The sequence below is a fragment of the Phasianus colchicus genome, chromosome 12, assembly GCF_987193195.1.
Source record: "Phasianus colchicus chromosome 12, bPhaCol1.hap1.1, whole genome shotgun sequence".
NCBI classification, from domain to species: domain Eukaryota; kingdom Metazoa; phylum Chordata; class Aves; order Galliformes; family Phasianidae; genus Phasianus; species Phasianus colchicus.
Window position 1 is genome coordinate 4,239,128 of NC_143447.1, and position 111,696 is coordinate 4,350,823.

At 37.7% G+C, this 111,696-nt stretch overlaps 2 protein-coding genes across 2 annotated transcripts; one reads left to right on the top strand and one right to left on the bottom strand.

The window, feature by feature from the left end:
* The first annotated feature begins 9,997 nt into the window (after positions 1–9,997).
* On the top strand, positions 9,998–104,968 carry HERC1 (HECT and RLD domain containing E3 ubiquitin protein ligase family member 1). Its single transcript, XM_031616385.2, has 78 exons — positions 9,998–10,158; positions 27,113–28,068; positions 29,481–29,576; positions 29,870–30,064; positions 31,203–31,514; positions 32,172–32,268; positions 33,669–33,812; positions 34,030–34,157; positions 35,000–35,144; positions 35,239–35,410; positions 36,504–36,638; positions 37,872–38,037; positions 39,645–39,770; positions 40,842–41,063; positions 42,086–42,238; positions 42,420–42,552; positions 43,049–43,240; positions 45,262–45,483; positions 46,292–46,465; positions 48,151–48,265; positions 48,361–48,481; positions 50,872–51,043; positions 51,947–52,253; positions 53,373–53,493; positions 53,785–53,836; positions 59,260–59,531; positions 60,141–60,356; positions 60,452–60,572; positions 61,436–61,673; positions 62,638–62,831; positions 64,049–64,204; positions 64,521–64,627; positions 64,862–64,972; positions 65,053–65,229; positions 66,058–66,297; positions 66,480–66,563; positions 67,103–67,623; positions 69,751–70,526; positions 71,625–71,823; positions 72,758–72,918; positions 73,770–73,886; positions 74,102–74,333; positions 75,396–75,520; positions 75,788–76,008; positions 77,098–77,366; positions 77,830–77,882; positions 79,074–79,274; positions 79,874–80,048; positions 80,754–81,024; positions 81,655–81,868; positions 82,658–82,914; positions 83,760–83,887; positions 84,721–84,848; positions 86,103–86,294; positions 87,158–87,288; positions 88,106–88,305; positions 88,763–88,877; positions 89,417–89,563; positions 90,104–90,205; positions 91,307–91,480; positions 91,791–92,084; positions 92,640–92,705; positions 92,804–92,929; positions 93,472–93,610; positions 94,072–94,253; positions 95,040–95,195; positions 95,707–95,829; positions 96,434–96,536; positions 97,191–97,360; positions 98,688–98,826; positions 99,172–99,341; positions 99,715–99,884; positions 100,067–100,232; positions 101,187–101,263; positions 101,526–101,778; positions 101,975–102,127; positions 103,105–103,410; positions 104,316–104,968. The coding sequence occupies exons 2-78, from the start codon at positions 27,139–27,141 to the stop codon at positions 104,499–104,501; spliced, it is 14,634 nt and encodes a 4,877-aa protein (XP_031472245.2). The 5' UTR covers positions 9,998–10,158; positions 27,113–27,138; the 3' UTR covers positions 104,502–104,968.
* A 241-nt stretch (positions 104,969–105,209) lies between these two features.
* On the bottom strand, positions 105,210–111,274 carry FBXL22 (F-box and leucine rich repeat protein 22). Its single transcript, XM_031616392.2, has 2 exons — positions 110,627–111,274; positions 105,210–108,037 (listed from the first exon to the last, which is right to left on the bottom strand). Exons 1-2 carry the CDS (start codon positions 110,959–110,961, stop codon positions 107,692–107,694), a joined length of 681 nt encoding a protein of 226 aa, XP_031472252.1. The 5' UTR covers positions 110,962–111,274; the 3' UTR covers positions 105,210–107,691.
* Between the last annotated feature and the right edge of the window lie 422 nt (positions 111,275–111,696).

Here is a 111,696-nt window from a genome sequence, read left to right on the forward strand (position 1 = left end):
ATGTCTTACCAATTTCCTTGAGGGTGAGGGCTTCAAAATACTGAACCATTCCTACAGGGTGAACAAACAGCTGAAGGGAAACTTTAAAATACTATTTTGAACTGTTGGAACATCGTAGGAGCTGCTGCTTGAAGACTGGCATTTATTTCCTAGGGAAATGTCACTTTACAAAAAAGTACACTGAAAGTCCCTTCAACCTGTTTTCCTAGAAGAGTTCTGTTTTTCACTGAGTTCCTTGTGTTTTAATTGTATTTCAAGTAATTTTACAGCACCTGTTTTTTCCTCTTTTTCCTTGTGGAATCTGTACATTCCTTAGTTTTTATTGTATTTTATAGCAACATTTTAAACCAAATACTGTACAAAATTAAGATCCTCTCCTACCTGTGTTCAGTTTACATTGGATCAGACATTCCAGCACAGCTGTACTCTTCAGATGGAAGCTGTTGACCTATATTGACCATCTGTATGCTGTTGCAGCTGTTGGTGAGATCTGGTGGAAGGGGACTGGCTCTGAAAATGAAACTGCCACTGTGATTTTAAGACACTGAATCCCATCAGTGCTGTCTCTGGGATTTCTCTCTGAAATGAAGCAGGGAAACCTGAGAGTGCATGAAGCCTCCAGAAATAAGCAGCTTGTTTCTGTGAATCAACAGAAAAAGTGACACAAGAAATAGTTCCTGCTGGGCTTTACATACTGTTCAGAAATGTGACTCTGAAACCTGCCTGGAAGCAAGTGAAGTGGGTAAGGTCGGAGGCAAGCGAGCCAGTATGCACCTTGTCCATAAAATGGCATGTAGGCATGTATGACCAGGCATTCACATGGGCTGTGTGGGAAGGCTGGGCCCACTGGCCTGCCTGTCTCAGAGCCTGCTGTGCATCTCAGGCAATGCAGTGCCTGTGGGTGGGCACTGTGCTGCGCCTTGCCCTGTTCAGTGATGGGATGGCACCTTCAGGAGCTGCGTCCCAGCCAGCAGCATCCAGCAGCTATTTAAGACCTTTGAGGAGCTAAGCAACTCCTACTGTTTGGCGAGGGAAAGGAAATAGGCAGCTTGAGGGAATTAAAAATAACACCAAGAAAAACCTGTTTGGTAATCAGCTGAATGCTGGTGGCAGGGAGGTGAGGAGGAGGATGACATGGAACACAGCCAGCCACGTGCCCCTCAGTGCATTTGGGCATGGGGATTAGTTATACCAAATCCTTTCTGGTGAAGAAGCTAGAGAAACTGGGAGAAAATGTCTCAGCCATCACATAGACTGCCTACAGAAATTTGGCACTGCATTTGTTGCCTTTTCTCCTCTTCCTTATTGCTACTTTCTGCTCTCTTATGGACTGGCAGGCCATGTGTCCTTTCTGGTCATATGTTTCAGAAAGTGCTGTTCATCACTGCACATACTGCAGTTCAGGAGCCCTAGCTAAGTGGACAGAATACATCTTTCAGTGCACGTATTCTTCTTTTTCAAGGCATATCCCCTGAAAATTGGCTTTTTCTGTCCCAAACCTATCAATATATGCTATTCAAGTGTGCATTTGTTGTTCAGCTGTAACACACAGAAGATCAGAAATCCTTTATTAAAATAAATGAATGGGATCTCTTCATCTCATTTTTGAGGAGCAATAGACAGGTTCCCGGCTCAGTTCCAACGCTTTCACATCTAGATGATTGTTCAGTTAATTCTTTAATTCACATGATCAAGACAAATTAGAAACGACTGCAAGTAGGTATGTAACTGATTTCAGAAGACCAGAGGGAGAGGTGTGGTGTTTTTTGTTGTTGTTTTTTTTCCTTCCATGCTTAAATAAACTGAGTGAACTACTCAGATGAACTCAGGTTGGATATTTGGAAAAATTTCTTTTCTGAAAGAGTGGTCAGGAACTGGAATGGGCTGCCTGGGGCAGTGCTGGAGTCACTGTCCCTGGGGGTGTTCAAGAAACTTAGATGTGGCAGTAAGAGACATGGTTTAGTGTGGAAATATTGGCGGTAGGTAGATGATTGGGGTTGGACTGGAAGATCTTGGAGGTCTTTTCCAACCTTGGTGATTCTGTGCTTTTATGCTGTCCTCAGGTTGTACATGCTAAGGTTTGTGTTGATGTCAGATTGTTGCTTCTCTGATTCTGGTGCTTGAGTTTTTGGTGTTTTTAATTTCTGAGGGCAGGGGTTACAGGAGTGTTGTAAGTAAATGCGGTTATCAAGAGAGCAGAGTGCCTGTAGCCAATAGTTCCAGAACAGATGATGGAAAGAAGTGCCTCTTTATTAATGTAAATTGTATCAATCCTAGTCATTTAACAACATACTTAGGTTATGATAGGCAAGGTTACCCGCATACCCACATTGGTCTCTTACTGAGCTGTTAATTGGCTGAGCTATTTATTAGTATTTTACAGTAGAACTGTTTTGGCTCATCTGTTTTCTGGATGACAGCCATGGCAAGGAAGAAAATGTCTGCACGTTGCTCAGTGATTGAAGGTAAAGCCCAAGGCTTCACAGCTCGTACAAATTCAGGCACGTGGACGTGGGAAGCACCTCTGAGCTCTTGGGTCAAATCTGATATTGAGTTATGGAGACAGGAGTTAATGCAGGCTCAGGAGTAGCCTTGGGAAAGTTTTCATCTGTCTAGGTCTCACTTTTTCATTCCCTGAACTGAAGATATTGGCAGTGTTCCATGTGAACGATTTCTCCTTACTGTTCCTTTTGAAGGTGACCTTTAAGTTTCCATACCAGTTTCTGTGAACAGGAACTTCATTTGCCCGGCAGCAGTGTGATCTGGCAGTGGTAGCAGCCCAGGAAGTGCCGTGGAACAGAAACAAAAACTATGCTTGAACTTCTTCACCAATCTCCTTCTGGACTGACCAGTATAAGCAAGAATTTTCTTGTAAAAGTACAGGGTTGGGTAACGTGCTGCAACATGGCCTATGCTAAATATGCTGGGATGAGATGAATCTCTTCGCACCTTGTATTTTCCCCATCTATGGGAAAGATGTTTCTTTCCTGCTGGAAAACATTTTGACATCTTGAAGTGAAGGTGGGGAAGGTATTGTTTGTGGTGCTTCCTGGAAAAAAAAAGAAAGCAAGAACAATGGAATGGAAGGAAATACGAGAACAAAGGGATGAGAAAAGCTGCTTTTAGCCTTACACAGCGGCCATTGATTCCTGAAAGCAGAAGGATAATAATTCCTCATTGTGCAGCTTCCAGACAACAGTTAGAACAGACTATTTACTTTCTTTTAGAGACTAGAAGAATACAAATGAATCGAGAAGACTGACAGAAGCCAAAGAAGGGTCAGGAAGTAACTTATTCTTTTTTATTCTAATTCCCTTGAGACTAGGGAAGTAGCTTAGGCAAAGAGGAAAACAAATGGAGCACAAGTGAGGAAGTGACTTGGCTGTCAGAGTTCTGAAAATTGATGTACTCAGATATAAATGAATTGCTTTTGTAGCCTGAGTTCAAAAGGGATTTCTGGGATGAAAGATATAAATAGAGTAATATTTTGGGGAAATATTTTTTTTGAGGAATGACCTCCTAGTGAAAAATGAGATGCCATAATTTTTAATGCTGCTAACCAGTGTACTGAAGTACGCTGTACAGATGTGTTACAATAACTGCTGGGCCTTCGTGTTCCATGTGGTGTGGGTACCTGGGTCTTGGCAAAACGGTGGTGTCTGAACACTGCTACTTGTAGGGGTGGCTTTACTGCTTTCATGATGAGTTTTCAGCAATGAATAACAGCAATCACAAGTATAGGGAAATGCTTATTTTCCTGGGCTTAATGATAATATTTATTAAAAATGTTCTGATAAAACGTTCTTATAAAACTAAATGACCTCTTGCTGAAAGAAATAATCGCAGTACTTTTCATGAAAGAATTATGATAAAACATACAAATGTGCATTTGTTGTTGTTTTTTTCGATGTCGAGTCCAGTTTCATGTGATGCAATTCTCTGTAAATATTAGCTTTATGAAATGCTGTGGCTATTCCTTTTTGGAACAGCAGTGAGTTTACTGTGCATTAAGTTAATGTGTACAGGCACACGTCTCTTGCGTACTACAGCTGGCAATCCTCCCCCTCGTCCCCCCAGCGTCCTGCCAAGGCTAACGAGCCTGTTTGCTTCTGGTGCTCCAGGGCCATGGTAGCTGGATAACCTCTCTGGGCTTTGAATGCAAAGGGACAGCTAGGCTCAGTCTGTTCACATCCACGTGACACCAGACTTTGGTGACTTAGAGCTCAGTTTTGCATCTTATTTCCACCTGGAGATTTCTTTGCCTTGCTCACTGTGTAGGGGAGACTATGGGGGGGGGGGGGAGAAAAAAGCAGTTTTAAGAAGTACTGTTATCTTTCGTAACTGTATTGCTAAAGGGATATGAAGTTGAGACACAGCTACAGTGTTGTGCAATGGGGGCTCATAACAGTGGAGAACCAAATCTTGCTCCTAAGGCCTCAGATGTTGTGAACTGATAAGAGTGCAGCTGGGGAGAGGCAATCCTATGAGTGGTACTTTGACTCCTTCTGCTGTCTTTATGCATAGAATTACGAGCACAAAGTGGTTAAGGTACATCTTGGCTGTGCACTGAATGCTGTCGTGTTGAGCTTATTATTAAAACTTCAAATTAGTAATTTAAATACATACACTCAAAGTGCTATGTATCCATGCATACGTTAGCTTGGAATTAGTGCTGTGTATGAATTTTAATATTGTTCAGTTGTTCAGATATAGTTTTGTTTTTCCTTTTACATCCTCATTCATCATCTTCCAATGCAAACTCCTGTGTGTTTTTCCCATTTGTTCTCTGACTTTATCATTTTGGCCCAACGCACAGAACAGTGTCCTCACAGAAACTGATTTTTAACAGTGTGAAAAAGTTACCAACCAGATAAAGAAAGGAAGAGATGGTGATGGACAGATCGTAAATGTGAGTTACTTCAGAGTGGCTCCTACTCTGAATTTCAGTGCGTTGGGATCCCTAGGAGAACAAGAGAAGTGAGACAGCCAGCTGAGTTCTCGAGCTCTGAGAAGTGCTGACAACGTGGCAGTGATGGGTTTGTACTGCAGCAAGGGCCAGCTGGCCGTGTGGATGTGGCTGTAGACTACTTTGTGATAAATAGCAGTTAGTATGGCTCTGCTTGGTAGGAACAGGAAGTGCCATGAGAAAGAACTGACACTCCAAAATATGAGTCAGAAAATGAAATTACTGAGTGACACAGATGCATATATATCAGTGCCTCCACTCCTGGCATGCCTGCACAGGCAAGATGTTCTCATAACAGCTTCCTTCATATACCTTGGATGCACAGTAAAAGAGCAAGTGTTGTGATGAGTAACGTACAGAAGACATGGGTGTCTGGTATTTTTAGTTTAGCAGTCAGATTCTGAACGCTTCAGAGAGTGATGTCGGCTGGCTTTAGGCATGTTTCTTAATGGTTCAACTGCTTCTTGCACACCTGAGCAGTGGCTGACACCTTCCTTCCTTTGTCTTCCATCAGTAAACTTGACCCTCTAAAATATGTTTCTCTTTCTCTTGCCTTGTGTGAATTGTGAATTCATTGGACAAGACATGTCTTGTCTGTGAATGAGCCCTTACAGAGAATGATTGTGTCATGACCTTTCTTTATTGAGAGGAGTATATAATAAGACTCTTTTCATGTATTTCTGAACAATAAGAGCAGCATTTATTCCAACAAATCTGGGTCCTGGTTTGGTTATGTAATTGCATAAGCAAATCACTGTGATTTCAGTAATGCTTTCAGCTGACAAAATTCTACCCACACAGACCTAATTGCAAGATGGGGTCACAAGCAGCAGTTTGATATCTTCTATCTAATTGAGGAGCACATGTTCAGCCTCTTGCACAGTTCAGGTGCTCTCCTTTTTTTCCCCCTCTAAACCAGTTGTTTCAGTGCTACCAATGAACAATCCAGTATCTGTTCTTCTAATTGTTGGCCCATTTCTATATAAAATGATTTCTGAGTCACATCCAAAAACATATAGACTCCTTTCATTGCCATGACAACAGGAAGACATGCCAATGTTAGCAGTGTCTGCTAGAAAAAAGTCAGTAAAAGCAAAACAGTTAACTGAGAGATTTCAGATATAAATCTATTTTTATGTAACGATCCATAGTTAACCTTGTACTGTGAAGAAGTGGTTAAGAGCAAGCCCTGTATAAATAGTTCACTGTAATGAGTCCTAGACATTGCATTACAAAAAAAAAAATTACAAAAATAATGACAGTGGTCATAGCCCTGGTATCATGTCTGCATTGGAAGAGAATATAAGGAGTTAAATGTGGCTGCTAAACAAAGGACAATTAGTTTTAGAAAAAATAATAGATGTTATAGCGTACATAGTTCTCTCATTATCATACTGTTCTCATTATTGTCTGGGATGAAATTACATTTGATGGGGTAACAAAGTGATGCATTTAAGATTTATTTTAAAATAAATAATGTAATAATAGGAAATCATAGGTAGAATAAACAGGTCTTGTGGACCTGAGCACTAGAAAACGACCAAGCAAAGCTGGGAAGGGAGAAAGCCAGGGGACTTAGACTTGAGAGGCCTCCAGTTATCTGAAGAGAGCTTCCATTTTATCAACTGTGGTAGAGCAGCTTGTAGGGTAGTACGTACAGTTTCCTGTCCCTAGAAAGCTGCACGCTCGTGAGGGTTTTCTCCCAGTCTCCCTCTATTCTTTGAAGCTAAGATCAAGTTGTCTTGGAAGTGGAAATTGAGCATGAATATCCTGTATTCAAGAGAATTAAATGTTGAATTGTAGAAATCTATAGGTTTCAAAGACTTAATCTGCTTAATCTTGCTGTGAGGGAGAGGACAAATGCTGTTTCCCAGTGAGGAGCTGTGATTCCATTCTTCTTGGTCTCTATCTGGAGTTTTTTCCATAAAGGAATCTTACCAGCTTTTTCCTTATTTTTTCCCTTCGCATCTGAAGCCGCAGATGACTGCAGGGCTAATCTTCCTTCTGATGTGCTCTAAAGAGTTTCAGGAACCTTTTCGATTTCCAAAGGATAGAAATGCTATATAATCTCAATTGAGGTAGCAGATACCTAGTGGCAACCGTAGGCAAAGCCAGGGAGAACATAGAGCTCGTTACCCTTATTTTATATCCTTATTTTTAGACCTATGGATCCTGTTGGCTTCAGCTGGGTTCTCAGGAATTCTGAAAATGCCTGCCTGCTTATTACAGGATGAGGAGGCCTAATCAATCTCCTTGTATCATTTGCCATCCTGGGATTTCTGTGGGTCAGAGAAGTCCTGAGTGCCAGCTGGCTGGAAGTGCAGGCAGTATCTCAGGCTGTGTTTCAGTGGGTGGGTGCTAAAAGAGCCCTTCTGAATTCCCAGAGAAACTGTATAAGTCACTTCTAGATGCTGTCTGAGACTTCTAGAATATTATAATTATTTCACAGTGTCACTGTGCTTACTGCTATTGCTTTTAAATCGGGTATTAAAACTTTTTGGCAGGTGGGGAGTGGGCAGTGAGGAAGTTGTATGCAGCCTTCCTTAAAGGTGAGGCAATGCTTACAATCCTAAAGAACATAACTTAAATCCAAGATGGTACTTGATCAGTCTGCCCATCTGTTTCTCTCTCTAGCCATAGAGCTATAACATATTTGTGATTTTGTACATTCACCAGCTTGAGTTGCACAGGAAAATAAAGCTTAGAAGTCTGTGAAGGTTCATAGACTTTTCAGCACATAGTCTGTATCACAGAACACTTTAAATGATGGCAGGATTTACCTGAGTAGGGGAAATGCGGTGAAATTTTAAGACATGCTCAACTTGTTGAATGAGTGAGTCATGTGGAAAAAGAGGAAGCATTTTTACCAAAATAGATAAATTTTCATAGATAATGCTTCTAGCAGAGGAACATCATGAATTGTTGTCAGGTGGTACTCTGAGTATGGACCAGTTTAGGAGGTCCCAGATGTGAAAACTCTTCACAGGCACATCATGTCTATTGTAGGCATTTCTAAGCTCTATACTGATGTACTTGAACAGTGTTCTGCTCACTCAGCTCTTGGGAAACACCTGGACGGGTATGGGGAAAAAATGCCATTAAAAAGCCAAGATGTCCTTGTCAGCACAAAGTGGAATATCAAATACCATCACTGAAGAATTTGAAATAAGAAAATGTTGACTGGAAATAAATCACATCTTTTAAACCAGTGAAACATGCTAGTTTCTTTTGGTTTGAATGATGGCATTGCTTTTCTTTCAAGATTATTTTAATAGTTGCTATCTAGCTTCATATGAGAGAAGGAGAAATTGCAGTGGTCCTTGCACTGGGAAGGGAATGAAACCTTTATCAATGCTAAACTGGAAATCCTTCATTTTTATTGCTCCTCTTACTCCTCCCCTCTTTATTTGGCAGCATGCTTTCTAAACAATAATGATCACAAAGTACAAGGCAAATGGTTTTTCAAGGCATTTTAGAGAATTAGGTGCTTTGAATAGTGTTAGAGTCATCCTACACACTTAAAAATACGTTCTGCAATGATAGGAAGGTGGTCAATTTAGAACACGCTGCTGTTACTTTGCTCCCTTGGTTCTTTTGTGTCCTCAGCACTTCAGGTCCCAACCTGGAGATTGGCTGCATTGTGTCTCCACTGTAATTTTGCAGATTCCAACCAGGGTGAGTCTGTAGAAAAAGAGATGCATTTGCATATAGCCAAATTTCAAGACAAAAGTCCTAGGCTCTCAATATTGTGAGATGGTTGAAGAGCTCTGTTAGAACTTAACAAATGAACAAAAAACCACCACCACTAACAAAAAAAAACTCGTGACATATGCATGATTTGAAAATATTTTTAAGCATTTTCAAACCTTAAGAAGCAACTTGAGTTCTGTACAGCACTTAGCTGATGATCGAGCCTGCAAGCCATAAAAACCTGCAGTTAATGATAAGGTTTGTGTCCATGCTGTGGTTCATGTAAGCATGTGGGCGTGGGGCACGTTAGCATGTTGAAGAGTGCTGCTTAGTGTCTGCTTTCCTTCCACTTCAGTTGTGCAGAATGGCAGATCTGTGTAGAGGTAGCTAAAGGACATTGCTGAGTAGAATGTATTTTGATGTATCTGAACTTCTTATTTCTCACAAAGCATCCATATTTCAAATGTTTCAAGAGTGCTTTCAAATGTTTTGGGTTTACTCTGCTTCTGGTGATGTTTGCTCGTGAAGTGGTCTTATCAACAAGAAAATGCTGATTCATAGCAGAGACTGGCTATGGTTTTAGACAGATTAGCCAGTACACTCACAGCTATAAAACTCAAGAAACTGCAGACTTCCTGAACAAAAATAGATTTTTCTCTACCATTTCTCAGTGGAGCAACACCGCACAGATAAGTTGCTAACAGAGGTGTTTTTTGTCTGAGTTTCCTTAGCTTGGTTCAGACTCTATTTCCAAAGCAAGACATTTGCACTTTCTGCTGCAAATAATTATGAATCCTTAAGAAGCTTTTAAAGGGGAACAAAATAGGGGAACACTGGTCCACGAGCGTAGTGTCAGCACGTGCCTAGGGAAGAAAACTCAACAGCAAGCACGTAGCAGTGTTTCCTCTAATAATCTCCGGTGTTCTGTGAGATGGGGCATTTCTGAGTGCACCTCTTGGTTTCTGCTAGTCTCTGGTGGGCTTCTTCCTTGCTTTTCTTTTGGTCTTCTGTGCCGCAGCGTTTGAAAGCTTAGTTATGTGTGTGAAGAAAGGATTGCTCGCTTGTTTGGACACCTCACGACCCCAGTTCCACTTGCTGACCTCTGCCTCTCCTACTGGAAGGGACAGCGCGCGCCTGTTCCCCATCTCCTCTATTGCTTCTCTCACGAGCTTTTCACTCCGCAGTAACACCCGCTCAGCACCGTGGCCGCCGCCCGCCCCGCCCTCAGCGTTTCCCGCTCGGGGTCGCGCCGTCAGCAGGTGCCGATCGGGCGGCGGGGAGCGGCCCTGCGCGCGGGGGCGGGGAGCGGCCGGCGTCTCGCGAGAGCCGCGCGCGGGCCCCGCGAGATCTCGGCGCCGCCTTCCCCCTCCCTGCCCGCGTCATGTTTTCTCTTTGACAAGCCGCTGCCGCAGAAAGGACGCGGCTCCCCGCGGGGGCTCGTCGCACGCCCCCGCCCCGCGGAACACCCGGACCGAGCCCCGCCGCCTCCCCGCCTCTGCCCGGTGAGCGTTCGGCCGCGGGGCGCCGGGGGCGGGCGGCCCGGAGGGAGCGCGGCGCGGGGGGAGGGGAGGGGGCTTCTCTCCTCAGCGCCGCTCCGCACCGGAACGCGCCGCCTCGCGGGGTGCGGCCGGGGGGCAGCGCCGCCTCACCGGGCCTCGGAGCCGCCGCGGGGAGCTCGGGGCCATGGGGGAGCTCGGGGGGCGGAGGAGGCCGCGGCTCCGAGGGCTGGGCGGGGATGGGCGGCAGGTGGGGCCGGGCGGGTGGCACCGCACCGCGATGGGGAGCGTCCGTGCTTCGCGGGAGGGGGCGGGAGGGCTCTCGCCCCCCTTCGGCCCGCTCCGAACGCGCGGAAGCCGCCTTCTGCTTCTCCGAGCTCCGTCCGGCCCCGCCAGCGCGGTTGCGGCGCGGGCTGCGCTGCTCCCCGCGGCGGGACGGGCATCCGCGGCTGCGGAGCGGCCTTGGAGAGCCGCGCGTGGCCGCAGCCGTGCTGCATCTCCCGAGCGCTCCGCCGGTCCGTGCTCGCCCCGTGCCGTACGTGCTGGCTCCTATTGGCAGCGCTGAAAAATCGCTCGTGTGCGAGGGCTGACGGATTTTGTAGCCTGGCGCGGCGTGCTGGCAGTTTTGTTTTTAAATCTGGATGCTTTGGTTCGCTTGCAGTCGTTCAGGTGTTTTCTGTGCAGGCGGCTCTCCGTGTTTGTCAGGAGCGGAACCCCTTTGTTCACCTCTCTCCTTCACAGGATGTGTGCATACGTTGCCTTGGTGAATGCATCTTTTATGTTGTTTCAGACCTGTTTGTGCCACATCTCTGCTGCTTGTTGCTTTATGGACTTCTCCCTTTGCAGTAGCTGGGACTATTTGATGTACATACACACACGGGGTGGTGATGCTGGTCAAACTGGTAGCAATTTGAACAATAGTTCTATACTGTTACTTTATAACAGAACCCAAAGCTCTAAGTTTGTACGGCCTGAATTAGCGCTGCTCTTTGGAGGTACCATAGAAACCACATCTTCTTCATTGCTTAGGAATGTGGGACTGCAGAGGATGTGGATCTCAGGACTGAGTCTCACATAATTATGGGAAAAATACAGTAGGCATTTAATCTGGAAAGGTAGGCTGTGAACCTGGTCAGCCTGTTACTGCTTCCCAGTATCCGAAGAGGAATCTGTTGATTTAGTATTGAAGATTAAAAGTTGTCCAATGTTAAAATGCTGTGGGACGGATGAAGGGCATGGCCAGCCTCCTGTGCTGTTACACACAGCAGTTGTCTTTCCTTTAGAACGAAGCATCAGGGCTCCAACTATAAACAAACCTGTGCGTGGTTGAGACTTCCCTCTCTGCTCATACATTCTTGTTTAAATGTATCACGTATATCTTGTTCATTGCCTTAGTATTAAGGGTTACCATGTTTCTTTGTGCAGTTACTGAGAGGCCTGTCTAGTTGTTAATTAAGAATTATAGGAATATAAAGTCTTCTGGCTTGCTTTTGGTGGACAATTGGTTTCTTTAAATTTCATTTAGTCCTTGACTTGAACAGTAGCTCACTGGTGAAAGCTTTTCTCTTATTCCACAACTGAAATAAATGGATATAAGTTAATTAAGAAAAGCTTTTAAATGGCCTAAAAAGTCATTTGGACATTATTTCAGATAGGTAATTGGTTTAAAAAAAAACCAACACAGCAGTGTAGTCATGGCTTGCATGGTTTAAAGTATCAGTGATAGCTGGAGTGGTGTTACAGATGGAATGAACTCTGAAATTAGTCATGATACATGGGGTGCTAAAATTAAAGGAATATACATTTGAATACTTTTTTTAGGGTTCACTTTCAGTATTCTTTTTTTTTCTTGCAGTTTCTCATGTAACTTTTATAAGATTGTGGGGTAGAAGAATGCTTTAATCCCTGTTTACTTAAAAGGGATGGAGGTGTAAGGACTGTATGGATTTTCAGAAGAACTTGGTAGAGCAGACATTTGAGTTGTGACCATAGGTGGGTATGAAGCCGTTACCTGCCAGTAAAACAGACCTCATTCAGATACTGTGGTGATGCTCAGTCTTCTGTTTATTTGACTTGATATCTTCACAGATACATTTTGGTTACATACAGGGTGTATTTGTATCTTGCTGGTTTAACTTCCTGTTGCCAGAGTAATCTTACAAACACAAGCAACGCAGTGCTCACCATTTGTTTTCTGGTAATTATTTCTCAGAAGTGCTCAAACCCTGGTGTTGCTGGCAGGTTTTGTTCTCTTCTGTCTTCACAGTGGTGACATTCATAATAAAATATTCAAATGCAGGAGGTGTCTTCTCCTTCGAAACATCTAAACCTCATAAAATGAAGCTGCAAAGGCTGCTGAAGAAGCTGCAGATGCTTATTTTGCGGCGCAGTAACTTCACAGTAACCCATTAATTTCCAAGGATAAAAAAAAAAAGAGCCTGGAACCCTGGCTGTGGAATTTGCCAGTCAACAGCAAGTGTAATTGTGGCCTGGGAACTGGCCAGGTATATTCTCTGGCCTTGATTGCCTGTTGTGATTGACCTGATGACATCAAGCTGATTGGGACTGCATTCGGGTGGCTAAAGCAATTGTGTTCTCTGCTGGGAGCTGGAATTAATTTGCTGCATAGAGAACAGCCTACAGTTAGAGTCTTCATTACTGGTGATAACTTAAAAAAATTTTTTTTAATTTTCTTTTGCTTTCAGGAAGGTTTAACATGGAGATGTTATCCTCAAACATTTCCCTACAAATGCACAAATTTATATAACACAGCTTTATTTTTGAGTACTAGTTGTACTCCGAGTCAAGAAATGGATATACTAATGCAAAGTGAATAACTTACTCGTTTGCATTTAAGTTCCAGTCTCACTTTTGAGTACGTTTTCTTGCTCTTTGTTTAATATTGAAGTAAAAATGGGCTCCATTGTACTTAGGTTGCTCTGAAAGTTGTGCCTCTTATTTATTTCCATGGGAACTACAACGGATCCAAAGAGCTCAATAACACTACTAGATTTCAATTTAAAGTATTGTAGACAGTGTAGAACTGAAATAAATGTGTTTATGCTGTGTTGGTTTTTAAGTGTGATTAGATTGAGACTACTGATCGAAGGGCTGGAGCACCTCTCCTATGAAGAAGGCCAGCTCACTCAGCCTTAGTTTAGCTTGGAGAAGAGAAAGCTCTGGGGACCTCATTGTGGCCTTCCAGTCCTTGAAGAAAGCTTATATGCGGAAGGAAGACTGACTTTTTACATGGTGTGGTAGTGGTAGGACGAGGGGGAATGGCTTTAAACTAAAAGAGGGAGAGTTCAGGTTGGATGTTAGTTTCCAGTTCGTTACTCAGAGGGTGGTGAGGCAGTGGCACAGGCTGCCCCATTCCTGGAGGCATTTGAGTCCAGGTTAGATGGGGTTCTGGCCTGCCTGGTGTGGTGGATGTCAGCCCTATCTGTGACAAGGGGTTGGAGCTCAGTGGTCTTTAAGGTCCCTTCCAACCTAAGCCCTTTTATGATCGTACTTTGGCTGGGCACTAGAACAGGCTCCCTGGGGCGGTGGTCGTGGCCTCAAGTTGCTGGAGTATAAAGAGCTTTTGGACAACGCTCTCAGACATAAGGTTTGAATTTTGGATGGGCCTGTGGGGAGCCAAGAGTTGGACTTCATTGTCTTTATGGGTTCCTTCCAACTCAGGATATTCTGTGATCAGCCGTGATCTGTTATCATTATCAGTGATGAACAAGAGCCTGCATGCCACGCTTAAAAGTCTGCTTCAGCAGAGATGACCCACTGTCACCAACCACTGCTGAAAGGCATCACCCACTGTGTCACTTGCTCACATCCACTGTTTGGTCTCTGTAAGTATTCAGTACGTGTGGATGAATGTCAATGGGTGCCATTTTTTCCACGTGGAGGAATTCGATTCCACCCCTTTGTTTCACCTGCACTTCCATGTCAGACAGCATTTTGTCAGAGTGCCCCTCTGCTGCATCTCTCATGTGGCAACAAAATGCAGGAGAATACTGGGCAGAAGGGTCAACCTGTACTGCCACACCACCAGTGTAACAAAATAGGAGCAGTCCTCATATTAAAAAATAGAATAACATGACATAGTTCACTGTTTTCCACAGATTAAAATTAATCACAAACGTGATAAGAGGATGATCAAATAATTCAGGTCATAAGTAACTTCTGGGGATCATACAGTCTACCTCTCTGCTTTAAATCAGGGACAAGTTATGAGGGGTCTGTAGAGGGTTTTCTCTATTCCTTGAATGCTTCCAAGGATGGGGCATCCTCAGTTTCTGTGGGCAGCCTGTTGCAGTGCCTCACCACCTTCTGAGAAAGGAATTTCTTCCTTGTGTCTAATCTAAACCTATCTCTTTTACTTTACTCCTTGTTTTATTGCGTACAGGCAATGGTGTTTTGCTCACATCAAAATTACTGTAATCCAGTATATGAAAGAATACTCCTAAAATGGTCTTCTTGGCCAGCATATTTAGTCTGATTTCACTGTTAATGACAGGTAGGAGGTGAATGGGAATCTACACATAACAGTCATGGGAACAAAAGGAGAAAATGGTAAGCTAGAAAATGCTGACACTGCAAAGAAATTACTACATAGGAATAGAGAAGTGAAACTAAACACACAACAAATGCCCAGAGGTAGGAAAAAAAAAAAAAAAAAAGAAGGGAGAGATGCTAGATAATAGGAGATGGACAGTAGAACAAAGCAAAAAAAAAAAAAAAAAGTGTCTTACAAATCTGGAGCAACAATACAGCAAGGATCTAAGACCTCAATGAGAAAGAGTAAGTATGAATAGTCATTGCAGCAAATTGTTCTTCCTTCATTAAAAAAAAATCTGGCAGCATTACAATAAAATACACACGGATATGAATAGAGGTGATGGATGTCTCTCTGCTGGTCACAGCATCTGCTGTCTTTCCTCCTTTCTTGCTGTCACCTTATGCTCAGAAATTGGAAACCAAATTACTGATATTGTAATTCAGGTTACTTCTGCAACAGACAATCACCTGTCCTGTCCAAACAGTAAAGCAGAGGTAGCTCCATGATGTGTAACAGCTAAGCTGTGCTGAGCTTCTAGTGGTATTTTTCCAGCTTTAGTCTTTCCTCTTAGAAGATTTTCAGTTGTTCTAAGACAAATCATTCCTTTAGCATCAGGCCTGCTACTGAAACCAATATAATCCTGTGCTTTTAGCTGGTCAGTCCAAATAACTTCTGTAAGACAGATGGAAAGAGGACAAACTGAAAGATAAGTGTATGAGAAATTAAAGCAATTTGCTTTTTTCCCCCCTCTTTATAAATAAAATCTAATCAATGTGGTCCTTGAATGCAAGTCTTACTAAATCCTTGGATGCTGTAAATGCACTAATGCAGAAGGGAGAGAAAAATCTGTTGTTAATATTCAGCAGAGAAGCTTATAGAAATCAGTTTATTTCTTCAGAGACATAGCAGTGTATTAAAACAAAAGCTGAGAAAGTATGAGAGAATCCATAGAATCATCAAAAGTGGTTAGTAAAAAAGAAGAGCTGAAAAGCAGCATCTCCATTCGTGTCTAGAATACACTGCAATGGTTTGAGGAAGAGAGGACTGGGAAAGTGCTGAAAACCACTGTTACAGCTGCCACTCTTCTAATCATGGCTCTTCCAAGCAAAAGGAAGTTTTCATGTGAGTCAGCTGCCAGACCACTCCCAAGAAACTCGAGGTGAATTATTTTTCCAGCTTTTGCCTACATCTCCTTCGTAAAGAAGAATTTTCTGGCAAAGTGTTCTTCTTACAACCTAAAGCAAAGAGCAAATAATAATTATTTTATTTCTTTTGCAGACCCTGAAAAGAGGAACACTTGTTACACTGACAGTTGTATCACAGCATAACTGGTACTTCATGAGCAGAAATTTCCTAGGTAGTTCATTTTGCTGAAGTCTGAGTCCAAGTCTGTCTCCCTTGCGTGCTCCCCCCAAAAAGCCAACAACCCCAAAACAACAACAATAATAATAATAGCATTTCAAAGTTACAAATGAAGATTTGTTTCACCATAGGAACTATGGCTGGGCTGGGTGGGACTTTAGGCAGCTGGTCTAAACAGAGGTGTCCCTGCCTGCAGCAAACTATTGGAACTAGATAATCTTTAAGGACCCTTCCAGCCCAAACCATTCAGTGATTCTGAAATACTGAACAAATCATACAAACAATAGGCATCATCGTGTTCTGTTAGTATTAGTTTTAAGTGTCGCAGTTTGCCCTGGCCATGAGCAGTGTGGAGGATCTTCTAAATTTTGTGTTGTTTGTGGGTTTTACATTGTTGGCCTATGAGAAGACTTGGGTGAACTCTGTTCTTAATGAGGGATCTGCAGGTTGTTCATGAAGTGAAACTGCCTGTTGTCTACTTAATGGTACGTAAGAAAGTGCTGGTCTTCATCCTGGAACTGTGTAATGTCATTGATTCATGCTTCTGACTGTTTCAGTGGTTTGAGAGAACCCAGGTGTGGAGGTCCACCAAGTGAAACAGAGCTCTGAAACACTCCTATGGGGATAACTTAGCATCTCTGCTCATAGTGATAGTTGTAGTTATGTCCTGATAAGCAAAGTCTTCAGAACTTTCCACAACTGTCTACAAACACTACCAGAGTGAAACTGGCTTGTGTTAATGTCGTTGCTGCCCTCTGAATTGATGGATTGAAAAACATCTAATAGCTGCATTGGTTTAGAATTTCAAAAAGCACTTTGCATTATTGATGGTTTTTTTTTTGTCTAGGTTGTTTCAGAACTGGAAAAACTGGGAGCTTCAAGGGAAGGTCAACATTTGTTAGGATTTGTAAGAGTTGTGTTGATTTAGTTAAATTCATACTGCTTTTTGAATGCAAGTGCACACATGTCTGGGAATGATTCTTGCTTGAAGTTGTACATTTAGTTAATTTCTGAAGGTAGGATTTTAATTAATTTTGTATATACGTTTCTAGATAAACGTCTTAAGAAAAGGTATGTAAGTTTTGTTTGGAGCACTGCTATCTGCTGCTAAATCAGATGGGATTAAAGCAGTAGCATACAAATAATAAGGTATGTAACTCACTCTGAAAGTGATGCCTCCTTTGTATTTCTGTGGGACCTACAACAGACACAAAGAGTTGCACTGTTTGATACAACAAACAGCTGCAGGTTCATCATTATGTCTATGTGAACAATCATATAGGAATAGAGGAAGTAGGAGGAGGGAAGTTGGTGGCAGTGGTTAGAGGTATGCATTGCTTCTGCTGACACTACAGGGGAGAAATAGCCACGTTGTTTGATGTCTCGTAGTCTTGATGGAATATTGAACTAATAATTAAGTAGACTTAGATAACGACTTAGGTTTTGTGGTAAGAATGTTACGTTTATTTCAGTTAATGAAATGGTTTATAGGGATTCTAAGTGCTTGTGCTACAAACTAATCTGTTCCAAGTTTGAAGGGATTCCACTTCTGTGGTGGAGTTGTATCCTCATCACAGTGAGGCAGGAAATAGAAGCATGATGTATATATTTTTTTTCAGTCATATTTAGAAGACTTCATATGTTCCAGACATGTAATCAGGTGTGTACACAGAACTTCTGCCTTCACAAGTGCTTAACTAAAATAACATTGGAGAAAAGGTGTTTATTAACAACACATAAATCTCATCCGTTGAATGGTCAGTCTGCCAGGGAATGAACTGAGTTACTCTCCTGATGAGCTGGTAGAATTACTTGATTATTTTGATTGTGAAATCCTTCCTGAGCTTTGTATAGAGCACACTACAGCTTGATTTTTCTGGGCCATCCACAGGAATTATTTCTCACTGTTGCAAATACAGGTTGCACTTCTCTTACCAGCACAGAAAGTGGTGGTACGCCCTGGCTGCCATCTGTTTAAGCACTAAATGTTCTAATCCTTTTCAGAAACCACCCAGGTGACACAGTGCTCAAAGGACCCATAGCACAGTTTCCTCTGGGAGCTCTCACATTGAAAATAGTGAATGAAATTACAAACTGGAGAAAGATTGTGTCAGTGAACACATGCTGCAAAGCATAATCCTTCAGATAGATACAGCTCTGCTTGCCTGTTAAAGCTCTGCTTTTTTTTTGTGCTCAGTTTAGAAATAACTTTCCCTGTCCGCTGGGGAAAGGCACTGTGTTGTTACAGCAAGGCAGTAAATAGAACTCAGGTATGTGGGTGTCATGGCCACTTCTTTGCACGTCCTTTAGTTTTGGTATTTGCTGCCTTTGATTCAGCTGCACAGGCTTCCAGCTTCTTGTCTTACAAGCTTTTGTAATTAGGCTCCTGTAAAATTAAGTTAAATGTTGTCAGCATCTTAGAGAGTTGCTGAAATTGCTAATTGCAGGAAGGGGAGTGAGCACTTCTGAAACTGAAAACTTGGGATCCTGAGGAGGCTTGAAACCTTCCAGGTACAGGTGGGCTTTCAGGACAAATCAGACAGTCAAGACTCTCAGCTGCTTCTGAGTTGTCATGAGAGTCCAAGCACTTCGTTTCTGCCAGAGTAACTGCTTTTATCTGTGCTTTACTCCTACTGCAGGCAGCCTGAGTTAACAACAGATAGTTGGTAATATTTGACTGCGTTGAATTCAGGCCATGCTAGTTGCTCCTGTGTGCCTGCTGCTGTCAGTGGGTTCAGAAGATGTCTTTTCTTTGTACTGAATGAATATACTGCATCTTATTTTATACATATAATTCTCAGACTGTGGTTGGTCAAGTGGCTCTTAGTCTTTCCAGACCGTAGAAGCTTGTGGTTTGTAGTTAAATATTTTTTTCATTACCCTTCCAGTACATCTTTTCACTTTTCCACTCTATTTGCTGTGGGGTATTATGACCCTTTCATAAACACTAAAATAATTTCCTTGCTGAGCTTATCTTGCAGCTGCTGGGGGGTAGGATGTTGAAACTGGTCTTGATTGCTTTATATGTAATGCATTATTTATGCAGAAAATGAATAATAATACATTTTGCTCAGTTGACACCGCAGAAAGAAACCTAATTAGCTGAAGTAGAATTTGGATAGAATATTGAATTTCTTTCTCCTGTTCAAAAAGTGCTCAAGTCCTTTTATAAGTGATAATATGTTTTTTTTTCTCTCCAGCAGCATTGCACTAAGTTACTGTTGAATCATTGCTTCCCAGAAGATAGGAGTCTTCTATTTCTCTGGCTAGCATGCCATGATTTGTCTGAGCAGAATAACGTGGTGTCTTGCACATCTTCAAGCAAGAAGCTTTTCTTTTTTGCATGCATTCATAATAGCAGGAGTTTGTGATGGTGACTAGATACCTAAACCTACCTTCAGTTGTATGTCTTACTGCGAGGTACTTGTGGAACTGAGGTTGACCTTACAAGCCTTAATGTTTCTGGTATTTTTGATTGGCCAAGAAAAATTTGCAGAAGCTCTTGAAATCTGGTAGGAATTTTGAAGGAAACAACAGCAAAAATATTTGGGCTCTGATTTGTGTTTGAATGCAGGCTTGCAAAAGTGCAATCAGGTGTGCTTACTGGGACATCTCACTACTAGGTAAAAGAAAGGTAATGGAGGGAAAGACTTTGAGCTGTAGAAACCATTGAAACTTGTGACTGTGTTAGCTGAAGAACCACTTTGCAGGTTTGAAAATCTCTATAGGCTGTGACAAGTGATATCTGAAGACAGTGTCCAAATGGTTTGCCGTGTGCATTTGACTGCACTTCATGTAAGGGTAGTAGTGCTTTTTATCCCTGTCTTACAGTGCCTGTTTGTTTGGTACTTGCACACAGGGAGAGGAAAGCACTGAGCTGTGCAGTGATAGTTGAGCGTGGAGCATACACAGGCATCACAGTCACTGTTTGAAGATGTAGTTCCATTTCTGAGTTGGCTGTGTGTAATTTCTGTTTTCCTTTTAGTGGTCTGGGCAGCAGTTTATACCTTCTTTGGGGTATCTGTAGGCTTCTATTGTGATGAAAATTCCTGATAGAGTACCAGTAACTACTTGCATTTGGCAGGGAGGTTGAAGCACTGTGTGGAGATCATAATTGAAGAAGAAAAGCAAAACCCCTATAATTAATTGCTCCATGCATTTGGGTCGTTCCTTTCCATTGGGAAGCTGAATGTGCTTGCCGCAGAGGGGAAAAGATGATGGACTCTGCTTACACCAGTCAGATCTTGTCTGCCACTTATTTATGTTCTTTTGTAAAACATCATTTGAAAATAAAAAACAAAGCACAACAAAAACCCACCACACTTCTTGCTTCAGCTCTCATCTCTCCTTGCAGGAAATTGGCCATTTCTTTGGAGTTGCCTACAGTGGTTCCTTACCTTCCTCTTCCTCCTTGAAAATGGAGCTACAGTATAATCACTTTGTGTTGCTTCTCCACCTTTCCTTAGTTTTACACATTAATCTTTCTCTTGGAAACACAACACTTTCTTAGTGATCTTTTTAAAATCTGAATGCTGGAAGGGAGCTTCCTGCTGACTTGTATTAGCTAGGATGAATTTGCTCATCTGTGTGGAGGCAGTTCCTTGATGACAAATTCAAGTGTATATTTTTCCAAGTTGAAATGGAAAACTGCAGAAATTCCTTTGGAGAAGTTGTGTATGTGCTCTGTCCATGGGCCCAGGGAGCCTTTCAGCTTTGCCCTTCAGCCCCATAGTGAATTAGTGTTATCCTCACCACCCCATTTCTGTATTGAAGTGAAGGGATATTTACTGGGTTGTTTTTGAAAATTCCAAAGTCCTTTGGCTGTGTTGAAGTTGAGATTGTCTATTATTAAAGAGTTTCAGATTTTCTTTGCCTTTAGTAAGTAGTTCTTTGTATTTGTGGTTGATCAAAGCTGTCCCACTTACCTCAAAGTGAGAAGACGTAAGACCTGCTTATTTTCCAGAAGCTGTAATAAAAACCTAAAAAAGATTTTTGAGAGCTGACAGTCCTTACAGCCAGGCAAATGCTTTTATGAGAGCTTTTAATTATTTGTGTTTTTTTTGTTTCCTCATTCTAGTAATTTAGGAGGTGGTGGTACTTTTGCTACAAAATTTACTCTTTATTCTCATTTTACCTTTTTTTTTTTTTTGGTATGGCACAAATACTCAAAATCAGATTTGACATCGTATTCCCTATGGTATGTTTCATTTGGTTGTTGACTGTGGCATTTTGAAAAGTTAGTCCACTTTGGAAAGAAAGAAGTGTTATACAGAGGTTCCTTATGCTTCAGATAATATACATGAAACACTTACAGAATACACTATAAATCCTGGACAAAAATACCAGCAAAACCAAACGTGTTTTTATGTCTGTAGCGAAATCCCTGTTGTGTTTGGTCTGCTAGTGAATGTGCCAACTGAGTACTGTTCATACATCGATGCGGTCGGTGGCATGGGGTTGTATATCTAAAATAAGCTGGGATTAATTGCAAAGTCAAGTTTCACTTTCCGAGTGTTTAAATTGCTGCAGTGATGGGGAGAAGAAACAAGCAGTATTTATAGTTTATCACTTTGTAGTGGATTTCCCTTCAGTTTATGCACATGTCCACATCTGGTATTTTTTTCATTTCTTATTGAGGATGGAAGGATGGTCCTTATTTCTTTAGGAAATGTGGTCTGTGCTCATAGTGATAGGAAATGTATTTATGGAAAGCAAATTTGTTGAAACTTTTGTTATTCTTAATGATTGCCTGTATCAAGCCTTTCACATTTTAACCTATGTGAACTATTAATTAATTTAGGGATGCTTAGATTGCAAAAATGAACACATTAGAGATGGCTGATTGCAGGCTGAATCCATTCCTGTGTAAGGAAAAGAGACCCTTCAGTGACTGAATATTTTCAATTCAGCTCCCTAGGTGGCTAACATGTCATTTTCTTTTCTCCCCAGAAATGTGATGCCTTTCTTTTATGTTTTAGCTCAGAAGGGAAGATCTTAAATTGATTATTTATTATTAGTGCTTATTCTGTCTTGCTGCCAAACACGTGCAGGCTCATGGCTTTGTGCTTGTTTTTTCCTAGATGTAGCACCTTCTAAAAGAGAAACTCAATTACTATGCTAGTAAATAGATGAACAAAAATATGTGGGAAAAGGAGAAATATCATTAATTGTAAACTTTCATTCTCTCAGTTCTTGGTCATGTGGAAATGTATGCCAGCCATTTAATTATAATTTCATAATATTCAAAATTCCTATTAACTTGATTTAATTGAGTTTGAAATGCTGCCTTTTATCTTCTTTTTATGCTTACTAGTTATTGAAAATGGTCAAAGCTTCATCCTAAGTGTAAAATTTGAGTGGTAATAGCATGTGGCAATTCCTATATTTGGTTTTAGTTAATGCCTTGTTTATATAGAATCAAAGAATGGCTTAAGTTTAAAGGGACCTTAGAGACCATCTTCCAGTCCTTCTGCCAGTCTAATCCATCAGGTTGCCCAAAGCCCATCCACCTTGAACACCTCCAGGGCTGGGGCATCCACAGCTTCCCTGGGAGCCTGTGCCAGTTCCTCACCACCTGAGTTTTGCTTTCTGATGACTAATCTGAATCTGCCCTCTTTTGGTTTGAAGCTATTATCCCTTGTCACACACACAGAATCACACAGAATTGTAGGGGTTGGAAGGGACCTCCAGAGATCATCGAGTCCAACCCCAATCCCCATTTCAACATCTTCCATCCTTGAATCATACCTTGTCCTATCTCTACAGCTCCTGTACAGCTCTCCTGTAGACCTGCAGGTACTGGCAAACCTCTCAGGTCCCCCAGAGCTTTCTCTTTTCCAGGCTGAACAGCTCCAGCTCTCTCAGCCTCTCATCTCAGGAGAGGTTCTCCAGCCCTCTCACATCCTCATGGCCCCTTTGTACTCTGTCCAACAATTTCATGTCCTCCTTGTGCTGGAGGCCCAGAGCTGGGCTCAGTGCTCCAGGTTGGGGGTCTTAGGAGATGTGATAGGGAAAGCTGTTCTGGACATCAGTATGTTGGTCAGTGATTTGAGAGGAGGTTTATTTTTTTTCAGCTTGCTGAAAGTCGTATTTTTTCTATTTGAAGACTCAAAATACCAAAAAAAAAAAAAAAAAAAGTAAATGCAATTGTACTGTAATGCAGCTGGGATGTTTTTGAGGATTGTTTGTTGCAATTTCAGATATTTGGTTGCACTTAAAAGAAACACCCAGGAAGTTTTGGCAACTGTGAATTAAGAGCACATTACGTGTTCCAGTGTTTGAATACCTGAATGAAGCTCTTTGATGTAGAACTAAACTGTTTTTGTTTGTAGTGCTGCTGATGAAAGAGAAGTGCTTCCTTTCTCCACTTCTTGTCTCACATCTCTGACTTCTCCTTTTGCGGCCAGGCAGCAGCTTGTTTGAAAAGCTGTCATCACCTTATTTAGGTAGTTGGTAGGACTGCATGCTGCCCTGCACTGTGGAATTGATACCTCCCACACCATTAGCTGCCCGTGTAGCCATGGGTAGTAGAGCATTTGTGTGCCTGTTCACGTGGTCTTTCAAAGACAAAAGATTTCTTTTTGCCTGCACTAAGAAATGAGATGCCTACACTTCGAATGTAAACCTTATATGTGTAGTCCCCAGGCATGAGCTGGAGAAAATAAACCCTACCAGTAAGCTGTGCTAGCCCTTGTTACTAACTACAGTGATATGTAATTATTGCACTTCCATGTTAGCTGCAAGAGAGCTTACATTCATATTCAGAGAGCATTTTCAGAATCACATCAGATCAGTTCTCTGCTGTCAGTATATCTGTCTAAATGTCACCTGCTGTTTCCAAGATGAACCAAATACTGTTTTCAAGATGGACCAGCATCTTTTGAAAGTTGCAGTAGGACAGCGGGTTACTACCAAGAGCTGAAATTCAAGCTTCAGTCTTCATTTTCAGAGAAAATTCAGTACTCAGGAAAAAGAGCAGTAGTTGCACTTTTGAGTTATGTGAACACGTTTTGGAATTTCTGAATGAAGGCTGGCTGCTAAACATGATGCAAAGCAAATGTCTGGGTTGATTCAGGGAACTCCTTACATAGCTAAGCTGCTCTGTAATGCATTGCACTACAGGCATTACAGCTGTAGTAAGCACGTCCTCTCACTAGATGGCAGAGGGTTTTTCCCCATCCACCTAAAATCTAGTTGTAAATAAGGTATCAAGCAGGGTTCAGGTTGCCAAAGAGCATAAACCTCTCCTTAATTCAGAATATTGTATTATTTTTTGTTGAAATTCTAACATGTTAGAATTTAGCTGTAGTAAGTGCTGTTGTGATGCAAGCCTTGAGTGTTTTCCGTAGGGCAGCACTTGCACACCGTGCAAACACTGGTCTCTGCAGCAGCTTGTGCTTGGGTACCAGTGGCAATTGGGTGTGGGTTTGGTTAACATCATATTTAGTTCATCTGTGATTGTTTCAAACCCATTTGTCTGTGGTCTCCCTTTGTAATATACTTAGCCATTCCCCTTACTTTCTTTTCTATGCTATATTTGTAGACCAGGTTTCTCCTTCTTTTTGTAGGTTTGTTGTTTTTCTTTTTTAATTAGCTATGCTAAAAAGCCAGAATCCTGTTCTTCACTTCAGGTTAGGTTCTATGCAAAGGTGGGCTGGAGGAATAGTCTATGTGTGTTCCATTGTCAACCTTTATTGCATTCAAGATCTCAGTGAGAGAAATAATATCCATGAATTCCAATTAATTAGCATTTTTAAAAGTTGTGTAAAAATGTTTCCCTTACCCTAACCTTGTCTAGTCATTCTAGAATTGCTCATTAATTCTGCTCAGACGTGTATCTGATCTCTATCATGACTCAGAATCCCTTTGTGAGTCACTTCATTCTTCCCGGTTTTTGGGTCTCCCAGTGGTAGGTTCTCTACTTGCATAAGAAATTTTTATTTTATAATTATATAAGCTTTCATGTCTTGCTATTACATTTCAAGCTTGCAGTCTTATTATTTCTCATTTGCTTGCTTTTCTCTCTCGTGCGCAGTGACAGAGGAGCCTTCGCGCTTCATGGTGTCGTTATTTTAACAACTCACTGATTAAAACATTGAATTGTTGGTTTCAACATAATGATGTCTGCTAAGCATGACTAGTTGCTAACTGGATTTTTTTTTTTTCCACCAAATTTTGTCTTTTCCACATTGCTTGTTCAACATCATACAGTTTCTCAATAAATTTACGCAACCCTGATGTTTGGAAGTAGCTTATTAGTGTTGTTTATCTAATGAATACTGTATGCCTTTATGAACAATGTGTTTTAAGGGCTTGCACTTTCACTTTGGATACCAGGGCTAAGATGTTTGCTATGACTGAGCACTGGGAGGCTACAAGATGATATATGCACACTGACCTGCCCTCCTGCCTGTGCAACACACCTATGGCATGCCTTCCCCAGACAAGGGCTGTGTACAGAATATAATCTGCTTTTCCAACACAGTGTGATCAAAAAGGACTTTTTGCCAAGTTTAGTTTGAAGGTTGATAAACTCGGTTGAAATTTCAAAAAAGCCTGAGGTTCTGTAATTTACTAAAGTATATTTTTTCCATTTGATCATTTATTTTAGGATTTGAATTTTAAAACAGTGAATAAAAAAAATGCCATCCCTTCTAACTAATTGTTGAGCTTGTAAGTGGATTGATACCAAAGCATTTGAGTTTCACATATGGGTTTTGTAACAAAAGTTTGAGCATTAATGTAGAACTCAGTGCCTCCTGTGTCACTCAAGGGAATAAAAAGTAAAATAGGGATCTATCTATTCAGATATATATGTTGATTTGGGCTCAGGCAGTGTGAAAGACAACAGGTTTATCCTGAGGACTGGTGCTAGCCAAAAAAGGCTTTGTAGTATGAGGCAGAGGATTGCATTTTAACGGTAGGGTTTCCAGAAATTTTGTAGCAATTTCATTGTAATGTTTAATTGAGTTTGGAGCCACATGAGTGTATTATTTGTTTTGCTTTCTTTCCCATAAAATTGCCAGTTAAAAAAAAAAAAAATCTCTTAAATTCATTGATGTCTTTGATTTGAAAGAATGACAAAAGCTGTCTAGTTGGTTTGGCAGCCAGCTTGAGCTGCCCTGGTGAAGCAGTGTGCACTTCTGAGTTTTCCTCTTATCTCCATATTGTTAGTGTTTCCTTTCTTAAAATCTATGGTAGAAGTTTTGAATACTGTTGAAGTCATACCTGATGAAATGCTTTGGTGTAACATAATACATGTTAATTTTCTTTGGAAGTAAATTTATTTGGAATAGTAATGTATCTTTGGCTCTGAAGATCCGATTCGCGGAATAAATAGGAGTTACTCAACGGCCCACCCTGATGTAACTTACAACCACCTGTCCTGGTTCTCTTTTAATGTTTTGACATTGATTTTAAGATATCTACCTTGCTTAAGAAAGGAGAGAGAATGACTTGTGGCTGCAGGAATTAAAATAAGCTTTCTAAGGTCGAGTGTTTTGTTAATAGCTTGAATTAGTAGTCTTATTTATTGTCAAATGAAGCTTTACAGTGGTGCTCTGTTCACTCCTGTACAGTTTTATGTAATCTTGTGCATTTTTTTGAAGTCTTTGCCTTTAGTTTTGCTGTCAAAAAAGAGAAGGTTAATTTTCTTCAAGCAGTATTAAAGTGTACTTTCACTGAATATAGCAGAATTAAGTTTACTTTGTGTGAACTTCTATGCATATCAGTTCAGATAATGTACATACACTCTACAGTTCTTATAGCATGTTAAGGCAATTGTATGTCCATATACTTGTTTAAAATGAAGATCAGAATTAATCTGCAAAATGCCTTTTTATACTCCCCTTATGCTACTGGGATTGGATCTGAATTCCAGATCCGTATACACTTATATGGGTAAAATGGTGCAACTTTGGTAAAATTGGGAATTAAAGTTTTGCTGCTTGCTTTGCTGAAGAATTGATAGAGTTTGGTCTACTGTGAATAGTACATTCAGTAGATACTATTGCACATCTGCTCACATTTTTTTTTCATCTTTAGGACTAATGGCAAAAGAGTAAACCAACATGGCAGCTATGGTCCCACCCGTGAAGCTGAAATGGCTTGAACATCTGAACAGCTCTTGGATCACAGAAGACAGTGAATCTATTGCAACGAGGGAGGGAGTTTCTATCTTGTATGCTAAGTTAGTTAGCAATAAAGAAGTAGTGCCATTGCCTCAGCAGGTTCTGTGCCTCAAAGGACCTCAGCTACCAGATTTTGAGCGGGAATCTCTAAGTAGCGATGAACAGGACCACTATTTGGATGCCCTTCTTAGCAGCCAGCTGGCACTGGCTAAGATGGTATGCTCAGACTCTCCGTTTGCTGGAGCGCTTCGAAAACGTCTCCTTGTATTGCAGCGAGTCTTCTATGCACTTTCTAATAAATATCATGATAAGGGTAAGGTGAAGCAACAGCAGCATTCGCCGGAAAGCAGTTCTGGATCAACTGATGTGCATTCTGTCAGTGAGCGCCCCAGGTCAAGTACGGATGCGCTCATAGAGATGGGCGTTCGGACTGGATTGAGCTTGTTGTTTGCACTGCTGAGACAAAGTTGGATGATGCCAGCATCGGGACCTGGCCTCAGTCTTTGCAATGATGTTATCCACACTGCAATAGAAGTCGTGAGCTCTTTACCACCTTTATCTTTGGCAAACGAAAGCAAGATTCCACCAATGGGGCTGGACTGTTTATCGCAAGTGACGACATTTCTTAAGGGAGTGACGATTCCGAACTCTGGGGCAGACACTTTAGGTCGTAGATTAGCTTCTGAATTGCTTCTTGGCTTGGCTGCCCAGCGAGGTTCCCTGCGATACCTTCTTGAGTGGATAGAAATGGCATTAAATGCTTCAGCTGTAGTGAACACCATGGAGAAAACCAAGTTGCTACAAAGTCCAGAAGGAATGATCAGCTTTGATTGCTTTATGAGCATATTAATGCAGATGCGACGATCTTTGGTAGGTATACCAGCTTTGAGTTTTCTACATAGCAAATGTAGATGCATTCTTAGCTTTAAATACAGTTGCTCAACACTGAATACTGTGTATGGTAGTTGTTATCTTTAATGTCTAACGAAAAAATAATAATACCCTAAGAAAATGGGCTGAGTTGTTTGTAAGTAAGGTACACTGATAGCTTTGTCTTTTGAATGATTACTTCTGATCCTCAGTGAATGTTGTTTTTAAAACTATGACATTATTGCCTAATATGCAATCAAAAGCTGTAGTATGCTTCTGCCTGATAGGTTCAGACTGTAACAAGGAAGGACTTTTTCTCCAAATTGGTGATTTCCTACTCTCCCTCAAATTTGTAGTACTTAGTAATGAATATAAATCTAAAAAACTTAAGATTTTAAAGTAGTGGGAAATTCAACTTTTAGAGTGCTGATGATGGAGAATGCATAAGTTGTTATAAAATCAGGTGCTTTGCACAGATTATTGAAATCCAATTTGAAAACAGTACAAAAAAATTCTGGGCACACAGTAATGCAAGTTAGAAGTAATATTTTTTTGTTTCAGTTTATGTTCAGATTTATAGGAAGGAGTAGAGCTATTTGTAGTTTTACTACTGCCGAATATTTTAATGAAAGACTTCTGTGAAATTCTAGATTGGACCAACTCCTTAAAGTACTTATTCTCATTAAAATTAAATATAATCTATTTTCTTCTCACATTAGCCAGTAGCAGATTATCTCCTTTGTTTGCACAAGGTCTGTTGTTAGTAACATTCTAAAGAAAGGAGTTTTTCTTCTGTGTTAGGTAAGTTTCATTATTTTGACTGAGGAAAGACATCTAGCATCTGTACAGCAACAGTGAAGGAGTGTCATGTGCAGATCACAAATTCATTGCATGCAGTGTGCCTATGCTTATGTATAGCCTGTGTGCCTTCTGTGTGATGGAAGGAAGGGAGCGAGCTGCCAGATCAAATTATTTATTCAGTACAGCATTTTCCCAGCCTAACGGATGGTAGCAGGATCTACACTGGATTAAATGTCCTGATGAACGACTTTAGCTGTTGTTTTTGTGTGGTTCTTTTTTCACTGGGTATAAAGTTATAGACCAAAATACAGAGTCTATGTAAAAAGAAGAGTAATAATGATTAGTAATTTATGATTTAACTAGACGAACACAAATGAAGTGAAGCTTTAGAACAAAATGGTGTCAAGATAAATTAACTGTAAACTCAGATATCTATTTTCACAAAAAAAGCAAAAATAAGAATGTTTAACTAGTGTTTGGCACATTTTTGTTTCCCTGAAATGCATGCAGATAACATTGGTACTCTAAGAACAAATCACTACTGTATTTTGTACAGTTGCACCATTGCTCTATGGAAGTATTTTTCTCACACTCGTGTTTAAAAACTGTAGGGATCATCTGCTGATCGAAGTCAATGGAGAGAGCCAACTAGAACATCTGATGGCTTATGTTCTCTTTACGAGGCAGCTCTATGTTTATTTGAAGAGGTAAGTCATGAAATGAATCTTGAATTTAAGGAAATTATACATTACATCTGGCTGTTGTGTGCATGTGTATTGGCACAGAATCTGCTGAGTTATTCTGGAATGGAAATGATGGGCAAGGAAAGGGTGAAAAGGAAGAATGCAGAGAGACAAAGTTATTTGAACACGTTAACAATGTAGGGTGATAACTTGTGTTTTAGGCAGTCATAGTGAGAGGGAATTTAACTTGGATCAGTCATTACTGTTCTAGGAAAATAAATGAAAATACTGCTGTGTAATAGATCTCTTTTTAACAGGTTTGTCGCATGGCATCAGACTATTCAAGAACATGTGCCAGCCCTGACAGCATTCAAACGGGTGATGCTCCCATTGTTTCTGAAACCTGTGAAGTTTACGTTTGGGGTAGCAACAGCAGTCATCAACTGGTAGAAGGAACTCAAGAGAAAATACTGCAACCCAAGCTTGCTCCAAGTTTTTCTGATGCACAGACGGTGGGTGATATCTATAGCATTATATAATGTAAGACTCAACAGCTTCATCGTTATAGTACAGAACTGGAAAACACTGCTTTATTGCCAAGTTGAAGGTTGTAATGAGGGTATGATTCTCAGAACTAATTACACATACATACTGAAGGTATTTCGCTACTTTTATTGCTGCCTGGAAAAAGGATTGTTTTGTTTTGTTTTTTTTAAATGATACACATGGATTGATATCATGTAACAAGAGTGACTGAACTATCTAACTTGCAATGAAATGCATTTGTAGAGAGGAATTTGCTTGCTGTAGGTTTTTTTTTCCTTCTCATTGTTTAGAAGATACCTTAAATACTCAATTGTCTTTTCCACTGGTGTTTTTCACATCAAGTATGTCTAGTTTAAAAGTCCAAACAGGGCTGGCTGCTAGCACAGAAGCCTTAATTAGCTCTCTGAAAATCAATATACAGTATGCTCTTTCTGCTCTCAGTCACAGATTCTGCAGTTGCAGCTTAGCACTTCTATTGATGCATGACACAGGATAGTTTGCTTTTCTGTTGCTTTGTTGACTTAGCAGTGTTGACTTAAGTAAAAGCATTTGGGGGATCTCTAGACAATTTAGATACATTTTCTGAAATTGTTTTCATGGACTTTACTTGCACAGTTTAATGCCAGTTAAATGCAGGACTGGGCATCATAAAGCAAACTTGTGCATTTAAAAAAAAACTGCTTAAACAGAACACTGATACACAGAAGGGAAATGAGTGACATCAGACAGTTACTTTTGTTTTTTTAATCTTAAGAAAATATATCTTCAAAACTGTCAAATACCATTCATGAATTTTAGAGATCTGAAAGCAGCCTGAGTTCTATAGTCTGTAAAAGAGATGCAATTAAAAAAGATGACTTAATGACCATTTACATCCCTTACATAAAGAAAAGGATTTCCCTATAAAATATTTTTCAGTTATTTTGATTTTATTGCTTGCTGAACTCCTCAAATTCTCCTTAATTTTTTACATTGCCGTACTGGAAAGGGCTATAGAAAGAAAAATGACATCCTGTTTGAAAATACATACTTTTTGATCTACAGATGGATGATTTATTTTTTCTAAATACTGTTTTCTCCTTTTATGTTTCTTTCTGTTTATAGATTGAAGCTGGACAGTATTGCACTTTTGTAATTTCTACAGATGGCTCCGTCAGAGCCTGTGGTAAAGGCAGCTATGGGAGACTAGGGCTGGGTGATTCCAATAACCAGTCCACTTTGAAAAAACTGACTTTTGAGCCTCATAGATCCATTAAAAAAGTGTCATCTTCAAAAGGATCTGATGGGCACACTCTAGCGTTTACAACAGAAGGGGAAGTCTTCAGCTGGGGTGATGGTGACTATGGAAAACTGGGACATGGAAACAGTTCAACTCAGAAATACCCCAAACTTATTCAGGGCCCGCTGCAAGGAAAGGTATGACTTTTATAGAAGCACGTCTCTTTTTGGTCTGCTTGGTTAAGATACTGTGTAATATTTGAAATATGTAAGATCTTAAGATTCTGTGTTTTAAGTTTTCTTTGGAGTTGGATCTGTTTCAGCAAAGCACTGAATTTTGTTGATTGCCTTTGGGCACGTGATTACCAACAATGCCACTGTTGAAAACTTTCTTACATTCTTAAATCTTGTGTACATGTTTGTGCTGAAGTGCAGCGACATTCCAGAAGAACAGTTTTTGTTAGCTGTAACATCATGACAATCTCATATGCACATTTTTAGTGATTTCAGTTGTGTTGTCCTAAAAGGCTTTCGTTTCTCTTTCTGTCCATGTTTTGGCCAACGTTTTTAACATCTGCTTTTGCTTCTCTCTCTGCTGCTGTTATGTTAAATTTGTTTGATAAATAAGTCATGACTATTTTATAGATAATGTCTCTATAGATAATATTGTCTCTATTGTTTTCTGCTTATAAAGTGCTAAATGATAAAGCTAGTGAAGATAAATTTAAGTGTGTACTTGCTCTACATAAGTGAAGAGAGATATGTACACATATCCCTTCCTAGAGTAGACTTGCATAAGCTTTCAAAATTCTTAGACAAATTGTATGAAAACATATTTTTTTGTACGTAACGTAGGTTGTTGTGTGTGTGTCAGCTGGATACAGACATAGTGCTGCTGTTACAGAAGATGGAGAGCTGTATACATGGGGAGAAGGAGACTTCGGGAGATTAGGTAATTCTAAAATACCATGAAGTGCTTTTGGGAGAATTCCTGCGTGTAGTAATGATACTATACATATCTTTCCCCTTTTTTCTTATTATCCCTTCTAAATACACTTGTATATGCACATGTGAACCTAAGTGTGTGTATGTAGGCAAAAATCAATGCAGATAATTTCTTAAATCTTCTGTTATTCTTTTTCCAGGAAAAGTTACCTTTCATTTATAAGACTATATCACGGTCGTTGCCCCTTAAGTGTATAGAGTAGACATGTAAAATAAACCAGAATTCTAGATGGATGTAACCTAGAGATAGTAGAATGGTTCTTTGGACAGTGTTGAATAACTGGCAGAAGTTGTGAAGTCTTCGATTATAATGTGATACCAGTAAGGAAAATTGGCATTCAGTTTAACAAAATGACTTTGTCATTTTATCTTAATACACTTAAGAAGTTAAATTTAACTGAAATGATAAAGTTAATATCTCTAATTTTTTTTTTTTTTTAGGTTTTCTTTTGTCTATTTCATTATCTTTGCTATGCAGCTTGCATGGCTAGTATAAGACCACCCTTCTCAAACAGGTTGTCTTAAACCAGATGATTTTGCTCAGAAAATTGCTTCCAAGTGGGGCTTTAGTTCTTTCTGTTCTTTTTGATTTGAATGTCATGATCTCCTGGAGGAGAGGTAAAAGCAAGTAGCTGTGTTGGGGACAAAAGATGGAGGGGATGTTGTTTTACAGTGTAGACTGTCACAGATTTTCAGGGGAAACAGAAGAAGTTCTGAGCCTTTCCCTGCTTTTAGGAAAAGGATGTTAGGTTAGAGGGGAAAAAGTCTCACAGAGTTCTAGCTTAATGTGTTTTTTACATTCTTAGTGTAGTTTGAACTATGCAGTGATGGGTTCCAGTGCACAGCTAAGAAGTAGCATTCAGTTAAGTCATAGGAACCTGTTCACATTCTATCAGTTAGGGATACCGTGCAGTATCTCCTAAAGAAGGTGATACTGTAGTGTATTAGGCTTCTGCAGAAAAGATGATCTAAAGCTATCCACTGATTTCATTTGTGCAGTGTATATACAGAAGAAAGAATCTGCCATTATTTTAGATTCCTTATGCTGTTCTGGCCACTTGTTGCCCAGTGTTAGGAAGTATAACTACCCAATCAACTAATGTTAAAGGCAGTTATGCTAGTAATTTTTATTTTTTCAAAGTAGGTAAAAAATAGTTCTGTGATGTAGTGGTAGTACAGTATTATAAAAATGTTTGTTAACCTAACTGCAAATCTCTTTCCAAAAAGTGGGCAAAAATTGTCTTCTGTGATGACTACAGTTATATGGCTTTTGCAAAACTTTGCTGGAATTACAGACCAGAATAGGAACTTTCACAAAAAGAAAGTAATTTTTTCTGCTTTCTCCAGGTCACGGTGACAGCAACAGCCGCAACATTCCGACTTTAGTAAAAGATATTAGCAATGTAGGAGAGGTTTCCTGTGGCAGTTCTCACACGATAGCTCTGTCCAAAGATGGCAGAACAGTATGGTCATTTGGAGGAGGAGATAATGGTAGGTATAAGTACACCATAATAAATACATATTTCCTAAAGTCTGCAATTATTGTATTTGAAAGAGAATACATTTTATAAAAGCTGTTGCATGTGTTGATTTTAAAAATATACTCTGACATTTTTGGAAATCTGAAAATAATTTTTTTTTGATACTTCCAGTTATCACCTTTTGTATATTGAAAATACTTTCCACTTATAATTTTTCCTTTTTTTAGGCAAACTTGGTCATGGTGATACAAATAGAGTATATAAACCTAAAGTTATAGAAGCCTTGCAAGGAATGTTTATTCGAAAAGTTTGTGCTGGGAGCCAGTCTTCACTTGCCTTAACATCAACAGGACAGGTAGGTGAAAATACGATTTCACTCAATGGCACTTGATATTTAAGAAGACAGATTAGGTTTATTTCAGCATTTATTATTTTGTCTGTTGAGAAAATATACAGCTAGTTCATGAATGCTGGTGTAAGGCTCCTGACGTGAGACTGACTAAACGTACTGAGATTGTAAGAGGCAAGAGTTATTCAGAAAGTTCTTCAGAGTCAAGCAAACGTACACATTCCATGAGTCTTCGTTAGCCACGGAAAATAATTATTTTAGATTAAGAAATGTAAGTGGCACAAAACCAAATGAGATTCAGGAAGTAAAAAGCAGTGAAATGATTTTAATTTTTGATGTGTTAACCAACTAAGGTGATGAAATAATGTAATAGTATCTTAAAATGTGTATTTTAAAATACACGTTAACTGTTTTATTTCTAATCCATAAAATCACAGGAGAGTCTGGAAATAAATGTTAGGTAGTAAATGGGGTCCTGCACTGGCATGATGTATATGCATGTAATACAATAAACCTTTCTACGCTTCTAACCTAGCTGAACTCCCACCTCACTGTGATTCAAAGTGAATGTGTTTTTGAAGTATGGATCAAGAATGCTGAAGTTTACTGTAGTAGTTTCTCCTCTTGCAACAGCCTTCCCAGCTGATCTGCTTGGTAGCCAGAAATCTGAATGTTTGGGGACAATAAATGTAGATTACATTAAATGTCTGTAAGCGATGAAAGTACTCTGCATGGTTTTTTTTTGAAAACATAATTTCAATTATTGTGAAAGTGGTTATCCAGTACATTGGTGATGATTGCCAATAATACCAATTTGACACTGATATTTTGTGGTTTGTTTGCCCTAGGTTTATGCATGGGGCTGTGGTGCATGCCTTGGCTGTGGCTCTTCTGAGGCGACTGCTCTCAGACCCAAACTTATTGAGGAACTGGCTGCTACAAGAATAGTTGATATTTCAATTGGTGACAGTCACTGTTTGGCACTTTCTCATGGTAAAATAATTAAGCGTGAAGATATGTAATCTTCCTTTTTGATCAGAAGCAGTTGTATGTCAGACTCTGTTTTCTGCTCTATTTGCAATTATAGATAATGAAGTTTATGCTTGGGGTAACAATTCAATGGGACAGTGTGGTCAGGGCAACTCTACTGGTCCCATTACCAAACCGAAGAAAGTCAGTGGTTTAGATGGAGTTTCAATTCAACAAATTTCAGCAGGAACCTCTCATAGTCTTGCCTGGACAGCTCTTCCAAGAGACAGGTAATGGTGATACTTGAGGACAGATATGTATTTACTTAAATATATAATACCCTTTGGGATACATGTAATATTTTCCTGAAGGCATTAATGCATTTAGAGTGTTCTGCTTGTAATATTTTTGGATTGAAGAGTCTCTTTTAATTTCTTTCTCTTTCCTTTTGTTCTTTTCAAACCGTTGAAGTTTACAAGAAGTAATAGCTTAGCAGTACCAATAATATGGATATTAGTACATTTAAATTAAAATTTGTTATCTGCTATTAGACAAAAATAAGACCTGTTTACTGAAAATCATCAAGTTAGGCAGTGAGAGGATTCAATATTTCTTTATTTTGTGCTTCTGACTGCATGTTCTGTGGTTTATGTAGTTTCTTTCAGCGTAACAAGGCAACAGAGTAAGACTTTGGGAAATACATAAATTTTTATAAGTCATTAGACATAAATTTAAACTTAAACTTCATAATAACTTTCTGAGTAGTTACATGTCGAGATGAACTGAAAACAGGTGCCTGAATAAATGGTTTAGTAATTAATATGCAGTACCTGAAATAATACTTTACAGCAAAGGCCTGATCAAGTGATTACAGTGAACTGATAAACCTCAGACTTACATATGGGCTAACACAGAAAGGAATAGGAACACTCTTCTAATGTTTGGAAGATAATTCAGAGTTTCAAGATGTCCTGTTTTAATGGGAACTGTTGTTGAAAAGTCAGTTGAGGAGAATAGTGAGCCTCAAATAGTACCAAATGGGACTACGAACTTGTTTGAATTCTCCCTGTATTTCATTAAAACCTCTTTATAATCTAGAGTTCGTACTAAAGCAGTTTTGTGAGAATGTATCAGCTTTTGCACCAATGTGATGGTTTTATACTCATGATGCTGTAAATGTTTACGAATGAAAAATGTTTGATTTTTGAAAATGTCTACAGAAAAAAAGAACATACGTTACCTGCAAGAATTAGGAGGTTGGTCATGTTAGTTTATTTTAAGAAAAAAACCCAGGTCAGTAAGATCAAGCACTCACTTCAATCTGCTTAAATTGGAATATTGGAATATTTATACTAATTAACTTATTTTGATGTTTGATTCCAGGCAAGTTGTGGCATGGCACAGACCCTATTGCGTAGACCTTGAAGAAAGTACCTTTTCACATCTCCGTTCTTTTCTTGAACACTATTGTGACAAGATTAACAGTGAAATTCCCCCTCTTCCTTTTCCTTCATCAAGGTATATATAACACCTGCATGTTCTAAGCTTTTGTAGCTTTTTAATCAGAAGAATTAGAATATTTTTCTACAAGCATTTTTAGTGTGTGAGATTGGGCTGTTTCTTCCTACTTGGAGCTCAAGTTACCTCGAGAGAAGTAGGAGTCATTCAGAATGTTTAAAAGACCTTTTTTAAAGGTCATATGTGACTTTTTTGTTCATGTTATTTGTAATTGTTTTCCATCTGAATGAACAAAATATGGAAGGTTGGTTCCATTTTTTTCAGGAACAAATTTGTTTGTGAAACTTCGCAATAAATTATAGCAGCACAGTTTCGGTAGTTTGCTTCAGATAGGCAGACAGTGGTTATTAGTGACCAGTTTGAGATTTTTCATCATCACCACAACATGGGTTTGATAGATACTCAGTTTTTGAAAATGGAAGCTACTTGTCACAAACGTGAGCTTAGTAGCCAGGTGGTGTCACTTTGGAAGGTTTGAAACAAATACACAAGAAGTGTGTTCTTACTTTTGGATTTCCACCAATTCCTCTCTTCTGGAAAGTGAGACAAACTAAGTGTAACAAACTAAGCCCATCTTGATTAGTACCATGTTGACTAAAACAATCTCTTGACAAATCATCGGTAGTCATTGTTACGGCTTTTCAAATTTGAAGCTTTTACACAAAAAGTGATGTTTTAGTTGCAGAACTCTAAAATACAAAAGCATGAATGCTTCCTCACAGTCACCTGCAAACAGCACTGCAAGTATCAAAGATTCATAAGAAATTTTTCTCCTTTCTACAAAATAAAAAAATTCGTAAGTTTTCAAGAAGGATGACCAGAAGTTAATGTCCTGACTTTTTGTTTTTAATCTGATGGTTTCATTTCTAAAGATAATGAGGGAAGATTACATTTATTACTTCCTAAACAGTTTCTGTTTTTTCTTTATGTAAGGAATATACTTGTCTGATCTGTAAATGTAGTTTGGAAAGATTTTGCCTTTCAATTCTAGTGATTTTTTTCTAAGTGGAATGCCCCATGGAAAATTGTTGTTTTTTGTTGGTTGTTTTTGTTTGTTTGTTGTTTTTCTTAGCAGGTAAGCAGTAGGCTTTCAGATGAACTTATGTGAAGTTCTAGTTATAATTTATTTACCGTTCTGATCTGTAGAATACAATCAGTGAAAATCTTAGTGCACAAGTCAGTGAGGATGAGTAAGGCTAACAACAGAAAATATGAATGTTGTATTTCTTACAGGGAGCATCACAGTTTCCTTAAATTGTGCCTGAAGCTGCTGTCAAATCATCTTGCACTTGCACTGGCTGGAGGTGTAGCTACCAGTATTCTTGGCCGGCAGGCAGGCCCTCTTCGAAATTTATTGTTTAGACTGATGGACTCCTCTGTCCCTGATGAAATTCAAGAAGTAAGTAATGTTTTGTTCAATTAAAAAAAAAAAAATCTACTTTTTACTTTGTATTTTTTTTCTTTAAGTATGTTATTAGAAATTTCTCACTCTGACTTTGTAAACACGACACTCTGAATACAATTCTATTCATTACAGTTAAGAAATTAATCACTATCACTGTATCTAACAAGCAGTGGAGAATGTTTTCTTAAGAATTTCTGCTCGCTGTTCTTTTTTCCTCCTAACATTTTAGTTGTTTGTAATAATAAGCCTTAAACTTTCAGCTTATGGGATAATTAACATGAGGAAGGAATATAGATAGTGGAAATTCGTTGTAATTACAGATACTTGAGCTTTACAGAATCAGGCTCTAGTTTCTCTGTGAGTTTTTGCCAGCTTTGAAGGAATGATGCTGTGTAGTTTAGTAGTGTACAAAAGTAACTAACTGTCAAATATCTTTTGCACTGTGTTTAAATGAAATCGGGCAGTGTGCTGTATTGTATGGAGTATGTGCCCAACCCAGCAAGAGTATAGATTTTAATATTTTGGTGGCCCCAGTAAATAAATAGTTTATATCCTTGGCTTGAGCTTGTGGTTAAAAAATACTGCATGAGACTGAACTGTTAGAACACAGCGCTTAACTCATAGCAAGGTGGAAAACCACTGAACAGAGCTGTGAAAATTGTTTTACGTACATGAGAATTGTGAATTTCAGGTATAGAGCCAACTGTTCAATTTTCATAGAACCACAGAATCACCAAGGTTGGAAAAGACCTCCAAGATCATCCAGACCAACTGTCCACCTACCTCCAATATTTCCCCACTAAACCATGTCCAACTAAACCATGCACAACATCTAAATGTTTCTTGAGCACCTGCAGAGATGGTAACTCCACTGGGCAGCCTGTGCCAGCACCTGACCATTCTGTTGAAGAATAAATTTTTTCTGTTGTTTACCTGAATCTCCCTGGTGCAAATTGAGGCCATTCTGTCTAGTCCTGTCACTAGTTATTCAGGAGAAGAGGCCAACCTCCAGTTTACCACTACCTCCTTTCAGAGAGTTGTAGAGAGCAATAAGATCCCTGAGTCTGCTCTTCTCCAGACTAAATAATTCCAGTTCTCTCAGTTGTTTCTTGTAAGGCTTGTGCTCCAGACCCCTCACATCTTCACTGCACCAAAACTGAATGCAGCGCTCGAGGTTTCACTGATACTGAAACTATTATCAATGAGAAAGATTTGCCTGTTCATTCTGCTTTTAAAATGAGATGAACTTGCATGGCTATGAACTTCAATTTTATGTTCAGAGAAAGTTTACTACAGATAACTGAAAAATGTTAATCTTGTAGATTGATTAAACTAAACCACCTTCCCTTACAATGGCACTCTGAGAAAATGGCAACTCAAAAAGATCTTCAAGTTTGACAATTCAAGTGTTCCTTCAGTGTACTGCATATATCCTGGAATAAAAGATGAATTTTATTAGAAACCTCATGTCAAATGAAATTAAGTATACATTCTGGATGTATTACGTGTGTCATGTACTGTGTTTATTTTTTTTTAAAGCTGCAGTCACATTGATTACTCTTTCCCTATCCAAGAAGTATTTTCTGCTGCTTGACTTTTAGGTCGTAATTGAGACTCTCTCAGTAGGAGCAACTATGCTACTTCCTCCATTGCGTGAGAGAATGGAATTGCTACACTCTCTTCTACCCCAGGGTCCTGATAGATGGGAAAGCTTGTCAAAAGGGCAGGTATGGTCAAGGGAATAATATGTTGCATTTTGAAAGCAGTGCTGTATATTTATTTGCTGAAACAATTGGGGATTTTGAACAGTAAAGCTAGCACATTATTGATAGAATGTATTGAAAAGCTCAACTTTCACTCTGTAGTCTGGCCAAATGTGATTCTAGATTGTGGAAACAGAAAATTAACTGTTTTCTAGGAAGTATAATGTTTGTCCTACATGGATTTCATTCTACTTTGCAAAGATTAGTGGGTTGTAACTTTTTCCCTTTTTCTCTTTTGATGAATGTAAAGACAAGGAATTTTCACAGACTAGGAGACTTGCCAAGTACTCTCCAAGTGGAAGGAAAGAAGCAGCATCTGTTCTTGTTCTTTATGGCAGTAGGAGCTGAAGCTTCTATAGTAGTCTCAAGTTAAGAAATAAGAGTACCTGTTATTCAGTTCTGTAGATAACATGTATTTTATTGTGGAATAGACTGATTAACACTGACACTGAAACTATGAAGAGGAATCTTCTGATTCTAATTTTCTGAAGATTTCTGATTACTACTGGTGCAAACTAAAAGCCCCAAAGAAGTAGAACAGTTTAGGTTTTTCAGGATGCTGTTAGGTTTTTTTCAGCGATAGTAGGGAACACTACAGAAATGAAAGGTTATTACTCTGTAACTACCACCACTTTTGGTCTAATCTATACTTGTCATGCTTTTTATCCCTTTCTTTCTCCCTAGAATTAGAATAATAAGATAAAAAAAGAAAAAAAAAACAAACCATAAAACATGCATAATTCTAACTAATTAAAGAATGCATTGGTCTGGTGTATATTTCACTCTGTCAATCTCAGATTTTTACTGGGTGTAGTTATCTAATTCAAAGTTCTAATCTATTCTCTAGTATTGAAGACTTGCAGGAAAAAAACGCATTTGGATTTCGTTGGTAAAATCTTCCAGATTAACAATTTTACATAAGACACAAAAATAGTGTTGTAACTGTAATGCTTTTTTGTTTTTTCATTATTTTGACTTAATGAACAAAAAGTTTATTGTTTCTGAACTCTTCTTTTTTCTTTTTCTTTTCCCCAGAGAATGCAATTGGATATTATTTTGACAAGCTTGCAAGATCACACCCATGTAGCTTCTTTACTTGGCTATAGCTCGCCATCTGATACCACAGAAACTTCCTCATTATGCATCAGCTATGGAAATCTCTCTGATCAAACATACAGTGTCCAGAGCAGCCATCCAGATACTCATTTAGCTGAAATCTTAATGAAGACTCTTCTAAGAAATTTGGGATTTTATACAGTATGTATAGGCTTGTAGTTAATTTTTATTAAGGTGGTAATGGATTTTGAATATTTTGAATGTTTGGAAATTCTTTCCCACTTCCAGAAAATGGTATTTCTTTGGTTTATCTAAAGCAGCAGTGCCATATATCTCTCTTTGGAAGTGGACTAAAATTAATTCACTACTTCTAACATTATCAGTGTAATGATCTTGTAGTGGTATTTTCTGTTTAACTTGACTTACATAAGTGTAGTTGATTTCATATCAGAGTGAAGTACTTATTGCTATTACTTCTGGCTGCAAATCTTTTTGGAAGATACACATCACGTATAGGTAGATTGCTTTATGGAACCCTTTTATATCTGTATAATACCAGCAATCAGAGAAAGAAGCTAGGAATATGAGTCTGTTTGATTAACTTGATACTGCACAATCTGCCTTGCAGTAGTTCATCAGGTACAGATCAGCCATCTTATTGTAGTATGTCAAATACTTCATTGTTCTTAGCTGTAGAATAGTGTTGGCTGATGAACAGTTAAGGGGAGCATAAGTGCAATTGATGACTCTTGCACCTTTTTATTCAACTAGCCAGTTAAATATAACGGAGAAAAGAAATCAGAGATCTTTTCTTCTTCAGCATACTATTCCTGTCTGCTGAGGGTTAGGGTTGGTAATTTTTAGTTCTGTGGACATTCAACAGTCATCTATATCCAGCTACTTTGAAATTGCTACTTGAAACTGATTCCATTTTTACTGTAGAATTTGCAAGGAGGTCAGGCAGCTGCCTACCTTCTGCTCCTTATACTGCCATCCTAAATGATGCTAGGAAGGTTTCTGATCTAAAACTTTTAGGTATCTTAAGAAATATTACTTACTTCAACACAGTGTGATTTGGGGGTCAGGGTGAGGAGCGAGTTATTTTTCCAGTTTTCCTTTGAGTTAAACTAATAATAATTCTCAATAATTGAAAGTAAAAATGCTTCTTGGAGAAAATGAGTTTTTTTTTGTGGGTTTTTTTTCTTTCCCTTTTGTCTAAATAGGATCAAGCCTTTGGAGAACTGGAGAAAAACAGTGATAAATTTTTACTGGGTGCATCATCATCAGAAAACAGCCAACCTGCTCATCTTCATGAGCTTTTATGTTCACTGCAGAAACAGTTGCTGGCTTTTTGTCACATCAACAGTGTTAGTGAAGTATGTATCCTTATTTGTATTTTAAAGGGGGAAAAATTGCCTCAATATGCATGAGCATCAGAATGTTAAGAATTGCAAAATTTTCTGAGTATTTGAAAACTAAACTGATAGGAAATAATGAACTCTTCAAATATTTGTATATTATTATTATTATTATAACTGATGGTTTTTTTCCTTCTAGAATTCCAGCAGTGTGGCACTGCTTCATAAACACCTTCAGCTTCTATTGCCTCATGCTACAGATATCTATTCCCGTTCTGCAACGCTGCTTAAGGAAAGCTCTTGGAATGGTAGTGTTGGGGAAAAACTGAGAGGTAAATGTTCATGAAAAAAATGAGTAATGGCAGGATTGGCAGCTTAGGACAGTTCTTGTTTGTTGAGAATGATAAAAAACCTTATTTTCCTCACACCTGTGCAATATAAACATCCCAAGTCTCTTCAAAGAAAGAGGTTAGTTGTCTTATCCAAGCACAGCATCAAGTTCATGTTTTTGTTAGGACATTTTGCACATAGGAAAACTAAAAAAAAAAAAAATAAATACATAAAAATTGTCTCTCTATATTATTATTTCAGTAATATTTGGTTTAGATTACTGTTTTTTAACGTTCAGTTTTTTAATTGCTGAAAAGTGCAGGAGAAAAAACAGAATGTATTTATGGTTATTAAGTAAACCCTCCAATTCAAAATGTAGTTTCGAGACATACTGAGACAGCTGAGGTATTTCTGTGCCATTCTTTGTGACTTGTTTTATTGTGCCTGTAATACAATTCAATTCCAGATTCTAATTACAGGTTGTTTTTTTCTCTGTAGATGTGATTTATGTATCTGCAGCTGGTAGTATGCTGTCTCAGATTGTCAACTCTTTATTGTTACTGCCTGTGTCAGTGGCTCGGCCTTTGTTGAGTTATCTGCTAGATTTGTTGCCACCTCTGGATCGTCTTAATAGACTCTTACCTGCTGCAGCACTTCTAGAAGATCAGGAGTTACAGTGGCCACTTCATGGTAAGAGTAATAAATAACACGCATTTAGTATGAAAGATAAAGAATAGCATATTCTAAGTTGGTGGGAAGGTGTTTCTGTTGTTTATTAACCAGCTGGAGGCCTGTAAGGCAGATGAATGCCTCCTTATTTGTCCTCAGGGCTGCATTTGGCAGAGGCAGCCCTATTTTCTTCTGGCTCTGAACTGTGAGTGGCAGCAGATGGGAAGTGGTGTGGCCTTGTCCTGCTGCCTGTTGTCCCCATGACTCATGCTGCAGCCCAAGCAGATGTCAGTCCTGCTGAGAGCTGAGCAATGCCACAGGGGTGCTGTGCTTCACCTTATCCAAATAAAACTGTGGTGCAGAATTTATAATCCTGCCCCAAACCAGGCCATATGCTTCTGGTAACCTGCATGGATGCCCACAGCTGTACCAAGTGCTTTAAAATATGGATTAGATGATCTTAGCAGTCTTTTCCAATCTTAATGATTCTGTGAAATGTGGAAATATAGCACTTAGGGATATGGCTTAGTGGGCATGGTGGGGATGGGTCAGTGGCTGGAGTTGGTGAATGTAAAGGTCTTTTCCAACCTTAATGATTTGATGGTAACTCTGTGATACCACTTTTTATAGTGGAAGACTTAATTTCTATTAAAAACTGCTTTAAGTGTAGTGTCTCATTGCTTCTCATTTTTAAATTCTGAAATGTATTAACATCCTTTGCTGTGAAATATTTTGAGCTGTGGGCAGATCTCTTTACTGTGCAGCCTGGAATGTATGCTGATGCTGATTGGGAATGCAAGAGCAATATAGGAGATATATACATATATATATATATATATATATATATTGAACTGAAAATACTAAATTTGTAATACGTGAAAGTACTGTTCCTGTAAATGGAAAAAAATTGTCATGATCTATTTCCTCTCTAGTCCAAATTTTACTTTTGCTTTCCATTGTGCAGTGTAAGTTAATATTGATTTTGGGAGACCATCTTTTTATGGTGGGATAAGGGAGAACGGTTTTAAAATAAAAGAGGGGATATTTAAAATAGGTATTGGGATTAAATTTTTTTTATTAAGCAGGTGGTAACACACTGGTATAGGCTGCCCAGAGAAGCTGTGGGTGCCCCATCCCTGGAGGTGTTTGAGGCCAGGTTGGGTGGGGCCTTGGGCAGCCTGATCTGGCGGGTGGCAACCAGCCCATGGCAGGGGCTTTGAACTGGATAAACTCTAAAGCCCCTTCCAACCCAAGCCATCCTATGATTCTATGAGTATAAAGATTCTGTAAGCTGCTAACTGCCTGAAGGCATGCTGCCAGCTCCTTCTGACACAATTTTGTTATAAATTAAGCATAGTGCCATATTGGCAGTCTCTACAAAGAAGTACTTACCTGTCCATTATTCACTGAACACTCTTCCTTCATCCACAATTTTTCTTTTACTGGGTTCTGTTTTCTTTTGAGATTATGTTAGGTTGAAATATTATCAACAGTCACTGCGTTTTACTCGCCAAGTGGCACAAGTGCATGTATAATATGTGATAGAAGTGGATTTCAGCTTGCCTGAGTGTATGGGTGGGTGCAAGACATGGAGTTAGCACCTCACTGTGCCCTTCCCTTGTCCTGGTTTCAGCTGAGACAGTGCTAGTAGCACACTGATGGTTTGGTTGTTGAGTCATGGATGCGTGCCTGGGGCCGCTTGGCAGGGGAGAGAAGAGCCACCAGCATGATGTGAGGGCAGGCTGCATTATTAGCTGTCTCAGGCTGCATGTGATCCATGTATTGAACATTCCTAATGAGCATGGGCTGCTATGACATGGATGGTTATAGCTTTTGCTGCTGATCAATTTGAAACGTGAAGTGATCAATTTGTCCTTGCTGTTTTTTTCTTTAGTTTACAAGTTGTTGATGAAAAGGGGCAAATCAACTGTTATTAGGTGGGAAATGTTGTGAGACCTGCAATTAATTTTACTAATTTTGGAATTGGCTGTAACGTGTGAGTAACAGTGACTGATTTGGTGATTCATTGCTAATACTTCTAGGTGGACCTGAATTAATTGATCCTGCTGGAGTATCCTTACCACAGCCTGCCCAGTCTTGGGTATGGCTTGTAGATCTAGAGAGAACTGTAGCTCTCCTTATTGGGCGGTGTCTTGGTGGCATGCTTCAAGGACCTCCAGTGTCCCCTGAGGAGCAAGATACAGCCTATTGGTTGAAAACTCCACTTTTCAGCGATGGAGTTGAAATGGACATTCCTCATTTAGGTAAGCTATTAAATACAGAAACCTAACTGTCACTGTCAATATTTGTGTTCTCTTTTGAAATTTCTTGATCACATTTGTACAAGTCTCTGTACATAGAGTTTCTATTTCAGCTCTTTTGTCTGTTTAGCTTAATAATACCAGAAGTTGGAAAATGGCTATTTAAGTATTTGCTACAGTTTACAAAGAGTATTGGAAATCCATAGAGAGATAATTAAAACATTAATACAGTTTCTCAGTGGAAGAAGTAACGCAAACTTCACTGAGTTAATTTAAATTTGTTTTATTCTTAGATGTTTGGCATTTAACAGAGAAATCAGGGGCTCCATTGTTTCATATACCATTCATCGTTCAAATTCTTCATTAAAAATATGATGTTAACTTGTAGTTCTGCTTAGAAAGTGGAATCTTTATTAATTGAAAACGTGATTAAAAACAAATTCTTCTCATTTACTAGAAGCATTGAAAGCATTCAGCACTGCTGTTTCTAGTCATCCCTTCCAAGCATGCATAGTTATCCCAACCAAGTGTGTTAGAGGTGGTTATACATCAGAGAGAATTAATGATGCAGGATTATGATATTAAAGCAGAGGATAATGCTTCTAAATGTTCATGAACTTTATATAAATTGTAACAAAATCACTTTATTCCTTATCTAGAGAGAATATGTAGTCAGACAAGGAGGTATGTTGGTTTATTTATTTATTCTGGAATGGAGTGGAGAGTGAAATATGTTTATATGCCTTTCAAGATAGGTGCATGTAATCCTCAAAATTTATAGTTTAATCTTTAAGTATTTCCCTTCTGTTAGACAAATGCATGAGCTCCTTATTAGAAGTGGCCCTGTCTGGAAATGAGGAACAGAAGCCTTTTGATTATAAGCTGAGACCTGAGATTACTGTCTATGTTGATTTGGCCTTGGGTTGTACAAAAGAGCCAGCAAGGAGCCTGTGGATCAGTATGCAAGACTATGCTGTTAGTAAAGGTAAGATGTGGAATGTATATGTAAATTAAATATATATTGCATGCTTCAGCTATGTTCCTAGTGAAGTCTTGTATTTCCTTTGGCAACAACTTTTAATTCTGTGACACGATTAATATATTTTCTTGTTGTGTTCCACTGTTTTCTCGTCCTGAATTTTGACACCGATTCCAGTATTTGCAAGCATGTAGTTCATTGTTCTTCTCCCCTCCAAAGTATGAGAAAAGGAGACTCTTGTTTCCTTACTGAGATATTTGTATTTCTGTTTTCATAGTAGAGTGGGGTGAAACTTGCAATTATTAAAAAAATAATAATAATAATAATGGGGAAGAGGGAGGTGGAGAAAGGCAAAGTAACTTGGAAAATATGCTAAGAATGGGATGAAAGAATAAGTCCTCTTTAGTTTTTCAAGTCCTTGAGAGGCTGGCATTACAATGTCAGTGGTTCTTTATCCTTATTGCCTGTAGCCTTGGTTCCTGCTCAATCTTGCTAGGCCTCCTTTGTATAAAACCACAGAACACTGCTGTTGTACTGAAATTCTAAGAGACCCAGAGATTATTTTCTGTACCTCTGGCCAAACTAGGCCAGGTCAAGAAGGCAGCAAATGGCATTGTTTGTTGAGAGCAGTAGAGATAATTCTGTTTTGGACTCCATGGAATTAGGAATTCCAGTTTAAAAAAAAAAAAAAAAGAATGCTGGTCATCTAGTTGAAAAATCTGAGATGAATGGGCTGACTGGTATTATTTTGGTTATGGAGTAGAGTGTTCCAAAAGTTGGTGTGGTCCTGCTTAGTAGTTTACAATATAAGAATGATTGAGAGTTGTGTGTTAACAGTGCAGCATCAAATGCAATGTCATGAAACTCAGGGGAGCAGATATGTTAAACTTCATATTTACATAGACAGATTTTTGAGATTTCTAAAGCAACTTTCAAGGATTCATAAATAATATTTAATAAGAAAAATACTGTTATGAAAGTACATGCATGGAAGTGGGGAAAATTAATTTTATTTCTGCCTGGAGGGTAGATGGAATTTTGAGGATGTTTTCTTGGGAGTTCATTTATTTTATAGTGCAATGGTATTTTCATAATGGTCTGTTTTTAAAGTGGAGGAAAATCACTTTGAAATGAAAATGTAAGTTTCTGGAATTAATCAGGGAACCTTAATTTTGAGACCTCAAAATATCTCTTGTTGATATTAACAGTGAAGCATGTGTTTAAGCTCTGTTAAATTACTGGTTCTCCTAATGGAGGTACAGCTGTTTCATTGTAAGTGAATCTGAAAATAATTTTTGAATCTGGATTCAACAACATGAAAGAGTGCAGAAGGCCTCAAATATGACAAGTTTCTAAAAAAATTCCATGTAACTCAGTGGCTGGATAAAGCAAAGAGCTCCAGTTGTATATCCTTGCTGAAAGAGATGGCAACCTAACTCAGCTCTTTGAGTTTCTGTCTGTCATGTTTGTGTGCCCTCCCTGGCTGAGTATTAGACATAAGTATCCTGAGCAGGCCAAAACATGTTTGTCTCTGAATCAACGTGAATTATTGATGTTAAACTTATTTCTTTAATGTTGAATGTGCTTATAAACTGGAAGATTTAAAAGGATGAAGATTCTTTTATGATGTCATGGAAAATGTTTTTTGTTGGAAACAGTAGCTAGTTTTGATGAGTTCTTTCTATTTTCAGATTGGGATACTGCAACTTTAACTAATGAATCACTCCTGGATACTGTGTCCAGATTTGTTCTTGCAGCTCTTCTGAAACATACAAGTCTACTTAGTCAAGCCTGTGGTGAGAGCAGGCAAGTAACTCAAAACTGTCTTTAAAAGCTCAATTCTAATTTTTAAAAGAAAATTTGTATGAATTTTTTTTTGGGGGGGGGGATCTCTTTTACAGATATCAACCTGGCAAAGCCTTGGCAGAAGTATACCGTTGTGTTTATAAAGTTCGGAGTCGCTTGCTTGCCTGCAAGAACATGGAACTTATTCAGACTAGATCATCATCAAGAGACAGATGGGTAAGACTGGAAATATTTTTGAGTTCTTAAGGTTTAATGGCACACTAAGGGAATACTGCATAATACCTTAGTAACAGATGAATTCAGTATATAGCTGAAGATATTCAAATGTTAGTTTCATTTGTTACACGTCTTTTTATTTTGCCTTGTTGAAGAAGGTTCAGGATTCAAATGCAAATGTGTAACACATAATTAGAATCCACTAATCTGCAGCAGATGTACAGTGAAGTCACTAGAAAAAAATGATTTGCAGTATTTGAAGAGAGCACAGCCTGAAACCTGGTTTTATCAGTGTGTAGCGATAGTATGCTGTACCTCAGAGTTGTACAACTTGGATGTAGATTTAGATTGATTAGCTTTGTTAACCACAATGGAGTTTGGTTGCCATTCCAGAACCAACAAATTCAACAAATTTTTGTTCTCTGTCCCTTTCTTCCCCTTCCCTCCATTTTAACTTTCCCTCCTGCCCAGGTTTTCTTCTTAGAGTGAATGTAGCCTTAATGCTACTTCTGTATATGGTAGACTAAACTAAGTCAGAACTGAAGCTGGGGTGTTTGTTAAATTACTTAGGGTTGGGGACTATTAAGCATTACAGGATAGTCCATAAACTAGGTTTAGGATTCTTTGTTAGGATTTTGAATTGCTGTTTATACAGTCTAAAAATTGGATGGTTTTGATCAAGGAAACTCTTTATGTGACATCTGGATTATGAGGCTTTTTAGCTGTTTTGAAAATAGCTGCTGTTGCTTTTCCAAATAATGTAGATCTCTTTCTTTCCTTTAATTCTGAGAAGGATTTGTGTCTTTGTCCCTTTTTTCATGGTATTTTTCATATGCAATAAATGTAGCACTTTAAAGAGCTTTAGGCATAGTCTGAGTACACAGGACTGTACATATACATTAAATTTGGTGGTTCTCTGGCTTACTAAGCATTCTGCACACATGTGATAAATCTGCTGCTTCAAGTTCATGTTGTAGCTGTTGTGTATGCTTTACAGTGAGGTGCTGTGCTTGTGAGGTTAGTTCCATTCCTCCTAGAAATCCTCAAACTTACTGTGTAAATGCAATAAATCTACATGTATGCATAGGTCGTTGGGAATATCTCAGATTTAATCCTTCTGGGAAAAATAGCCGTTCTGCATTTGCTTGATATACACGTAATTGTGAGTGTCAGAAGTAAATAACAGGCCCCAGAAAAATGTTGAAATGAGCTGCTGCTACCAAGATCATCTGTTCTTCAGGAAAGGGAAACTGCTGTGAGAGGGCAGATGAGTTATGCTGGTAAAGGTGCATGAGGCCCAGGATTTGTGGGCTGAACTGCCTTCTGCAATATTCTAAAACTTCTACTGTTGTTATATTTTTTTATACTTCAAACTTCACTGCTTTCAGATTGTCTGAATTTGTTTTCCACACTGGAAAACTGAGTATCAACTTATATCATCAATTATCTCTTAGGGCTTTTGTAGGAAAGTATTCTAAAGCAGTTCCTGCTGAGCTCCTTGTCTCTTTTATATGTAGGTTCCTCTGAGAGTAATGCCTCCTGTTTCTTACTATGAAAACTGCAACAGTTACTAAGAGCATCATAACACTATTTGATAGAGCAAATTCTCAGCTACAATATACTTTTTTCAGCTTAGTCACCACTATTAGCTACGCATTTTCACCAGCAATGAATGACAGCCTATATGCTGTCCTTATAAGAATTCATAAGAATCTGCATCAGCAGGGATGACCCACTGTTGCCAGTCTTGAAATGCTCCAGCCACCCTTCACCGTGCTGGTGTCCACTCTTTGGTGTCCATAAATATTCAGTAGTGTTCAGTTAATGAATGTCAATAGGTGCTATTTTTTTCTGCATAGAGGAGTCCAATTCAGCACCTTTGCTTCATCTGTACTTCCATGTCAGACATCATTTTGTCAGACTGCCCCTGTGCTGCCATTTGTTGCATGGGAACAAATATAATGAAATAATGGCAGGAAGGTTCAACCTTTGCTGCCTGTCGTACCAGCACTATCTGCCTCTGATGTTGTGGGCCAACATAAAAAGATAGGAGGCATTACTTTTGGAGTAGCCTTTGTACATAGGATGGTTGTCAGGTTTTAGAACTTTATTAATGTATATCATATGCTGAAGTATCAGAGTTCGACAGTTGTGTCTAAATAAACCGTATGAGAAGACATTTCTCTGAAAATAACTGGAGTAAAAGTTAAGGAAACTTAAGTTTCCCAGCTTAGGTATTTAAAGCTTTGAATGCAAACAGCTCTCTGTGTTTTGTTTCGTACAGTATCACAGATATCTTTTAGATGGAGAAAAAATTCTTAAATGCTTATGTCCTTCGGCTTTTATTTTGGTGAGATTATTTCATTGTAGATTTCTGGTTTTTTATCAAGATGCTGGATAACCAAGAATCAGCTGATGTGGATACTCAAGAGCATTCTTTTACTCGTACAATTGATGAAGAAGCAGAAATGGAGGAGCAGGCAGAACGGGACAGAGAAGAAGGACACATAGAACAAGAAGATGAAGAAGAGGAAAGAGAACATGAAGTTATGACAGCTGGTAGTAAGTACTTATTGTGTGGGTCAGTAGTGTAATGTGCTTTGGAAAGTCAGTTTGTTTTTCTCTCAAAAGTAGAGTGGGAGAAAGATTGAAAAGGTTGTGTTAGATTTTTCTGTATTAACATTGTTAGAAGTTTTTATAAGGTGATACCGGGCTTTTATTGGGTCAGAAAATTCTTTCAATACAAGGGAATGTGAATGCTAAGCAAACAGGTGGCCTTTATTCATCTGACATCTGTGTTAAGACCTGTATAAACTGCACACAACAGTAACAGACTTCATAATGTTTTCTCTAAATACCTGTTCAGCCAATCCCTGAGTTTACATTAGTATATATGGAATTTATTATATATAAAATTTGTATATAAAACTTAGAAAAGAAAATTGACTTTGAATATTTTCCATAAATATATACTTTATTTTCTTTTCCAACTAATGTTTCTCTCGTTTCTGCTAGAAGGTTTTGGCGATGTCTTCATTATACTAAATTAATACTAAATTAAAGGGTAGAACAGTTTTCACTACTGAATTGCAGATATGCTGTTCTCTGAAGTACAGTTTTGCAGGTGCATTACTTTGTATATGTGCTGAAAGACTAGCATGAAATAGTCTCTCTGATGCTCACTGCAAAGCAGTTGGGTTGCAGTAAGACAGTGAAATAGTGTCTAGTGTTCTGTCAGATTATGGTGTCCTCTCCTTTTTAAACTTAGCACTGTGTAAATACTTGACTTCATCTGTTTCTGTGGCATCCTTTATGACTTTGTATTACTGTATTATTTTACCGCTGGAAAAAATATTTGTTGTTCTTTGTAATGTGACATTTTTTAGCTTGAGCTGTAGGTGAATATTTTGTTCTGTATAACTTTGCATAGAAGTTAAGACCTTCTTTTTGTGTTGCATGTTACAGAAATATTTCAATGTTTCCTATCAGCCCGTGAAGTAGCTCGCAGTCGGGATCGAGATAGGATGAACACTGGGACAGGGACTAGGCTTGATGATCAACCTCCTCAGTCCCAGCAGGAAAGAAGAATCAGCACTGATCTGACAGAAGGCCAAGATGTGTATACTGCTGCATGCAACTCTGTAATCCACAGATCTGCCTTGTTGATCCTGGGAGTGAGCCCTGTTATTGAGGATTTCCAGAAGCGAAGGGAGGATGGGCAGTTACAGCAACCTCCCTCTACTGCTCCTGAGGGGATTGGAATAATGACAAGGTGAGATCTGATAACTACTTCTGTAGTTAGCTGTTCTATCTTTACATGTGATGAAATAATATCAGTTTTATTCTGTGTGTTCTTAGAAATTTTTTTAAAATATTTTTGTCCAGAGCAATGCTTACAATGCTGGCTTGGATTTTTTTTTTTTTTTTTTTTTGAGGTCAGTGATATTTTCTCAGTTTTCTTAGTCCACACTGATGAATCTCTAATAAGAGCCTTTTCTGCATGGACCATATTTCTTTTTCAAGGTTGAGCTTAGTTGAGCTTACCAATGAATAGCAATAGAGTCCAGGTCATCCACTGTACAGATAACTTGATATAGTTGGAAAAATTAATTATTTTTCCTAAAAATAATTTGTATTTATATTTTTATTACCATACTTGTAGTTTCATTATGTGTAAACAGTTTCTTGTATTGTAGCAAACAAGATCATTTTAGGATATGTTTAAAAGCAAAAAAGAATCGGTGTATCATGAAAAAATTGACATTTGTGCTTAATTTTAGATGTTTTTCTAGCATCTTGGCACATGCAAGACTGTGTAGTTATGTATGGGAGTGTAACAAAGGCAGATAGCTCATGAAATTGGAAAAATGTATAGTGCAATGAGTATAAACACTACGTGATTTTCGTAACCCAAGATATTCTTGATAACACAACTTTGTTCTAAATATGTTCCATATAAATTTTTATTTCAATCAGTGTGTGTGTGTTAGAATATAGTGCAGGAATTGTTAAGTTTGGATACAATCCTTGGTAGCTGATGCTGGTAGTGAGCTTCTGAGTCTGCTTAAACTTCTGATGTGCAGAAACTCTGTTGCTGTGACATTTTCCTCACTTAAATTTAAAATGAGGATAATGATGGGAAACTTAGAGGGAGATTATATTATTAGTACCCTTTTATTCTTTTTGCCTCTGGAATTCTAGTCCTTAAAGCAAGAGTGTGTGACTCTGTCATTGTCAGAGTTAATCCTCTTTAGTTGTGGTCTTCTGATGTTCCATGATAGTCTTCTCTGAATAAAACTGTGATACTTGCTGAATTAGCCTATCAACTTTTACTTTTGGCTAATAAAAGTATTTTCTTTGTGTGGTGGTTGTGTTTGTACATTTGATTCAGGAGTGAAAGTCTTACTGCAGAGAGTCGCTCAATCCATGCAAACTCAAACTATAGACTGATGAAGTCAAGAAGTGAATCAGATTTATCTCAGCCAGAATCAGATGAGGAAGGGTATTCACTGGTAAGTAAGCTAGTACTATGTGCCTTGGAGGTCATCAGTTTATCAGTTTAGGTAGATGGTATGTCTTATTCATTTGTCAGTTTTTTAGACTTGTGTTTCAATATAGGGATCTTTGCTAATAAATGTCAGTGTTAAGGGAAAATAATAGTGGTAAAACAGGAATTGAAATTATTATAGTTCTCTTAATTTTTTAAATTTTTATGAGGTAATGTTGTATTTTAAACACTCGAATATTATGCACCACTTATTTCCACTTAAAGAAATGAGCTTTTTATTAATCTTTTACTCTAGAGTGGAAGACGAAACGTTGATTTGGATTTGGCATCATCACACAGAAAAAGGGGTAAGTTTTATCAGTGCTCATTTACATAATGAATATTGATCAAAATAAATATGTTAATATGTCTTAAGTTAAAATGTAGTTGCAGTACATTAATGAGAGTTGGGAAGTTTAAAATTTTAAATGACATTGTAATTATCTTTTATTTGTTGTGCTAACATTGATTAATCACGCATTACAAGAATAGTAGACACAAGAGATATTCTCCAATTACAATTAACGTAAAGTAAAATATGCAGTCTTCTCTTGCCTCTGTTTATACAAAACAAATGTAACCATTGTTACTTTAAGCAAGTTTTCACCACCAAGTTATTATGGGTTACCTATTGCATCCTGTTCCTAAGGGGAGTATCCCATGTCCAGGTATGTTGTATTGGGTAAGCAGGAAGAAGATCATAGAATTTCGAAGATCTAACTTCTTTCATTTTCAAGATTCATAACATGTTCTGAGGTCCTTTATATCTGAATACTGGCTACCGATCACTTTTAACCCTGCGGACACAGCCAGGATCTGTAGATACCCATGTTGTTAACAGCTTTTAAAGTCTAGTTCTGAAAGCGCTGTCCTGCCCTCTTGATGTTATTGAAACCCATTTAATGTCAACCAATGTACTATTTTCAGGAAAATTTCTTCTTCCTATCTGTTGAAATAGGTAACAAGAAGCCATGAAAAATATTTGGAAGATGAAACAACTATTAGTTGAAATGCTAGAGAATTGTTCAAATTGATGGGAAACACTGATTACTTCTGCAGATTCAGTTGTATCATGTCTCAAATACTTTCAGATCAGTCACATCTTATAAGGGAGTCATGACCTTCTTTTTCCTCCAGAAGCAAATCAATTGCATACACAATTAACAGAGAATGCATCATTGCTATCAACCAACTCTGATACCCACATGTTATTAGAATAAGTGGTGGTTTTAGTCAGTTACTAATGATGGATTCATTAGATTTTTCACCTCTCAGAAAAGCAGTGTGTGAATGCAGATCTTTCTTTGTCCTACCGCTTGTACTTTCCCCCAGTTCAATTGGCAGTACTCTGTAGAGTATTCAGTCCTTGCAGAGCCTGCCAAAAATGCACCATGGGTAAAGTTTTGGTAAGGAGTTCTTGTTTTGCAGTGGGCAAGAAAGTAGTTTCCTCTGAACTGGGTTGACTTATTTTAGCATTTCTCTTTACTGAAATCAGCAAATAATCATCCAAAATTCAGATCACTTCTCCTTAGAAATTAGATCTCACTATTGGTGATAGTCTTGTTTTTATGGTATAGAAGTTGTTCCTATTCATAAATTGCAATATAGAATGCCAGTAGTAGAAAAATAGCTCTTAAGTTGTTCCTGTGGTCTTGCACTCAACCTTGAGGAGAACATCGTCTTCTAATTCAACATCTCTGCCACTACGCTCTTTAATCTAGTTGCTTTCTCCATTTATTGTATCTGCTCAGAAATAAGACAGTGGTATTCCTACTTTTTGGGTATCCTGTTCCTTGCTGTTATCGCTTGATTCTGAATTACTTCCGTTCTTGCAGAAACAAAAAAAGTTGTTTTCAAAACTCTTTCCACATGGGGTGATGAAATAATGAAGATTTTCCTCTGATATGTGTGCCCATTGGATTTTGTTTTTTTCCTTGCTTAGGTTCAGCTTTTTCAGTGCTGCAGATCCAGAGAATATGCCTCAAAATACTGTATTTTGTATTGGTATTGAATGCACTAAGTAAAGATACTTACTGCATTAAATACTTAAAACTAAAGAATGCATATTTATCAGTGCCATCACAAACATTTTTCACATCCTCCAGTCTTCATGTAAATCTTAATTCCGTGAATGCCATTGTGCCTGTTTTCAGTACTGTACTTCAGTATTTTATTAACACAATTGGGTAACTCTGGAAAAAAACCCAGCAACTTAAGTTATACTCAACTTGAAATAAAATAGTGGACTTGTATTGATTTTTGAAATTCAGGGGTCTGTTTGAGTAGGAGGTGTAAATATTTTCATGTATGTATGTAACTGTATTAAAGGGAATGGTATTTTTCCCTGGAAAGATGGTAGAAAATTTAGAAAGTCTATTACTTAGATAATGCTAATTCAGAAAAAAAAATAGATACGTACTTTTTTTTTTTTCCTTAAACTTTGCTGTGTGATGTATTGAGGTATTGGTTGAGATGAACGGGATCATTTAAGTCTAAAGTCAGTGTAATGAGGAAGAGATATTATGAATATGTTGTCTTCTGTTTCAAATGTCTGCTTTTGTCTTCTGATTCTTGTGTGGTGTGTAGTGTATTTACTCCTTTTTGGCCAGTTGAGCCCCAGAAAAAAGAAGAGCTTCAAGCAAGTACCTGATGGCATGTTTATTTTTTTCCTCTATAGCTTCCCTACATGTTTTATGTTTTATGGAGTGTGTATTGCAGCTGTGCCACATTCATGTAGAAAACTCATTTTTACAGGCTGGCTTTCAAGGACAAGTAAACTCGTTTTGTTTTCTTTTTACTGTAAGCTTAAAGATCACTTTTACATGCAATTCTATTCATGTGATTGTAGAGGCTTATACAAGTCCTAAGCTGCAACATCGTAAATTTTAGATTTCTTCTAGTTCTTAAATATTTTGAGGTATAAGCATATACTTTGACTTCTGAAATTGTAACTGAAATTATAAAGATTTAGACAGTTTCAGTTGTTTTGCATTTAGTCTTTGACTCATAATCCTTGGATATCTCTAATTTGAAACAGTTTAAAATTTTTTTACATTTAAATATTCTTACATTTAGTACTAAAACGATTTACTAATTCCTTTATTTTTTCAAATATGAGATAGTTTAATTGTCTATTAATATATGTGACAGTCTTATTTTAGAAGTTCTTTTAATATCAAAACTAATTTTTCTTCTGATGTTCAGGTAATATGTGAGATGATATCTCCCAAAGTTTGATTGAAGGCAATGGAATTGCTTTTAGTTTTGTTACAAATCCTTTGATTCTCTGCTGTGCTTCAAAGTGGCACAACACAGCACAGGACAGGTAGAGGACAGGGGAACTAATGTTGTTTTGCAGTGCTTTAACCTCCACTGCTGTGGAAGGACTGCAGAGCTTCAGGAGTCTTTTGAAATAGTTGTTGATATTTAGGCAACATTTATATATGTGGTAATAATCAGGCTTGTGCTTACTGTAGGAAATCTCAGGTTTCAATTTGCCTCTTCCTGGGCCTTGTTCACATGTCATACACTAGGAAACTCTTAGATGAAAACTGTATTTCAGTGCCCATTTATGCTGTCCTTTATATCTCGTGTTCCTCACTTGACTCTTCAGCATATAACTTAGTTTTTAATGGACAGCTTTAAAACGAGTACAGGAATGAGTATTAAAATTAGGGTAAGATGGTATTTGTCTTTACTTGTGTTTTTTAATGTAGTGACCAGGTGTAAGTTATAAAATTCAGTGAGAGAGTTTCCTTAAAATTCTCTGATATTAAACATGACAAAACAGGTAGTTCTTTGGAAGTCAGGTAATATTACTGTGTTGCATAAACCAGCAGAAATTAGGAAATTAAATGTCACTTTGAAAAGTAATGTTTAAAATAAATGTTTTATTATATATGTATTATTGTTTGTGCACATATTTTTGCAAAATACTCTATTAGGTCAAATTTTCCTAAGTACTGTGATGGTTCTTTCTGAGGCCATTGCAGTTTGCTTAGTAGCAGGTATATGGAATACTGTATAAATGCACATGGGCACTATTTACAGAAAATGTAATGGGATGTAGAAAGCTTTTCATAATTTCTTAACCTGGCAGTTAAATTTTTTTGCCAGCTAATAGGAGATTAGCTCCTAATTTATAAAGGGAAAGCAAACTTCCACTGTATTTTGTATTTGTGATTTGTTGTGGGAAGGTGATGTTCAGGTGCAGAAAAATGGCCTTTTGCCTTGCCTCGTGAAAAATGATGGAGAGTGGTTGGTAACAACATTGTCCCAAGTTCAAAAAGAGGTGTGTCTGTATTCATAGTTCCTGTGAGCAGTTGCTCTCAGAGCTACTGCAAGGATAAATTGTTTAGTAGGAGGTCCTGATACGAGTATGCAGCTGTTAACATTGGAACTCATCCTAATTGAGGAAAGAGGGTTTTCAACAGATGAGTTTCATGAATTTTTGTGACTTTTTCCTGAAAATGGAGATGTTTAAGAATGTTCAAACCTTGTACCCTGCAGACAGATTTTTAAAAACTGAAGTGTCTAATGTAGGTTTGTGTGAGTACTGTGAAAGGATTGTCTTTCTCCAAACAATATTTGAAATACACTGTGCATAGGAGTCATTAATGCTGCAAAACCATGTGTAGATAATATAAGGTAATTCAAACTGGATGTTCAGAGTCAGTTTAGATGTACTTTGGTTTACATATAGGTCTCAAGACATTACTTATCTATGCAGATGGAAAGTTTTTTTGATCAGAGTCTGATCTCTTGTAGTACCCAGCTCCAACTCAGCTAACAGTGTTTACAGAAGAAATAAAACACCAATATATGTGTTGATATAAGTAAGAAATACATATATTATTTTTTAACTGATATATACAGTTAATTGCCAATTAAAGAATGACTTCATTGGCATTGCACTCATTTGTGGCAGAGATGCAGTCTAGCAAAATGCTTTTGGAGGTGAGATCATACATATGATGATAAATAAGTTCCAGTGCTGCAGGTAACCAACGGTCATTTATAGGAGTATATTAATTAGTGAAGGTAAAGTTTTCAATAGTGTAATGACATGCTGGTGTAATACAAAATCTTAAAACATAAATTTGTGAAATTGTCAGGTGAATAAGATGGAGTTTTAACACATGCTGTAGATAGTCATTTGATGTACATGTTTATCAAAAAATCAGAAAAAAAATTAAATGTTCTCCATGAATTTTCCTTGGTTTACTTGCCCTTCTGCACTCAGGAATTCTGCAGATATTTCATTCAGTAAATAACATTGTGCTTTTTCAAAACTACAGAACATATGACTTGATTAAAACAAAGAATAAATATGTTTTTATTTTACAATTAGACCTTAAAAATGGAGTGCACTATTTCTTTTGTAGCAGATCTTTTCTTTACTATTTTCTCATTTAGCTGCAAAGCGTTTTTTTTTCCAGTGTTCGAGCTTTAACTTGAGCAGTTCAAGTGGCTTCTGTCTTTTTGTTCTCTCACTTGGCAATTTGTTGCAATACTGCTTGACATAATTAAAAGAAATACAGCCTTTCCTCTTGGGCGGTTGCTGTAAATTTAAATTAAGTGTTTTGCTCTAAGCTGCTTAATGCATGGTATAAGTAATCATGGATATCCATTTTCCACCTGTATGAATAGCAGCAGTTCAGTCTTTAGCTACTGTCAAAATGTGTTGGCTAGTAAATTGGAATTTATGAGGTTTTATTATGTATATGTTTAGGAGCAATACACAGTCAAGTGGAACCTTTAGCTGACTCATGGGCTCGACTGAAGCACAGCAGAGATTGGTTGTACACTTCCTCCTACTCATTTGTTGAGTCCGATTTTGATCTCTCAAGATCTCTTGGAGTTCATACTTTGATTGAAAATGTCGTCAGCTTTGTAAGTGGAGATGTAGGAAACTCTCCAGGATTTAAGGAACCAGAGGAAAGCATGTCCACCAGTCCGCAGGCGTCAATAATTGCAATGGAGCAGCAGCAGTTGAGGGCTGAGGTAAGTTTCAGTTTAAAATCTTTTCTTATTCATCATATATTTGAATTTTGTGGATTTTTAAAAACATTTTCCAAATTCTGTCTCAAGTTTTTTTCCTGTTTTTCTTTTAAAATGTCTTAACTGGATCTGGGAACTTTATATTAAGCTCTAAAATGGGAAGTAAAGAATCCACTTAAACATTTCTTTGCATATTTTTCTTTAAATCTCAGACTTGAATTTCAGAGGAGCAGGGAGATTATCCTATATGTGCTGCATGCAAGCATTGATATGGTTAGAACTTACAGCGTAGGCTTTGAAATTAAACTGACTATGTAATTGCATGTAAACTGCTTCCTTTATATGAAGCTTTCTATGTAGCTCATTTGTGCTGACTAGATTAGGCCAATTGCTTGATTACTCAGAAATTAAAAGGGATGCTGACAAGGAGAATTTTTCTTGAAAATGTAAAAATGTACTTTCTTTTTTGTGATTTGTCAGAAACATGGATAGTATCAGAAAGTGTCTATTAGAAAACAGCTACATCATTCACTCTTGCTCATGGCTGAAAATGATCTGATTTCTAAGGATGCCTACTATTTAATTTTGTCTTTTGATTGTGTTTACTTCTAGCTTCGTCTGGAAGCTCTTCATCAAATCTTAGTGCTTCTGTCAGGGATGGAGGAAAAAGGCAGTGTGGCATTAATGGGAAGTCATCAGGGGCCAGGATTTCAGTCATCTTCGTTGCTTACTTCTGTTAGACTACAGTTTCTTGCTGGATGCTTTGGTTTGGGCACTGTAGGACATGCAGGTGCCAAAGGAGAGAGCGTAAGACTGCATCACTACCAGGTATGTATTTTAACTGGTTTGGGTTTTTTTTGTTGTTTCAGTAACTGGGTGATAAAAGTGTTATCAGTACTTACAGCATTTTTTGTTTGAGCCAGGATGGTATCAGAGCAGCTAAGAGAAGTATTCAGATTGAAATTCAGGTGGCTGTGCACAAAATTTACCAGCAATTGTCTGCTACCTTGGAAAGAGCTCTGCAAGCTAATAAGCATCACATAGGTAAGTGAAAGCAAGATTTGTAAAATGTGTCTTCTGATATGTGGTACAACATATTCCAAGTGTAACAAAGCATGCTTCAATATGTGGCCAGAATTCACAGATAGTATCAGGCTAACAGCTTCTCTGAAGAGAGGGAATCATAGAATCATAGGGTTGGAAACAACCTATAAGATCATCTAGTCCAACTGTCTTCTCATTACCACTGCTACCACAAGCACTAAACCAGATCTCGCAGCTCCTCATCCAGACGCCTCTTGAACACTGTCAGGGATGGCGACATGCGTACTGCATGTTTTTGAAATCCCCCTCTCCTGTACTTTACCAAGATATTCCTGTGTGCTTCTGTGCATAAGGATAGCTGGAATTCTGGAACTCTTTGTGCCTTTGTACTTGTACTGAATCAGATCTTCAGTACAGAAAAGAGTTGCATAGTTTGCTTTGTTGGTAAAGCCTATTGGGCATACATACTTGAATTATTTCATTGGCGTCACTTACAGTTAATTGCAACTGAAAGAAATTTCTTGAAAATCATCTTGAAGTGCAAGCAGCAAATTGAGTATTTCACATGCTTATCCTTACCTTAGAGAGAAGAGGCTGGTTTCTTTTGAGATTTTGTATCAGAAACTTTACATCACAAACTAGATCTGTAGGATGTTTTTCTTTGGACACCCTTGACATAGAGTGCACTGAGTGAAAGAGGCTGTGCTGGTACACAATAAAGTCTACCTCAAAGCATGCGTTAACAGCAGCTCTTTACTCAGTAATTTAATTTGTTACATTTTCTTAAAACTAATCTACTATTGTTTGTCTTAGTATTCTTTCTGTAAACAGATTGCTAATGAAAAACTATATTTTAATCTTAGAAGCACAGCAGCGTCTTCTGTTGGTAACTGTCTTTGCTCTAAGCGTGCACTATCAGCCCGTTGATGTCTCCTTGGCTATTTCTACTGGTTTGCTAAATGTGCTATCACAGTTGTGTGGCACAGACACCATGTTAGGACAACCATTACAGTTGCTGCCCAAAACTGGTATTTCTCAGCTCAGCACAGCTTTGAAAGTAGCCAGTACAAGACTACTTCAGATCCTTGCTATCACCACAGGGTAAGTATTGATTGCTCCTTTACTCTCAGAAAATGTAATTTTCTGGCTTTTCAGCACCCTCTAGGAGTAATTTTCTTTTTTTTTTTTGCGTGAGTTTTCTTTAGAACATTAACTATTGTTCAGAAGTATGTAAGTAAAAGAAAAAAAGTATAGTTACTTTACATTATTCATATGAAAGATGCACATAAGACTGATAAATAGTTCTGACTTGTGGATGAGACATTTGAATCAAAATGCTTGGAATTTTATGGTCTCTAAGTATTGCCTTGCAGTGTTCCCCCTTTTTGAAGTTTGATTTTATGTCTAGGTCTGTTAATACGAAGAGGCTTTATGTAATAGTAATTTGTTGTAAAAGCAGCACCAATAATACTGTGGTAGGAGTTCTTCGGAGCTGTACATAATGCTTCTACTCAGGACAGAAGGCAGTTTTCTGGGGAGTACTGGTCTCTGCTAGACAAGGGAACAACATCCAGAAATTTGCCAGAAATTAAATATTTTCAGTTTAACTCTGTAAAGAAGAAAAAAAAAAAAACAGTGGAGAAAGTATTGCCTGTTTAGAGTATGAGTATTATTTAGTGTAGGATATATGTGCCTTCAGTGTTCATACAAGGCAATACACTTTTCTGCTAATTCTGTTACGTAAGAAAAAAGACAAAATGCCTTCATATTTGGGAGCTTCAGGAGACTACACTTAATGAACTAAATTGCTTTTTTCCCCTGGAAATACTGGAAAAATATTCTTTGACTCTAAAGAACGGACAATTTTAAAGTGTCTTAAAAGTGAGGCTCATGTAAGAGTAATCTGTCAGACTTGTAGAGGATGAATCAAAATAACCTGCTGCAATGACATGGATTAGAATTAGTGCTCTGTTAGCCCCTGTATTCACTTGCACTGAGTTTATAGTTGTCTTTGTTATATCAGTTCTCAAATATTCTTTGTTTCTACTTTATTGTGTGTTTATAGAACCTATGCTGACAAATTGAGCCCAAAGGTGGTCCAGTCATTGCTGGATTTATTATGCAGTCAGCTAAAAAACTTGTTATCGCAAGCTGGGGTGATGCTTATGGCTTCATTTGGAGAAGAGGAAGTTGAGGAGCATGAAGCAGATTCAAAAAAGGCAGATTCAAATGGGGAGAATGAAAAGAGAGACTTCAGAGGTAATTATCTTGCATAATTTCTGTTACAGTTTCAAAGCACTAAGTACTGAAGCCCTCACTCTTCTGTACTATTGTTGGGCCATCTTAACTCTGTAGATTAGGTTAAAATATAATCAAGTAATTTTATGCTCAGATTAGATTTATCAATCAATTTAAAGGTAGGAATAAGTAGAGAATAAGAACTACTTCATTCAGTTTGTAATTAGAACAGGAACACTTTTTCTCTGAAAATGAGTTAATTGCTGGTATTATTTTTCAAAGTGCAGTCAAAGAAATTCCCTTCTCTGAGTTTTGAACTGCAAATAAACGTAGTGTAATTTACACAGTTGTTGCATCTGCTCTGTGCTGTGCAGAGTGTTGTATTCGAAAGTCTGCCAGAAGAGATGTCCTGAAACCTAGAAGTCCTTACGTGGTTTACAATCCCTTAATGAGCATTTTTCATTTCTGTGGAAGTATTGTGATATACTCAAAGAAATTTTTAGGTGCATCTTTGCTGCTGGTTGTGGTTACAGCTGTCTTTCCTTCTCAGTAATTGGATGGCTGATGAATTCCTAAGATAATTAATCATCATAATTAGTTCATTAACGAGTTAGCTTATAAGGCCTTCTTTTGTTTTGAAGACATTTCCTTGTAAAGATAGCAGCTTTAAAATGAATTGAGGCATGAGGGAGTGTAGTGTTTTGCATCAAAATCTCAGAAAATGAAAAACACATTTTGTTAGCAATAGCTATGTTTTATACTACAGGTATACTCAAATAAAAAAGCAATAACTGATCATTATATTTTTACTTCTGGATCAGTTTGTTGCCAATAACAAGCACTGCTAATATTTTAGCAGCTCAAGTTTCTGATAGATGTTAGACGGTTACTTTTATGTTTAAGTTGCTTGGCTCTATATTAAATATATAGAGCTTGCAAATACTGAGGTGTTCTATAACCCCACACTTTTGGTAACATATGTACAACAATTTATTGTACAGCTGTTTATAAATCTTAGTTTTTTCCAAATGCTTGTTAGTCCATATACCATAGCCTAGCAATATTAGTTGTCCAGTCTGTCCAGTTCTTTCTGGATTCCTTACTCTCAGAAACTGATAACATCACAAAACTCAAATGTCTGTTTTAATATTTTTTTCAACTTTGATTTTAGCAATATGTTATTTGCAGATGCTGTTTAAGAATGGGTGTAAATGAAAACTTTTAATTTAACTTTATAGCTGCCCTCCGAAAGCAACACGCAGCAGAACTGCACTTGGGAGACTTCCTTGTTTTCTTGCGTAGAGTTGTCTCTTCAAAAGCAATTCAGTCAAAAATGGCATCTCCAAAGTGGACAGAAGTACTTCTTAACATTGCTTCTCAGAAGTGTTGCTCAGGTAAAAGTTTTTCAAAATGTCATTAATGGTTATACTTGCAGTTTCTGAAAACAAGTCCTATTTGATCATATATTACACACTGATTTTAGCTCTTCAACCTCAGTAGATGTACGCATGTTATGCTTAGGAGAATTGTGCATTTAATCATATTATAGAATCATAGAATGGCCTGGATTGAAAAGGACCATGATCATCATCTAGTTTCAAGCCCCCTGCCATGTGCAGGGTTGCCATTGGAGGCATGCAGGTCATATCATAGGTGTGTGACTGATGGAGAAGTCACTTGTAGATTATTAACACACTCTTCCATCTTCAGGAGTCCCTCTGGTTGGAAATTTGAGGACAAGACTTCTTGCACTTCATGTACTAGAAGCTGTATTACCTGCTTGTGAATCTGGCGTTGAAGATGATCAAATGGCTCAGGTCTTTATATTTTGCTATAAGCTTTTTCACTTGTTTCTTCAGAAAGTCTCATTAGAGTTGTAAATGCTTCACAGATTTGCTCAGAATCCAAATCAGATGAGGCTCATTGTAGATACTGGCTTATCTAAGAAATCTAAATATTTTTTACATTTATATTTACGAAGCAAAATAAAATGCTATTTGTTGACCTCATCTTGGATTTAGGATGATCTGAATTATTTTCTGATATGCCAGGTTGTTGAACGATTATTCTTGCTCCTGTCTGACTGTATGTGGGAGACTCCTATAGCTCAAGCTAAGCATGCAATTCAAATAAAGGAGAAAGAACAAGAAATGAAGCTGCAGGTAATTATGGTTTATTTCCTCTTCTGTTTGAATGCAACTAAGTTATATTTATTACAGACATTTTGTCCTGTTTCTGATAGAAGCAAGGAGAGTCTGAAGATGAAGATGAAAATCTTCCCATACAGGAAGTGTCCTTTGACCCTGAGAAAGCGCAGTGCTGCATAGTGGAGAACGGGCAGATTCTGACTCATGGAAGTGGGGGCAAAGGATATGGATTAGCATCAACTGGAGTCACTTCAGGGTGTTACCAGTGGAAGGTAGGTTGAATGAAAGTGTATTTCTCTTCTTACCTTGTTATAGAAATATACTGTAATTTATAAATAGCTAACTATGATTTTTAGGTTATGACAGCTCTTTGCATAAATTACATTTTCAATCCAGAGGGAAGAATTTGTGGCTGGTCTTGAGCACTACTGTTCAGAGTAAATTTTCAGCTGATGTTTCAGTACACAGGTTGGAGGCATTGATTACATGCTGAGTGTTGTAGAAGTGCTGGTACATGTTCCTCAGATCCATAGTTAAAAATAGATGTGATAGTCTTGAAATAAATGACTTTCTGAACTATGTGGATTTTTATTTTTTTCCTTTGAAGAAATATTTGAGAAAATGTTTTGTTCTATTGCAAAAAGCCTGCCTGATGAGATTTGCCTTTAATTACATCATCTGAATGGTTTATTCAGAAATACAGATAAATTTGCAGTTGTAGTCAGTATTGGCTTTAAACATAAGGCTTCTAATTCTTTTTTACTTGAATCTACATAAATAATTTGCTGTGAACGTGAAGAGTAAAGCTTGTTTATTTCAGTAATAAGTTTCTTGCTTACATGCCAGCTTCTATGTTTCCTGAGTCAGACAGTTCTTTTCATTAATATCAGGTCAAATTTAAATTACTTATTAAGGACTACCCCTATACACTAAGACATCCTTTTAGAAATAGAATATTATTTTAGCTGATTAATTTATTTTTTTTAATTAAATGCTTGTGAGTAATGTGGTTATAAGTACTAATGAATATGCATAAGGCAAATTCTCATTGCTTTGTTCTGTAAGAATGTATATTCTGACTTTTTTTATCTGCCTTTTAGTTCTATATTGTAAAGGAGAATCGAGGCAATGAAGGCACATGTGTTGGTGTTTCTCGCTGGCCAGTACACGATTTTAACCATCGCACTACCTCAGATATGTGGCTGTATAGAGCCTACAGTGGTAACCTTTATCACAATGGAGAGCAAACTTTGACTCTATCCAGCTTTACTCAAGGAGATTTCATTACATGTGTATTAGATATGGAAGCAAGAACTATTTCCTTCGGTAAAAATGGAGAGGTATTTGTTTCTTTCTGGTTGTATTTGGTTTGGTTTGGTTTTTTTAGTATCTGGCATAAATATTTTATATAGAGCTATTTTTTATAAAGCTAAGTATAATGGTTAAGATGAGAATATAACTTTGTCACGTTTTTACTGGTTAAGGTGTTCTAAGTTTGTTTTTGTTTATTTGTTTTACCTAGGAGCCAAAACTAGCTTTTGAAGATGTGGATGCAGCAGAATTATATCCATGTGTTATGTTCTATAGCAGTAATCCAGGAGAAAAGGTAACACAGATGTTCATCTGCGTTGATCCCAAGTCTGTCCTTTCCCTAGTCTGTGTCAATGGATGTAGAAGGGATTTTTTGGGGAATGAGGATTGTTGGCAGTTGACAAGTACTGAGAATGTCAGTGTTGAATTCATTTTATTTTGAGACATGAACAGCATTACATCATTTGCATGCTATCTAGACTTTTCCTACATTGCAATCTACCATAAAAATAAAATGTATTTCCCTACTTAGAATTGATTTACTCACCATTAGATCTACGCGTAAAATCACAATCCATAGAAACCACAGATATATAGTGTTAGGAATTCCAGACATTCTGAGATGTGACTCCTATATGGGAAAGCACTAACTGTTGGAATTTTGGTACTTAGAATTTATACAAATGCAGTGTTAAGATTGGAATTCCTAGAGTACCTCACAAAAAGAAAAGATAATGCTATTTGTTTTTTCTGTCCATCAAAAGTTTCTTGTTTTAAAACAAGCTCCTGTGTAGATAAGAAGATAACTTTAAACTGCTCTCTTTAAACAACCAGGTGAAAATCTGTGATATGCAGATGCGTGGTACACCGAGAGATTTGCTACCTGGTGACCCCATCTGTAGTCCTGTTGCTGCAGTGCTGGCAGAAGCCACCATTCAGCTCATTCGTATCCTTCATCGCACAGACCGTTGGACGCACTGCATCAATAAAAAAATGATGGAAAGACTGAATAAAATCAAAACGTGTCTTAAGGAAGCAGGTCAAAAGCTGAAGAAAAGTCGCTCAATTCAAAGTCGAGAAGAGAACGAGGTGAGAGAGGAGAAAGAAAATAAAGAGGAGGAGAAGGGCAAGCATAATAGACATGGTCTGGCAGACCTTTCAGAATTGCAGCTGAAGATGCTGTGTGTGGAAGTGTGGCCTGTTTTAGCAGTAATTGGTGGAGTTGATGCTGGACTTAGAGTTGGAGGTCGATGTGTACACAAGCAAACTGGACGTCATGCTACTTTACTTGGAGTAGTGAAGGAAGGCAGTACATCTGCTAAGGTCCAGTGGGATGAAGCAGAGATTACTATCAGGTACAGTATACTTATTTCCTACACTTTTCAGAATCTAGTGCTGTTTTGTGTTCAGTAACCTTCAGAAGTAACATACATCTTACATTGGAGTCATGTTGACCAGTTGTTTTAAGCTTAAATTTTACAATAACGCAGCCAAAATTGCATTTTCAGAACAAACAAATATGGGTTAAATTTCAAAATTATCTAGTAATAAAATGCTTGGTATGTCAAATATATTTTAATAGCTTAGGATTGATTGGCATCACTAAAATTCTTAGTTCTGGGCTCAAGATTTCAGAGCTGGAATGGGACCAGCCTGCCAGTTTTCCCAAAGTCGTAATTAACATTGCTTGTTTTTAAGTATGTATTGCTCTCTTAATTTCTTGTAGCCTCTGGATTATGGATATAAAGAAGGTTTTTACTTGGGGAAATTGCTCACTTTCTTGTAAATGGTGAATCTGGTCAGACCATGACCAGACAACCATGACTCTTCTGAGTAGAGTCATGGTTTGACTTATCAGAGTTAAGAACAGATCTCTTCATTGCATTGGTATTTCATCCTTAGGGGAGCACAAGTTGCTCTGTGAGGCTTAGGGATGACTCAAAGATGTGAAGTGGGAAGATTCTCTCTTTTTAATGGTGGGTAGATAGGGCTATTCAAATTAATTAAAGCAGCATTTATTCATTTTTGACCTGCCTTAGAAAGCTAAAGGAATGCCCTGTATTTGATGTTGACCCACTGGAACTGTTGTGCAGAGGATGTTAAGATCTTGGAGAGAAAGCTGGAAGGAGATGATTCTCTTTCCACCTTTCCTGCAGGTTCACTTTCAAAGGGAGGGCACTTGGAAGGAAGCTGTGAAATGAAGCTAAAGCTTTCTGTAGGCTCAGTGGTGTTCTCATAGGAATTGCTTGTGGCTTTTGAGTGGAAAGATATGCTTCACTAAAATCCTAGTATTCTTCAGGCTACAGTTAAACTTTAATCTTGTGGAGAAATTGAGTAGTAATAATTTTTTTTACTGTCAGTTAAAATTATGTTTTGAAACAACTGAGATCAGATCACCTCTCTAGCAACATTCTGCCTATTTTGTTGCTATGCAAAAGCTGTTGTTGCTTTAATTAAACATGCTGAAGTGCAGTTAATTATTGAATTTAATTCCAGATATAAGTTCTTTTAAGTATGCCCATTTGGCATATGACCTTAAAGTAAATGTATTCTTAAAGTAATTTCAAATCCTACTTAAGTGAAGTGGTGCAGCACTTGACCATAGACAATGGTAATTTATTGAATTAAGTTCAGAATGTACTTCCATAATTAGAATCAGAATAAAACTTGTTTTCAGTTTTAAAGTAGAATTTTACCTTATGAAAGGGGGATACATTTTGGAGGGGTAATTAAAGGAAGATTCAAAAATCCTCTGTCTGCTGGATGCATAGGAAAATGTAATGGAAAATAGAAGATGTAGGGAAAATACAGGCTAATGAATTTTTACCCTGTTTATGGTGAAAAGTAGTCAAGTATAACTCCTAAATATAACAAAGGTTTCACTGAATATGGCTTATCTAAGGAGTCATCCATTATCTGTCTGGGTTTCCTGACCTGTGTTTAGAAAGTCACTGTTCTCTCTAGGGGGGCCTGTCTTGACATAAACAGGGACAGAATTATCACAAGCTATCAGCTCTGTGCTCCTTCCAGTAATTTGAACAGGAACGTGCAATCATTGTGCAATCAATCAAAACTTCTACTTAATGCTTAAGAAAAAATTTGTGAAATTCCTGTTCACAAATTCAGCTTGGATGTGAGAATAAAATTTGACATAGGTTAAATTACCTTAGAAGTCTGTTTTATATTTTGAAATAATACAGAAGGATTCTCTGTCAGCACTAATTGATAGCTTCTGTGATGCTTCTGGATTTTAATGGTTGTTGTTGAAAACCTGTGCATTTTGTTGCCTTTGCTCTGATATCATACCTCCCCATTTCCTGATCATAACCTCATTTTCCCCCGTTTACATTTAAGTTTTAGAATTGGTTCATTTATTTCATTAAACGTATTTTACATCTTACTTTGCCTACATTATTTCCTGTACTTTCCTCCTGTCTCTCCCTCACTTGCTTTTTCCTGTGTCATTCTGATCTTTATTAAAGCTTCCCAACTTTTTGGTCGCCTAGTGATACTCCATTGTATAATCTGGAGCCCTGTGAGCCACTGCCTTTTGATGTTGCAAGATTTCGTGGGCTGACAGCTACTGTGTTGCTGGACCTTACCTACCTGACTGGAATCCATGAAGATATGGGAAAGCAAAGCACCAAGAGACATGAGAAAAAACACAGACATGAATCTGAAGATAAAGGTGAAATGGAGCAGAAAATGGAGGGTGATGCTGGAGCAGATACACGATCAGCACTAAGTGCCGATGATAACAAAGGACACAGCACTGCAAGCTCTAAATCAGAAAATGAAATCGCTTCCTTTTCCCTAGAACCATCAACACTAGGGATGGAGTCCCAACACCAGCCTGCTGAAGGGAGAAAAAAGAATCACGAACATTCTCCGAGAAATCATGATATAGTTCAGTCAGAAATCAGAGCCGTACAGCTGTCTTATCTTTATCTCGGTGCTATGAAGTCACTTAGTGTTCTTCTTAGCTGTAGTAAATATGCTGAACTACTGTTAATACCAAAAGTCCTGGCAGAAAATGGTCACAACTCAGATTGTGCTAGTTCTCCAGTTGTTCACGAAGATGTGGAGATGCGTGCTGCCCTGCAGTTCCTGATGCGACACATGGTGAAGCGAGCGGTCATGCGCTCACCTATTAAAAGAGCCTTAGGACTGGCAGATTTGGAGCGAGCACAAGCCATGATCTACAAGTTAGTGGTTCATGGATTGCTGGAGGATCAGTTTGGTGGCAGGCTTAAACAAGGTACATTTTCAAAATTATTCAAGTATAGTGCTAAACTATTGTGTATTTGTATTTAAATGGTTAGGAACAATAACAATACAAATGAAATAATCTTACAATTTTGTAGTGGCTATACTTTGGAGGAATCTTTGGAGAAATTTTACAGAGACTTTTTAATTGCTTTTTTTTTTTTTTAGCTATAGCACTGATTGGGGTTTTTCTGCCTTTCTCCAATTCCTTATTTTAATAAAAAGTAAATACAAATCAGTAAATCAGAAATGTAGGTCTTCCTAATTTTTCTTTATGCTTATGAAAAATGAGCAGTTGTGTATATATCTGTTGGAAGAATTCATTTATCAGACAAGGTTCACTATTGTAAAAAAATTATTGCATACAGTCAAGATGATATTGAGAGTTCTTTCACTTTGTTTCTCTTCATGAGAATTTGTGAATCAGTTTTGGGTTTTGTTTTGTTTGTTTATTTTCCTGAGATATTTGGCACTGAACTAGCAGAACTTGGAGAGAGAACACATATCATTCCTGTTTGTCTTAAAAGAAGATGTATATTACAGGCTGAGTCTTTGGGGAAATGATTTAAATCAGTTTAAAAAGAAAATATCTACAGTATTTTTTAATACCTAATTATCTAAAGTATTTTTTAAAATTATCTAAGATATTAAAGATAATCCCTGTGCTGTTTGCTTCTTTACTATCTTATGTATTTCTTAGAAATCAACTAAAAAACCCTTCAAAATCTATTACTTAAGCTGGTAAGTTAAAAACAGCTTTGTAATTGATCAGCCCTTTTGCCTAACATAATAATCCTAAATGTTACAACAGTAAGTACTGTAAGGTCTAACCTTTAACCAAGTAATGGTTTCTCTGAAGATTAGAAAGTTTTACTTACTCTTCACCTTGTTATCAGTATGACAGCAAGAGACCAATTTGTTAACTTAAGTCCACAAGTAGTTGGCAGAGGTATTTGTGTTGTTAAAGTTCCTGCACACCTCATTAGGGGAGATTGATTTATTTATTTATTTATTTTAAGTTTAGCCACAAGTACTGCTTTACTGTATTAAGTTTCATTAATGTTCCTGTACTGTCTGTTTTCTGCTGCAGAAGTAGACCAGCAAGTAGAAGAAGGTGATCAGTCTCAGCAAGCCCAAACACCAGTTACAACCAGCCCTTCTGCTTCCAGCACAACCTCTTTCATGAGCAGCTCTCTGGAGGATACTACTACTGCTACTACTCCAGTAACTGATACTGAAACTGTTCCTGCTTCCGAATCTCCTGGTGTTATGCCTCTCAGTCTTCTTAGGTAAAATGTTTTCTTACTTACATATCATGTATGTCTTTAGCTCTCTGAGGTTTTGAAAACATTATCAGCTGTTAAGAGCTGCCTCCACAAAATACAAAGTTCAGTTTGTTACTTTGAGGACATGCATTTCTAAAACTAGAAAGCTACTAAGCTTTTTATATATGCTATATATGTATGTATGTATAGCATCTAAGTTCTTTTGAGCAGGAGGAAATACCTTTCTTCTGTTCTCTTTCAGTTCTCATTTTTATTTAAAATATTTAAAATATAAGTCAGTGACATTTCTGCATTTTGATTAGTCGTTAAATAGTTTGTGTTCAGACTAGAATTGATCTTAGTTTGCAAGCAACTCCACAGTCCTGTTTGTTTCATCCTACCCTCGCATACTGAAATGGAAATAAGATGAAGCTAAATTAATTTGCAGAGATAAATAATATTTGAGATGTGGAGGAAAATCTTCTTTATGCTGAATATAGTCCTGTTCTAAGTTTATTATTTTCATTGACATGTCTGACCTCTGTTCTGAGAGGCTTTGCAGATGCAGTTTGATGAAAGCCAGAACAAAGTCTTATCACCAGGACAGCAAAAGTAAAATACCTTACAAGGAATGATTAGTCAGGCTGAGTTCAGTATGTAATACAGAAATGGGGAAGTGAGTTTACTTCTCCTCGGGCTGCCCTTGGTCTGTGAGGAATTTTTAGGTGCACGTCTGGGAATTTAACTGTCCAGGCAAAAAAATTGGAATGAGTTGTTCCTACAGGGTTTCTCTCCTACTCCCCTACATATATGTAGTATTACTCCTTACCCTTGCAAAATTCAGTTACTGTAAGGTGCACTTGGCAAGTTGTGATCTAATCTGATGTATTTCTTACGTCAAACCTTTTTCAAGTGTTGCTCTTTTTCATATAAGTATATACTTTTTTTTTTTTTTAAGGCAAATGTTTTCCAGTTATCCTACTACAACTGTACTGCCAGCACGACGTGCTCAGACTCCTCCAATATCTTCTTTACCAACTTCTCCTTCAGATGAAGTTGGGAGGAGACAAAGTTTGACTTCTCCTGATTCCCAGTCTGCAAGGCCTACGAATCGTACAGGTATGCTGTCAGTACAGACAGAAATACAGAGAGCTGTAAACTCACACATGTTCTGTATAGTTTTTTAAGACATTTTTGAGACTCCCTGGAATTGCAAAGGTAATGGGAGGCATCTTTTCATATGTAGGATTGCACTACTGCTTGCATTTTGCTACTTAAAACAGAAATCTGTTCCATTCCAATATGCATACAGAATGGGGGTAATAAGGGAATTGAGCAAATTGTTAAGTGAGAAACCCAGACTTCTAAAGAACTGTCATGTGATCCAAAGCATATGTATATGTTTTATGAGGGCTGTTCCAAAAGTAATGCCTTCTATTTTATTATGTTTGTATGTTTTTATTATATTTGTAGAGACTTTTGAGTCACTTTAGACAGAAGTAATACTCATGATCTACAAAGAGATTTTCAAATATTTGCCAGCATGTTAGTAAAGATCTCTCTCTGGGTCTTAAGAGGAATGGGTATTAATGTGATCTCAAAACATTTTGGAATCTTGATGTTTCAGGCAAGGGTAACTTTCATCTTGTCTACCTACATATAAATCAGATAGATAATTTGATAGAATTTGAAACAGAAACAAACTCCTTAGAAATACTTCAAAAGAAATTGTTCCTTAAATGTTACGAGTGTCCAATTTGATTCAACAGAGGCTGACATAATATAAACGTGACTAAATAGAATAAACACTGAGTTCATTGTATCTTACCTTTTGTTGAAAAGTAACAGCGAAGAAAGTTGTTAAGGCAATTGCTCACTTATCTGAAGCTAACAAATCTTTGCCAAATCAGAATGAGATTTGCTAAAGTGGAAAAAACTAAAGAAAGATTTGTTTTTTTCTGTCTTCTAAGCTTTGTCTGATCCAAGCAGCCGACTTTCAACATCTCCTCCTCCTCCTGCCATTGCTGTTCCATTGTTAGAAATGGGATTCTCCCTCAGGCAGATTGCAAAAGCCATGGAAGCCACAGGTAATCAATAACGATATCAATTTAAACTGAAAAAATAAATTAGTATTACATTGGAAAAAAATGTGTTTCATACTTTAGTTTTGCTGTTCAGTAAGTATTTGGGAGAATAAATGGATTTTTTATCATTTCCGATGTAATATAATTAATATATATATGCTATATATATTATATATGCAGTATAATACAATTTTAAAGAGTGACTTTAATGCTTTCAGGTGCCAGAGGAGAAGCAGATGCGCAGAACATCACAGTGCTTGCTATGTGGATGATAGAGCACCCTGGAAACGAAGATGATGAAGAACCCCAGCCAGATGTGACTGCAGATGCACGACATGGGGCGATAGTCTCTGGAAGTGGTGGAAAATCTGGTGATCATTGTTATTTGCAGTCACCAGGTGATATCCCTTCAGCTGATGCAGCTGAAATGGAAGAAGGTTTTAGTGAAAGGTAAAATGTAGTTTTCCTCTAATACCTTAAAAGCTCTTGCTGGAATTGGGAGTCTGGTACATTCTTTGTTACTGATGGGAAACACTGTAATGCCATTTCTGCGTTTTGTTACATTAGCAAAAGCAAAGATACAATTAAATTAGGTCTGCACTATGTGTTTACTTTCCTTTACCATATATGCACACAACTGGAGAAGAATGCAATTGAGCATCCTTCCTTCAAAAAAAGAGAGAGTGAACAAAAATAATGAAGACAGGGAGCTTGCATTTTTGCCAGTGAGATAAGTAGTAATAAAGCAGAAATTCATTGGAGAGTGTTTTTTTGTTTGGTAGTTTGTGGTTTTTTCTTCAGTATATTCATGAACACTTACCTTCCTGCATTTTTTCTTCTAAAGAATTTTTTGTTTTGTCAGTTTTTGGACTGAGGTTTACATTCTCAGCCATATTCACAACTTTAGATCTAAACAACGTATTAATCTAGTAAGAAAGATTTTACTTTATATTTTAATCCTAGAAGTAGTTACATTAGGTGACACTTGCAGATCATACCAACTAACGAGGGCAGTGAGAACTGCGGTGTATATTTTGAGAATGTTTTGTTCAGCTTCCTTGATCCTAATGAGCTATTCATTTATAGGTTTTCTTAATTAATTGTCTTGGGTAAAATGCAATTTCATAGACAACTCACAGATTTCAAGTAGTAAAAATAAATGAATAAGTGTTACTTGTTGAAGGAATTACTGATGCAGGGACAGAAACAAGAAATAAAGAAATGTAGGTTAGGCTGTACTTAGCACAGCATAAAGTGAGCGTTCTTCTAAAGTTTCTGGAAAACTTATGCACTGTGGAAGCATTGCTGCATCTCACTTCTTAAAGTGAATCTCATGGTCAAAAGGACAGTAGGTATGTGCTGTAGAGGAAAATTCTTGAATTCCAAAATCTTTTTTTTTTTTTCTTATGTGAATGAATAGAGTCTTCCCCAAAACATGACCATAATATATTTTCCCTGTATGCAGCTATTTAAACTGGTTTTGATTTACCTGTTGATTACAAATTCTTGTAGCCCTGATAATATGGATCATGTGGATAACGCTGCTTCTGCAAGTGGACCTCCTTCTAGAAGTCGCTCATCTGTAACAAGAAGACACAAATTTGATTTAGCTGCCCGAACACTGCTAGCACGTGCTGGTAGGTGTTCTAAAAGACTTCCAGATTTGTGTTTGTCCAGCAAATGAAGAGGATTGGTATTGTTATTGGAAGGGTATTGGTACCTAGCATGAAAGCTACACAAGTCTCTTTTGCATATGTATATCAGTGTATCTTTAGATTAAGTGTTTTACGTGGTGAGAGAAAATCGTGCTTATCTGAATTTAAAAACTAGAAAAAAATGTAGCTGAAAGTGGATTTATGCTTATTACATGCAAAATAAAAGTACTGTTTTCTTTCTCACTCGAGCGGGATTATACCGCTCTGTACAGGCCCACAGAAATCAGAGCCGAAGAGAAGGGATATCCTTGCAGCAAGATCCTGGGGCTCTTTATGACTTCAACTTGGATGAGGAGTTGGAAATTGACCTTGATGATGAAGCAATGGAAGCTATGTTTGGTCAAGACCTGGCTAGTGATAATGATATTCTGGGAATGTGGATCCCAGAGGTATTGGATTGGCCTACCTGGGTGTGTGTGACTGCAGCGGGGGCTGCTTTAACTTACTGCTTTTTGCATGTTTGCATTTCTTAATTTAAAGTAACATGCATAAGTTTATATCTCAGTTTAAAATATCTTACTAAAAGCTAGCAATGCGAAAATCTTGTGTTCTGTAGCTTCACTTTTAGCTTAAGAATAATGCTTTCTTGTGTTTCTTACCCTATGCTTCGTGTACATACTTTTCCTGCCCTCTTCCCTGAAAGATGACAGCAGAACTACTGTATTTGTTTTGAGGATAGTGCTTAAAAAGCAAGTTAGGCCAGATTGTTTGGCAGTGAAATTCTGTTTTATTTAATAATAATAACATTAGCAATAATAAATCTCATCTGTAGCAACATAATTTGCACTTAAATCAGTTTTGTATAGCTTACTCAAAGTACTTTTGAGATGGAAGAGAAATATATTATCTGTAGTTTGTTAATCTTTGGATTATCCATCTCAAGATGATGACCAACCTACAAGACTAAACTTTCATCTCCTAATTATAACAGTACTTGATTCTGATATGGAAGCAAGATGCAGTATGCATGTGTAATCTTCAGAGAGTTTGCTTCACTGGGGCATCTTGATGAAAGCAATTAGAACATAAGAGTAATTCTAGAAGAAGGAACTATAAATTCAGATAGAATCATGGAATGTATTGACACAGCTTATTCGTTTGCACAGTAAATGTAAAGGCTGATTGTCTGGAAACAATGGATTCTTTTTTTCCTTAATAATCTAGTCTCATGCATGTTCTGAGAAGAACAAGGTAGTTTAAACACGGTATTAAACGTAAACTAGCAACGTTGTGTGTGAAAAATGTTACTGTCAAGATTTTCTTTTAGTCAAACCTGAAATGAAGTAGGAAAATTTTAAATTTATGTCCCAGTGTTTTTCCTCTACTAAGATGATCTGGTTGTCTATTTCTGTTTTGCCCTTGTGCGAGTTTACCATACACATCCTACTTTGTGGAGTAGAAATGGGCAGAAACATCCATTTAACAATATTGGCATATTTTTTTATATCTAGTATGAAGATGTTTTTCTCTGTAAGTAACGTGAGAATCTTATTACACAGCATGTTTGTGAATCTGAAGACAGAGAAGAAGTAGTGGTTTGTGAACTGTGTGAATCAAGTGTTGTCAGCTTCAATCAACACATGAAAAGAAACCATCCAGGCTGCGGGCGTAGTGCCAACCGTCAGGGCTATCGTAGCAATGGTTCCTATGTGGATGGATGGTTTGGTGGTGAATGTGGAAGTGGAAATCCTTACTATTTGTTGTGTGGTGTCTGCAGAGAGAAATACTTAGCCCTGAAGAGTAAATCCAAAGCATCAACTTCAGAAAGGTACAGAAATAAAAGACAGTGGAACACTGTATGTGAAGGAAAAGAAGAACTTGAAAGTATCAGCTAGTCTATGAATTTTAAGAAACTGAATGAAGAAATACAAATTTATAGTAGAACTAATGTCTTTATTTTAACTGAGGCTTGAAATCTTTGTTTGTCTTCATTAATTTTTTTAATGGAAAAAGGAATTATTTCTTGGGATCGTGCTTTCTGTTGCAGATCTTGAAAAACTTCTTTTCTGAATATGCTGTTATTTTTATGGATCTTTTCCACATTCATACTGCAAAATACATTATTAATTTCTCTTGCTATTTCCAGAACTCATATATGTATTTACATAACAGTAAAGTAACCTTACAGTAATCCAAGTTTAAAATTGGTATGCATATATATAAATATATATATGGTATATAAATGATTTAAGCCATTTAATTGTTTTTTTTTCATTCTTTTTTTCTTATAGGTACAAAGGCCAGGCTCCTGATTTAATAGGTAAACAAGACAGTGTCTATGAAGGTAGGTTTTCAAATTTCTGAAGATACTGATTACTTCCCAAGTGCTTTTCTTTCTCCATAAATGCAAATAAAGATGTAATGAAACTCTACTTGAAGATAACTTCGGACTACATTTAGTGCTTTCATTGTTGCTTTTAAGTTCAGATGGAAATAAACCAGTGACGTTTTTTCCTTTGTATTTCGTCTGCTGTCTTATAATTAATTTTGGTGAATGAGCTGTTGTAGTTTGAACTGCATTCAGTCTGCATGAAGTCCAGCATTCAAACACATTTCTTAGCTGCCTTTTTAGGAGAGGTTAATTAGCATAAGTTACCCTCTGGAAATTTTGGCCTTAGGCTTACTCTTCTACCTTTTATATTAGTTGAGAGTGTCTCAATAATGTCTTTCACACCTGAACAAATTATTTCTAATGAGTGTAGAGAATCTTTTTCAGGTTATACTTTGAACTGGGCCTTTTTGTAGCTTGTATGATCACATGTACAAGCCATACATATAGATTTAAATGTTAGTGAGTGTTCCCAAATATAAAAAGCTGTTCCCAGATAAAAGCTGTTGAGATTGTACTCTATGGAGAGTGAGTTAGAGAGGGAAAGAGAAGTAAATCTAAATTGATGTCTGTGTAAATGTCTGGGATGTCAATGGAGTAATGGAGTACAGAATTTAATTACAATTATTGGACTGGGGTATGGGAAGGAAAAACAAAGGCCTGGATAGTACAATAGTGACCTAAGAACTTCACATACATTTTGATAAATATGAACACAAGAAGACTCCAGTATCTGTCTTTACTGTTCAGTCCTTTAGAATATGTATCTGCTGTCGTGATTTAAAGCATTATGTCCACACTTCTTAATGTATTCCAGGCTTTAAAGTTGTCTTTTTGTTAGATACAGTGACCTCTTGTTTCTGTGTTTTAAAAAACAGCTAGATTGATGCCTCAGAGAATCTTCCATGAAATTTGTGTGATAGAAATAAAGACCAGATTTAATGAAGTGAGGCAAAAGGCAGGTTTTGTTTTTCTAATTCACTTAATGTTGCCACTGGCACAACCTGAAAATGAGAGTCAAGGCTGCTAAGTTGCAGATTGTAATTCATATTTTATTCCCCATGTTGATATTTTTTAATGTTAGCTAACATTATTTACTACTTTCAGATTTTGTAGCTACATTTAGTTGTATTTTTCCAATTCTAGAAGACTGGGATATGTTAGATGTAGATGAGGATGAAAAGCTGACAGGAGAAGAGGAGTTTGAATTACTGGCTGGACCTCTTGGGTTAAATGATCGACGTATTGTACCTGAACCTGTGCAGTTTCCTGACAGTGACCCTCTAGGAGCATCAGTTGCAATGGTGACAGCCACCAACAGCATGGAAGAAACATTGATGCAAATAGGTAAATTTGATACAGATTTAATTCACAGAACACATACATCCTCCCCTCTGGTGTGATTTTATGGGAGTGTTGCAGAAATATTTTGAGAATCTTTCCTGTTTCATAAGGAAATAAATACAAATTCTTAATTTTCCTTTTATTATAAAAGTCATTGTGGTATACATGGCATTTTTGTTGATAGACTTGACGCTTTGGTGTACTAACAAAATTGTGACCAAAGTTTTACAGTGAATGGTAGTAGCATGTTTTTTCACAACTCAGAGATTCATGGATTTAATTGGTGATATACTGATCATCATACTGAAATGCAGGATCTGTATTTAACTTTGTAGATCCCTTTAAAAGGGCAAGGAAAGCAGAGGAATTAGCATTAACATCAGTATCGTCAAATTGTTCCATATCAAGTTTTGAAAAAAAGAAATAATTAAATTATGTAGAATTTTAGAAGTTTATTTTCTGCTCAGTCATCACCACTTTATTTCTAATATGCTGAAAACTGAAGCTTTCTTTAAAAAACCTATGCCAGATTTGCTTCTGTGCTTATTACTGTATAATGTTTTTGTGCTCTTTAAACACTAAAACAAATTGTTATTTCCAAGGTTGTCATGGCTCTATAGAAAAAAGCTCTTCTGGCAGGATAACGTTAGGAGAACAAGCAGCTGCCCTGGTAAATCCACATGACCGTGTTATGGCCTTAAGAAGAGTGACAGCTGCTGCACAAGTCCTCCTTGCAAGAACTATGGTTATGAGAGCACTCTCACTTTTGTCTGTCAGGTTTGTGGCATTCTTAGCAAAACTATTTTTCATTTGAATCTAGTTGTGTAGTAATGTTTGGTGTAGATGCACTTTTATGACTCATTTGGGAAAGTGATGCTCATTTTGTATGCTTAATTCGTATTATTAAGAGAGAAACTTTTGTTGATTTTGTTCCTTTGAACCCTATCTTCAAACTTTATGAAAGATGCTTCTGTGTCTTACATTGACAGCAGACTCTAGTAACACTGACCACTGAGAACATAATGATTGTGTATCTGCCAATTGGCTTTTGTTCAGGATAAGTATTAGAAGTAAAAGGTAAACATTACAGGAAAGAAGACAGTGCAGGATTTGATGGCATATGAGGATGTGAAGAAGTCACAGAAATCCAACGTGTGTTACCATAGCCTAATTCTAAACATGAATTATCCATATAACATTGTTTATGAGCTAAACTTAAGGTTTTTTGTTTTCTGTTGTTGTGTGTATATATATAAAATATCTATAGGTATATTTTTTTTAATCTTCACCCTTAATTAAAAGGAGTGGAGGGAGGCTACAGCTTTCTTTCTGTCTCCTCCCTTTCCCCCTCAATGTTACTACTGCCCAGCTAACCAAGCAGGCAGTGTTCACTAGTGGTTTGGGAATAGTTTTGTCCAAATACAATTTTACTTATAAATACACTAAAAAAAAACCAAGAGCATTTCTGTTCATTTTTGACAGTGGTTCCAGTTGTAGCCTGGCAGCTGGTCTTGAATCCTTGGGATTAACAGATATAAGAACTTTGGTTCGTTTAATGTGCCTCGCTGCAGCAGGGAGAGCAGGACTCTCCACAAGTCCATGCACTGTGTCAAGTTCAACGGAGCGATCTAGAGGAATCCACAGCAAAACAAGCAAGCCTATATCGTGTCTTGCCTACCTGAGCACAGCAGTGGGCTGTTTGGCATCAAACACTCCTAGTGCTGCTAAACTTCTGGTGCAATTATGTACGCAGGTATGGTATGTGTATTGAACTACTTCTACGTGAGATTAAGCATTCCCTTTTGTCCTTATGAATAAGTTGTGCTTTTTTCTTCTAAACTGTGAGACTGCCCTCTCTGACTGAGTCGGTTGCAGAATATAGATTGATTGTATTTAGAGATGATCTACACCTGTGTTTCATGCATATGAAGACACTTACATGCAATCAGAGTAATTACTTTGTTCTTTGGAGTTTGAAATATAATCGTGGATTAATACAAGTTTTTGGATGGCATAATGAAGTTGATTACACATGACTGCATCCTACACCCAGGTGCAAAAATTTCATAGAAAGTTCTCCTAGAAGCTCCTTAGTTTTTGCTGGTATTTGTGGTTACTTGAGACTGTCTGTTCATTGATTGATTGATCGCTGGATCTGAGTGGCTGGTTCCACTAAGACCAAGTATTCAATCCCCAGGTCAGAAGACTTAAATTCCATATTGCACATATTTGCCTGTTAATACTGTTTGGGAGCTGAGAATTTCTACCAAAATATCTGTCAGAATTTAAACTGTTTTTTTTTTTCAAATATAACCATTTTTCAAGATTGCTTTTTTTGTTTGCTTGTTGTAGTCATTTATTATATTTTATTGTTTATTTTCAGAATTTGATTTCTGCAGCAACTGGTGTAAACTTGACAACAGTTGATGATCCAATTCAACGGAAATTTTTGCCAAGCTTTTTAAGAGGAATCGCTGAAGAAAACAAACTTGTTACTTCTCCAAACTTTGTGGTTACTCAGGCACTTGTAGCACTGCTGGCAGACAAAGGGGCCAAACTGAGGCCAAATTATGATAAGGCAGAATTTGAAAAGAAAGGTATGATAAGGCTTTTATTTATACTAATCACTTAATTATTAAATCTTCAATCTCTCATTTCTGTTTAAGGAAAGGTGCTAGAATAATCTATATATAGATTTGCTCACAAAAATAGTTTATGTTGTGTTATAGTTTAGGGCCCAAATTACTTAGAAATACTGATTTATTACGTAACTAAATTATCTGTCACATTAAAAGAAATCTAAACATTTGTGTGTATTGAAAGCTGTACAGGTGTGGTATTCAGCCCCAGTTGTGCCACATACTGACATTAAGGGGAATAATTAATTAATTAATAATTAAGGGAAATAGTTTATTCCTGATACCTGAGTACTTTCCTGTCTCTGGTGCACCAAATTTTGTTACCTATGCTGTTGTGAGCTCAGGGAACCACAAAGCAAGTTCTGAAAAGCCTGAAATACCAGGTTTTTTTTTTGTTCAGGGGAGGGAAGGACATCCTTAGAGCAGCTTACCTCAGAGGATCCATTTTGCTGTTTAGACAGTGCTTGCTCTTTGAATAACCATTTTCCATGTGGTGTGAATAAGAATATTCATAATTCTCTTGTTAAGGCGTTTTGAGTATTTTTGTGAAATTTTCAAGGGGGCTGTATTTTCTTGGTATCAGAATAGGTCTTCTTCCTAATAGTTAATGTAATTGCAACATTCTTATAAAATGCTTGTTAATCTTTTTCTTCTTTTTTTTCTGGAAATTATGGCTAATGCTGTGTTCATTTATGTACTTCTGTTTGGTACTCATCTAGGCATCATCTCATTGTTTTGTTTAAGCAGGTTTAATTGCCCATTTGTATGCCCATCCTTCCTATGATCCTTCTGCTGTAGGCCCTCTGGAGCTGGCTAATGCACTAGCAGCCTGCTGCCTTTCTTCAAGGTTATCTTCACAACATAGGCAGTGGGCTGCTCAGCAGTTGGTGCGAACTCTTGCAGCTCATGATCGAGATAATCAAACTATTCCTCAGACCCTCGCTGATATGGGGGGAGACTTACGAAAATGTTCCTTCATAAAACTGGAAGCTCATCAGAAACAGGTAAGCACGATTTCTCCCAAAATTACATGAATTTTAATGCTCTTCTTTCTTTTGTAGAATTGAGAAGAAAAAAAATTAAGAATGATTGTTTTATAAATATACTGACTGAGGTATTTGCCACAAAATGTAATGTTTTTGTGATGAAGTACATTATTGCTCGAAGGTATCTCCAGTATAGAATAGTGCGTACTTTCTTCGAAGCTTCTATTACAAGAGGCAAGAAACTGTCCTCACAGTGCACTAAATCAGTAGAATCATCTTTTCTTGAGCTAGATAATAGAATCATAGAATCATAGAATTGCTCAGGTTGGAAAAGACCTCAAAGATCATAAAGTCCAACCACAACCAAACCATGCTACCCTAACTTTAGCAACCCACCCCTAAATCATGTCCCTGAGCACCACATCCAGCTGGTTTTTAAACACATCCAGGGATGGTGACTCAACCACTTCCTCTGCCCGGGGAGCCTATTCCAGTACTTAATAACCTTTTCTGTAAAGAAGTTTTCCTGATATCCAATCTAAACCTCCCCTGGCTCAACTCGAGTCCATCTTAATTTAGATCTTAATTTGCAGTAGTTTTTCTGTTATAGTAGTTAACATTTTATTCTTACTCTGTGCAATAGCAGCCCCATGGAGCAAAGGTCAAGTGCAACATCCTTATAAAATACACTTACTTACACTGTACAATATTGTAAATGTGGAAGAGTGTGTTGTGTTTTTCATCAGCGTAGGTAATGCTCTGTTCTGATGATTTAAGTTTGCATTGTTGTTAGTGAACAAAGTTACCAAAGCTTTAGGTTTAAACTCTATTTTTGCCATGATCTCTTTATCCATGACTTGTAGGTCATGACATGTGTTTGGTGCAATAAAAAGGGACTTTTGGCGACTAGTGGAAATGATGGCACCATAAGAGTGTGGAACGTTACCAAGAAGCAGTACTCATTGCAGCAGACATGTGTGCTCAACAAATTGTAAGTCAATTCTTTATAACTGTCAGATATTTAATTTAAGTTGCAGTTGTGCAGGGTAATGAGAAGACCCAATCCTGCAGTGTCTTCTGCACAGACATTCTTTCATCTTTCTTTTTTCCTGGGATTGTTTCTGTGATTACAGCAGGCAACGTAAGATAAAACTGAAAACAGAACTTGAATATCATGCTGATCAGAGTCATCTCAGAGATAAGGAGATCATGTTAAAACTGTTAAAAATATTCTTAATCATTCATGATGAGGGGAAATTATTAAAATAATTACTCTAAGGGACTATGATATATGAGAGGAATAAAAAGATAAAATATTCATTTGGAGGGTTCCAGTGAACAGTTTAAATCTATAACATGATAATTGTGAATTGTGAAGTGTGGGGAAAAAAAAAAAGGATTTGTGACTTCTGGGCTTCAGGAGCTTAGAGTTCCTGCTGCTCCTTCATGAAATTGTCTGGGAAGGACTTTTCTATCATTTGGATGTGTCCAAAAAGAACGAAGAAAAAGATTAAAATCTGATTGCTTAGTACGGGTTATGTGAGTTAACTCAGAGGAGTAAAGAAACAGTAATGAACCAGAAGGTTGTTAGATGGTGATTTCTTAGCAGTTCTTAAATTTTGTTTGATGCTGCTCATTTTGTAATTTGGAGTTGTTTTAAATAGAATGTAGGGCTGTGAGCAGGGAAGAATACGTTTATTGTGTAAATCTAAAATGATGGCAGAAAGACTTTGGATTTTAATTTAAATATTACATGAATTTTCTCTTTTCCTGTCTGCCTAAAGGAAGTGCCCTTTTTAATTATGTTATTCTGTACTGTTGCAGAGAGGGCGATTCTGAAGAAAGTCTGGGGTCACCCAGTGACCTTAGTTTGTCTCTTATCTGTTGGAGCATCAGTGGCAAGTATCTGGCTGGAGCTACAGAAAAGATGGTGAACATATGGCAAGTCAATGGTATGCTCTGACTACCTGTGAACATTTTACAGTAAAATGTATTTCTAAATAAAGCTGCTAAGTTGCTGAATATTTGTTAACCTAAGTATTTGTGTGGGCTCTCCAGCTTAGTATCTGCCATTTTCCATAATATCTTGTCAATCTATTTAATTAGATTAAGGCATTAACCACAAAATAGATGCGTGTCTTAAAATTAAATGGATAAACTGAGTACCATGTACAAATTTGTGATGTCACTGATGTGTTTAGGTTTGAGACTTGATCACTTCTGGTGATTTTTGTTTGCAAATATGGTATTTTTCCATAGTCCACGAGACTTACCTTCTTCAAAAGGCATGGAAAATGCCAAAATTGACTGAAACAGATGTAGGGATGGCTGATGACAGTGTTCAATGAGATGGAAACCTTTTGAGAGTAAAATCTGTGAGGTTGGTTTGTTCAGTTGAACAAGAGTCTGAGAGGAGTAAGATTACAAATTGTTACCATTGTTACAAGGTAAACACTAGGAGAAGCCCATGGAGCAAAAGCAGCTATGTGAGCAAATGGATATTATTGACACAAGAAGAACTGGAAATAAATAGGCCATGAGTAACTGCAAGAAAGATTCTGGTATTAAAATGTTTGTGATATCAAATGGTTTCTAAGGAGGAATGACAACTGGGAAGGAAGTACTTTTAAGATGTGTTAGAGAAATTGCATTGTGATAAGGGAGACTGATCCTGATCCAGAAGGGCCCTTCTTAATTTATTCAGTTTGGAAGTGTCATTCAATGGATACTTTAACATCTTTCTTGTCATTTGTGCTGTTTTTAACTAATCCACCATAATTTTAAAACTCTGGGAAAAATGTTAGTCACTTGGTGACTTGTAATCTGTGAAACATCTTTCTGTCGTTTTGTACTTAGAAAAATCAGTGGTTAAACTGTCCATGTTAACAGACAGTCCACAAGAAAAGTATAAGTGGTCTGAGTACTGAAGAATTTGGCTTTCTCCTTTAAAAAGCTATTTATCTTGAATGAACATTGATATTTGTTATCTATGTTTTGTGTAGGTTAGTGGTCTGTTGCTTCATAGTCTCATAACTTAAGTGAATTTGTCATGTTCTAGCTCTAGACTGTAGAGTCTTCTGATCTTTTCCTGTGGAAGGTATTTCTGTTGCACTGTTTTCTTTATGAAGATGAAATCATTTTAAGTAATTAAATTTGATACTTTAAATAATTAAAAATAATTTGGAAATATTTTTGGGGCTTCCTAGGAGGAAAAGGATTGTTAGATCTTCAGCCTCACTGGGTATCTGCACTTGCTTGGCCAGAAGAAGGGCCAGCTGCAGCATGGAAAGGAGAATTATTATTAATTGGTCGTATGGATGGGTCTCTTGGACTTATTGAAGTTGTGGATATTTCAACCATGCACCGGATAGAGCTGGAACACTGCTACAGAAAGGATGGTAGGTGACCGTATCAATATTTAAGTAGAGATTAAAATTAGTAGTGCCTCAGTTAAATTTGGAGATTCCTTGCCATAAAAAAGAAAAAGCAATATACATATATATACTTTACTCTGAAAGTAATGCCTTCTACTTATTTCCATGGAAACTACAATAGATACAGAGAATGCCATAAGGCTATTTAATGGAGCAAATTTTCAGCCTCAAAACACTCTTTATCAGCATATTTTCAACGTGGTCACCACCATTAACTATGTATTTTCACATGAACAAGTGGTTATAATATTTGCATTAATTTTGCTTTAAATTGCCACGTTGGCTATATGACTCAAAAGAATTAAAAAGACAGATTTTTTGCAGTGTCTCCGTTGTCTACAGATGGTTTGTAGACAATATCATCTGAATTCCGTAATTACAGCCATTTTTATTTATAGTTCTGGACACAGAGGACATCGAATAGCACATCTTGGGTAGCATTTTGTGGTTTTCCACAAAGGCTGTGGCTTCTTCTAGAATAAGGGAGAATCAATGGAGGCAATATGTACTAACAAAGGATGAAGTTGCTTTCAGTGGTTTTCTTAGAAGCAGCCCAGTGCAGTTCTTTTTCCTGTGTCAAGAATGTATATATTCAAGTATTTTAATGAAGGAGAATGAGAAAAAAAATTACAAAATGATCTCAACTGCTGTGATGGTATTCACTTTTCTCTTTACTATACAAATGCAAGAAAATTTTCAGACAAAAAAAAAAAAGTAACTTGAGGGGAAGTTATGGATTTAATATTTTATGCAGTCACACTGTCAAAAACTTCTGGCAGGACTGATGTTCAGTTTGGGTTAATTAAGTTTTGTATTGTCTGTCACAGTTTCTGTCACATGCCTTGCCTGGTTCAGCGAAGACAAACCATTTGCAGTTGGCTATTCAGATGGGAAATTGCTAATAGGAACAAAGGAACCACTTGAAAAAGGAGAGATCGTTCTAGTTGATGCACACAAGGTAGAGTTAGTCATTTTGAAATGTATCTGTAATTTCTGCAGGAAAGGATCTGTTTAAGCTATTTTCTGTATTTGAAAGCTATTTATAAAGTCAAGAGCAGATTATCTGTTTCTGATACATTGAACACAGTAGGGTTCAGAGGAACAGTCCACCAAATTTAAATAAAGAAAAGGAGTAAGAATTATAGTCGTTTTGCTATTAGAGGTTGCAAAGTGTGTTTAGATTCAGCAGTGGAAATGTATACACATGTACGAGTGTAAGCACTCGTAACACTTTAATTTTGTCTTTTACATGGTTTTGTAGAGCTTAAATTACCATGTAAAGCAAAAATCTTTTTCTAACTGTGCAGCCACAAAGGTTTTGATCCTTTGCTGTAGTGTCTGTAATAAAATGTCACTACTGATTGGACTAATGAGTTGTTAGGCTAAGAGGAGAATCCCCAAAGTAGAAGTTTAATAAAAGCATCTTGAGTTCTTCCATGAATTGGTCTTGGTATTTGAAGCATGGTGGTCACAGAAGTGGTCATGCTGTGGTAATAGAACTACATATACTTCAGTATTCCACTACGGCCGTTCCTTTACCTAATATGCCTATGAAGCCAGTATCATTAAGTTAATTCTGCAATTACCCAATATAAAAAAAAATAGGCTGTAGTGAATTCATACTTGCAAGTCATTCTCTCTACATGTGAAAATTTATTTGAGAATAAAATGCTCTGTTATCAATAATTAAACATTGCAATAGCTCTGGCAACAGAGTTTTCTCTGTTCCTACTGTGTTACTTCATACCAACTCTTATCTTTGTTTTAATTAATAGGATACAATTGTTAGTATGAAGTGGGATCCAACTGGTAAGATTCTCCTGACATGTGCCAAAGAAGAAATGGTGAAACTCTGGGCATACATGGGAGGGTCTTGGAGGCGTCTGCATTCACTGCCCCATCCAGCTTTTGTGAATGGCATTGCTTGGTGTGGTCTTCCAGGGAAAGGTTCCAAGTTACAGCTTTTGCTAGCTACGTATGTCATGTTTTTGTTTGTTTTAGCTTTATTGTATTTTTTTTTCTTGATCATTAACGTCAAGAGTAAAGTAAAGTTTTGTGTTTTTTCAAATAACATTTGCTCAGTAAACCAGTTTAAGGCACCAGAGTAAAAATGAAAAGCATGGCTCTCGTCAAGTTACCAGCTGTTCTCTCTATGCTGTAAGACTTGTGCATGGTAGACCTGCACTCAAACTTTTTCTGCAAATACTTTTTTCAGTATGAGACTGTGATGTTAGTGGGTGAGGAGTGGGACGATAGGGAGTGGAACAGGAGGAATGCTTTTAACCATTGATTACATGCCTTTACACTTTAGATGTATAGATAAATACAGTTTCATAGGAAGGTAGTGATATCTGGTATTTTTAGGACATTCTGTTTATATTTTGTGTTAATACCTTTACTTTGTTTTCCTGATTTACCCTGACTTCTTTTAGAGGGTGCCACAATGGCTTGGTGTGTGTCTGGACTGTTCCTCAGGACATAGCAGTCACACTGCAGACCAGCTCAGCATATTCAGAAGGATGGTGGGACCAAGAAACAAGTGCCCAGGTAGGAGGAGTAGACGTAGTGTTTAAGAAATCCTCTTTGCTTGTTCTGAAGTTAGGGAGGAGGTAACGTGAACGAATTACTCAAATCTCAAATTTCCTGAGAGAAAATATTTGCTAAAAAGAAGCGTTTATGTTGCATTTGTATGTGTTAATATGTAGATATTTTCAGAACAGAAGCTGAAAAATCACAGGTTGAAGTGAATTTTACTTCACTAAATATTATATACTGAACTGTTTCTATTTTTCCTAGGTTAATAGATTTATAATAAAATTCAGTAAGAGTTTAAAATTGTTTCTATATAAAATTATGTCAACATAAGTTGTACATGTGTTACATCAGATTGTAGTGTAGTTTTTAAATTGGTGGCATTTTGTATGTGGAGAAAAGGTGATAATGTGACTAGAATAATTTTGGACTTCTTAAATTATTGTATTGAAATTACTGTATCTCTACAAATATTCAGTATTTCTTACAAAATATAGAAGCTAATATTTTTCTGTACGAAGTTCAGTGTTCCATACCTATGAAATAATTTTCAGGATGGATACAGAAAAGCAGTTGATGCCAAGTGTGTATTTCAACTGAGAGGACATATTACCCCTGTTCGGACCGTTGCATTCAGTCCTGATGGACTGGCATTAGTGTCTGGTGGACTTGGTGGTCTCATGAATATTTGGTCTTTACGGGTAAGTCATCACAGAGGTAACATGATTACTTCTTTAGTGTAACTGTCTCCCGTGGTTGAGGCATCAGACTTTTCATATTTTTTCCAGGGTTTTACAAACATGAAAGGAAATGTTATATAAAATAGTGATGAAATCTGATACTCAGTAAAGTATAAGTTTAAATTACACTTAACTGTTAAGTATTTTGTAGGTTATGGTTCTATGATTTATTCACTTTTTAGTCTTAATCATATTATTAGTTAGGCTTTGCAGAAGCAGCCAGTCTCGCTTTAGAGATGGCAACAACATTGGTTTACTGCAAGAACTTTCTCCAGGAATCATACGTTTTTTCTTATTTAATAATTCTGAATCATTTCTTGTATCATCTCCTTAGTATGATGGGAATGCTAGATAGATTTTGGCTTTCAGCATTGACATTTCAGTTTTTAAGAAATGATTGAACAGCTTGGAGAATATCATCCCTTAGGAATGTGCTTTGTATGTATTTAAATAGAAAAGTGGCTGTATTTGCACACTGATGCAGAGCACTTCTTTCCTTAGGATGGTTCAGTGCTGCAGAGTGTTGTAATAGGTTCTGGAGCTATTCAGACTGCCGTGTGGATACCTGAAGTCGGTGTAGCTGCGTGCTGTAACAGATCAAAGGTGACACTGTGTGTTAAAGTAATCCTACAATTGCTTATGTAATTAAGGATTATCTCCTTAAAGCACAGTTCCTTTTGTCTTTTTTGAGGGGGAAAGGGAAGAACTATGCAGACATCTATTTATTGGCTTGTGTTACGTAAGCATACAAAGCAGCTTGACTAACTGAGCCTACTCAACTGTTATATTTTCAAGATACACTATTTTGATTTTCAACTACCACTTGAGCCTAAACAGATTTTTTTTTAATTATTTTTGTTTTTTAAATGTCTCATGTTGAATTTTGGGTGGTCGAGGGGAGAATCCTTCTGAATTTGTGGCTGCAAACGACTTTACACACTGGTTACATCAGTGTTTCTGTTTACTGGCAGCAGCTGTAAATGGGCCACAAAAACAGGATAAAGACTTTATTTATGCAGCATGAGGAATTTTTTTTCTCCCAACAAATAAGATACCTCAGTAACATAATTTAACTTAGAGCAGCCTCAACATCAGAATTTTTTTAAGGAGCAGCAAAATTTATTTAACTGTTTACTTTAAGTACTGTTTGTATCTGAACAGAAGTTTCAAAAGTGGCAATATAGCAATATTTGCAAGCCTGCATGAGTCCCTTACTTCTCAAGTGATTAAAAAACAAAAGGCAAACAACGGCTGGTTGTCCCAGAAGACAACTTCTTTTGTGAATAATGATGAACTTGGCACAAGTTATGGCTCCTGTTAGTAGAGCTGTTCTGTATTTGGTTCTAAGTATTTGAAATTCTTTGAAAGTCTTCCCTGAATTCCACCCTGATGTTGGAGATCACATTATAGGACAAACCCTTAACTATGTTTATGCTGTTCACAAAAATTAACTCTGTTTGGTAATTTCTTGGAATGATGATCATAATGCTGCCTTGAGAAGGTGAAAGTAACATATGAAGAAGTGACAATATGGAGAGAGCTACTCTGTAGTGTTCTTCAGCAGACTGTTAATCAACAGAGACAATACAAATATTTTCTATCCACTTTGGAAACTAAGATAGTTGATGGTAAATCAGTGGAGCTGAATAATCCTATGTTATGAATTTTTGATTTTTAACATGTCTTGTGTCTGCTGTTAAACAGGATGTGTTGGTAGTGAACTGTACATCAGAGTGGATATCTTCCAATCACATCCTTGCAACATGTAGAACTGCACTGAAACAGCAAGGAGTTTTAGGATTAAATATGGCTCCTTGCATGCGAGCTTTCTTGGAACGTTTGCCAATAATGCTTCAGGAGCAGTATGCTTATGAAAAGGTAAGAGCTTGTGAGAACACTTAAAATTCCTGCCTCTTGGGATCACTGTTGTGGTGATCTGGTTGCAGGCTTTCAGAACTGATATCCCCCCCCCAAAATTTCCTACATCTTGTCTGCAAATATCTTTCAATATTCTCCAAACTAGCAATCTCTTAGTTTGAGAATATATAAAATTTTAGAAAAGCTTTAAGTATGGAAGAAAGTATTTGTCTATAGAAGTAGCTTTATAGAAATCCTACTTCCAGATTGATGAATTTATGTTCCTAACTGTGCATGTGTGATTTCTCTTTCCCCTTCCCCTCACCTTTAGCCCCATGTTGTTTGTGGAGACCAGCTTGTTCACAGTCCTTACATGCAATGCTTGGCATCACTCGCTGTGGGCCTCCACCTAGATCAGCTGTTGTGCAATCCCCCAGTACCACCTCATCATCAGAACTGCCTCCCTGATCCTTCAACCTGGAGTCCCACGGAATGGGCCTGGCTAGAATGTTTCTCAACCACCATAAAAGCCGCTGAAGCCTTGGCAAAGGGAGCACAGTTCCCAGAATCCTTTACTGTTCCAGACCTGGAGCCTGTTCCAGAGGATGAACTTACTCTGCTAATGGTGAAATGTGCTATATTCATAACATTATAGAGTGGCTTGGGTTGGGAGGGTCCATAAAGATCATCCAGTTTCAACCCCCTGCCATGGGCTGGGTTGCCACTAAATCAGGCTGTGAGACTGAAGTAACTTTATGGCATGTTCCTACACCAAATTATTTTAGAGATGTTAATGGTCTTTATGACTTTTTATTTTGGCTGATGTATCATAATATTGGATCAGTAAATTATTATCAGCAATCTTACAACATCTTCAGAGAACATGTGCTTCAAAAAGCTTTAAAAAAGATTATTCCATCATGCATTTTATTTAATTTTATTTATATTTTGATTGTGAACCATGAATAACAGTGTCATTTGTAGGTATAGTAAAGAAGTAGGCTTTGTTTATGGACAGAAATCAAATATCTGAGTTTGCATGTGTTCACTCTTATCTTTGTATTTTTTTGGAGTACTTTGAGTGTCCATGTATAGTTAATAAGGGAACAAGTATGACATAGCAGCAAAATAATGTGCATCTCTTGAACTGAATGTGGTAACTGTGCTTTTTGTTGCATAGGATAACAGTAAATGGATCAATGGTATGGATGAACAGATAATGTCCTGGGCAACATCAAGGCCAGAGGTTAGTAAAATGCAAATCTATTTATTTTATTTATTTTGCTGTAGTAAGCTTTTGCAAGTACTCTTTTTCTAAAGCATTCTTTTCCTGCTGCACCATAGGATTGGCACTTAGGAGGTAAATGTGATGTGTATCTGTGGGGAGCAGGAAGACATGGACAATTAGCAGAAGCTGGCAGAAATGTCATGGTACCAGTGGCAGCACCTTCCTTCTCTCAGGCTCAACAGGTGATCACCTAAAGACATTCACATGTTTTTATTTTTATTGATTTATCCCATGCATTGTTTGAATGTCAGAATTTCTCTGAATGTCTTCTCTTTATTGTTTGAATTTACTATTGAGTATGCTCAAAACATGTATTTTCTACCGTAATTAATAATTTGTTTTGTCTTCTGAGATAAAATTGACATTCAGGATAGAAACATCAAGACTAAATTAATCTCAGGTAGGAGTGTATTATATTTTCTCTCACTGGAAGAAGGTTTGCTGAAACAGTAGCAAGTTTCAGTGAAGAAATGTGTATTATGTTATAATTAGGTAATAGAAGTCCATTAAACATGCTGTAAGTGATGTTTTATGTTAATAGGGCTGTCATGAAGGTATTTACAGTGTGACTAAAGTTGTAGAATCTTCGTAGAATCTCAAAGGAAAGCAGTGGTTGAAAAAATAAGATGATGCATTGTGATGGTAATGCAGATTGCTGCATCTAAAACAACAAACAAACAAACAAAACACCATAAAAAAACTTCTGTGTATTTTTCTTGACCAGGTTGTTTGTGGTCAGAATTGTACTTTTGTCATTCAAGCTAATGGCACAGTTTTGGCTTGCGGAGAAGGAAGCTATGGGCGGCTGGGACAAGGAAATTCAGATGATCTTCATGTGTTAACAGTCATTTCAGCACTGCAAGGTAAATCTGTTTTGAAAAGATTAAATTGATAGCGAACATCATTTTGATAGTTGATGTAATTATTTGTGTTGATACTATTTTCACAGATTGACGTTAAAATACTGTAATCGTTAATTGAAAATTGAACAAACAAACTTGATGTTTATTTCTCCTTATTGTGTGATTAGTAACATCTTAATATTCCATAATTTCAAGAGTGCTGTGGGGAAAAACGTTTGCTTAAGATAGGAATATTTCATTTCAAAACTAATGACAGGTCAGAAGCATAGGTTGTGTGTGAGAAGGTGCAGAGTTTCTTCGAAGTAATAATACAAGGGAATTGCTACAATAAGATAAGTATATTCCTGGTTGATGCCTTTCCCCAGGCTTAATTTGCTACCCCTTGGGGCACTTGGATATGTGCATATTAAGAGTTCATTTTTATTTAACACAAACATTGTTTTCTCTGTTCTTTTTAACAGGCTTTGTTGTAACGCAGCTGGTGACCTCTTGTGGATCTGATGGACATTCCATGGCTTTGACTGAAAGTGGGGAAGTCTTTAGCTGGGGAGATGGAGATTATGGCAAACTTGGACATGGGAACAGCGACAGACAGCGCAGGCCTAGACAGATAGAGGCTCTGCAAGGAGAAGAAGTGGTGCAGGTTCTATGGCATATTTTTTCCTTTTACAAACTGTAAATACAGTAACTTAGGAATACTGGCTTTAGGTAAAAGGTGCAGTTAGTGATAGGGATGTTACAGAACCACTGCCAGTCTTGCCAATTTGAATTCATGTACTGAAGGAAAACAGGAAACTTTTGACTTCTTGCTGAGCATTATGAAGCAAGTTGATAATTCACAATTGAAAATAGTTAATATCACAAGGTTCACTGCTGCTGTGATGTTAATCAGCACTTGTTACTTGAGAAATCTGAAAATTTGAAAGAGCCTGTGAAAAAAGGATGATCTGGAGACTGTCAGAATGCAGGCACAATTCAGAACCTTATACCTTGATCATTGTCAGATAGCATTGTTCTTTAAAATGAGTTGCCCTGTCTTCCTTCTCTTTACTACGTGTGCTTAGCAGCACAAAAAAAAGGATATCTGGCTTTGGCTAAAGGTTTCAGCATTCTTTCGTGCCATTTAATAGAATTTGTGCTTAGCAGGCAACCTGTTTCCAGAAGACAGTATTAACAGAAAAGAAAAAAATAAATAAAAATGCCTGCAGGCCTTTATCCACACAAGTATGCACCTGTTCTCCTAACATTACTGTGAGGATAAAGCAGAAGTAGATAGTTAAAGTAATTTATGCTGTAGTACCTGTGCTGTATGACTTTATAATGTGAATATGTTTTGTAAGATGAAGAAGTTACTGCATAGTGCAGTGTGTAATAGTTTACTCCTCAAAAAACAAGACACTTGTAAAAATTACATTTGTTTTACTTCCAGATGTCATGTGGCTTCAAACACTCAGCTGTGGTGACAGCAGATGGCAAACTTTTTACATTTGGAAATGGTGATTATGGTCGATTAGGACTTGGAAATACTTCCAATAAGAAACTTCCGGAAAGAGTGACAGCGCTGGAGGGTTACCAGATTGGACAGGCATGGTTTATCTAAAACTGTCCATGTATCTTCATTTAAAGCTGATATTGTCAATGTATTTCAGTGTTCTACTTTTATGTTTGGGATTGTATTTTGATCATGATAGCAGAATTTGAAAAAATGTTTGGTTTTTTTTTCTTTTTCTGATATCTTTCCAGACTTTTGAGCCTCTTTCTGCAAAACTGCTTTTTTTTCTTTAACATTGTAACAGTTTTATATTTAATTATGAAGTATGAATTTATGACACATTTTATTTTCCTAGGCAGTGAGCATGCTTAGCATAAAACTATTCCTTGGTTCTAGGAGAGGGAGTGGAAGCCAATTCCTAAAAAAACAAACAAGCAAAAAACCACCCTGTTGTCTTCCAAATGCTGTAAGAAGCAATAGAATTTTCAATGTCCTTAAAGGGATCTTTTTTTTTTTAACACAGTTTTTTTTTCCTAAAAGGTATTTGGGTTGTCTAAGTTAGTAGTGGCAAAAACTGTGGTAATAACATATTTCTTTGAACCAGGTGGCCTGTGGACTCAATCACACTGTAGCTGTGTCAATGGATGGTTCAATGGTTTGGGCTTTTGGAGATGGAGATTATGGTAAACTTGGTTTGGGAAATTCCACTGCAAAATCCTCACCACAGGTTAGAATTCATAGGGAAAAAATTCTTTGCATAAATTTTCGCTGTTGCTAAACATATTGCATGGAACTCATTAGTTTTCAGAATTAAAATTATTAATTCTGTATGCTATACTGTTCTAATAAAATTACCATAAATAATTCTGATAGTACGTTATACAAAGCATGACATCTTAAAGAATTTCAGGTACATGATACTCAACCCTATGTTAGAGACAATACAAATAGAGAAAATTGTAGGGTTAGCTCAAAGGAGAGAGGTTCTTAATTTTGGTATTTGTGGGTAAGTTTGTTTACATACTTGTCCACTTCCTCTCATGCCACCTCTCACCAATCCCCAGTAAATAAAAGGTATTTTGAATCATTGTGCATGGAATAAGAAAACAGTGTCTCAGGTTTTTTTATTCATTTGCAGGCCTTAATTAGAGTAATGCTACAAAATATCTATTACAGTGAGAGAGTTATAAAAATTCTTTTTGGAAACAGAAGTTACAGATGAAATTCATGTTTATTTTCTTCTTGTATCTTCATAATGCCATAGCTCTTTGTCCTCTCATTTTATATCTTCATAATGCCATAGCTCTTTGTCCTCTCATTTATCTCTTTAGAAAGTGGATATTCTCTGTGGAATTGGCATAAAAAAAGTTGCCTGTGGAACACAGTTTTCTGTTGCTCTGACAAAAGATGGTCATGTATATACTTTTGGACAAGGTAGGATAATCTAACATTTGGACCATTGTACCTATATGCTTTTGTATTCTGAAAATGAAATTGAAGGACATCATCACATTTATAAGAGTAATCTTGGAATTTCAACAGTGCTGTGTTAATGTAGACACAGATCTGGATTGTAGGCCTATATGTAGTATGATCTCATGATAGCCTCACAATTTAGTTTTTGAAGAGTGTTTAGTTTAATTTTTGACAGGTGTTTCTGTAAAATTTCATTGAATTTCATATGTCTAAAACCATTGGATTCCTTGAACGCTTGCTTTACCTGATAGAGTCTGCATCTGCTCAATTTGTTAAGAGTTTGGACAGGCAAACTGCCAGTGTCACTGCATTAAACAGGTTTTCTCTTTTCTGTTTTCTCTCAATTAATTCAAATGTGTTATAAAATTACATGATGTCTCGTTTTAATAGATTTTGATCTTGTTTCACTTTTAAAGTGCAAATAACTTCAGAATATCAATAAGCACAGGCAATTTGTAGGAAATGTACACGAGATTTCTGCATAACAAATTGCACTGATGTCCCAGTTCTAAGAGTATTCAGAGTTGCTTTTGTCCCTTCCCAACTTCTGCCTGCAAGTACAATTAACTTTTGATGATCTTTGCATATATAGGCGTTTCCTTGCAATTTCAGATCGCCTTATTGGTTTGCCAGAAGGTCGAGCTCGAAATCACAACAGACCCCAACAAGTCCCAGTACTGTCAGGAGTCTTCATTGAAGACATAGCTGTAGGAGCAGAGCATACACTAGCTTTGTCATCCACAGGCGATGTATATGCTTGGGGTAGCAACTCTGAAGGGCAGGTATGTACTGTTCCCTGTTTATTTCTAACCATGTTATTACTGTATAGATGTGATTGGAATATATATCTGGTGGAAAATCAAGCTTTGATTTTTGTTCTTTTCCTTCCCCTCAGCTATAATAACATTTTAGGTTTTCTCCACAATTTTCTTTTTCATTTCCTGTGCACTTGCATGGCAGCAGTTTGGGAAAGCACTGAGAACATTCTGTCCAAATTCATGCTTGTCAAAATGGTTTTTGAAAGAAACTTTAGTGATTCGTGACCTACCGTTACTGTTTTTAAATACTAAAAAAAAAAAAAAAAAAAAAAGGTTGGCAATCAGATTCTTTTCATAAAGAAAAGATTAATTTTATATGAAATCATTTTTACAAGTCCAAAGAAAACAGTAAATATTAAATACTCTTTACTTTGGGACACTGATTTTATCACTGCCTTTAAACGTCCATTGTCTTCCCACACCCAGTGTGTAACAGGTTTTTTGAAAGGATTGCAGATTTTGAGTTTTGTTTGCTGCAAGTACAAGACCGAGCTTCTTGATGTTTTGATTCCTTGTGTTTCAAGAATGTTGGGCAAAGTTAGTGCTGTGGCATTTCAGGGATGAGTTTTTGAGAATGGTTTTTGAGCAAGTTATTTAGAACAATTTCTAAAAGGAACGTTTGTCTGTTTTTACAGTCATGCTTTTGTTCTGTTTTGGAAGAGAAAAACTTAGTGTAAAAAAAAAAAAAAGAAACAGGATCTTGATTCTGAAAGCTTATTTTGTACACTTTCCATTGCGGTGTAAAAAATGTGCTTTTGTTGTAGAAATAATTTTGTATACTCTTGAAGTACAAAGTTACCACTTTTACAATACAAAATTCAAAACTGTTGGGAAAAAATCAGAAAAGTTTCAGTAAAATTTCTCTTCATTCTGATTATTTTTTTCCAAACACTTGCAGGAATGTATCTGCTAGAGCAAAAGTGATATTTCAATTGCATAGGAAAGGTATGAGCTGTGTTGACTCTGCATGAGAAGGATTGTGCAATAGAGATGACTTAGCAGCATAGGTTAATTTATCAGTGTACAAAAGATTGTGTAAAAAATCTCTAGCTGTTCTCAGGCCTCTTTGCCACCTAGATTTGCTGCTCCCATTAAGCGTGAATGTAATATTCTCTCCAAAATAAAAGGTAAATGCAAGCATAATTAAAGATCTACGAGGCAAATGTTTTTAAGCCATATATGATGTAGGCATTTTTACCATTTGTTCTGAATCTTTGCTTGAGAGTTTTCTAGAAGCTTTATCAGAGTTGCTGATTCTTATTTGTGTCCTGCAACTGTTCAAATTTGTCAGCTTGGTCTTGGCCATACTAACCATGTCAGAGAACCAACCCTAGTAACAGTCCTGCAAGGAAAGAATATCCGGCAAATTTCAGCAGGACGTTGCCACAGTGCTGCCTGGACGGCACCCCCGGTTCCACCCAGAGCTCCAGGTAAATAGCTGAGATGGGTTGTATGGTCATTTTTGTACGATCGTTTGAATTAGTCTTTGTGTTTCATGAGGGATGAGTGTAACAGGAGCTGTGGAAGACCAGCTGTAGCCTGGTCTAGCATTAAATGGGGAAGTTGGTGGCCCTGCATGTGGCAGAGAGGTTGGAGATTCATGATCCTTGAGGTCCCTTCCAACCCTGGCCATTCTGTGATTCTGTGAATGTTTGGCACAAATTTGTTTTAGTTTATATCCACCCACCCAGGTTTTCAAACTACCTTAGCCTCTCAGTTTAAAGAGGTCCTTAAGTGGTCCTTTATGAAATTATGTTTTCTGTCTTGTGTGGTAGGTGTATCAGTGCCTTTACAGCTTGGCTTGCCTGATGCCATTCCACCACAGTATGGGGCACTGAAAGAAGTGAGCATTCATACAGTAAGAGCAAGGCTCAGACTGCTGTACCATTTCTCTGACCTCATGTACTCTTCATGGAGATTACTTAACCTCAGTCCCAATAATCAGGTAAAACTTCATTTAAAATATATATTTTAGTCCTGTTGTGTTGTACCATATCACTAGCAAGTTTTTCACCAGGCCTCAGTAGTAGAGTCTGTAAGTTTTTTTGTTTTTCTTTTCTAATAAATAAATGAAATATACAAATTCGGATTAAGCCAGGCTTTGTCAAAGTACCATTATATATTTTCAGTTGTGTTAATATTAACATGCCAATAGTTTTCAAAAAGTTGCTGTCCTCAAAGCTGTAAAAAAAAAAAGAGTGCCTACCTCCTTTGTGAAATATTGAAGTGCTAATGAGTGATTACGAAGGTTTTCTTCTGTAAATAAGTGAATTAATGAGCTTTATTAATATGTTTATTTTCATACTGCTTTATTGCAGAACAGTACATCTCATTACAATGCTGGAACATGGGGGATAGTTCAAGGACAGCTTAGACCCTTGCTAGCACCACGAGTGTACACGCTCCCTATGGTACGCTCTATAGGGAAGACCATGGTTCAGGGAAAAAACTATGGTCCTCAGATTACTGTAAAAAGAATATCAACCAGGTCAGTATCGTTTCCACAGGCAGTGTTTTTGATATCAAAATAATAACTGATCTTAATATGTTTTCCGTTACCTCTAGCATATCAAACTCTCTGTGTACATCTTCATTATGAGCAAATGACTTCAGTAACCTGTTCACTTTTATGAGTTACACTGTATGGTTGTGTCGTCTTTTTTTCAAAAGGGGTCGGAAGTGCAAACCCATTTTTGTACAGATTGCAAGGCAAGTGGTAAAGCTAAATGCGTCAGACCTTCGCCTGCCTTCTCGTGCCTGGAAAGTGAAACTGGTTGGAGAAGGAGCTGATGATGCAGGGGGAGTGTTTGATGACACAATTACAGAAATGTGTCAGGTAGGAAGAAATCTATCAGTTTGAAATGCCTGGTAGAGTTTTTTGTTTTGTCTGGTTTTGTTTGTATTTGTCAATTTTCCTTTATGCAGCATAGCAATTTCTTCTTGTTCTTCAGTCCTGAGCTATGGTACTAGAACTGTCTACTTGGGGATGCCTTTTAAGGGGAAAAAAGAGCCTTTAGATTGTAGCAAGGAGGTGGAAAAAAGCCTCAGTACAACTTAGTGTTACAGTAAATCCCCTTGAAGTTCTGCAATAGTCCCTACATGTTACAGAAGCATTTTGCAGACACCCATTTTTCCCCAGCCAATATTTTCACTAAGATTCCATCCATACAATTCTGTCCTCTGACAGATGTTTCATGGGATCACGCATGTTTTCACATATGTGAAAATAAATGTCACTTCTCAGGTTCAGTGCTGGAAAGGAGTTCACCAGCAGAATTTATGCACTTTTACCTTAACTTGAGCCCAGATATTTCTGCTGTTGACAGCTTGTTGTTGTCTTTTCGAATTCATAATTTATGTTTCTTTCCTAAGCAGTTTACATTAAGTATGAGAGAGGGCTAATAACAGTTCAGAACGTAACTAATGAAAACATTTGTTTCATCTTGTAGTTCTTGCAAAAAAAAAAATTGTACCAGTAGGGTGTAGAGTTTAGGGCTTCTGATCATTTCCAGAACAAGTACCAGCAATGCATCACAGAGCAGTCACAGTAGAACAACCATTATAGTCTGATGTAAAGGCAGGTCTTTAAATAAACATGATTTTATGAATAAAAATCACCCCATTTTGTTTCTTTCCCTTAAATATTACACAGGAATATTTAAGTAGTTATCATCATTGTAGTACAATATTCTGTCTTGTAATGTATTACATAGTGTCACAATATTTCTCTAATGTGCTTGTTGTTCCCATGTCTAAAAAGGTTTTGTTGTTGTTGTTATTTCTTTTTAAGGAACTTGAAACTGGAGTAGTAGACCTGCTTATTCCTTCCCCAAATGCCACAGCTGAAGTAGGCTACAATAGGGATAGGTAAGTTATCTAGAATTTCTTTTTACTTCAGATGTCAGTAGGTGAAAATTAACTTCTGTTAACTATTTTATTATTATTATTATTTTTTTTTTTACTAAATTGTGTCCCTTATTTCTGTTTAAGATAATCTTCTTACTTGGGTACCCCTTGCTGATAATTGTGTTGGCAGTTACTGTGCAGTGCTTAGAAATACTTGATCTTTTGCTTCTAATGAAGCAGCATAGATATATTATACTGTAGCCTTCAATGTCTTCTCTTTCAGGTTTCTTTTTAACCCTTCAGCGTGTTTAGATGAGCATCTGATGCAGTTTAAATTTTTGGGCATTCTCATGGGTGTAGCTATTCGTACAAAAAAGCCATTAGATCTTCATTTGGCTCCAATGGTCTGGAAGCAACTTTGTTGTATCCCACTCATCTTGGAGGATTTGGAGGAGGTAGATCTGCTCTATGTGCAGACCCTCAACAGCATTCTTCACATTGAAGACAGTGGGATTACTGAAGAAAATTTCCATGAGGTAAGTTATGAAAGTGATCGCTTTTAGCAGATCATCCTTAATGCTACTGTTTGTTTTATTGGGATAACAAGGACTTAATATGCATTTGGAATTGTTTGTGATCTGAGTATAATTCTGGATGACTGATAGTAAAATACTAAACATAGATCACTTGAGTGACTTAAGCTGAACAAAGTTGTTCTGTTTTGCATAACAGATGATTCCTTTGGATTCTTTTGTTGGCCAAAGTGCTGATGGCAAAATGGTTCCCATAATCCCTGGAGGGAACAGCATCCCACTTACCTTTTCAAACAGGAAAGAATATGTGGAAAGGGCAATTGAGTACAGACTTCATGAAATGGACCGTCAGGTAAGAATCATATCGTGACCCTCTCCACTGTTAACGTGAACAGCGTTTTTTATTTATGTAAGTTTCCATTTCGTATTCCAGAGGACAAGAAAAGTTTGGTTTTCTGCATCTTGGATGGGGTCCCTGAGGATTGTTTTTCCCCTGCAAACTTTTCTATTTTGTTTGCTTGTTTTAGGCCAGTCCTACTTTCCATAGCAAATGCACGTTTGACAAAAGAGCACTGGCAGTAAGACCTATTCTTTCACTAGATTAGTGTCATTGCAACTGCCATCCCCTCTTGGGAAACTCCACACAACTATACGTACTGTGCAGTATTATTAGATGTCACAGCAACATAGTCCAGCTGAAGTAAATACTGTGAACAAACATTGTTTTTTAAAACTGTTTCTCTTTTCCTTTAGCACTGAAACTAAAAATACAACGTTTAATGTTCTGAGAAGTATTAATTATCTGTTTTCATAGGTCTGTGTATTTTGTCACTTGTGTAGTGAAGCTCATAAAAGGATGAATTATGCTAATTACTTGTGAAGAAAATTATTTTCCTTTTATTCCATGTATAGATATATGCAGAGTATTGCTACCTGCATTAGGAAGATAACTTTCTAAACAAGGTTAACCAAATCATGCTTCTAGAAAAAAAAACCAACTTTGTTCCAGCTCAGATGTGTGATACCTGCACCGCTTTTTGGTTTTGCCATTATTATTTGTGCTGATAACTTGCACTTTAAGTTCTTCTGTATTGTGCCATTTGCAATTACTATTAAAAATAATTTTAGTTTTGTACCTTTAATATTCTCCAGAATTTTGAGAGAGGATGTAGTAGTCCTTACAGGGGATGCATATGTATTTGGCAGATGTTCTCTCCTTTTACCCTGTTCCTCAGCAGATAAGTTGCCTCTGCATTTATTTGGAAAGTACAATAAGTGATAGAGGTAAGACAATTGCATTTCCAGTATTTCTTCTGTTTTGGGCAATAGGTGGCTGCTGTAAGAGAAGGCATGTCTTGGATTGTTCCCGTTCCCTTGTTGTCTCTTCTGACTGCTAAGCAGTTGGAGCAAATGGTCTGTGGAATGCCAGAAATATCAGTTGAAGTTTTGAAGAAAGTTGTGCGATACAGAGAAGTTGATGAGCAGCATCAGCTGGTGCAGTGGTTCTGGCATACCCTTGAAGAATTTTCAAATGAGGAGAGAGTCCTTTTCATGAGGTTTGTGTCAGGAAGATCTCGATTGCCAGCCAACACAGCTGATATCTCTCAGCGATTCCAAATAATGAAGGTTGATAGGGTAAGATGCTGGTTTTTTTATTCTCTCTTTTTTTAATATTATTATCTGTATTTATTATTCCTATTTAGCTTAATCTGTCCATTTGCAATAAGAGCCCGGTTTACATAATTGTACATTTACAGAGAAAGCGTGGAGTAGGATATTCCCTGAGGTATTAAAACCAAGGATTTTAATAGCGGAGGAGCTGGAACACGGCATGAATTGGATATGAATTCATTTGGTGCATTTACTGTAATTCTGTGATTGGAGGTCAAGACAAGCTCTTGCATGAGGAAACCAAACCTCTTCTGTTGTAACTTGTCCACAGTCATTTTCTGTTGCATTTCCTTTTTTCGTTTGATAATTATTACTCCCAAAGTTTGTCATATGACCGTTAACAAACTCTGAAGCCTGAGTTTTACAGTATGTATCCTTGAAGTACATCACGTACAGGATGCCTACATTTTGCATTGTCTCATTGTTTTGAGCAGTGAAAGCACGTTCTCTAACTGTAAGAATCAAATATTTGGGCAAAGATAACAGTAGTTGGACTGTCATCTTTGGTTCAGTGTCTTTCACGTCACCTCACGTTAAGGCACAGTAAGATACATAAATTTGAATGTTGTTTGTTATCTTCCAGTGGGTTGCTGAATATTGTGATCAAGAGTTCCAATAGTTGCGTTTCCATACTGAGCTAAATAAGTCACAGAGCAGTTGATATAACAGTAGTTTGTCACACAATTCAGGAGGAAACAGGAGACGCAAACAAGGGATGCTAGTCTGCTTCTTAAGAGAAATATTGAGGTAAACTGAGAAAATGCTGGACGATAGAGGCAGGGAAGATGGAAGCAATGAAATATGGATGTGCTGTATTTTTACTACGTTCACAAACTTACCGGTGTCCCACCTTTTATCCATTTCCACAGCCTTACGACAGCTTGCCTACCTCACAGACTTGTTTCTTTCAACTGAGGCTCCCACCTTACTCCAGTCAACTAATCATGGCAGAGCGTTTGCGCTATGCAATCAATAATTGCAGGTCTATAGATATGGACAATTATATGCTCTCACGGAATGTGGACAATGCAGAGGGCTCAGACACAGATTATTAACATTCTGTGAACAAAATCATCTTCCTTTTACTGAAAATAGTGCCCTAAGTCCAATTTGTTGTTGACATAATTTTATGGTAACCATAGATGTTTTAGGAGCATAAAAGCAGATGTTAATAAACAGTGGCCACATTTTAGTTACTCTAAATGTAACAAAAAATTAGATGTTTTTATTTTTTTGTGATTGTAAAAAAGAAAAAAAGAAAACAAAAAAAAAGTATGATCAATAATTTTTTTTCTCCTTTTTTGGTCACTTTTGATAAGTTTGCATGGAGACTTTTGGGTGCGTTTTTGTTGGGAATAGTACATTTGTAAGCCCTCCCAGTGAACATGAAGGGTTGTACATTGTGTATAATTGTTCATTAGCAAGGACAGTTTTACATGAATATTCACATATTTATTTTGTTCTAATTTGAATTGCCTGTGCAGGGTTCCTTATGCAGAGAAAAATAAAGCAAATTCGAGAATTGGTTGCTTGGATGCATTTGTGAATTGTGTATTGGTTTATTTAGCCTTCGTACTTCGTTTTGTCTCAGGAAATGACAGTATTACCATGTTTAGTCAGGACGTGATTTTTGGAACACCCTGAAATGTTTATCTTCTACTGTGTGATGGGTAGGACTGTGCCCTGCGTTCTTCATGTCTTTGAGGATGTGTTCAGGTGTACCACTGTTTATACCGTGTGCTGCAATACAAGGTAAAGTTGTATGTGATTCCTTCTCGACTTCCATTTGGACACTTTTCCAGAGTATTCCTTGTTGACAGTAATAATACACAGCCACTGTGACTCAGAAACAGAGTGCCAATAAATGAAGGTGGCAGGATAGTGGTTGAAGCTGTGGATTTTGTATACATTCCGAGTATCTGCCTTTGATTTTAGTAAACCACATGTTTGGTATCTGCTGCAGCTGTAATTGTATTATAATCAGCAGTATTTGGTAACATTCGTGCTTGGTTAGGGCAGCAATGTACTGTTACAAAGAAACTTTTATTTGCCGTCTTAGGGGAGCACTGTGGAAGATAATCCTCTTCAGTCTCTGTACCACAACCATAATTTGTGCCCAACTGCAAATACTGTTTGTGCTCAGGAACATGATGTCACTGGGCTGAGGAGAAGGGTGTGTTTCTCTGCTGCCCTGGCCTGACTTCCCCTCCTTCTCGCTGGAATCCCTTGCTAAGGGTGTTTGGGACCACATGGCGGGGGAGAGAATTCATTAACCTCAACTCACCTGGTACATGACTGTGTGAGTCTGGAGAAGAACGCAGACATTCCTATTGCTTGTGATTGCTGCAGGTTAGCAGGGATTACGAGGGAAACTTCCCAGTTGTCCAAGACTAACTGGTGTATTGGTGCCACCTGACGGTGCTCAAAGGGATGAGTAAAGAATTGTAAAGAATCTCAGCTCCAGGTTGTATCTGGTGAAGTTGCTTCAGCTGGGACTTGCTGTTGGCTCACAAAGAAGGCAAAAGGTTCTTCAGCAACGAGCAAGAACCAGGCTGTAGCATGAAACATCCAGACGGGCCCTTTAACAGTCCTGGGAGAAAGAGGGCCAGGGCTCTGAAGTCAGGCAGGTGTAGTTTCCTGCTGCTTCGTGTTTCAAATTGGACTGAGAGTTCTGCATCTCACCGCTGTGTTGTGGAGGAGTATATTCACATCTTGAATTAAATTCTAGGTGTTGTACATATCTATATTTACATATATATGCACTACAGAAAGTACTGTATACTGGACCTCCTTTATGTCATTTATCCTTCATCATTTTGCCAGCGTGTTCAGTCAGATACAGAAGGTAATAGAACTGTACCTCAGAATTCAGTTTTGCACAGACTGTGTGTTTTGGCTCTCGGATAATGAGGGTATTTTTGGAGACAGTTTGCAATTAGGTAAAAGGGGATGCTGATGTTTGTAAACATGGATGTTCATTGAACAGTTGAGGGCAGTTCCTTTTTAAATTACCCCTGTCCTTTGCATATTCTGTCTTAGCATGATTCAACCTAACTGCTTATTTTTATTTTATCCAACTGTTTGTTTTCACTGTCATGGCATTGTGCACATGTTCCTTTCAGTCTGCTGTTTGGCTTTTTTTTTTTCAGTTGCTCAGACATGAAAGTGAGACTGGAATTGCGTTCACTCTTATTGCATAGTGCTTCTCAGACATAATTGCATTTGAAGGTAAAGAATGCACTGGCTCAGTTCTGCTGTCCATTGGAGACACTCTGAGAAAATTATAACTTTATATCCGTTTGAGTATTTTATATATGCAAACATCTTTGTATAGAAAAAGAAAAGTATTACCAGTGTGTATCTGCATTCTGTAGTGTCAGTCATCTCTACTGTAGTTTTAGTCATCTATACCTATATATAGGTATGCACACATACATAGAATAAAAAATGCATGCAGCTCAGTCTTGTAACTTGCTAATGACAGAGCTGTGCAGCAGGGTAGGCTGTGAGCTGTTTCAAAGCATCACCATTTCCCTTCTGCTTTTTAGCACTGGATGAAATGTGTATGACTGTAGCAGCAGTAAGAAATACGTATCAGAGGTAGGAACAGGTGTGTGACAATGTGTTTGTTCAGTTCCTTTGCAGGTTAATGAAGCATGGAACACAATATGCTTAAAGCATTAAATGCTAAATGTAAATAGAGGTGGCTCAGCCACCTGCCCTGCAGCGCAGCAGTACAGGTGTCTGTCATGCTTAGAGGGGACTGATAAGAACAGAGCGTGATATTGAGCAGTAGTGTTCTCCACTGGAAATTTGATTTATATCTGTGATGTAACCCTTTTTTTTGACTTGGTGATGGAGTTCATGGTTGCTGGTAAGTAAGGTTTTACTGTGTTTGACGACTTAGTTTAATTCCTTTTTGTACCTTACTGCCAAAATGATCTGTCGTAATGAAAATGTGAAGGGTCTTCTGGTTGTTGCTTTTCTCCAATTCACATTTTTAGACTTGACTAATTAAATGCTGCATTATGTGACATAAACACATGATTTTTCCAATTTCAAGGAACAGCAAAAGCAGAGGTGTTCTTTCTTTAAAAGGTGTGAAAACTCATGCCTTTTTCCAGTGAAGCTTTTACAAAACATTCAGCCATTTATTTGGACTTAAACCAGAGTGCAGTAGAGTACCCCTGGGTAGCTGAAGTAGTGCCACACCGGAGGTAAGTGGAAATCAACCCTCCATATAACTTAAAGCTGAGCCATTTTTCTGGACAGTTTTTCAAACGCCAACTTTTTTTCCGGCTTACTGTCTGGAATCATGTTAGCACTTCTCTCTGCTCTCAGTGCTACCGAGGGACGTTTTTCCTTAACTCTCTCCAGCCCGCTCTGTGTTATGTTCCGGCAGAAATCCACGTGCAGCGTTTGCAGTGATCCCCCATAGAGGATTGCTGCTTCCAGCGTCCGGTCAGTGATTCGCGCGCAGTTTTCCAGTTTGAGTGTCTTGAGGCTCGGGCAGTTCTTGAGGAGAAGCAAGAGGCAATCATCTGTAACGTGGCCGCATCCTGAGAGGGTCAGAGATAGCAGGTTTGGACATCTGAAACGTAATTGTGAAGGTGAGGTGAGGGAAGAATAAATAATATACAGAACTTGGAGAAGCCACTGTCTTGCAGAATAAATATTGAAGAAATACTTCCTCTTCCACCAGGAGGGGTGAGAAAGCATGAGTAGGGAGGGACACAAATAGGCCTTAAAGCTCAGCTTTACCTATCACAACACTCTTATTTACCTTCCTTTGCTTTTTCTGTTGCTGTCAACAGCTGTAGCTCAGTCAGCACAATGGAGAAGGGGAAGTGGATGCGTACATAAGCTGATGAAGACCCCGTAGAGGTCATGGGTTCAGGTCAGAATTGATTTGTGGACCAGTCAGTGAAGCTTTGTAGACATTCTGAGTGTAGGCAAGTAAGACACTCCCACTCTCACGATTTCATGGGGATTTGCATGCGCATTGCAACTCTTTGGTTTTACTGAGCAGGTGCCAGCACCTCCCTTAGTGGGGTTTGTTGATGTTTGGTCCCCACACAACTCATTCAAATAATTGAAGCTGGTAATAACTGTACTGTTAAATGTCACAGAAAATTGAAAAAAGCTTTAAAAGACAAAAAAAATTGTGTATGCTGTTTGTGTAGACCTGAGAAAGTGCAGGGAAGTCCTATTTCAAGTCAGTATTTATGATGGACACTGCCTGTGCAGGCCGGTTCCTCGCTGCTACGCTAACCAGCCATGTTTACAAGGAGCCTTATGCACCAACCCCCCAGTCCTTCAGACAAGTACGTTGTTTGCTTTCTTGCTTACAGCTCTCTCTGAGAAGCACCAGGACTTCTTTAGGCTCTGTTGCTGAGGGAGAAAGCGATTACAGTAACGCTACTGTTGATCTTGAGAGACATCAGCGCAGCAACAGGAAGCACTTCTGTCTAAAAATTTATGCTCAAAGGCTGTACTGGTTTAAGGCGTGGTGTACAGCAGTGGGGACAAACAAGGGACTCTCCGTTCTCTACCACAGCTGGGCAGCCATAACTGCAGCATATTCTTTTTTACCTTAAAAAGAACAGTACATCCCTTTCCACACATTAACCCCAGATGCTGCTCGATCTCTCCTTTAGAGCAGAGGTAATAGTGAGATCATGCCAGCCACATTCTCTTCATTTTGCTCTTTTTGTGTATGCTTGTGAACAGTTTAAAAAAAAAAAAAAAGTCTGCAAAAATTAAGGAAGGACCTGACAGACCCATCTTGCACAGTTTCATCAACAGAACTGAAGTACTTGTAATTCAGAGAGCAAAGTTAAATATTAATTTAGTATTTCTTTCTTGGTTAATATTCCTTTTTTTCCTAGCAGAGTGCTAGGAATTCTGTTGCGATGCTTTAAGAGGGTTGCTTCACAGACTCGGAGGGGCTAAAATGGATGAGGTGGACCACTGTTAATAAACTGTCATTTTTAGGAGTGGAGATTTAACTTACGGACATTATTAACGTGTTTAATGCAGAGAGGCGGTTTGCTGAACTTGGATGGAATCCTTGCTACCCCACCTTTGCGTTTTGTACAGCAAATAACCCATCTTTATGTATTCTGTAGAGAAGGAAGACACTTCAGCGTTAAACTGCCTGCAGAGCTGTGGTCTGCTGTCCTTCCTGAGTTCTTATTTATTTGTGATGGCAAAAAATGGAAATAACGGTTAAGCGTGGCATCTCGGTAGACATGCCAGTGCCCAAAATGAGGGAATGGTTATTCCCAAGCCCCTCCTTCCTAGGGAAAGATGTGTTTCCTAATGGTCTGTGGCTCATTACTTAGGTATTTTTCTACTTAAAATTTGCATTCTTTTCTGATCCCATATTTTAGTCCTTATTGCCCTGTTGCTCGTTCTCACTGGCACCCTGCATTCTGTCACTGTCCCAGTTTGTTGGTGGTTTTAAAGTGTTAGTTCCATACAGAGCTTTCTGCTTGGCACGTTCTGGCACTAAGCTGAGGGCTGGGTGCAGCACAAAGGTGTGCTGTTCCAGCTCTGAGCCGGCCAGTGCCAGTCTTGCTGTTACTGAAATGCACTGGGATTGGTTCTGACTTGCATTTGCTCCTCCTAATGCAGGTTAACTCTTTTTTTTCATAGAGGTGCTCTGTAGCACTGAAGCTGGTAGAAGAAACAGTGTGGTCAGAGAGTTCTTTTTCCGCAGTGGCACTTTTCTTCTACTGCAGTTTATAAAACCCAGAGATGCAGAGACATGATTAAATTCTACTAGTAAAGAAATGCTGTTTAGTAATGCGCTTGTTTTTATGCTTTCACAGTGTGAAACCATGCCTTTCCCTTAGGAGTTCCCCCTGGACAATCCTCCACATTGACCAAATGGTTCAGCTGAATTAAGCAGCTATTTACTAAGCAGTATTGCACTTTCCTGTATTAAGAATTCTTCCAATAAGAGGGGAAAAAAATAGGCTTGAGGAAAGTCAGTGAGAAGATGCACTATTACCACTATAAAACCAACAGTAAAACTGCACAATCCAAGCACTCTCTCTCTGCCCCGTTTCTGTCAGGTAGGCGGTATGGAGGTGAGTCAACCGTTCTAAATGTTGTAGTTTCCAAGCAGCTAACTTCTACAGTAATGCAGCATAAATTCCACACCCAAAGCACATACCTGTTGCCAACTTCTAGTAAAAAATCAGTGACAGTGTTCTCATGCCTGCTACAGAAGTCTTTCTGGAAATTGTTTTTCATCCAGTCCTCAATGTTACACACCTTGACTCTCTCTGAATACCAGCAGATGGACAAGTATTTTAAAGCAGGTCCCAGGAGGTAGTTATGCTTCTGTAGTTCCACTGGAGAATTAAAGTTCAGTAGAGACCAAAGCACAGGATCTTGAAACACTTCTAGCAATCTATGACATGTTTTTGCTAAACTTTTCCTGCTGTTTTTGTCCAGAAAGGAAAAGAGATGCAAGAGGCATTCCCGATTCAGCTGAGTTATGTGCATTGCCCCTGCAGCGTGCTCGGGAGCTGACAGTCTCCTGGCATTGGAATGATGGCAGTGCTGGAAGGCGCTGGGATCACCAGAAGGCTGTTGCTCATATATGGTTGTGGAATGGTGTTTATTTTTGGCCAACAACCGGTGCAGAAGTTAAGAATGGAGAAAGGATAAGGACGATGCATGTTGAAACTGTTGTTCTGTTCCTTCAAGGGAATGGAATGGGCATGTAGAAAAAACAGCAGGAGTTGACTTCCACAGAATGCTTCCTTATAAGGTATTTTTTTTTTTAATTTATTTTTAGGCAGGCCTGTTACTTAGCAAAGAGCTTGTGCCGCGTTAATGAATGGGAAGGGGCAGAGGGTAGTACTGCTGCAAGGGGTAGCTCTCAGCCTCTCATGTTCTAAACTTAGCTTTTGCAGCTTAAGATAACTCTATCCTTTTTCATTCATTATTCTAAAGCTGCGCTTTGGCCTCCTGTTCAAGGACTGTCACAAAGGAATTTAAAAGAGGCTCATTCAAACAATTCCAGTAACAGCAGATGGGGAGGTTAGAATTAAAAGCAATAATGACCAGTCCTGTAGCTTTCTGTGTTTGCGAAGGAAAAAAAGTGGTGTTTGGCTCATATCCATCTTCTGTCCAGTGATATTATTAACTAACTCATTTGTAAGTGTGCCGAGTAAAACAGCCCCTGAAGGATTTTTTACTGGCCCAGCATCATGCTCCTTTTTGTACCCGGGAAAT

What these genes read in the sequence shown, in the direction of transcription:
- HERC1 (XM_031616385.2), top strand. Translation starts at nt 27,139, where the DNA reads ATGGCAGCTATGGTCCCACCCGTGAAGCTGAAATGGCTTGAACATCTG. An exon ending in ACATCAACAGTGTTAGTGAA is followed by an intron (nt 42,239 to 42,419) that starts GTATGTATCCTT and finishes TTTTCCTTCTAG; the next exon opens with AATTCCAGCAGTGTGGCACT. An exon ending in TGTTGGGGAAAAACTGAGAG is followed by an intron (nt 42,553 to 43,048) that starts GTAAATGTTCAT and finishes TTTTCTCTGTAG; the next exon opens with ATGTGATTTATGTATCTGCA.
- FBXL22 (XM_031616392.2), bottom strand. Translation starts at nt 110,961, where the DNA reads ATGCACATAACTCAGCTGAATCGGGAATGCCTCTTGCATCTCTTTTCC. An exon ending in TTACTAGAAGTTGGCAACAG is followed by an intron (nt 108,038 to 110,626) that starts GTATGTGCTTTG and finishes ATTACGTTTCAG; the next exon opens with ATGTCCAAACCTGCTATCTC.